This window comes from Stenella coeruleoalba (assembly GCF_951394435.1).
Source record: "Stenella coeruleoalba genome assembly, chromosome: 1".
In the NCBI taxonomy this organism is placed as follows: Eukaryota; Metazoa; Chordata; class Mammalia; order Artiodactyla; family Delphinidae; genus Stenella; species Stenella coeruleoalba.
The window spans coordinates 14,020,425-14,162,768 of NC_137169.1; the positions used below are offsets into that span (position 1 = coordinate 14,020,425).

Below are 142,344 nucleotides of genomic sequence, written 5' to 3' on the forward strand. Positions count from 1 at the left end.
GCGTCCCCCCCGAGCCCCGCTGCGCGGCGCGGTCTCGTCTCCGGCTCCTGCCCGGCGCATCCGCCCGCACAACTTCTGGCCCAGCGGAGCGGGCAGAGGAGGCCTTGGGGTTGGTGTGTTTGTTTGTTTGAACTTCGTTGTCGCCACCTTCCCTCCCCCCCCCCCCGCAACCTCCGCCCCTACCTCACCCCCCTCCCCAGCTTCTGGACGCGAGCGACCGCAGCCGGGGGTGGGGGGATGGGGGTAGGGAGTGTTTGCGGAGGGGAGGGGGAAGAGGTTTAAAAAAAAAAAAGAAGGAAAGAAAGAGATCGCAGCAGGGGTAAAGGGAGCGGACGGGAAGCGATTTTCGCCGACTCTGGATTCGTCCCCGGCGTGCGCAAGAATGGCGGCCCTTCCCGGCACTGTACCGAGGATGATGCGGCCGGCTCCCGGGCAGAACTATCCCCGCACGGGATTTCCTCTGGAAGGTAAGAGCGTCTGGACTTGCCTCGCTTCCCTCCTCCGCCAGGACCTCGAGGTCCTTGGAGAGGTGGCGATCTTCACGGGGTGGTGGCGGCGCCAGCGGCAGCAGGGGAGTCCCCTTCCCTTCTGGATCCAAGTCCGGGCGCCGGACCCAGGAAGTTTCTGGGACCGACACTTGTCCGTTTACGCGTGGGTTTCACCCACCAGCGGCCTCAGCTTCACAGGTCCAGGACTCTGGCCTTTACCCGCGGGGCTGAACTCCGAGGAGATTTCGGCTCCTAGTCAATTTCAAGTCCTAGTGAGTTTCAACTCTGTACGCTATTTTTAGATACTTTCCACCTAACACTTTCTCGGCTCTCTGCGTTCGCCAGCTACGTGCTTTCTACTCTTCTTTTGAATTGTTCTTTTCACCTCTGGGATGGTCTTCCAGCCCCTTGTATTTCGAAATACCAACAATGTGTGATATTTTATGTCTAAACTAGGACTCTGCTTTGGGGTCTGGAAACTAACTTGAAACAATAAATAGTAACGATTTTCGCCCAAAAGTTTCCACTCGGGCTTCTGAACTCCGGAAATCTCTCGGGGGAGATCTCAAGACGGCTAGAGGGCAGGGAAATGTACAGACAAGGGAAAAGTGTTAGTTTTGTGATGTGTCCTCCCTAAATATCCGGCATCCGGGGTGAACCGGCTCCGGGCTCCAGCAAGGGCTGGGAGCGCACCTTTCCTGCGTTTTTGTTTTGTTTTCTTTTTAAACTAATAGAAGGCCTTCACCCTGTCAACTGAGGGATCACTTGGCTTCTGGGGGTAGGTAGCCCAGGATGTCAGAAGTGGTTAGAGAGAGGTGCGACTTTTATTTTTTAATTACTCTTCTTATAATTATATGAGCCCCTTGTGCGTGAAGGAGAGAGAAGGCAAGGAGGGGACGGATGGACAGGCAGCCTGAGATCTGGGGAGGCGGCGGGGGGGGTCCCTCCAGCAGCTAGACGGCGCGGGTCCCTGAATTAGACAGAGGCGAGGAGAGTGGCTCCGTGATCAAGTGCGCGCGAGCAACCACGCAGGCGGGAGAGCGCACAAGCCCGGGGATTTGCCGTAGCACTCTCCTGTAGCGAATGCAAGTAAAACAGGCGGCCGAGGACGCGCAGCGGATTAGGACAATATTTGCCCAACATGACGGAGAATACTGAGGAGAGCCGAGTGCCGGTCGCTAAAGAGGCTCTTGAATATAAAGTTGTGCGCTGGAGAGCTCTCCAGCGCTAATGGCATATCCCGCCACGGAGACCGAGTGACTCGGACTTGGCGACGCACGATTTCTGATTAAATCCGAGGGTGGCTTCAGACACCTACTTTTACGAAGAGGGGTGTGGGGACCGGCAGAGCCAGGGAGGAGGCGGTAGGAACAGCTCAGCAACGGAGCCTCTTCCCGCCTCCTCCCTTCCAATTATACTGTCAGCTCCCTCCACTCGGGCGGCTGTGAAATCGTTCTAATCTGCCAGATCTCCGCAGCCGCCGAGTCCCCAAATTGGGGGGATCGAGGCCGGATTAGTGCACCGGGTGTCCTCCAACCTTCTGGGAGGAAATTGTGTGGACTTTACATTAAAGCTTCCCAGGCGTTCTCCCCTCCCTGGCACACATCAGGCGAGCCTGTCTTCCTGGTTCCCAAAGTCACCCACACCCAGGGACTCTGGCCCATCTGTGCACCAGCCTCTCTGAACCTGCAGGGACAGTTCATGGGTTTTTGAGGCCAAATGAGTATTTGATTAGAAGCTTGCCGACAATGGGGCATGTCCCAAAATCATCCCAAAACGAAATTCGAACTCTGAGAGGGGTTGGAAGGAAGGAGAGTCCCTCAAGGGACAGCCAGGTGCCCCCAGAAGCAGCAGCCAACGGCATTCTGTTGCTGGTCCCTCTGCTGTGCCTTGGCTGTTCAGTTATGGGTAGGACAGTTCTGCTGCCCAGGCCAGGGCTGTAACTACTAGTAATCAACCAACCTCTTCTGGGCCTCAATAAAACGGATCAGACTTGACCACTTAGAGCATGGAACTGACCAGATGGGCCACATCTCACCCATTATCGGCCTCTATAAAAGGCAAGTGGACCTGCCGCCCAAGCTGTGGGTCCAGAGGACCATTGGTCCCAGAGTCCCCAGGCTCCGCCAGTCTCTAGGCTCTGCCCTCTCACCTCTGTCTCTCTCCCTCCCCTTCTCAGAGGCGTTCAGATCCCCCAGGTGTGTCCACATTCCCCATAGTGTGGCAGGACTGGGGACACACAGCATCTGTGGGGACTCTTGCAGCCAACCCTGACCCCTCTCTCCATCTCTGCCAGACCTTCCCTTGGCTTCATGACAGGTTTTTTCCTGACCTCCGAACTACCACAGCTTCAAACGTGGGGAACTGAGATCTGCTCTCAGGGGTCTTGGGGCTCAAACAAAACTGGAGTCAAAAGGCCTGTGTACTCAGTGTCTCCTTCCCATCCTCACCCTGTGCCTCTCTTTTTCCTCATCTCCCCCTTCCTTCTCCAGTGTCCACCCCACTTGGCCAAGGCCGGGTCAATCAGCTTGGTGGGGTCTTCATCAACGGGCGACCCCTTCCTAACCACATCCGCCACAAGATAGTAGAGATGGCCCACCATGGCATCCGGCCCTGTGTCATCTCCCGCCAGCTGCGTGTCTCCCATGGCTGCGTCTCCAAGATTCTCTGCCGCTACCAGGAGACCGGGTCCATCCGGCCTGGGGCCATTGGCGGCAGCAAACCCAGAGTGAGTGTCTTTGCTGCAGAGCTGGCAGCCAGCCTTCCCGTGGTTGGGGTATCCTGGCTGTGGCCCCTGTCTCTACCCTGTGTCATCCAGCAGCACCGGGGAGGGGGTCTATATGCTTCCTATGGGAAGGACAGTGGAAGAGGGTCCCCACTCCCAGACATCCTCCATTATTTGAATTTCTCAGGGATGGGGATAACTGATGTCCCGATTGCCTGAGAGGCCAATGAGGCATTCCTGTGCTGTCCGTACATCTTCCCAGACCCCCTATCACCATCCCAGACCAGGGGTAATCTTTCCCCAGTCTTGCCTGGAATAGTGAGGGGGGACCCCAGTCCTAATTAGGTTTCTATTTTATTACCTATCACTACCCTATTCCACATCCCCCAATCCCGGCCGCCTTCCTGGGAGCCAGTAACAGGTTTCTTGAAAGGATAAAGCCAATCTCAGAATGGAGGCATGGTGACCAGAGCCACCAGCCTGGCCTGGGGCTCTTGGGAGGTTGATATTAAAAGTATCTCCCTCCCTCTACCCCATCTTTCCACTCCTACTCTCCCACCTCCACCTCTGAAGCAGGTGGCGACTCCGGATGTGGAGAAAAAGATAGAGGAGTACAAGAGGGAAAACCCAGGCATGTTCAGCTGGGAGATCCGAGACCGGCTGCTGAAGGATGGGCACTGTGACCGCAGCACCGTGCCCTCAGGTGAGAAGGCAGCTGAGCCAGCAGAACTTGCCCGGAGTCTGGCCAGGGCTCAGGTCATGTGGGGCTGGAGGTGGGAGAGGAGGGGAGATGATGGATGACAGGGAACTCAGAGAAAAGTGAGAAGGAAAAGAACCAGAGCGCAAAGAGGGTGAGGGCACAGGAGGGAATCAGAACTGAAAGGAAGATGGGAAGAGGGAAGAAGGAAAGAAAAGAAGTTAGGAAAGAAGGAGAGAGGGGGAGAAGGAAGAAAGAAAGGGAGAAGGACGACGGGAGAGAGGAAGGAAGGGAGGGAGGGAGAGAGGAGGAAGGAAGGATGGAAGGAAGGAAGGGAGGGAGGGAGGGAGAGAAGGGGGAGGGAAATGCGGAAAAAGTTATCCTATAAAGTTGTGTGGTAAGGGAAGCTCCCCTGGCGCCTTCTCAGAGAAGTGGCCTAGAGAGATGAGTCCATCCTAGGAGGATAGATTGTGATCTCCCTGGATCTTTTTCTCCAAGTCACCATTTCTATTCTGTTGCTGCCACCAGCCACCAGTGGGTCCGAAATGTGGAGGCCCTGAATCTTGCTGCCTGTGTGGGAGAAAGTGGCCCCAGGTGTCTGTGTGTGTACCTGAGCATTCAAGTGTGCAGGGCTGGGATGCACACCTGAGTGTAGGGACTACAGCATCAGGGGCTGGAGGGGCTCCAGGGAGGTCCTGGGGAGGTGGGTGTGGGTGTGAGTGCATCTAGGGTACGTGACAGTGGAAAGCACAAGTGTGTGCAAGGACGTGATAGGAATGCACTAGGTGGGTTCCTCTGCCACCGCCTTGCGACCGTGTGAGTGCCCCAGGTGTGAGTCTCTATGTGAGTGACTGTACTTGTGCCTCCCAGTAGGCGTAAATGTTCAACGGTGGGGGTGGGGGGGAATGGGTGTGAATCCTCCTGAGTGTATTTAGGGGGGAAATGGGCTCCGCTACTTCTCCCAGGGTCCCAGGCGGCCCCGCTCCGCGGCCCCAACGACTTATACTCGCTCTTTTGCCTTTGAATTTCTGAGGTTTAGTGAGTTCGATTAGCCGCGTGCTCAGAATCAAGTTCGGGAAGAAGGAGGAGGAAGACGAAGCGGACAAGAAGGAGGACGACGGCGAGAAGAAAGCCAAGCACAGCATCGACGGCATCTTGGGCGACAAAGGTAGGGAGCCGTCCCGGGGCCGGCGACGCCCGAGCCCGCGTCTCCAGCTCACCAGGGTGCGGGCCAGTGGTGGCGCCGCCGCCACCCGGACTGGCGGACAGATCTTTAGCGGGAGGACTCGCCGCCCCCGGAGCAGCCGGGAGCCTCTCGGTGTGTGCGGAGAGCGCCCCCTCGGTGCGCCCCCAGGCCGGGTTGGGTGCGGAGCCCGCGACTCAGTTGCACGGCGGAGCGGGGTCCTGACGGCCTCTGCGCCCCCGGGGAACCCGGCGGCGGGTTAGGGCTCCGGGCGCCGCGGACTGCGCACCCCGTTGAAGACTCCGGGCCGTGTGTCCTCCGGGGCTGGCGTTTTGGCTGCTAGTCCGGGTGTCCGTGTCGATCTATTATTTATAGGAAACTTGGGCAAGGGGGCGGGGGGCGAGGAAAGAGGAACCGGCCCCGCGGCTCCCTAAGTGAATTTGTTAAGCAGACCCGCACACGCTCTCTAAACGGTCCCTTGAAACCCCGCCTGACAGTTGACTGACCGCTGCAATCAATAAAAATTAGCGAGGGCCGCGTGGGCCGCCGCCTAATTCTCCGTCCTGTGACGCCGGGGCTGAACCGAGACAGCGCGGAGGTAGCGGGGGAGGGGGCAGAAGGGTGCACTTTTGAGGTGCTTTCCTCTTGGGCACGCGCAGGCGGGGCCAGGAGTTGAGGCCGAGTTCTCAGATGCCCAGGGTCGGAGGATCCCAGTGCGGGAGAGAGATTCAGGCTCCACACGCCCTCTCCCCGCTGCTAGCGTGGTTGCCGAACGGGTCTGGAGTCTGAGCCCCGCTTTTTCTGGAGATGGACTAGGGAAGGCGTTTATCTTTCAAGCGCCTGCGCGCCCAGGAAAGGGGACTGTGCTTTTGTTTATTGACGGGGTAAGTTTCAAGAGAAGGGAGAGTCCTTCCTCAATACCACTCCCCTCGCAAGTCTCTTTGAGACTTGGTTAAGTGTGCTTCAAGGGGGGACGCGGGTAAAGAAAGAAAAACGGAAGACCCAAAGTCACGTAGACTGACGGGAAAAGAAGCTACGGGAAGAGAAGCTAAGCCTCCAGACACACACGGAGGGAGGCAGCAGGCAGACAGGAACGGCAGTGGCCACTATAACCTGCAAAAAAAAATGGTGGATTTGGAAAAAGTGGGGGAGTGTTCTGAACCCTGAAACTTGTAAAAGAGCACAGTTTCATTTGAGTTTCCTTCCAGGGGGTTCTCCTCTCCTCGCCTCCCTGGAACTCCTAGCCTAGGTCTCCCTCCAGCTTTCAGTAGTCTCTCCCAACCTTGAAGATGAACTTCACAGACAAAGCCCGCTTCCAAAGACAACTCCCAGCCAGGCCCAGCCCTCACAGGCCTGGTCTGAGGGGGAAGGATGGTGGGGGGGGCGGTACGGGCGGCCCAGTGTGGGAGCAGTCTGGAGCTGGGGAAGAAGCGGGCTATTGACATTCAGGGCCCCAAGTGGAGCCCAGTCCCACTGGGGACAAAAGGGCAGGGAAGAAAGTGAGCGAGCTGTGCCTGGCGTCCCGCTGTGCGGGCCTGCCGAGGGCCTCGGGGCTGCAGCGGGAGGCGGCCTGGGGCTTCCAAGTAAGCCCCTGGCTCGGCAGAGGCAGCCTAGAGCCCGGGGATCCCTGGCGGGGTTGGGGGGGGAGGAGACCCACTCCTTATTTCAGTTCACATTGGAAAGGGACTTAGTTGAACTTCTTTTTCTTGGGGGGGGGGAGAGAACTTGAATAGTCTTTCCCTGCGAAATACAGCGCAGCAGATACAGCTTCTGAGAGGTACCCCAGGAGAAGTGAAGGAAGTTTGGTTTTATTTGGAGACACTGTGTGTGTGTGTGTGTGTGTGTGGCAGGGATACCCCAATGTGCTTCCAATTCAGTCTGTAAGGAAGCACAATAGATAAATTTCTTTTGAGGAAGAATAGAAGGGAAGGGATGGGAAGGGATGGGAAGGGAAGTAACGGAAAGGAAAAGGGTAGCAAGTTCGCTTTGGAAATCCCTTTGGCTCAAAGGAGTCCAGGGGTTTCCGGTGCTGATCTGGGCTTATAAAACCAGCAGAAAGGCAACTTCGCTGGATAGAGGTTTTCCCTGCAGTAGAACCAGGAACTTCCAAGTCTCCAAGGGTTTAAGGAGGAGGCTGGAGGTTCCAGATTGGAAGGTTGAAAGTACTGGCGCTGAGTCTGGAGAGGAGTTGCAGAAATGAAATGAAAGCGGTGGGCCTGATGTCCAGAAAGCCCCGTGGTTTTTGAGTGACAGTGGGCATGTTGGGCCCTGTGATTGGGAGCTGGACGGCGGTGTAAGCGCATGTCTCTCGGTGTGGCGGTTTGCCCACGGGCCTTTGGATCGGAGCCGTGGATTCTATGTGGATATGCAGTATGATTGTAGATGGGTGTGATGGGCAGTATGACAGGGGGGATGAGAGAGGGTTGTCTTTCCATCTGTGGACAAATGGTATCAGCTCCGCATTTGAGTACCTTGGCCAGTGGCTGGCATCTCGGTGAACCACCCAGTTGGAAACTCTCATCTCTCTCCCAGGCCCTGCATGTCAGTTTCATGGCCAAGTTAAAGGTGAAAAGACCTCCCAACCTCCACCCCAGTGGGCCAGATGGGGAGAGACAGAGATACCCTTGGGCAGAGCAGGGGGAGGGGTGCACACCCACAAACTTTGTTTTGGCTTCTTGCTCTTGACAAATGCCTTCTCCGGGGGTTGCCTCTCTCAAGGCGGGGAGCCGCCGAAGAAGGGGTTTAAGAGCTCTCCTCTTTAAGCGCTAAAGAGAGATCCCTCCCTGAGTCCGTTTTTTCCTATCGTCCGCTTGGCATTTAATAATGTTAAGACTTATTAGAGCTGGTAATGAAAACTGGGACTGCTGAATAGGAAACTGTGTTGGAGAGGGGTGTAATAGCTTCCAGGCATGGTAAGAAACTATTTATCCGCAATCAGTCCTCACTCTCAGAGTTTGAAGCACAAACGTTAAGTTGAAGGGTTTTAAAGCGATTAAATTGAGCTTTTATTTCTGTGCACTTTCATCTCTGAACAGCTCACTCCTGCTCCCCTTGGGCTGATATTCATGAGGCTGTTCATATTTTTTTTTTTTTTTTTTGCTCTTATCCTTGTTAAGACTGAGTTATCAGGATTGTTGGTTGTGAGAATTCTCAGACCGCTTTGGAAAGGGGCTCCGGCCATGCTCTGCACACCTGGAAAGGTTCCTTGCCCTCATCCACTTGGACTCTCTCCTCCTCACCCCTTCTCCGAGGATCAGGGGAGAGACAGGCAGGGACTCGACTGGTGAAGGATTTGAGGAGGGATGGGGAAAGAAAAAGATCTTCCCAGCCTGAGTCCAGGGAGACTCTTGTGGGAAATTTGATAGGGGTTTGCAAAGAGTCAAACCATTCCTCCGTGGGAGCCGAGGGAGTGAGTGTGAAGAAATAAGCAATAATTTAGAAAAGCAGTAACAACAGTAATAAAGAGTAGAGCACCAATGCCTCTTGCATCTGACAAGGCTCAAGTTTAGGCTGAAACTGACCAGATCAGGCCACGTAGGTCTCTAGGGTAGAAGCCCAGCCAGGTCACAATCAATATGAAATAAGGTGGAAATTCACAAGATTAAAAAGAAGAGTGTGTATTTTCGGGAGGGGTGGAGTGGCGACGTCAAAGTCCACCCGGGAATATGCTGACTTCCCGCTCTGAAAGACCATCTGAGGTGGAGGCCAAGGGTGTGCGTGCGTGAAAGGCAGATTTGTATTTCTTTGCATTTTTCCTTAATTTGTTTTTAAAGCAGCAAACTTACAGGTGTGGAGTGAGAAATGACGGAGAAGGATCGGAAAGGAGGGGAGAGCCCGAAGTGTCGGTTTGAGACACTTGTAAAAGGAGGTGGGAAACAATTTAATTTGGCAGAGCTGCGATCGCTGCTAATGCGGTTTTCGGTCGTTTGCTACACTGGAGGAAGCTGTTTTGATTGTGTGTACAAGGACCTGCCAAATTTAATTAGGCTCCGGGGGAGCGAATGAATAGGGGAAGGGGGGCACGGCTCCCCTCAGCCCACACCGTTTTTTCGGCTTCACACCTGGAAGGGGCATTGTTTACTGGCTGGGCGAGAACGGGAGAGGGGAGGGGAGGGGCCTCCAGGGAGAGGGGCCTTGGAAGAGGGAGCGAGGGAGGGGTCGAAGATAGTCCATTTATCAAGAAACAATCTGCATTGATTTATACCAACAAGTTCCCTCCTCTGTAAATGTGTGTTTACAGAAAGGTAATTGACACTCCACCAAATCAAAGGATTACCCCGGGTTGGCAATCTAATCAAACAGAGTCCAGGCGGGATTTGAGGCTGTTCAGAGTGGGATCAGCTTCGCATAATGGGGGCTCGGAGGAAGATGGGAGGGTGTCAGGCAATTCCCCGGCTTTAGACAGAGCTCGGCGGTGGATATTCAGTGAGACCAGAGGGGGAGAGGGAGGGGGGTGAGGGCTCCGCCGCGCCGGGGTGGTGGGGGGATGGGGTGAGCGGAGAGGAGGGGTGCGGGGGTCTGAGGCAGATATCTCGGGGGAGGGGGCTCCGGGCGAGGGGCCGAACCCACACTGGGCTGACAAGACTCCCCCTTTCTTTCCTCCATCCCCCCAACCGAAGAAGAGAGAGAGGGTGGAGGGAGCTGGGACTAACGAAGAACAACAATGAGATAACTATTACAAAGGCGAACACTGGCGCGCGCGCGCTCGCAGCCCCAGAACCCGCGGTAAATAAACAAAGTCGGCAAACTGTTTGCCAGATAAACTCGTGCCTAAATCGAGTGTGACGGGCAAGGAGAGAAGAGACAGAAGGAGATAAGGTTGGAGGGGGAATGAACGAACATAATCTAATAGAAGACATTTAGAAAACAAAGTTTAAACAAGGGAGAACAGGCGAGCGGAGGGTAATTAGCCGCCCCAGAGAGAGAGGGACGCCTTCGGAGGGCTGCGGGTGGGGTCTCGGAGACCGGAGCCGCGGAAGAGCTGCGCGTTAGGGAGAGGGGATGCCTTTGGGACTCCGCGGGGGACCAGGAGAAGGGTGTCCGGGGCGCGCAAAGGAAGGGCTCAGCTCCCAGATTGAGGTTCCCGCGCAGCCCCAGTCTCCCAAACGCATTTCTAAACAGGGTGGGGTCCCCCGCTGCGAGGGCATGCGGGTTTTCTGTTCACCTCCGGGCACGCACTGCCACACACCGGCTGTTTCCAGGCGTCTAAAAGACTCGTGTGCACGGCACAGCCGTTAAAGGAATTAGATATTTACCAGTTTGAAATAAGCCTGGCTCTTAAGAAGAGAGAAGAGAGAGGGGACATTGAAAAGATGAGGCTGGGGGAAGACTTCAAACGAATTCATCATTTGGAATGGTGGAGGGGAGATTTACCAGACAGTATTGGGAAGTTATTTAGATATTAATAACACATTTTCCTGAGGCACGACCACGGCAGCCATCTGCGCTGCTCTCCGAGCTATTTGGCTGGGTGAAATATGGGCGTCTCAAATGTTGGGAAGAGATAACGCAATCAGGCTAACCCTGGTCCTAAGACGGCATCGCAGCGTTAAACCCGGATTAACCTCCCCCCTCCTACCCCCGCGGCCCCCTCCCCTGTCACAGCTTTCCAAATTTTTCAGTGGAATTTACATGGAAGGATTTAAAAGCACATATAACAGTAGCCTTAAAGCAGTATGGTGATTATTGGGGCTTTTTTTTTTTTAAGAATGTCTTTCTGAAAATGATAGTTGTCACATACTACATTTTATATAAATAATCTATACACACATATTTTTTAATATAGGGAAAGAGGACTGAGCAAATGAGATTTCCTTCTAGGCTGCTTCTTTGGAGTTTCTATTTACCATCATCAGCAAAGTTGATGAGGCTTCATTCCTAATGGGCACCTAAGGATATAAGCATGAAATGTCCAAGACCCCTCCCTGGCTCTGTCCTGGAAGCGCATAGTCTAAAGCCAGATAGAACTCACACCACATAATAGACAGTGCCAGGTGAGGGGGAGCCTTCCTGCTACCAAGAAGAACACAGAAGAGACACCCCAAAGGGGAGGTTCTCCAGGGGCTTTGGGGCCTTGAAGGCCACGACTAAGGGGGGGCACATTCCAGGAATTCCAGAAAAATAGCTCGTCTCCCTCTCCCACTCCAGACTAATGAGGTAATTAGGAAACCCAGTTGGGGATGGGAATGAGAGGGACTGGAAGGTTGGGACACCCCCCCCCCCAATTTTTGCTGTCGTTGGCCTTTCTTCTCCTTTCCCCCTTCCCCCAACTCTGGCTGAAAGAGGAAAGGTGGAAATGGGGTCAGCGCTTTCTGACCTGCTCTGGAGCGATTGGCCCCGGCTGGGGTCGGGCGGGGGAGGGAGGGAACTTGCCTTCCCAAATCGAATCAAGGCAGAACGGTGACCTAAGGGGGAAACTTCCCCATTAGTAGATAGATCTCTCCAGAACTTCAAACAAAGTGGGGGGAAGGGAGAGGCGAGGCAGGGAGGGAGTCTGGAGGGAGCACAGGGGGAGCTAGGAGCAAGCAAAGGGGAGGGGCCTGAAGAAGGAAGAGAAGGGGTCGAGGGCAAAGGGGAGGTGAGGGCCAAAGGAAGGGGTATAGGGAAGGGGATGCCAAAGAGGGGTGGGCTGCACTTGGAACTTCAGCCCCGGGGGAGAGGAAAAGCGTCGCGAGCCGCAGCAGCCTCTAGAGGGATGAGGGGAAGTTGTGTGCACCCCAAGTCTCGCTCCAAAGAGGCCCCGCGGGCAGGCCAGGGAGCCTTGGGGCCCTCGTGCCCAGCCCTCTATTCGGCAGCTGAGTGAGCGCGGGTTGCCAGGGCCGGAGAGCCCTGCGGGCCTGCTGAGGATGAATTGGTTCGACTTTCTGAGACTGCGGGTCGGCTCGTGAACCTTTCCAAGATTCGGTTGCCCGGGCTCTGGAGGTGTGCTGGGCCCGAGCCCGGGTCGAGGGCAAGGCAGGGATGGGCAGAGGCCTGGGAGACCCAGAGCCACAGCGGAGGGACGAGAGAGAGTCAGAAAGGAGGAGAGCTTCAGGAGAGAGAGAGCGCGCGTGCACGAGAAAATTCAGAGAAAGACCCAGTGCGGGACGGGAGAACCTTGCCTAGAGCGTTTGAGGACGCTGAGAAACGCGCCGGGGCCGAGGGAGGCGCAGAGCAGCCGGAAGAAAGACAAAGAGACGCAGAGGCACCGAAAGGCTGGCCTGGGACTGGGAGATCAGGAGAGACCTCGGGACCTAGAGACGGCCCTCGGGAGAGCGCGGGCGGAGAGGGCGAGCGCGCAGAGCCGGGTGGCGGCGGGAGGCGGGCGAGCCGCTGTCGTCCTTTTGATCCTCCGCTGCTTCTCCTTATCAGAAGCGCTTTCGGTGACACCGTCACAAAGGCAGTTCATCATATTACAGCGCGGCCGGGCGGCTCGCTGCGATCCCGCCGCTTAATTAGAGGAGAGCCAGTCGGGCCGGCGGGACGGGCGGGAGGCCGACCCCGAGGCGGGGGTCCGGGGTCCGCGCTCCGACCGGGGTGCTGGAAAGGGGCCGGCCTGTGAGCCTGGCCCCGTCGGGACTAGCGGCGAGAGGGGCGGAGAACCCTTATTCAGAGCGCCGCTAAATCAATATCCCAGTCCGGGTTTCACTGCCGGCAGAGTGAGGCTCACCGCCTTATGGTTTTTAGCAGCCGCCCCTTCTAAGTTCCCAGGTTGGGGAAGGGGTGGCGCGCAGGCCACCATCCCCACTCCCCAGCTTCGGGACGCTGCAGACTGGAGGGTAAGAGTGAGGTTACAGCACTGCAGGAGCTGACGGCTTCGTGCTGCTCTGATCCAGTTCCTGGCTGAGTGTTCGATCCCTGCCTCTGATAGCCTGCTCTCCCAATCTCCAGCTGAGCCCAACAGGACGAATCTGGGAGGGGCAAAGTGCACTGCGCTGGGCCCAGGAAGTATACCATCCGTCCTGCCCCCAACTCACTAACAATGCAATCTTGAACAACTCTCTTAGCCCCTCTGGGTCTCAGTTTCCTTCCATGAAAAACCAGAGAATTGCACTAAGACAAAGATTCTTATCCTTTTGGGGGAACCTGGACCCCTTTGAGAATGGGGTAAAACCTAAGAAATTGGCTATTCACAGAGGTTCACACAGGAGGAATTTTACAGACCGTACAGAGGGGTGTGTGGGCTTCTAGAGGCCACACCCCATTAAGAACTTCACATGCACATGTTTTCTGGTTACTCCGGTATCCTTGAGGGAGCATCTGAGTCCAGGAGCAGGAACCCGAGCCCAGGAGGGGGAGATGGATGGTGGGTGGGGTGGGGTGGGCTGGGCTGGGCTGGGGGAAGAGGTGAGGCTGAGAGCCTGACCTCTGTCTGGCCCTTGCCGCTTCCTTCTCCTTCCAAAACAGAGGCAGTGAATCCCACCCTCCCATCCCCATTTGGTTGTTGGAGGGTTCTTTCTTTATGAGGTTGTTATATGCAGAGATAAGCACAAGTGCTGTGCTCCCCTTTTGTATGTCTGAAAGAAAGAGACGGAGAGAGAAAAGAAAGGGAAAAAAAGAAGAAAAAAAAAGAGAAACATTTTCTCAGGGAGTCAATTTCTTCATTCATTCTGTAAAAATATTGTTGAGCACCTACTGTGTCCCGGGCATTGTGTTAAGTGCCCAGGAATACCTGAGACATCAAGAAGGTCCCTGACTTCGTGGAGTTCTGAGCCAGGTGGTGGAGACAGAAAATAAACAGACTGTGCTTCAGTGCATGTGTCTGTGTGAGTGTCGACCCATTATGTCTCCCCGTGCGCCTGCCTCCTTGCCAGACTACCTGTGTGTGTCTGGGTGTCTGTGAATGCCGGGGAAGGGGAAAATGAAGTGTCTGAGTGTGTGTGTTTGGGTAAGTCCCCGGGCGAGCACAACAGCAGGATGTTTGGGGGCCCTTGCTGAGTTTGGCAGGCAGCCTCCAACCTGATCCCGGGAATCTCAGGCGTCAACCAGGGCCTCGAAGCGCCGCGGGTTCCAGCGGGGGGAGGAGGGAGGAGCAGCCCGGCCGCGGGGCTCCGGAGCCTCTGGCCTTCGCTGCGCTCTTTGTCTGACCAAAGATCAAAGAGGCCCCGGGATCGGACAGAAAAGGGGGTGGGGCGTCCGCACGAGAAGTAGCTTGGAAAACCGCCCCCTGAACTTTTCTGGGGTCCTTTCCGTGGGACCCAGACCCGACAGAGCCCCAGACGAGTGGGCGGCCACCTTTCCTCGGGTCCCTCTCCACGGTCGCGCGGGGTGACAGGTGAAGAGGATGTTACGGCTTCGGGTTCGAATTCAGACCGCGGGTCTCTAGGTGACTGAGGAAGGTGAAGAGAGGGCGACATTCCGCCGAGGTTTTGTGGGGTGGACATGTGTTTGCCCGGTGTGTTGTTTATACTTTTGCGTGGAGATGGGATCAAACCTTCCTGTTCCCTGGAAACTTGTCCAGGAAGTCCGCACCGAATTTATCTGGGCTGTGTAGACAAGAGCATCAGATTGAAGCTCGAGTTTCTGTGTAAAGCGACAACTTTGGGGTTGGGAGGGGTCAGGGGGCGTCTTAAGGAACCTTCTGGAACTGTCTCGTTCCCAGTGAAAGGCTGCAGAAGCGCCTCTATCCCCCGGAGTTGTAACACGGAGTTGTAACCACGGATACAACTGACAACGCTGGTGCAGCCGCAGGACCAGAACCTGACCCCCAAATTTGCACTAAGTCCCACCCCTGCGCCGCCCGCCCCGCCCTTGCGATCCTCGTCTTTACAGTTTACCTCCACGTCTGGACTTTTTGAGCTCGGATCCACCCTTCGGAGGGTTAAAAAGTACGACAGAAAAAAAGAAATTCCAATGTACGCGTGTGGGAGAAGGGGCGCAGCTAGGAGAAACCCTCTTCTGCTGCCGCGTTGTCCCCCACCCACCCCCTCTGTACCCCTTCCTCTCCAGCTGCCTGCAAATGCCAAAATTCAAAATCTCTTCCCTCTCCCTCCCATCTTTGGCGGTGGGAGAAGATTCTGAATTATTGCGCCAGCATTTCTGGGATTTACTGGAGGTGTTGAGAGTGAACCCTAAGAAAAGAGGCTGTGGGACTTTCTTTAATAAGTGGGGCTAAACTTCCGTCCCTCAGGGGGTCGAATCGTGTTCGGGTTTGGACGTTCCTTTCGATGGCCTGTACAGGCAGGCGACAACAAGAGGTTTAGCTGGTGCGCTGAGAGCTGTGCGCCGTGGGCGATTAACGCGATCAATGCCCCTTGGCGTCTCCCCCTAAAAAGACCCCCAAAACAAAAACAAAACCCCCTTTCCCCTTCTGGCTGCGTGGTGGGTTTGAGTCCCGGGAGCCCATTTTGTAGTGTGGAGCCTTGCATCAGTGCCGGAGCCTCAGTTTCCCGATCTGATTAGTGGGGATAAGAGACTCTCCGCACCTCCCAGGGCGGGAGGAAATCAGGACCTGGAGAGGCTCTTTGGAAACTGGTCAGCGGGTCCGAGGAGGGGGAGAGGGAGGCTCCGAGAGTTTCTCCTCCGCTGGGGCCGCCCCCTCCTCTCAACGCCCTCCCGGCACTGTCCCCGCTCGCGCCTCAATGGCCACTTTAGAAATACAAACAACTTTAGAAATAAAGTAACCAAACCCCCGAAAGGGGCTTTGAAGGGGCGAATGCCTGGTGGCGCTTTACTATGGTGTGGGCCGAGGCCCCGGCCTAATCCCGCTTTCATTTTCACCGACGGCCGCGGGGGAAGCGCTCCCGGCCTCCCGGCCCCTCAGGAGGCTGATTAGGCCACAAAGAGCCCCCATTATCCCGAGAAGAAAACCGGGGGGCGGCGCGGGGCGGGGGAGCGGGGGGAGCGGCCCGCCCGCGCCCGGGCTATTGACTTAGTGGATGAAGTCAAGAGCGGGCACGCTGGGAGCCCGGGAGGGGGAGGGGGAGGGGAGGGGACAGGGACGGGAGGGGGTGGGGTGGGGGCTGGCCCCGCGCGGGAAGGGGCGGGGAGACCGAACAAAACAGGATGCACAAAACCCCACAACAAAACCGAGCCCCGGGCCAGGGGAAGCCAGGCCCCGGTGGGCTGCTGAGCCTCTGCTGGGTCAGCTGCCCGCGGCGGCCCCCGGAGATGGGAGTGTCGCAAAAGAGCCTGGAGTCGCTGGCTTTCTTGGGAGGGGGTGGTGGAGGAAGCGAGAAAGGTGTCTGTCGCAAAGTGCTGCGTGGCTAGGGCGCACGCCTCTGGCTCTCAGGCCTTGCTTTCCTCCTCCTGAACCCGCGGAGTCGGGTCCAGAGGCCTCCAGAAGTCACCCCCCGCTGCGTCCACCTGCGGGCCTGTGATCAGTGAGGTCTGGTGGGCAGAGGCCACCCCTGTGAGATGCTCTAGAGGAGGTACCTGAGTGGGAGGTGGGGAGGGGGAAGAATGAAGGAGAAGGGGAAGTCCTGGAGCCTGAAAGATCGGGGTAGCTTTGAGTGAGGTCTCCTGAGAGCCTCAGTGTTCCCATCTGCAAAACTGTCCCATGGATGACAACTTCACAGTGCATTGGGAAGGGTCAACAATATAATTACATAAAACACAGGACCGATTGGGAGACGATCAATATTGCTTTGCAATCCCTTCCACCTCCTCTTCTCCAAGGCCTCTTTCAATCTAGAACCCACCCCTCTATGGCTTCAGAAATAATAGGGGATGGAAATCTATAAGTGATCACCATATCTGGACTGGGGTGGGGCAGCGGGGGGTGAGGGCAGGTGTTCAGCCGGTGCCAATGAATAGTGTTCTTCCTTAACGAAAAGAAATCAGCGGGCCCTGTGGGCAGCTCCTCATTCAACAGAGGCCAAGGGAAGAAGGCAGAAACAGAGCCCAACAGACTTGTTAGGGGTGTGGAAGGACTTTCCTCACCTGAGTTCTGCCCCACCCTCACTCCCAGATAAAGGCTGGGCAGCTTTGGCAGGCAGGTTGGGAAGGTGGGCACCGTGTCCAGATTGAGGACACGGTGGAAGCATCCTCCGGGTGTAAAGGAGGCAGGTGCGGGTATGTGACACAGGCCCCCAAACACACCCCATCCCCAGTCATAGCTGCCCCTACCCCAAATAGGCTGGGTCCAGGCCCTGACCCAAATGACTTGGAAGCGCTTCGAAGGCTGTTCATCCGTTCATCTCAGAAGTATTTATGAAACCCTTCTTTCTGTGAGCCGTTCTGGGGATGATACCACCAGAGCCTCAGCTGTGGACTCCTCAAGGCTGAGTGAAGGAGTTAGGACTTATTCCAAGGGCAGTGGGAAGCCAAGGCAGGGAAGCGATGGACTGAGCAGAGAATGTACTAGAAGGTGTGGAGAGACCAGCTAGAAGGTTAATGAGAGAGAGAGAGAGAGATACAGAGGGGATGGAGAGCAAAGGATGAGTGGAGAGATTTTAGAAGAGGGCGGGCGGCCCCAGCCTGGGATGGAGAGGAAGGGAGAGAAGCAGCTGTTTCCAGATTTTTCCACCTGATGCCCAGGTGTACTGAGCCTATGGCTGGCTAGGTCAATTAAAGGGACCTTGGGATTCCTCTCTACGCTGAGATCCCAAAGGGTAAGACAGAGTTGTATAGACCTTAGAGGTCATCGGGTCATTTTACAGATTGAAAAGCTGAGGTCCAGAGGGCGTGGCCTGAGTGAGCCCAAAGGAGGAGAAGTAACCCCGGTGTGCTGGCAGTTGCACTGGTAAAGGAGAAAAATAAGCTGGTGGAAGTCTTGTTTCTAGGAATTCGAAGGCTTGGGGTGAGGGCGAATACAACCCTTTCCCATCTCTACAGTACGTCATTCTTTGTGTGTAATACGATACACGCTTTCAAGTTCCATTTCAGAGGGGAAAACTGAGGCACAGAGAAATTAGCCCAAGGAAGAAGGGAGGGGGGCGTTCTTCCCTAATAGGGTCTGCAGGACCCTGATGCCTTTACCTACGAAGCCTGAAGGGCACAGATCCAGCTGTGCTTCTTGCCGCATCTGAACCATGCAGCCCCCAGCACCCTCCCCATCCTTCAGGAACCCTAGATCCTCAGGCCCCAGGGAGACTCTAGCTTAAGGCAGTACCCCCCACGGGGATCTTGAGACTTGACAGATGCTGAAGATTCGGTCCTCTGAGGGTCTGCTCATCTTCCCGAGAAGAGTCCTTTCAGCAGCCCCAAGGAAAAGTAACCACAGTATCTTGACTGGGGTTAGAATTCAGATGCCCCATGAAGAGGCCCCGGCTTCAACACTTAACTGCTGTGTAACTCTGGACGCAATTTCTCCGGTCTTTGCTCTGTTGTCTGAACAAAGGCAAGATGCCATCAGCCTCGTGGTTTTCAAACTGTGTTCCGTGGAGCCTTGGGGTTCCAAACAAGAGCTTCCGGGGTGATGCGGCCCACGAGGATCCTTCAGGCTCTGGTGCTCTGCGCGTGACTGCGTTGGAGGGGAAGAAGTCAAAACCAGCGTTGTTTCCCATTGATAGAGGAAACTCTGGTGAGACGGGGCTTTGTCCTAGGGAGGAGATGAGACTGCTATCCTCGGCTACTCCGGAGGGGAGGAGGGACAAGCTCTGTTTATGCCTGGAATCAGAGCCCCGGGGCTGTGGTTATTGGTCTTCAGAGATAAGCTGATATTGCTTATCTGGTGACAAATGGTTCCCCTCCTCTTCCATTGCCCTGATTAGAGAACTTTCTCTCCTGGCTGGGAGGTCTCTCTGGGAAAACAGGCAGAGCTGGGCTGGTCTCTAGACAGTGGGGTTTACCTCTTGAGGCCCTGACCCACTTGCTGCTGGGCCAGGGGGAGGCAGTTACCCTCTCTGTGCTTGATCGGGGTACTGGTGGTGTGGCTGGGTTGCAGCATCATCTTGGCTTGGTCCTGGAAGGAGGATTCAATGCAGAGTGGGGGAGATGGAAAGACCCGTGAGCCAGGAGGGCAGAAGGGTGTGCCCCAGAGTCACCCAGGTGTTTTTGCCAAGGCTACGCACCTGGGCACTTTCTCGATTTGGGACATCGGAGGGAGGTGGCTTTTGGGTAAGCTGCCCAGGTCACTCTGATGGCCACCCCACCTGAGAGCCACTGGTCTAGTGCAACGCCTTGTTTGTAGTTGGAGAAATTGAGGCCCAGAGAAGGGAAGAGACTTGTTCCTTGTTGCACAGCAAATCGAGAACAGAGTCAGAACAGGGACCCAATCTCCACACTTTTAGACCAGGCACCATGAATGGAACATCTTCCAAAGTCTCTGGGTCCCTCACCTTTTATTAGTGTCACCTGCCCCTCTTGAGGGTGTAATCTGCCAGGGCACCATGCTAGGAAACATGGGGCTGACAGGGAAAGCCCCCTACCTGTCCTGGTGTCCCCAACTCCTGCCTGCACCATAGGGATGGCCTTCAGACACGCACTTTCATCTCAGCTCTGGGCCCTCAGCCCTTACATCCAAAGGGAGCCGCTGCTGGGCCACAAAAGGAACACTGGACATGGAATCAGTGAGACCCAGGTGCTGCCTCCCTGCTGTGTCCCCTGAGCAAGTTACTTCACATCTTTGAGCCTTAGTTTTCCCATCCATCCGATGGACATTAAAAATTACAGAAGGAGTGAAGGAGTTAAAACACAGAAAAGATGGCTGGCACATAGGGAGAATGGGATTAAAATGAGATAAAAGACCTGAAAGTAATCTGTGTGCGATAGGGGATCCAAAAAGTTTGCTGAGGGTTTCCCAAGCCAAACACACATTGTTTTATCAGGGGCTCTAAAATATATATGCATATATTTTTTCATATGAATTTGAAAGATATATTATAAATGTAATATATACTTATAAAATTTCAAATCAGAAAAAAAGTATATAAAATAAAAACTGAGAATCCTCTCCTTCCCCAGAGATAATCTTGTTGAGATTGGGGGTATAGCTGTCTCATATATATATATCTAGATTATATCAGTATCCATCTCTCTATCCATCTAGATACAGATATATATTTAAAGGAAAGTGGCGTCGTGTCAACTTAACCCTGGCACTATAGAGGCTTCAGGGGTGACCATGAAGCCCCAGAATTGAATTCTCAGTCGTGGGTATGTGTCCGTATATATGCATTTCCCTAGGGAGGAATCCTTAGTTTTCCTGGGTCTCTTAGGGCTCAGGGTCCTCAAAAGGTTAAGCATCCCGAGTTAGGAGATTTGCAGGTGTCTGTCCTCTCTAAGATGGGGCAGGCAGAAGTCCCCCCTGCCCCCAGGCCCCTCAGTGCCTCCCCCTCCCCTTCATGCACCTGCCTGGGCTTCCGGCCTTCTCTGCTTCAAAGCGGCAGGCTGGGCTTTACCTGACTCACCTCGGAGAAAAGCAGCCTGGCTTGAAAGGGGGAAGTGGCATTTCAGGCACTTAATTAGACCCAGGACAATAATGGAGGCTGGCTCTCGGGTCAGGCCAGGGGGGATTGTTGGGGGATTAACACCCAGGTAAACCCATCAAGGCTCACCGGCCCCTTGGCAGCAGGCAGCAGAAAGGCTGGGCCAGCAGCCTGGAATCACATTCCCCCGGGGGTGGGGGGGGGGGGACGGGGAGGAGAAGGAGGGCCACTCCACCTGCAACCTCCACCATCCTCCTTCCCCTCCCCCACCACCAGTGCCCCAGGAGAGTGGAGCTGGAACTACCACTTTATTCCTACAGTGATGTACTGAGCACCCACTATGTGCCAGGCATTGTTCCGTGGGCTGGGAGAACAACCTGGAACGCACAAGGCCCTGGTTTCCCGGGGCTGGCACCTGGGGGAAGGGAGGCAATGAGCGTGTCCTCAAGTAAGGAAATACTTTCAGAAGGTGGGCAAGGGTTTGAAGAAGATAAAGCAGAGAGTGCTAATAGAAAGTGGCTGAACAGGGAAGTGATGGTAGGTGGGTTATCAGAGAGGCCTGCCTGGAGGAGGTGATATTTGACCTGAGACCTGGATGGCAGGAAAGAGGCAGCCATTTATTGAGTATCTACTTAGGAGAATAGCCCACCGAGAGCTGACTGTGGGTCAGGTATTGGGTTAAGCCCTTTACAGGAATGAATGCATGAAATCCTCCCAAGAGCACCTTGAAGGAGGGATTATTAAGATGCTCATTTATAGATACAGAAATTGAGGCACGAGGAGGTGCTCAGCTCTTTGGGCACAAACAGGCAGGGATGTCTCATTGGAAGATTGGATGCCTGTGCTCTCAGCCCGTCCACCTCTTGACACTGTGTCAGGTGTCTCATCTCACCTAACCCTTGGCCCTGCCCCGTGGGTATTTGTTATCCCAATTTTGCAGTTGGAAGCAGAGCTCAGAGAGGTTTGCTCAATTCCCTAGAGTAACACAGCCAGCAAATGGCAGAGACAAATAGAATCCGGGCACCACAAACTCTTCCTGCCATGATGCACCAACTTTTGGCAGGCATCTGACTTTGGAATGTCCTCCACTGACTCACAGGGTCCTGTGTCCCTGGGGAGTGGCTTCCCCTGTCTCTAGAGCAAAGGGCTTGTCATTAACAGAAGATTCAGCAAGAAGAGGGCTTGATGTTTTTTTTAATGGGGTACCGTGCCCACATTTCTGATTTGCATTTGGGATTATGAACTGAGAAATCCCCAGTGGCCTTGGGAGTGTGTTGGAAGGTAAATGTTGGGATTGCTGTTAAGGGAGTGTTTTTCCTTGTGTGTATTTTGTACTGTGAACACTGTGTACTGTGTACAGTGTACTGTGTTTACATGGTTGCTGATGGATCGTATTTTGGGAGTCAGGGCAGAGGTAGAGTGGGTCCTGGTTAGACTGGGTGGGGGGCTTTGTCTTGGGTCATTGGTATGTGTGAGTATGTCCTTGTGATATGAAGTGTAAGGACCGAGTGTGAACGTGTTCAGGGCTGTGTGGTTGTGTAGATGTGGGTGTGCGTCTGTTGGCACTGTGAGGTGAATGGCCCTGGGTGTTTATGTACTCGTGGGGCTACACCATTTCCAACGTGCGCCGGCGCAGGTCAGTGCGTTTCTCTGTGGTCTAAATGCACTTGCCCCCATTTTACAGACAGCAGCCGAGGCTTAGGGAGCCCAAGTCATCTGCCTGAAATCACCTAGCTAGTAAGTGGCTGAGCCAGGAAGGAAAACCAGGGCCTCCTTGAGTTCCAGCCTCTTTCCTCTGCTCCCCAGGAAGGGTTTAAGTGACAACATAAAGGTTCACACGCCAGCGAGCGTAGATGCTGCCTTCTGTCCCGGGGCCTGGTGGATGGACGTGTGTGCGGTCACATGCGTGTCCCCCTCCTCACTCTGGCGTCTCGGCCTCTGCCCATCCCCTGGGCCCCCAGCCCAGCCCTGTTGCACGCAGGGCTTTTCTTTCCTGGGACTGCAAATACGCCCAAGATTAACGCCCGCAGCCGGCTGTAGCACTGAACAATGGCAAGACCTAGGAAGTGAAGAAATCACCAGAGAGGCACCACAGCCGCTGTCCAGAGAGTCGGTTCACAGCGTCTGCCCACTTGACGTGGAGTGACCCATCCCCCCTCCCTTCCCTCCTCTCCCCGCTCCCCTCCCCCCACCCCACCCCCCAACCCTGCCCAGCGCCATGCTCCCAGCTGGAAAGGGAAAACAGTCTGTAAAGAAATTCTCACTGGAAAGAACACTTCTCACAAGTTCACCGCCTTAGACCAGAGATTAGGGGACAGTTAAAGAAGGGGAGGGGCATCCCCTCCCAGAGGGAAATATCCAATAAATAATCACATGTGGGAGAGAGGGAGAGAGAGAGAGAGCTGGATGAGGGTGGGGCGGGGTGGGTCTGGAATCCCAGCTGGACGCTGTGACCCAGCCTGGGATGTGTCAGCTCCAACTCTGTTCTCCTTAACGGACGACAAAACACAGTACAATAAAGCAAGACTAACGCACAGGGATGCAAAGCCTTTCTCCTTCCTGAATCTCCACTCACCCACTTCTTGGCGAGCAATGAGGGTGACAGACGACCCCTGAGAATTTCAGGGGCTACTGAGGCTAGTGGAGGGGGAAAAAAAACATTGGATAGGCTGGAAGTTAGCCTGTGCTAATTTGCAAGGCTGTGATAATTCGAGATGAACAGATCATGGTCATTTCTAGCTGGGATGCAGCTCTGGAAAACAAACTTGGGATGGTGGAGGACTTACTGTGTGCTGGGGGCAATAGTCCCCTTTAGGCCCACAACGCTGAGAACATCACAGGCTTTATTAAGCCCATTTTACAGATGAGGGAACTGAGGGTCAGAGAGGTAAAGTCACTTGCCCAAGATCAGATCTAGAAAAAGAGGCAGAAGGAGTTTGGATCCCGGCCTCTCTGGCTTTGGGTCCAGGACTCAGGTCAGCGCCCCCCGTGGCTCAGGAGGGGCCAATCAAAGGGAGAACTAATCTTGCTTTGCACGTGACTGTCATGACACAGTGACATCAGAAGCACATATGTATTCCTTTCTTTTTGGCATAATTACGATTTAATTTTAACTCTGCTCTTTCATCTGCAGCTGGTCAGGTTTGTGCAAGCTCCTTCCCAATTCATCTCCACACCACAAAAAAATGAAACAATACTATTTTAAAGGACGATGAAAGTCCCTTCTAGCAGCCAGAAGCCGGTCTCCCTGGATTCCGGTTTGCGCGGTCAGACACAAGGGCTGCGCCCTGTCCCAGCCCATGACTGGGAAGCTTTGAAATGCAGGTGGCGCGTCCCCTCCTCAGATGAAGCCACTTAATTACCACGCAATCAATATGCAAACAAGTGCCAAACTGGGTTTGAGTCACATTTCTCGTTGGGGACACAGTGCGGGAGGAGAGTCCAGCAGAAGGGGGGCCCACCGGGGTGGGCTGGCAGGGAGGGGGGCTGCGGGATGAAGACGTGGGCTTTGACTGGGACCCAGGCACCTGTGGACCGCTCCGAGGCCCCCGGAGCCCCCAGTGTCTGGCATGGGGCCCTGCTCCCACTGAGGGGGCCGGGGTCCATGGCTCAAGGCTGCCGTCGGCGGGAGGGTTTCCAGGCCTGTCAGCTGAAGGCTGGCGGCCTCCACTAATTCATTTGACTCGGAAATCTCAGTTTGACCAGGTCCCCCCTCCCCTCTTTAAAACAAACTCATTAAACTTGTCAACACTCATTAGGCCTGTAAAACATTGAACTAGAGCCACTGGGGAGACGTGGAGGGTGTGTGTACGTGTGTGTGTGTGTGTGTGTGTGTGTGTGTGTCTGTCTGTGTGTGTGTGTGTGTGTGTGTGTCTGTGTGTGCGTGTGTGTGTGTGTGTCTGGGAGCCTGCACTGCAAAGCTGAACCAGGACCTGGGAGACCCACTTCCAGGCTTGTTGGGGTGGAAGTCACATGCGTTTGTTCATCTGCTTCCCTCCTCCTGCGTTTGCCTTTCCTCGAAAGCAGAGCAGCATAGGGACCGAGGCGGAGCCCCAGCATCAGAACAGACTTGAGTTCGAATCTGCCTTTGCCCATCTGGCTGTCTGACAGTTCCTTCTCCTCTGTGCCTCAGTCACCCCATCTGTATTATGGGTGATATCATAATAGGACCCATATCACCGGGCTCTTGGGAAAACAGTGTCCATAAAGTCTTATGACAATGTCCGGCACATTTTAAAAGCACGACGTCTGTGGCTATTACGACTATTAATAATACCTTAAAATGTAAGAGGCAGCTTAGTTTAGAACTTGAAAACATGGATTTGATAAGACTTGAGTTTGGACCTCAGCTTCCTGTTACGGGACTCGGGATCAGGGATCATTTCTCTGAGCCTTGGTTTCCCCAAGTAAAATGAGAAAAAGTGAGGACAAAAATGTGTGTTAGAAAATAGGATAGTGGTGAGAAGTGAGTTGACACACATAGAGTCAAAACTAGCACAGTGTCTGGCACGGTAGGAATCTTAGGAATATCCCTTCTTTCTTGCCCACCCCCAGTTCAGCCCACTCCCCCCACCTCACCATGCAGCGTGGAATGGTGGGGGGGGATTTTTAGGTCTTCCTCCTTTGGGGAGGAGCATGGGGGGTACTTCCTACAACCTAAAGCAGAGCTTTTCAGGGGACTGGGGCTGGGGATTGAAACCGCAGGAGGAAAAACTGCTCAGAGGAGCAAAAGCTGCCCACCCACCTCGCCCCGCCACCCCCTTGACTGAAAAAACACCTCCTCCAGTTTTTAAAAGCTGCCTGATGGGAAGGAAACCAAGTGACCCCAGATCCCACACAGAAACTGGACGGAAGGCTCCTGCCTGCTGTCCCTTCTAAGCCACACTTTCCTTATAAGAAATTTCTTTTCTCACCCCGACGCCCTACCGGCGACGAACTCAGTCTTTCTTGCCTCCACCAAGGGGACCCAGAGCCAGCGGCCCGGAGACACTCAGATGGAGGCAGACCTGGGGCCCCATGAATAGCGGTTTTGTCTGGGCTCCCATCTAGGATTTGTGGCTGTAGTTGTGATGTGTTCTTTTTCCCTTTAAAGTGGGGTGTCTGCGGGCTTTCTCCTTTTCTCGCTCTTTCCCATTCCCCTTCTTATTGAGAATGCCTCCTCAAAAAAAAAAAAAAAAAAAAAGCCACGCCAGCCTTCTGCTAGTTTTCTTCTCTCTCTGAAAATGAGAACATCAGCTATTGAAGCGGATTGATGAACTCTTCCCAAAAGTTTATTAAGAGAAGGTTAAACAAAGGCCCCAAGGCCCGCGGGCAACTGAGCAGTCAGTATATATACTGGGCCCTTTTGTCCCCCCAGGGCCGACGCATGAATACCCCTCAATGGCCCTCTTTAGAGTGACAAGATCAAGCCAGACAACGGCTTGTTAAAAGGAACTGTTTCTCTTTCCCCCGGCCCAGAGCTCCGTCCCCGCTTCTCCTGCATTAATGTACATCTGCAGCAGGAGAAATAATCGGCTGGAATTCTGTCGGTTTTGTGTGGGTTTTTCTTTTTTCCTAAGTACACCCTTCCTCCTCTTCCCTGCCCCCAGCTGCCCCTCCTCCCCCAACCTTCCAGCCCCTCCCCCCAGCCATATGTTGCCCAGCACAGCCTGCTGGAGTCTTCGAGGGACCCCAGGGTGTTTCTGGAGAAGAGCGAGAGACCGGGGTCTCTTCCCGTCTGTCCCCATCATCCTAGCCACTTTTATTGAGCACTTACTATGTCCCGGTGGCTGGAGGGGGGACGGATGTGTGTCATCCCTCAGGTGAGCTTTAACATCAATGATGGTGTTATTTCCCCCAAGTTGTGGATGGGAAAGTGAGGCAAGAGAGAAGGAATAATCCAGCTGGGGTGCACTCCAGGCCTGACTGATGCCTGAGGCCTTGCCCTGTTTTTCAGGGGCTGTGCTCAGGACAGGGGTTGAAGCCCAAAGCAAATCTTAGTCCCGGTGAGACGGCAGCGGGCTTGTGAACAGGAGGCCATAGCTCAGCTCAGAGAGCATCAGTGTGTTTTGAGAGGGCAGTTGTCTGGAAGAGGCCCGAGCCCCAGGACACAGGGCTGTGGGAGAAGACCTGGCGGGGGTGCTGGGTTGGAAGTGGCCTCGCGAGAATCCTTTCCTGCGTATCACGCAGATAAGCCACTGTAAGGGGAAAATTCCAGATTCCCTCCAACTAGGATGGGGAGTGTGTATGTGTGTATGTGTTTGTGTACGGGTCTGGCTGTGTGTGCATGTGTGTATATATGCGGGTACACGTGTGCAGTAGCGTGTGTGCCTTTGTGTGTATGTGTGTGTGCATGTGTGTGTGTGTCCCGCAGAGTCACTGTCCTAGTGCGTTTCGTTCCACGCTTCTGTCTCCTGTGCCGGCTTAGAACTTTCTTGGACGACAAGGACTGGTTAACTGTGTGTTATTCTGTTTTGATCCCCTCTGGTCGGTACAATGCTGTAGACAGAGTAAGTGCTCAGTACATGCTTCCTAAATCTGGAACTTTCCTGAGACACGTGAGCAGTCGGAGGGGAAAGGGGCAACCAGGCCTCTGCTGAGCGTGAGGCCCGGCCCCTCCCTCTCCTCCCCCTCCCCTCTCCTCCTCCCTCTCTCCCCATCCCACACCTGTCTGAATTTGGGTACTGAGAGGCCTGAAAAGGGAGCATCCCTTAGGACCATAGGCTAGAGAATTGGACCTGGATCACTTGCCTTTACCTTCTGAACAGCTTCCCTTGTAGCAGTGGCAGTGAGGGTGTTTGCAGTCATCCTCCCTGATGGTTTTTCCCTGGAGAAAGGGATAGACAGGGGAAGGGAAGGGGGCTTAGGCAAGTAGCAGGTGGAAGGAAGACACTGTTGCCTGGGAGCTAGGAGCCTGGCCTCTGCATCGGGCCTCCCTCCCTGGTGGGGCAACAGACTGCCCTGGTTTGCCTGGGACTGTCCTGGTTTAAGCACTGCGAGTCCCATGTTCCCAGGAAACCCTCAGTCCTGGGCAAATTGGGATGGTTGCTCACCCTACATCCTGGGGTGCAGGGGACAAGTCTCTTTGGCCTTGAGGCTCAGATACGTCACCATCAAGTAGGGTTATCTCAGCCTCATCCCGGCTTTGAGAAGAGGGACCGCAGAGGGACTTGGGAAAGCACGGAGAGCGGTGTGCTCGTGAGGCTGTGTCTCGAGCGTGCTTCTTGGGCACGAGCCCTTGTGCTGGGTGGCTGAGGGGGGGTCCCTGGATGGATGGAAGTGGAGCTTGGGGCTAGAGCCTGGGGGGAGCCTCTTCCCGGGGAGGGGCCCCCAGGGTGGGCCTGACTCCCGTTTGGTGAGATGGCCCTTAGCTGTAGACTGCGTTCCCGTCCGGGCTCTGCCACTTGCCACCTGGGTGGTTTCAGCGGAGTCATCACCCGGCCTGTTGAAAGAGAGGTGAGAACCCCTCAAATCCCAGTCTGCTCAGAACAAAGCAGGCCTCCAACGAACGTTAACTCCTCCCTTCACTTCTGCTCTGCTCGTCCCCCCAGACCCCTTATTTTTTTCTGGCTTAAGGACAGAATTAGAGGGAAGAAAACGGGAAATCCAGATGCCGAATCTATCCAGAGACCAAAGCGGGTGGGGTTGAGTGAGGCATAGTGGGGGTGGGGTGGGGAAGCGGTTGAAGTATCATCATATTTAAGAAATCTGCCTCTCCTCCCTTCCCCGCCCCCCAAGATAAGAGTCACTATTTCATGGATGGTTCAAGTCAAACTTCCACCAAGGAAGGGCCGTGACCCCCTGACCCCTGTAACCTGTATTTAGCACGTTCAAAAGTCCCTACTAGCCCCAGAGAGCTGACCTGGGCTGGGACCCAGGCAACAGGGCAGGCAGGGCTATAAACAAGCACGGCTCCTTGGGCTCAGGAATCCTGAGTGAAAAAACAGAAGGGAGCTCAGAGGTGGGGCGGGACCCAGGCTGTGAGCACGTGGCCGAGGAGGGGGTGTGTGGGGATGGAGAAGTGAGGGTGGGGGGGTGGGAGGATACCCGGGAGGTGGAGAGAGTTAGGGGAGAAGCAGTGGGCAGCCGACTCCCCAGATGAGAAGGTATTTCTTCTCTCTGACCCTCAGTTTTCTCACCTGTAAAATGGAGCTAAAAATATTGTCCTCATAGGGTTTTTGTAAGGATTCGGTGAAATAATGTGGGTGAAAGGAGCTTGCATGAGCCTGGAGCACAATAGGGGCTCAAGAGTGCTAGAAGGGAAAGATGAAAAGAAAAATGTGATAAAGCAGGGGCACAGAATGGGGGTGGGGGATGATTGAGGATTGAAGTAGTTGGCGCTCGGTTGTCAGTCCATCAGTTAGTCTTTGTTGAGCTCTAACTAAATGCCAGGCGCTGGGCTGAAGCAGGGAACAACATGGGAACATCCATGCCCTCAGGGGCCCCTTGTTTGGCGTGGGGGACAGACAGACATACAGATATGCCCCCCCCCACATTCAGTGTGGGAGGTGCTTGGGGTGGGGCACAGGGGCCGTGAGAGATTCAGGCTTTAAGTTTCATGAGGTGGAAATGAACTTATGGGCAAAGCAGAAATAGAGTCACAGATGTAGAGAACAATGTTTTGGTTACCAAGGGGGGAAGAGGGGAGGGACAAATTGGGAGATTGGGATTGACATATATACAGTACTATGATAAAATAGATAACTAATGAGAACCTACTGTTTAGCACAGGGAACCCTACTCAGTGATCTTTGGTGACCTAAATGGGAAGGAAATCTTAAAAAGAGGGGATATATGTATACCTATAACTGATTCACTTTGCTGTACAGCAAAAACTAATGCAACGTTGTAAAGCGACTATACTCCAATAAAAATTAATTTTAAAAAACGGTAGAATAAGAAAAAAAGAGGTGGAAATGAATTTGTTTTTAGTTTTTCACATTTCCTGTGCATCTTTCCAAAACTTTCTGAGCCTCAGTCTTCTCATCTGTAAAATAGGGTGAATGACACCCAAAGTACAGTGTTGGAAAAAGCCAAGTGCCTGGTGCCAGGCCTGCACACAGTGGGTCCTCAGGGTGCAGGTGCAGAGGTGGGCCCGGAGCCCAAGCTGCCTTCCAGCTGCACACAGGAGCCAGGGCTCCGCTCCCGTGGCCGGGCCAGCCTTTGAAGCTCAGTGCAGCTCCTTATTACTGCAGTTAATTACCCAGGACAATGGCGCTCAGCCCTGCCCTCTGCCCGCGCCTTCCAGGGGCAGGGGGTAGGCGGAGGGCTCCCGGAGGGGGGGGTGTTAAGCGGCTGCCTGTTTGTTTACGGGCACAGGAAGCTTTATTGGTTTTACACTCCAGCCTGTTTTGAAATCAAAGGACGTTTCCAGGGAGGGGGGTAGAAGCCAGCCTGCTGGAGCCCAGAGAGTGGTGTTATTTATTTTTTGGTCCCTGGTTGAGCACAGCCTGGTCTCGGCCTGCACCGGTGTCCTCAGAGGCTGCTCTGGGGCTGGACAGCAGGGGTGGGTGCTTTGCCAGGGACAGGGTGGGCACTCAAGGGCGAGGGGGGCAGCCTCTCTTCCATGAGCTGCTGGCAGGCTGGGGAGAACGCTGAGTCGGGCGTGGCGGGCAGGAGCCTTGGCTTCCCAGAGCCTGAAGTAAGCACTTCTGAATCGTGTGACCGGGGCCCTGGCCAAGTCATTCATTCTCTCTGAGCTTCAGTGATCTTGTCCTCAAAACAGACCTAAAGATGAGGACCCTGCCCCAGCACCCTTGCAGGATGCGCTGATGCTCAGTGACGTGAAAAAATTCGGTAATCTTTGTGACGTCGTGGAGTTTGTAGTGGCTTCTTTGTTCTTTCTTTAGTTCATTCATTCATTCACTTATTCTCTTGCCCTGTAAGAGAGGCTACAGCTGCAGGTCAGACTTCTGCTTAGAATTAGACAAAAGAAAGCTGTTTCTAACATCCTATTAGTTCTTTATTATAAAAGAATTAACGTGCTTCATGTGAGCGCAAAAGTCACACACCCGAAAAGAATATAGAAAGTAAAGAAAGTTGTCTTCCTGTTCATTCTTTCTATCCTACAGAGTTAAATACTGTGAATAATTTGGGAGTCAGAGCTTCTGGATATTCCTCTGCAGGGGAACGTGCACACCCGTACATATATTTATTTTGACGAAGTGGGCAGTATGCACTGTTCTAGGCTTAAACAGTTCAGGGGTCAAGAAAATGTCAAACGTCGTTTTCTGGAGACTGGTACAAGAAGCTGCTTCCTCTGTGATGCCTCACGGGCCGTGGGCTTTGTCAGTTGTTCTGTCACTGTTGATCTGACAAGTGACAAGAGAACTGACAAGTGACAAGTGACAAGAGAACTGGTGTGCTTTTGGCCCTGTGCCTGTCATTCTCACCTGTTAACTCCAGGAGCCATTGCTGCCCCTATTTCACAGATGGTTAAGACTGAGGACCAGAGAGGTAGAATGTTCCTTCAAGCCCCTTGCTAGAATGTAGCTGAGCTGGAATTTGAATTTGGGTTTTCTGATTCTAAGTCCTCTGGAATATTCTGGGGGGTGCGGAGGAGTTGGTCCCATCCTAAAACACAACTGCTGAGTTCCGAGGACAGACTCCAGATAAGAATGGCCCGGCCCCATGGCGAAAGATAAGGAGTGCTGACATTCACCTGACGGACCAGGAACTGTTACGAGACTTTAACATGGCCTTGAAGTTAAGGCCGGCTGGTACCAGCCCATCCAAGATGGCTCACTAATACCACAGCCTTCCCTTCTCCCTCTTATTAAGAGAGAGCAGAGAGAAAAAAAGATGTCAACCCACATCTCATCCATTGGCATTAAGAACATGGGATCCTGGGGCCACAATTCCCTTTCCCATCTAGGATGGTGAAGCTCACAGCTCCCCCAGGTCCTTGCACTAAGATTGCGATTTGGAGCTGAAAGAAGCTTCTCCTGCATCAGATCCATCTCATATATCAGCTCTGGAAGCATCTAGTCTGACCCTCTCACTTTCACAGATGGAGGGGCAAAGGCCCCAGAAACTTTAAGTGACTTGCCCAAGGTCATACGGCTAATTAGTGGCAGCACCAGGACCTATTCCATCTTCCTGGAAAGAAGATCTCATCCCTCTGAGGCAGTGGTGACCTCTCTCCTGGCCCCCACACGGCCTATAGCCACATCTGGGTTTTTCCTTCCCAACTGTTGAGAGTATTCCAGACCCAGAGGAGGGCAGGAGGCATAACAAATGGGGAGCTAGTGACCTGGAAAAGGGAAGACAAAGCCTGTTTGGGGGAGGGTGGGGGAGAAGAGCTGCTCCCAGGGCTGAGGGTGAGGCAGCCGTGGTGGGAGTCCATTTACGAAGTTATCACAGCCCTCGCCTTTGGCCATTACCTTACAGTTTACAAAGCTCTTCCGAGGCTGTGATCTTTACAACCCTCTGTGGAGTAGCCTTGTCACCCTGCTTTACCTATGGGGAAATTGAGGCCCAAAGGATGACATCAGTAGCTCAGAGCCACACAGTAAGTGATGGAGTGTCAGTCCAGGGCTGGGGGCGGGGCATGGGGCTTTGGAATCATCTAGCTCTCTGCCCCCATTTTACAGATGAGAAAGGTAAGGCCCAGAGGAGGGGAGGCCAGGAGCTCACTAGGGGAGGACCTCCTCCCCTAGACACATACTATTCCCCGAGACATATGACAGGTGAACCCCAAATCCTGTGGGGAAGCAGGACAATGCATTACCTTCCCCAGGAACCATGCCAGCTTCCTGATGAGGCCCAGCCTGAGATACCATCCTTTACTTCCAGTGATTCTAAACATGGCAGTGGAAGGTGGTGGCTAAGCTCCCAGGCTCCAGAGGCAGCTAGACCCCGAATTCCAATCCTGACTGTCCTGTGCTGTGTGTCCTTGGGGAAACGACCTCATCTCTCTGAACCTTACTTCCCTCCCTGTGGAGCTTCATTACAGATCATGGCTGAGTGGTTTACATGGTGTGACGCATACACACAGCTCAGCAGAGAGCCTCGACACACCTCTTGATAAACGTGGCCGCCGATTATTTTTACTTCCAAGACAGACTGAGAGGGGTTGAGATTGGCCCAGCTCTCGGCCCCAGTGGCCTTGACAACACGCCTGTGGTGCGTGCCCTTCCCAGGTCTCCAGCCAACACAGAAGGCCAAGGGACCAGGTGTCTTGGGCCTGCAGCTAGACAGAGGTGGGCATGCGCAGGCTCGGGGTTGGGGAGGGGAACGCCGCAGAGCTGGTGAAGTTTCCTGCACCTCCTTTATCCAGAGACTGCTAATTCGACTCATTCTGTTTCAAAATAATCATTTAATCTGCAGCTCCAAACCTCAGGCCTATCCCCAGCTGTTCTCCACACAGTGGTCTGGTTTCAGTCCAGGGGGACCCTGAGCACGCTAGCCTGTGGGGACCTCATGCGCCCTCCAGAAAAGATGTTGTTGGGTGTCCAGCCCCAGAAGGGCTAAGGGCACAGGTGAACACCCCTGCAAGTGCCGCATTCCCTCTAATAGCTGCCCAGTAAGATGCTCCAGGGTGCGCCGGGGCTTGCAGCCTGCCTGCCCATCTTGGCTCCCAATCAGAGTCAACTGCATGGCAGCCGGTGACTGTGGGCAAGGCTTTGGGGTGGAGGAAGGGGTTGGTGGGGCCCTGAGACGACTCTGGGAGGCATCCAGCCAATCTCGGAGCTCGGATACCTCCCCATTCATTCCCTGGCAAAGTCCTCGGAGTTCAACCCTTTGCCCAGGTGGTGCATGGCAGCGTTCCACCTGAAGACAGGCTTTGAAAGTCAATTATTTGAAACCGAGGAAGCCAAGGCCTCACGGGCCTCTCAGAGAAAACAAGCTTTTGGCAAGTTCAGAGAAAAGGAAACAGGATTGAATTTCCCTTCCGACTCACCTGGGGGAAAATTCAGACTGCTTGGTGGTGGGAGTACCTGGGAGCCTGGCTCCAGTGGTAGGCTTAGGGGCCAGGGGTCCTTTGGGGTCATCCAGAAAAGCCCCCGAGACATCCTACAGCTTCCCCCTAACAGCTGGTTCTAGGGCTTTGGACTACTAAGGCTGGGCAGTTCTTCCTTTGGTCTGACTTTATTCCCTCCTGCTGCAGATCAGAGCTAGATGCGTGTGCTGTCAGGCAAGCTGCTTTACCTCCCTGTGCCTGTTTCCCATCTGTAAAATGGAGGAGATAATAATACCCACTCTGAGGTTCTTGGTCAAGTGTAAAGTCCTACAGAAAGGGAAGGGCTGGGGACAAGTTTGTTCTGTGGCTGGCTTCGTCTACATCCTTCAGAGACTTGCAGGGGAAGGAAGGATGCTTGGGACCACACACACCCCTGACCCTGCAGCAGCCCAACAAAGGGAAGTCCTTCTCCCAAGAAGCCTAGATCCTCACACAGTGACGCAGCACAAGGAGGACAAATTCCAGGAGATAGATTCCGGGGGATGCGACCGCGGGGATTGAGGTTAGATTTAGGGAAATGCACGCTCATTAGTCTCTACAAGTCGTGAGGTCCTGGGGGTGAGGAGGAAGACTAGCTGGGGGACGGGGGTGGGATTTACTCTGAGAATGTGGCAGAGGCAGGGGGATGGTCTGAATGACCTCCCCAGCCCAGCCCAGGAGCTCCTGCCTACTGTCACCTTCAGCTGGGACCCCTGAGCCAGCCCAGCCAGCACCAGGGCTTGGGAAGGGTCCAATCTTTGCTCTTCTCTTCCCCCAGCCAACGTCAATGGGACACATGATCCTGATTCTCCCCTTTCCTCTGAAATCTCTTAACCATCCATCTCTTAACCATGCCACCTCAAGAGCTAAATAGGAGACAGGAAATTCTGGAGCAAAGCCCAGGAGCCTTAGCTGCACGAGAGAGTCAATGGGGGAGCTTTAAAAAATCTCAGTGCCCAAGTTGCACCCCAGACCATTACATCAGAAGGGGGGCAGTATTTTTAAAAAGCTCCCCAGGGGATTCTTATGAGCGGCCCAGGTTGAAAACCCCTGGCCCAGAATCAGAGCTGTGGGCATTCCAGCCACATGGATGCCTGAGCCACACCCTCCCAGGTTCAGCCTCCTCACCTGCAAAAACCAGACACCATCAGAACCCTCTTAGGCCGGAAGGCAGCTTAGAAGGGAGAGCATGTGAGAAAGCACGTGGTACCTAGTAGGTGCTCATTAAATGCTTGTTAAAATAATAATGGCTCCCAATCATGGAGCACACACTCAGTGCCAGGTATTTTGCATGCATTTACATAAGCTTTTTTCTGGACCTGGATGACTCCTGGGTTGGCACGTCTTTTCCCAGGGGGAGGGTTGCCTTTGTCCCGGTTTTGGACAGGCGGGTATGTCTGGAGGCCCTGGAGGAGGAGGACCCTGGCTGGTTCTCGTTTGGACACATCTTAGGTAACCTTCGGCAAACAGTGACTCAGCTGTAGCCGAGTCCCTTCCCCAGCCAGGCCTGTCTTCCTCAAGTTTCTTCCTGCAACATGTCAGGGCCCATGAGGATGTAGCAAGCGCCTGTGTCTGTTTTCCTTGGGGGCCCTTGGGAGGGATGGGGGTGAAGGACAGCGGGTCTCTCCTTTGCCTTCCCATCCTCAGACACTTACTTCACCTGAGCACCCACCTGCCTCCTGTATGCTGGAGCTCAGAGAGGCTAAGTACCAGCCCGAGCTCACCCAGGATTCAGACTCCCAGTTCTTGGTCTCCAAAGCCATATCTTGCTGGCAGCCTCTTAGTTCCACCTGGGGAACAAAAGAATGATGCTCTGATCCCCAGCCTGGCCGACACCACTCAGTTCCTGGCACTTGGCCTCACTCTCCTTTTTCTCCTTCCCTCCTCTCAGTCCTGGAGCATCCTCAGACTGGGGGTGGCAGCTGATGGCATTGCTTCCGGGTTTGCAGGGGAGGGTCAGGAGGAATTCAGGGCATCGTCTGAATGCAGAGCCCGCATCCCGAGTCAGTGGCCCCAGGACTTAGCTAAAACCATGACCATACTGGCAGCACCCTCTCCAGAGCCCTGTCCAGGAGGCCTGCTGTCGACCACCCCTCCTCCCGTTGCTGACATACCCTGAGAGTGTCTGCGGGTCTCTGGGACTAGAGGGGGGCCTGACACCAGTCCCGGCTCTCCTACTGACTTGCTGTGTGACCTCAGGCAAGTCACACCCCGTCTCTGGTCTCAGTTTTTTCAACTGTAAGTTGAGTCCCAATGAGTTGGGACTCAGTGATCTCTCAGGTTGCTCCTAGCTTGAACCAACGGACCCTCTTGAAACAAAAAGGAGATTTCAAACATTTAGAGACCAAGTGCATCTGGGGAAGCCTCCCCTTCCCAAACAGGGAGGTCGGTGCCTGCACCAGGCCTGCAATCAACTCACATTCTGCCTCTCTGAGCCTTGGTTTCTTCACCTGTAGATGGAATAATAATCATTGCAACATGTTGCCGTAGTTAGGTGAGTTCACTAATCCGCAAAAAGCCTTTGAACAGCGCCTGGCGCGTGGAAAGCGCTTCGTGGGAGCGGTAATGACCACTGGGAATGGTTTCTCTGCATTCCAGAGCCCTCCTCTGTAAAGTGCGGATAACAGTGCCTACCTGGTGGGGATATTGCCAGGATTAAATGAGATAATAAGTGCCTGGACCTCGGTGCCTGGCCCATGGTCCCAGTTGCTGTAAACTGAATTGTGTGTACGGGCGCAGCTGAGTCTTTCTCCCATCTCCAAGCCCCGTCATGGGAGCAGGGGCGGTAGGAGCTGGGAAGTGGCGGGACGGAGGGGGTGTAGCCCTGCTCCAGGTGCCAGAGACACTCCGTCCCACATGTCCTGAGTGCCCAGGCCCCGGGGACCCGCTGTGCTCCACCACCCTCTTCGCCCACGTGGGGCCGTGGTCACGCCCGCCGCGCCCTTGGCGCAGCCCCTGCCCGGGCCTCTTTCTGCAGCCAGCTCCCCGACTCCGCCCTCTTGCTTCCCCTTGGGCCAGAGCTCTCAAATTCTAATTTATGAAACCTGTCCACTCAGAGCCCAGATCTGCAGCCCCCCGCGGGCGTCCGTCAATCCGTCGGTCTGTCCGTCCGTCACACGTCATTGCTGGTCTGGCTCCAGTGACTGAAGAGTGGGTGCCCAGCAGCCCGTGTGGGCTGCAGACTGTACAGATGACCGCCCACGCCTGTGTGACACCATCCACCTGGCTCCTGGTCCCATCAGGCTCCACTTAAAGGGATGTACCCTTAAATGTGGAGGGCGAAGGCAGAGCCGGGGATGCTTTCAGAAATGGAAATGGGACCCATTTGTTTATAATTTACTCTCTGACACTTAACGGGAACCCGATGGGACCAATAAAGGCCCTGCCCTCACCCAACTCCCACCTCAAAAGTGCTGGAGCCGGTCCAGTTCTCTGGAGGCAAAAGTATCTCAAAGTGGAGCGAACGGCTTTGCTCCCCCCGCCCCGCCCCTCCCCCTGCCTGCCCGCCCGCCTGCTCTCTCAACTGTTGAAAGACCCTTCACTGTTCCCAAGATCACTGGGGCTGCCAGCCTTTCCAGGCTGTGGGGCAGGATGGCAGGGGGCCTTGCTTTCGAGGTAGAGGAGGGCCCAGGAGGGGTTTGGGAATGGACTATAGCATATTCTGGGCACAAGATAGGCCAAGAGAGGGGGCCCGGTGATGGAGGAGAATCCAGTTTTCAATTTTCCTCAAGAGAAAAACGAGTGCACGAGAGACAGAATAATTTTCCAGTGTGCAGGCCCTAAGTAAAACCTCCTTGAGACATTGTGAGTTATTAAAGAGGAGGAAAGAAAAGAAATTGTAAAATCAGTTTGCCTTCAGCAGAACGGTACAATGCACTCTTATTTCCAGGGGAATCTAATTAGAGGGCAGGCGGCCCAGCCTGTGGGGGGAATGAAAGCTGGAGGCTGGGTCTGGGAGGCCCCATGGGCTGTGTGGGAGGAGGGCTGCGAGGGTAAAAGTTGGGGTTTGGGGGATGCATTTCCCTTCCCAGCATCACGGGAGGCTCGACTTGCTTGGATTCGAATCTTGCATCTTGGCTCTGACGTATGTCTTTGAGTTAGAGGCTTGATATGATCATCTGTTTCTTCATTTAAAAATGGGAATGAAAGGGCTTCCCTGGTGGTCCAGTGGTTAAAACTCTGCCTTTCCACTGCAGAGGTCACGGGTTCGATCCCTGGTCAGTGAACAGGGATCCCGCATGCTGCATGGTGCGGTTAAAAAAAAAAAGGGACTGATAAAATTCATTATTGCTGTAGTTGTCAGGATGAAATGAGGGAATGTATGATCTGAGCTGGACCCACACTGGGCCCTCTGGGTTTGTATATTTCTGTTCTTCCTCATCCACTACCTTACCCGTCTCCACGCCTCCGTCACTGGCACCTTCCGAATCTCCAGGCACCTCGATCATCCCCTTGACTTTCAGAATCTCACGCCACCATCTCCCTCTCTTTCACCACTGACCCTCTGAATCTAGCCTCCAGGTCCCCTAGACTCCCGGTATCACACGTCTAGCTCCGCCTCTGAGGTCGCCAAGCCATCCCCCCCTCCTTCACCTTCTCCCTCGACCTCTTGCAGGATACTTCAGATTCTTTTAGTGTAAGATCAACTTTTTTGTTCACAAATATATAACAGAAAGTAAAAGTCCCGTGAACTGTAAGCACGCGTGCACACACCCAGCGGGACCACGGCTAACAGCAGATGTGGGTCCTTCCACGTGTATTTCACAACGCACAGGATCCAGACCTTCCCATGATGTTCATCCACTTATGGAGGGCTGCATCCCTTCCCACCAACGCCACCCCACGCCAGGGAGCACTGTCTTTTCAGCAACCCTATCAGGGTGATTTGGGGCAAAGCACAGTACGGCACTGCAAGGAGAGGGGAAGGAAGCAAAGGACTGTAGAGAAAGGGGCGTTGGATTGTGAACCTTCTCTAGTTTCCAAGGCCTTGTCACTGCCCTCACTTAGTGAAAGGCAGATGGAGGGGCAACGGGGTCTGACCATAGGTTCAGACTCCTGATGGACCTGGGTTCAAGTCCTGATACAGCCACATAGAGCTGTGTGACCTTGGATAAGTCATTGCCCCTCCTCTGAGTCTCATTCTTACCACCAGTTCAATATCAGTGCCTGCCAGCTCTGAGTGTTGTGGGATGAGGCCAGTTATGTGTGCCAGGCGTAGCACCTGGCACCAGTAAGAGCATCGCAAATGCCTATTATCACTGTTTTATCCCCGTGGAGTTTTATCCCCACTTGTTCCCCAGAACTGGGAAGTCCAGTCCCTCACCATCTCGAAGCATGATTTTGCCCTCTGAGAACCACTATGTTTTCAGATTCCACCCGCTCCCTGCTGGCTTAACGTAACTAACCTATAGCTGGCCACATTTGGGGAAAATAACATTGTTTATTCTATCAAGATTCAGCACCCCAGGGTGCGAGTGACAGATTTTATTTTTATTGATCAAAAAAAAATTTTTTTATCAAAAACACATCAAACTAGAAAAGGCGTAAGCAGCAGGATCAAATTGGATTTTAACTCCTTTAAAAACGGGCTCCTCCAACAGCCCACTTGCAAAGATGTCTGAGGCTTTGCAGGGAGGTGCTTGCAGTCCGGGGTGCCTGAGGGGTTCCGCGGCCGCGGAGGCTGTTTTGCCACCATCCTTCAGACACCGCATTAGCATCTGGGCCGCCTCTGAGTGGACCAAACATCTGGATGTGGATGAGGGGATTCAGTGGAGTACCTGTGTGTTGCTTTACAGAGCGTCAATCCTCCAGACCTCTTGGAACCGTGCAGCTGGCTAGCTGGGGCTTTCAGCCTGGTGCCAGGTGTCTGGCGACGCATAAATACATTTCTAATGAGATCATTGTGCAGGATGAGTCTACTTGCCAATAAGCACGTTGGCCCAAAGAGCAAACCTTCGTCAGCATCTGTCGGAACGTTGCAAGTTATTGCCGAGCTCTCAGCCTATGGGGGCGGGGGGCAGTGCATTCATTCCATAAATGTGCATTTATTCACTCATTCATTCATTCAGCAAATCTGTGTTGAGCTCTTCCCATGGGCCAGGCCCTCTTCTGGGCAGTGGGAATAAAGCAGTAGACAGAACAGATAAAGGTCCTTGTTCTTCTGGAGCGGAAACATCACCTCTTCAAATAACTCAAGCTGGGAGGCTGGAAGCTGGGTCAGGGAGGAGGCATGTGTCAGGCGTGGTCCCTGACTTCAGCCTTTTGAAGTCACTGTTTTGATGCTGTGGCAGCTCTTTCCCCTGTTAATACCAGTGCACATCTGATTGCTGATGGTGGAGGGAAAGATGGTGGGAGAAGGAAGAGGGCTTAGGACAGAAGCCAGGGTAGATAGGAATGGAAAGAGGTGGGTCCAGAGACTGGGGCAGGGCAGGGACAGGCTGGGCCCTGGTCAGGGTTCCAGACACCCAGGTGGTCTGTTCTGAGTCTGATGACCCAGCCACCGTGGCAAGCTGCAGGAGCAAGGACCGCAGAGAAGAAAGTTCACCTGCCAAACTGGCCCCCCGCTGGGTCCCCCAGGTGAGTGTCTTCTCCCCCATCATTGTGAAAAAGATCTAGGGTTTTGGTGCCGTGAAGGGCTGTGGGCTTGGCGCTCTCAGCCGCTCTACCTCCATTCTGATAATAGCAAGAAAAGTATGCTTTTCCCTTTCCCTGGAGCAGCGTGGTTTTTGTTTGTTAGCTGTTGCTACTTTTCTTTGAATTTCTATGGAACGGTGGTTCTCAAGGTGTGGCCCCCAGCAGCAGAGGCGGTATCACTGGGTACTTGTTGGAAATGCAACTTCTCAGGCTCCACCTACTGAATCAGAAACTCCCCCCGGGGGAGGGGCCCAGCAGTCTGTGTTTCCACAAGCCCTCCCAGGGATTCTGATGCCCTAAGAACCACTCCTGTAGGAGATGCTGGGGAGGCAGCTTGATTGACTTAAAACGTATGCGCTGGCTTTGGCCTGGAGCCCACCTTGGCTAAAGGAAGGCTTTGCCACTGAGCACCCGACAGGTCTCCACACCTTTCTGAGCGTTTACCAAAGAGCACTGGCCCTAAGAGGTGCTTGTGAGGATTTCATGAAAGGACACAATGCGTGTTGAGTTCCTGGCACCTAGCAGACCCTAAATAAACTGTGACCTCCCCCCGCTTCTATTACTGCATCACGTGACGGAAAGAAACAAAAGATGAAAGTATTTAACAGGACAAGTGCTGATCACCTTTGAAAAATCAACCCCACCAACCCCAACAGCAACAGAATCACAGCATCTTAGAATTTCAGAACCACACTATGTTAGAGCCAAAAGGGGAGAAGTTAGTCCTGCCCCTCTTTGCACAGGTGAAGAAACAGAGGTTCACAGAGGCTGTGGACCTGGCCCATGTGACACAGCACACCAGAGCGTGCCTCTTCTCCCTCCACCCCCTTCCGGTCACACAGCCTGCCTCCTTCCCCCTTCCGTCCTGCCTGCTCACTTACTTTGCAGGAGGAGCCCCAAATGAGCCCCTCCCTAGCTGCCTTTTACGAATATCTTTTCAAGCTGGACATCTTGTCCATTTCATCCTCTGCTCTGTCACCCATAGCTGGCTCAGAACCTACACCTATGTGTGGAGTGAATGAATTAATATCTGGGGGCAGGAGCCTGGACAGGAAGGTCATCGGGCCCTGGGAACCCCCTGCCCTTGATGGGTGCGGTCGATGGCCTGCCGTGGACCCACCAGCATCCCAGCACTGGGACCTGGCTCCGAGCTGGTGTCTGCTTCAAGACCAAGTTTTCCAGGGCTGGGGCGTCCGCCTGACATAATACGTAACAGTAATTAAGAAATAAGCCGCCTTGCCCAGCTTCACAGCGATCATTTGGCTAAGTAACTACCATGGTCCAGTGCCTCAAAAATCACCATTGGAGTACGCTCCTTATGGCCATAAAATTTCTCGTTTTCTGCCTTTCATCAGCCTCCCCCTGCAATCTTCGCCTTGCTTTATTTATACATTCGTCCTCAAACAATGGCAATAAACTCTTTCCCAGAGTGTTGCAAATCAGAAATTTGTCCACATTTTTCCACCACCTTCCACTGTGGACCTGCTCTGCCTGGGAACAGCCCAGCCAGGCCAGCTGGAGAGGCTGGGTTGCCGTAGATTGATGGGGGCACGACAGGATGGGCTTGTGGGGAGCGAGGGTGGGGAGCGGGCAGCAGGAGAATGCACCATGAAAGGCCGGGCTGCCCAGCGACCAGCCATAGACACAAGGGGCCCACGACCGGCTGGGGAGAGGTGGGGGGGAGGGGCAGGGAGGGGAGGGGGAGGGGCAGGGAGGGGAGTGGGGAGGGGCAGGGAGGGGAAAAGCCTTCCCCCACCTCCTTCCCCTAAGAGAGGAAGAAGCGTTGGGGACTACTGGCAAGCAGGGTTGGCCCTGGGCAGAATACGAGGGTCACGAAATCCATCCTTCACCCCCGCAGGAATCAGATGACCTTGGGGTGTCTTGTAGCCCACACTGCACTCCCAGCTTAGAATCCCAGTCCCTTCTGGAGCTCCTCACTAGCCCCACCCATCATCATTCTGTCATCCAGCAACAGACATTTATCCAAAGCCCTACGTATGCCAGTGACTATATTGGGTTCTGGAGTGTGACATAACGAATAAATCAGATACAGCCCAGGCCCCCTTCTCAGGGTCATTCTTAGAGACCCAGGAGGACCTCTGGTTTTCAGGGATGGGGAAAAGGGGGCCCAGAGAGGGGTTTAGACTTGCCAAAGTCACACAGCAAGTTGGAGACAAAGTCAGGAACAGACTTCAGGGTTCCAGTCTGGAATCCCCTAGTCTTTCCAAGCAGCCCACAGGCTCCCTGGAGACCCTCCTCTGGGCAAGGTAATGGTCCCCTCCTCTGGCCGGGGTGCCAGCTGCCTGTAGCGGGCCTGGGGGTGTCACGTCTGCAGTGACTATCTGTATTTTAATCCGGAGTTCCCGGAGGCAGCAATAGGTGGAGAAGTAACTCACGTTGAAGGCTTTGGTGTTGGTTTACAACAGAGGGGAAGTCTGTTCTGTTAGGTGGGCTTCCCAGGTAAAGCTTTCTGCTCCTAAGGAGGAAGGCTGGACTCCATGAAGCGACATTAAGGGTCTGACTTGTTTTTCCAGTGATCCTGCTTCACTTTCAAACCCACGCTCACAGCACTGCCCACCTGTATGAGTGGTTCTCTTCGAAGGCGGTAGGGTTCTGAGAAATGCGCTTGTTTGCGTGGCGGTGGACGGTAACTGCTATGGCTTTTGTCCCTGTGGGTCTGTGGGGCACCCAGTAAGGAGCACCTTGATATGCAATGTGATGTTAGGTTTCAGAGTTTTCTGGGAGGCCCATTTAAAGAAAGATGGAGGTGGGGCTGGATGGAAGTTGGACGGCTATAAATGGCTCCCGAGGGAAAAGGAATCAGCCCAGAGTCCCGAGAGAGAACCTGTGACTTTGAGGAAGCTTGAGTCATTTCTCCTTGTTGTGTTTGGGAAGGCAAGGTCCATGGTTTCTTCGTTTAACTGACAGCTGCAGTTTCCATGGGAGACTGTTATTAAGAACATTCTAGAATGATAGGAACTCAGGGCTATGCCCAGTCACCCCACCCTGGGGTAATGCCCAGTTATAACAGAAGAAATGTAGTTTCCAACTTTAAGAAGCTGCCAGTCTTATTGTGAAGGTGAAGCCTCTACTGTGGAGCGTCCCCAACTTGATGGGGGAGACCTCGTTCCCATCCTCGAGAAGTTCAAATAAACCTTTTGCGAACTGGATGATAAGATAAACAGAACACAGGCCTTAAAACATTGGGACTTCCCTGGTGGTCCAGTGGTTAAGACTACATGTTTCCAGGTCAGGGGGCACAGGTTCGATCCCTGGTCGGGGAACTAAGATCCCGCATGCCGTGAGGTGTGGCGAAAAACTAAAAACAAACAAACAAAAAACCCCACAAACTTAATTGTCAGTCCCCAGCAGGAGTCGAGGCCATGTGCTGAGAGGGTGGCATGGGGGGCAAATGCCACAGGGATTCCAGGAGAGCGCTCAGGGTGTGGCAGTCATGGAGGGCTTCCTGGACTAGGTGGACTTCAAGTCCAGACTTGAAGGATGGGGGAAGTGAGACAGTAGGAACTAGTGTGAGGGCACCATCCCAGGCCACCGCAGGGTACAAAGGCCTGGCAGTGACCTTCAGGGGAGGCACATTTGGGGCAGGGCAGGGAGGACCCTGAATGCCAGGCTCACAGGAGTCACCTTGATGGTGAAGACAGGGACTCAGGGGCAAGCTGCCCGGGTTTAATTGTCAGTCTGCCACTAAGTTAGTCCCTCTGAGCCTCAGTTTCCTCATCTGTAACACGGGGCTCATAGTAACACTCACCTCTTAGAGTTATCATGGGACCGACCACGTCACTTACCACGAGAAAGGCACATAGCTCAAAACACATCAGCAGCTCTTTTAATGTTTATTCTCCTGTGGCCTTCCTGCCCGGTTGTGCTGTAGGAGACTTTGTGTGGTCACAGAGCCCAGTCTTCAGGGTTCAGTGAGCCCCGGGTTTAAGCCCTTCCTCAGAGCTGAGCCTGGAGGCAGGAGGGTTGATGGATGGAGCCGGGGTCCTGAAACCATTTTCCATCCCACCTTCTGTGACGACTTTCCAGTGGCTGCAGCCTTCCAGGCTCCAGCTTTGAGGAGGGGGAGTGGAGGTTGGGAGGTGGAGGAAGGAGGGTCTGGGCAGGCTTGACTTCCCAGGCGTGGGGTCCTTTCACAGTGGCTTTGTGGGGCTCTGACGGGTGGCCAAGCTACCTCTTCCTTGCCGCCACGCAGGGCGGCTTCGTCTGGCCACTGGGGCCCCAGGCGCTGCCATTTCTCCTTCCCTGATTTGGAGACCTCACCCCAGGCCTCTCCCAGCCCAGCTTTCTGAGTGCCTGCCTCGGTCCCTTCCTGCCTGCCAGCATTAGTGCCCCAGCTGGATGGCTTACTTGAGACCCTTGCACCTCTCCTCTCCATGGGCACCACTTGCTCCTGGGATGGCTCCGCTGGGGATGGGATGCGGGGTCCGTGGATGTGGCTGGGGTTGTGCAAAGCCTCCACCGTAGGAGAATAAGGAAGGAATGACCAAGGGGTATTCATTCATTTGTTCATGCATGCATGCATGCTTGCATTCCTTGCCTTCGAGTTTTGTGCCAGGCAAATGTGCTTTTGCCCCAGAGGTAGAGGAAGTTCTCATTGTATTCGGGCATCAGTCGTAACAGCAATAATAATAACAACTAACATATGTTGAGCACTTACTGTATACATGGCAGTGTTGTAAGCCTTGTCTTGCAGTAGTTCATTTAATTTTCACGTATGACGACTCTGTGAGGTCAGCGCTATGTGATTTTCCTCCTTTTACAGATGAGGAAATTGTGGCCCGGAGGAGCGAAGTCACTTTCCTGAGTGAGTAGGGCAGCAGGCTGTGATCACTGCCTCAGAGGCGCCCCTTGGTGATTTCTCGAGGTTTCCATCTGTGCAGCTACACCGACAGCCTGAGGGGCAGACGGATGGCAGTTCTTACTTCCCGTGGGCGGATGGGGAAATGGAGATGCCACGAGGACGAGTGACACGTTCAGGGTCACACAGCAGGTCGGGGACTGAGCCCAGAGTGCCGGCTCCCCACCTGCCAGGCTTCTGCCTGAATGAGAAGAGAGACGGGGTCTGCTCAGCCAGGGCTGGGGGGGCCCATCACCCCCACTCTTGGAGCTCAGCCTCCGGACATAGTTTTCTCTCTTCCTTTCCTCCTTGACTCCCATCACTACCCCCATTTTAGAAAGGATGAGAATGAGGCTTGGAATTCAATCACACATTCAGCATCTAGAGCAGTAGGGCGCAGAGCCAGAATTCAAACTCAGGTGCTTCTGATCCCACAGCTTCTGTTCTGCCCCCCTCTTCCCAGTGTCTGCCGGTGACAGGCTCGGCCACGCTCTGTGAGGTGGAGCCCCGCTGGCAAAGCCCCTTTCGGGAACTGACTCTGCTGTCTACCCAGCACTCATCACCACTCTTCAGCTTCAGCCTCTTGCCCTAAGCAGGCAAACATTAGTTTTGAACTCTGTCCCCAGGAAGTCTCCCCTGACTGAGTGTTGGCTCAGGCAGTTCCAGCCCTCTACCAACCCACTCTTCTCTCCCACACGTGACTTGGGCTTGGTTCACAGTTTGGTGCAGACAGAGCTCTGGATCCATCATGAGAAAACATGGCTCTGAATTCTGGAGATGCAACTACACAGTACCATTTCAAACAGTACTACTTCCTTCTTCCTAGATAGTCCCCTTCCTGGCAGGAATGTATAAAGAGTGCCCTCTAGTGCCTGAGGACAGGACCCTACTGTGAGCATAGAAGCCACAGTCAGAGAATACCCGATGTGGGCCTCGTATTTTGTAATGCGAATTAGCTACCAAAGGTTCAGAGTTTTTAAAAAAGGCAGCCTGCTGAGGTTTGATGGGGACGTCCGGGAGAAGGAAAAGTTTTCTCACGTTTAGGTTATGAACAAAGTGAGAGTTCCACCCAGTCGTCCTGAAGACACTCTCCTCCCTTCCCTCTCCTCCTGGAGTTGGCAGAGTGAAGTTGGGTCTCCGTCAGTCGCTGAGAAATAGCATAGGATTTGGAGTCAGACAGAACCTATTTGGACCCCTACCTCACCAATGCCTCCCGACCCCTCGGGAGGCCTCTTGGAGAGCAGGACTGAAATGAATCCGCGGGGACAGTTTGGCTGAGCTCCAGCCGTGAGGGCACAGAGGTGGGCACCCCAGACCCAGATGGAGAGGGTGCCGTCCTCCAGAAGGCTTCCTGGAGGAGTGGTCCCAAACTGAGTGGGAAAATGACGAGGCTTGATGGAAGCTCACACTTGCTGAGCACGCGCTTGTCCCTGGCACTCTTTCCTGGCCTTAATATACTCACTCATTTACTCATTCCTTCCGTTATTCAACAAATATTTGGGTGTCCACTTTATGCCAAGCACTGGAGATTCAGCAGTGAACAAAAGAGACAAAAACGCCCAGCTGCGTGGAGCTTGCGCTCTAGTGAGGGCCAGGATGATGCGGGGAGGGGGGTGGGGACGGGCAGTAAAATGGAATATTTGGCATATCTGACTGTGCTATGTGCCGCGGAAAAACTGCAAAGCAAGGAACGTGGTTCTTGGGGGGAGGGGATTCCCATCATTATCCATATTTTCAACGTGTGGAATCTACACAGTCCAAGCAAACTGTGTTGGGAGCCTGTGCTTTTTTTTTTTTTCTTTTTTGGTCTCGCCGCTGGGCTTGCAGGATCTTAGTTCCAGGACCAGGATCAAACCGCGCCCGCTGCAGTGGAAGCACAGAGTCTTAACCACTGGACCGCCAGGGAAGTCCCAGCAGTGCTTTTCAGTGCCCTGCTCCAGCCAGCAGCAAACTGCAGGCCAAGAGGGGAATGGGAAGGGTGTTCCGGGCGGAGGGCACAGCCTGTGCGAAGGCCCACGATTGCTGGGGCCGGAGACAACTGCTGGAGTCCAGGGAGAGATGGACAGGTTCTGGGGCAGGGCCAGGGTGGGGTGGCGGGGTGGGTTCGCAGCTAAGCGGGATGCTGAGTCACCCACTTCTGGGGCTGGGCTGACTGCCTGTGAGGCTTGATGGGAGAGCAAAGGGGTTATTGAGGACTCCTGAGGTCTGTGACCTGGGTGCTGGTGCTGGGAAGGGTACCCGAGAGAAGTTTGGGCAGAGAAGGTGAGTGGGAGGGGTCGCTTCCAGGGAGGTGTAACTAGGGGTCTGATTCCCTCCTCTCCATCCACCCACTTCACCAGGCCTTGTGTGCTGTCTGGTCTGGCTCCCGCCGGCCCTACTGAGCTGCACGAACCCCACGCTGGTTACAGCTGAGCAGTTCCTGTGGAGGGGCTGGGAGGGCGCCCGCCACGGCCCGGGGCCCCCAGCTGAGCTGTAAATGACTTTTCCATTTTCCAAGACCTGCGCCCAGGCCTGTTTGGTATTCAGGGACACCCAGCCCACACTCGCTGGCTCTCGGCTCTGCCCGAATTACTTGATTAAAACGCATATCAACTATTATGTGATTCATTTCTCTGCTGCGGCTGTGAGCCGGCCTATGTTAAACTGTAATAAAGGCTGGGCTGGGAGGCTGCGGGGACGGGGGAGCTCAGGAGCGGGGTGGGAGGGCGTCTCTGAGTTGGGGGGGCTGAGATAAGGACCCCAAACCTCAGGGCCAACTGCTGGCTTCCACGGATCTTCGATGACAAGGACTTGGTGTGGAGAAGGCTCAGCTCCCTCCCGCCTCCTGAGGGAGAGGTGGGTAGGTCCAGAAATTGTGACCATCTCATTTCCATGCTTTTCTTTGGCAAAAGGGAGAACAGAGAAAGTTTGGGAGGGTGGGATGGAGAAGAAGCCACCTGGGTTTTCATGATCAGAAATGGAATTCTCCATCACCTGGGAATTATAGCAAAGTTGGCTTTCACTGGGCTGAGAGTCCCAAGTCCTGGGACTTGGGACTTCCCGGCCTCACTGGCCTGAGACTTCACCGACCATCTGTAAAATGGGGCTAATCCTGCCTGCTTGACACTCCATTGGGAGAGATTAGTGTTGGAACTATGAAAGGGCCTGTAAACTGTAGAGTGCATGCACAAGTACAGGCTCGTGACTGCTGCAGTGTGTCAGAGTTTGAAAGGAACTTTCTGAGCATTCTGCCAAGCTCTATTCATTTAAGGAGGCTTCATTAGGCCCCTGCTGTGTGCCAGGCACAGTCTCTGCTGGACTCAAGGATCTCCCTGTCCAGTGGGACCAAGAGACCAGAAACAGGCCAGTTTGATGTCTCTCGATGAGCTCTGAGAGCTCCGAGGATGAGAAGTGAAACCAGCCTGGCCTGGATGGACCCGGGACACCCACCAGCTGGGTTCTGCAGGGTGAACAGGAGTGCACTGATGAAAGGGTGAGGCATTCCGAGCAGAGGAGGCTGGAGTTCAAAGGCAGGGAGGTGTGAGACAGCCCAGCTGGGTCATTTAGGACTCTGAGAGCTGGACAGGGAGTGGTGGGGTGAGTCTGGACATGTGGGCAGGGCCAGTGATGGTGGGGCCTTGCTGGTGTAACTGAGGCCCCCCATGTCAGTGGCTGTGAAATTCAGCACGCTTCAAAGGAGGGGGCAGAGGCTGGGGTAGAGAACAGGAGAGCTGCCCCCCAGCGATTTTCTCTCCACTTCCATCAACCTGGCCTGAGCTGGACTCTGACCTGAGCAGACCTGCTTCCGTCCACCCTAAAGCTTTGACAAGCCAGACAGCTCTTGTCACCCGCTCATCCCTTATTCTATTCTCAGGCTGCTCTCAAATCACGGAGCTGTCTTCCTCGTTTATGCCTGTCCTGGGCCCAGTTCATCTGGAAGTAGTGTTTCCTCCATCAGACTGGGAAATTCCTATCACAGGGGTGAGGCCTCCTCCATCAGATTGGAAGCTTCCTGAACCAGAGACTGTTTTTCCCCCATAAGATCGGGAGGGCCCCAAGGGAGGGGCTGTTTCTTCCTTGCTCTGTAGTGGACTCCTCACATCCCTAAGCAAGACAGGATCTGGGAACCCAGAGAGAGGGTCCCTCATCATATTCCTCTCCTGGGGCTATCCAGACCAGCTCCAGGCTCTGTCCCACCCGCACTGGGGCCTTTCTATCCAGAGCTGCTTCAGAGCAGGAAGGCAGGGGCTGCAGATGGCCAGGAGGCTGCTCCCCCACTGGTCACCCCAAATCCAGCCTCTGTTTAATGGATGTGAGCCCGTGTCCCCCTCCCTATATGTCCCCCACCCTGTGCCAGCTGCCCAGGCTTCACCAAGAGGCAACCAGCTTCCAGTGCACGGAGGACTCAGCCCCAGCCAGCAGGGCCTCTCTGTGGCCAAGTCCACCTAATCCTATTAATTTAATTCAGAGGCTAAAGGGTTCCCAGGGGTGGGGAGGGGGAGAGGCAGCACAGGGGAAACCAAAGTGAAGGTGATGTGGTGGCAACAGGGCTCTTTGTGTCCCTTCTCCCAGTCCAGTGGGACCAAGAGACCCATAAACAGTCAAGTTTGATGTCTCCTGATGAGCTTTGAGAGCTCCAAGGATGAGCAGTGAAACCAGCCTGGCCTGGATGGGCCAGGAAGGCTTCCTGGGGGAGGACACCCACCATCTGGGTTCTGCTGGATGAGTAGGAGTGCGTTGATGCTCCTTTTTTCTGTTATTATCATCATTATCCTCATCAATAATAATAATCCTTCATGTGCCCTTTACATGTTCCAAATTACTCCCATAGTCTTCGTTTCATTCTGTTCTCACAGCAGTCCGGTAAGGCATGCAGGGAAGTATCATTATCCTCATGTGTACCTCCAAGACAGGGGAGGTCCAGGGAGAGGATGCAACTTGTCCAAGGCCACACAGCAAGGGTGGAGACAGAGCTCAGAATCCAGGTGTCAGGCCTCCCAGAGAAGGACTCTTGACTAGACCAGAGCTGCCCCAGAGGGTCCCCGAAACTCCCTCTCAACCTGTCCTTCCGCCCCATCCCTCTCCAGGAATGAGCATGGGCTTACTGGCTATGTGGCCGCTCTCAAGTTACTGAACCTTTCTGAGCTTTGTTTCCCTATTTGTAAAAGAACCAATAGTGCCAGCTTCATAGACCTGCCATGAGGATGGCGTACCAAAGAGTGGCTCCAACCTAGCATGGGGGGGCTCTTCCGCTGGGATGGGCCAGGATGGAGGCGAGAGATCTCTTCCAGGGGCCTGCAGTCACAGACTGTAGTCCAGCTCTCTTGAGATCTCTCTGGATCTCCCAGCTACTGGGACACGGCCCTGCTCTCCCCACTCAGCATCCAGAAGGTTGTTATGGCAACCGCCATCATCCTAGTGGATCATTCCAGATCTTTTCAATCAACAGAGACTTGTGGGCCCTGCTCTGCCTTTTTTAGTCTGGGTTTCCATCTGGGTGTCTCTCTGGGCTCGAGGAGATCCCAGATCAGTGCTCAGTAAGGGGCAGGAGGGACAGGGAGATGAGGAAGAAATAAACACAGAATTCCATGAGGCACCTAGAAAGCCAGAAGTACTTTAGATGGCAAGAGCATCCAATGCACCTGGGGCCTGACTGGGCACGGAGGCTGGGCAAGGTCTAGTAACAGAAGCACCTTGAACTTATCTCCAGTCGGTCATTTGCTAACTGCACTCATGATTTTGGTTACAGTCCTACAGCCTATTCTGTTATTTCCTTAATATTTTACTTGGTGCAAAAGTATCTTTAAAAACTGAATTCAAGGGCTTCCCTGGTGGCGCAGTGGTTGAGAGTCCGCCTGCCGATGCAGGGGACGCGGGTTCGTGCCCCGGTCCGGGAGGATCCTACATGCCGTGGAGCGGCTGGGCCCATGAGCCATGGCCGCTGAGCCTGTGCGTCCGGAGCCTGTGCTCCGCAAAGGGAGAGGCCACAACAGTGAGAGGCCCGCGTACCGTAAAAAAAAAAACAAAAAACACTGAATTCAAGGAAACAAATTCTCTTGTAAATGAAATATGCCTGTCACGTCTTATAAACAGATGGGAACCATAAAAACAAATATCCTAAAAACAAACAATGTCGTTTAATTCTACCTGGAGACTAGTGCACGCAGAAAGATCTTGAGGCCTGTCCTCTCCTTGCTAAAAAGAGAGACCAGCGGCGCTAAAGACACGCTGTCCTGTGGGGTAGCCACCAGCCCCGTGCGGCTAAGTAAATTTGAAGGAAAATGAAATAAAATGAAAAACTCGGATCTTCAGTTGCACTGGACACATTTCAAGTGCTCGGTACTACATGTGGCTGACGCTACCGTATTGAACTGCACAGACCTAGAACATTTCCATCATCACAGAAAGTTCTATTGGACGGCACTGCTCTAAACTGAAGTGAGACTTAATCAGGCTGGGGGTTCTCCCAGGACAGGGCTGTGCCTTCTGCGTCAGGCTGGGGCTCTCCATCTCCTCCCCGATCTGACCTCACAGCTCTGAGTACGATCTCTGCCCATAGGTTTTGCCCCCAACAGCCCATCTCAGCTCCTGTCCGAGCCCAAGGGTCCCCACTGGAGGACAGAGCCCGGTGTCCCATTCCCCATCTACAGGCTGGCCTCCCTTGCTGCCTGCCAATCTCAGCTCTCTCCTTCTGAGGCCCCAAGGGCTCTCTCCTTGTCAACGTCAGAAAATCGAAGTTATGCAGTGAGTTTCAGGAAGTGAATCCTTGGGATTACTTGTATTTGCCTCTGAGCCCCAGACGTGCTGGGGAAAGCACCCCAGCATGCCAGCTGTGACCGTTCCGGCCTCCTCTTAGTGACAGGGAGCTGGGAAAGGGCAGGGGGGTGGCTGGATCCGACCCCAGGTGTCTGCCTTTAGGGGTGAGGCAGGCAGCCATGAAGGCAGGTCTCCTTGCCATTGGTTCCCTTGTTGTGTGGCGTCACAATCAGCAGCCAATGAAAAGCAGGGATGACCTCCCGATGGCCGTGTTAGCAGGATGGGGGAAAGGGGGTCTGGGGCAGAGGAGCATCGCCTCTGGGGGATGCAGCCCCATGATGGCATCACGCATCTTGCCCTTTGACACGCCAGGACTTTGCACATGCTCTTCCCCCCACCTGGAATGCCTTTCCCTTCACCTCCACTTGACATCTAAGAGGTTGCATTAGGTGTTGTGTTTTTTTCAGGGATGGGGGACAGTTGTCCCTTGTGGGAGGAGCCTAGACCTATCTGTATAACCAACATTTGAAGCCACTGGGTAAGAACAGGATGGGGGACAGGAGAGCAGGGTCTGAGTGTGGGTGTGGACACTTGCTGAGGGACTTTGGGTGTGTGATGTTACTTCTCTGTGACTCAGTTTCTCCCATCTGTAGTGTGAGCACATGATCTCTGAGGCTCTTCCAGCTTGACTCAGGTGAGCTTCCAGAACACAGCTTACGTAGCCTGCACGTGACACATAGCGGGTGCTCTGTCAATGCTCTGGGAAATGAATGAATGACAAAACCTAGATGTACTCCACAAATATCAAAGATGGAGATGGAAAGGGAGGGGAGAGAGAAATGAAACAAGAAAAGGGAGAAAGCAGGAGTGGGGAGGAGGAAGACCATCTCTGCCGCTTTCTCTTCTCCCTTCCCTGGTTTCCTCTTCTCACCAGCCCCCTCCTCCATGCTCCTGAGGGTGCAGTTTCAGAGCCCTGGCTAGGGGGCTCCTTGCTAGCATTCCTTCTGCTGGATCAGGGATGGGCACGAGGCCCAAGCTTGATGGGGGTGGAGAGTCAGTTCAGCCCCCAGGGTGTCTTCAGCCCTGACGGCCGAGGAGCTTGATCAAGCCCTTCTTGCAGCCTCCATCACCTGGACCTGGGACAGAGGTAAATTCCTGTCCTGACAGCCCATCCAGGGCCCGACTCCTGGGCTCTCTCTGCACAGAAGCAAAGGCCTTCACCTACCCCTAGGCTTCAGGGTGGAAATTAATGGGGATGATGTGGTGGGAGCCATGGCTATGGTCAAGGTCATCAGGTGAGGTCTCCTCCAGCCTGTAAGATCACTCAGTGATCCTGGAACATCCCAGGAAGGGCCTGGGTGTGGAAGTCACGTAGTCCAAACGCTTCATACTGTAAATGGGGAAACTGAGACCCAAGGAGGGAAGGTAGCCTTCCTAGGGTCACAGTTCAGGGCATCTGGGGGAGAACCAAGCCTGGAATCTAGGCTTCCTGACTGCCAGCCCTGGGCACAAGCATTTGCTCCCTTCCTCCAACCTTTCCTTTCTTCCTGCTTCTTCCTTTCGTTAGTTTTTGCAATATTTTCCAAAAATGCAATAGTGTCATTGTTTAAATGATCATCATTTAAGAAATACTAAACTATAAATAAGTTTTAAAAAGAAAACAAAAATTCTGTCACCCTGAAGGTTAACATTTGTTGGTCTTTTGAGTGTAGTGTTCTATGATGTATCATGCACGCTTTTTCCAAAAGTGGGATTGATCTCCACACACTGGTTGTACCTTGCCTTCTTCTTTTTTTTTTGCTGTATGCGGGCCTCTCACTGTTGTGGCCTCTCCCGTTGCGGAGCACAGGTTCCGGATTCGCAGGCTCAGCGGCCATGGCTCACGGGCCCAGCCGCTCCACGGCATGTGGGATCTTCCCGGACCGGGGCACGAACCCGTGTTCCCTGCATCGGCAGGCGGACTCTCAACCACTGCGCCACCAGGGATACCCCCTTGCCTTCTTCTTAAAGTCAGGTTTATTGAGGTGCAGTGAATATTCAGTAAAATTCTCCCCCTTTTGGAGAATATAGTTCTAGGAATTTTGACAAGTGTGTTTCCTCATGAAACCATCCCCTGAGTGCCATGTCATGGACATCCTTCCGTGTCAGTAGAAATAACCTAAATGCCCAACTACAGGGGTTATTTTTTTAAAGGAATGGCTGGGCCATAAGGTATTTAACCAATCCCCTAAGGTTGGGCAGAGAGGTTGCTTCCCAGCCTTCACGCTGATAAATAGTGCCGGGGGGAACATCCTTCCTGTGCTCAGGAGGGATCTGAGGCTCAGTGCCGTGGTGGCCTGCAGGTATGCACAAAGCACCCGTCCATCTCACCGGGCCCCCACCCTCTTCCTCCCTCTCACCTGGCTGTAGGCAACCGTCTGGATGAGGGCTCGGACGTGGAGTCAGAACCCGACCTCCCTCTGAAACGTAAGCAGCGCCGCAGTCGGACCACGTTCACAGCCGAGCAGCTGGAGGAGCTGGAGAAGGCCTTCGAGAGGACTCACTACCCGGACATCTACACCCGGGAGGAGCTGGCGCAGAGGACCAAGCTGACGGAGGCACGCGTGCAGGTGAGGGGGCGCCTGGGGCTTTGTGCTGTGGGCATCATCCGGAGACCAGGATTGGGAAGGTGGGAGTGGCCAGGGTCAGAGGGTTTAGTGGGCACTCCCCAGGGTGGGGATGGAGGTTCTGCAGCAAGTGATCCAGGAACCGTGTAGGCAAGTATTGCCCTGGCACTTGGTACAGAGTAAATGGGCAGCGAATGTTGACTGATTAACTAATCCCTAGGCAGTCCCAGGGAAGCCAGGAGCGGCAGTGAGGACTTGGATCGTGGGGGGGCGGGGAAGGGGGGAAGGAGGGATGGAGGAGAGACAGAAAGGGAGAGGAGAAAAGGGTGAGGGAGGGAGGAAGGAAGGACATTGGTTCAGCCACAAGAGAGGGAGCTCGGGGAGTAGAAAAGTCTCCAAATCTCTGAGGAGGGGAGGAAGTAATCAGGACACACATTCCAGAAGAGACGTAGCTTCCTAAGATGGGTAATGAGTTTCCTGTTATGAGAAGCATGCAAGCCGACTGGGAGCATGTTCCTGGTGAGTTAGAAGCATGCGGGGGAGGGTGGGCAGGCCTAGAACACGCCCTCTACACCCTCAAAGTGCGTGCCTCCTAATCAGTGGGCCTGGGGGAAGGGAGGGCATGGAAAGAGCAGAGTCTGTCTGGGGTTCAAGGCCTGCAGTGGGGTGGGGGGACTTGCCTCCGCTCCCCAAGCTGTGCTCTCGGATTCCACGAGGTCTACAGTTCTCTAAGTCAGAGTCTCTAGGGGCCCGGCTGGGACGGGCTCAGGCTGGGTGGGTCGGGGAGGGTGCAGAGGAGGAAGAGAGGGGTCTGATGAACAGCTCCTGTGGGGGCCCATTCTTGGCCTGGCTTCTCTGTGAATGGGGGAGGCGGGTCTACAGAAGTCCCGCCCCCAACTGTTCACTGGGGGCGCTTCTATCTTATCCAAGGGGGACCAGCCTTGGTTGGGCACCTACCTTATGCCAGCGGCAGTGCTGGGGGCTACTCCCACGTGACCTGGTGGAAGCGCAGACCGCCTTCTCAGGTCGGGATGGCCACTCCCCAAGCCGCAGGCACAGAAGCTGAGGCTCAGAGCAGCGACATGGGGGGGATACAGAGCCCAGCAGAGGCTGAACTGGGCCTGGAACTCGAGCCTGATGGATGCCAAGGCCAGGTTCTAGCCATTCAGAAGGAAGAAATGGACTCAGAGCCTGGGATTTGCAAAGCAATAAAGTTCTAGAAGCAAAGTGGCATTTAAGCAATCCGGGGACCCGCGTACCTCCCTCTGCCCTCCCCACCCCCATCCTGGAGTGGGGGACCCTTGGCTGCCCCTGAGGGAGATCCTGAGGGGAAGGGGGCAGGCGGCAGCAGCCAGCTCATCTCATTCCTTCCCCTCCTCTCCGGGGTGATACCCGAGCCTGCCCCCCAGCCCCCAGCCTCCCTCCCCCGCCTCTGATCCCCCTGCAGCTGTTCTGGGCACATTCCTGGGTGCTTTCTCATTCCCATGTCTGGTGGCCATGGCTGCTTCCCACCACCTGGAAGCCTGGCCGCTCCTTGTAAAACTTCTTGGCTGTCAGGGCAGTGCTTTTATTGGCCCAGGGGACTCAGAAACAGGTGTCACTCAAGGTCCAAGGATGGAGGGGGGCCTGGGAACAGGGGGGGCAGCCAGAGCTCAGGCAGACTCACGGTGAGGGGACCAAGGCTGCCGTCCTCCACCTCCCCCCTCAGGCTCTGAGCTCCCCCGGGGCGGGGCGGGGTCTCCCCCCTCAGGCTCTGAGCTCCCCAGGGTGGGGCGGGGTCTCCCCACAACCCTTAGCCTGAGAACTTGGCCTGATCCCAGCCGAGGAGGGATCAATACATGTTGAGTTTTTAAAAAATAAATAAAGGCGGACCCCAAAATCAAGACAGGAATAACAGAATATTTGTCCCAGAGAAGAGAAGGCTCGGAGGACACAGCTGCTCTGAGAGGCCCCTCGGAGCGGTGGGGAGACCAGGGCCGATAGGACCATGTCCTAAATCCCATAGAAAGGTCTGCAGGGACAAAAACACAAGATTGGGAGCCACAGGCCGGGTTCCCATCGGTTTCTGCCTCTGATCAGCTGTGTCACCTTCAACAGGTCAGCTTCCTTTCCTGAGACTCCGTCTCCCACCTATAAATAAAGGGATCAAGCTAAATGAGCACTAAGCCTCCTTAAAGCTCTAGGATCCTAACTTATTGACTATCAGGGCTGTCTTGTGAGGTGATGAGATCCCTGTAACCGGAAATGTTCGAGGAAAAGTGCAATGTCCAGTGGATCGGAGACCCTGGTGAGAGGGTTCCCGCTGTGGACAAGGGAGCAGGGACCTGAAACCCTCTGAGCACTGCTTTGATTTTGGGGCTGATTACTTTTAAGGTCTTGGCGTCTGACTCTAAGAACCTATGATTCGGGGATTTTGCAGTCCTATGCCATCACGTTTCAGTGGTGCCGGGAGACGGGATACTGGAGTGGTTCAGAGTGGTCTCGGGGCCAGACGCCCATGTGTGAATTCTAGCTCCATCACTTACTCCCTCGGTCCTCAGGTCCCTCCTCTGCAAAATGGAGACGACAAAAACAGGGTCCACTTTGTTCTGAGGATTAAATGATTGCATGTAAACACACAGACACAGAGTCAGGAAGTGCTTGGCACGCAGAAGTGCCCTGAGTAGGGGCCATTAGTATTAAACTCCACCTCTTCTTAGTGGTTCCAATTCTGGCCACCCTTGACACTCCAGGGTCATTCATCTGGCAGTCATGTTGGGTACCTACTATGTGCCAGACACGGTTCTAAGCACAGGGGATTCAGCAGACAAGAAATCCCTGCTGTCATGGGGCTGATGTCCAAGGAAGCAAGGAAGCAGGTAAATATATGTCAGGCGGGGTTCTATCAGTCAAGTACGTCACCCCCTCTGCCTCCCTTCCAGCCCTGCTCCCCAGCAGAGGGTCGGGAGCCTCCTTGTGGAGCCCCGCAGGGCATTATATGGTGTTATATGGTACCCCCGATGGCTGGTGGAGACGCCCCATCTCAGCCCCCAGAAAGCCCAACCACCATGAAGGGTAGGAAAGGGGCGTGAGGCAGGAGGACGCATGCCTAGGGACCAATGACTCCTTCCCCTGGAAGAATCTTCATTTCTAAACACCTGGGGTCCCGAAGCCAACCTCTGCATACGTCTTCCTTGCAGGTGAACAAATCTGTTTCGTCCTGAGCTCCAAGATCCCTGAGCCTGTGTGTTTCTTCTAGAAACAGAGGCTGCAGGTCTGATAGGTCCCGAGGCCACCCCAGGTGTCTCCCACAACTGCCTATGAAACCATCTCACCCTTCAGATGACCGGCACCAAGAGACCAGGGCTGTGAGCAACTCTTTACATATGGCCCCAAATCAGAACCCTGCTATTTGCCTGGGGGTGGGCTGGGCACATTCTGAACAGAATTGCATTTTGGAGGCACTAGAGGGACTGGCTAAGTAATAACTTACGCCACATCTTTTCATTACACTAGATGACATTTATGATGCATTTCTATGCGCCAGGCACGACGCTCGGCACCTTACATACATAATCTTCATCATTCTCACTGTAACCCTAGGAGGTAGGGACGATTCGTCTCTCCACTTCGTAGGTGAGAAACCTGAGATTTCTCTAAGAGAAGCAACTTCCTAAAGACACACGTAATAAGTGACTGTCCTGGGACCCGAGCCCAAGTCTGTCCGTCGTGTCCTTTTCCTCGGTGCTACATTGAAAGAAGGGCCAGGTGAAATGTTCAACTCGGTAAACTGATGCTTCCTACAGTGTCCTGCTACCAGGGCTAGGTGTTGAGGGAAGGACCAAAAGTAAGTAATAAAATCCAGCCTCTACTTTTAAAGAACTCAACCCTGAGCAGGGATTCTGGGTGGGACACTGGGGCCACCACTGTCCCTCCTGGAGCCTCCATTTCCCCATACGTAAATAGGAAGCTTGAAGTACATACTGGCTAAGAGCCTTTCCAGCTCAGCCATCGGAGGCTTTCCAGCAGAATAAGAGTTGTAGATGCTGTTCTAAGTAAACACTTTGCCTGTGTTAACTCCTTTGAGGTCCAGAACCACCAAGAAGGTAGGTGGTTCTTAGCAACAAAGAAAATGAGGCCCAGAGGAATAATGGAATTTGCCCATCTTAGCTAGGAGTCAGAGGCAGGATTCAAAGCCAGGCAGTTGGGCTCCAGAGTCCCTGCTCTTAACCATCATGTCACACTTTGTGAGGACGGAGGTGCCTGCTGTGGTGGAGGCAGCCCTGGGGAGACAGGACAGTGAGGAAGAAGCGAGGAGAGGAAAAAAAAAAGCAAAAGACGTGTCCTCTCCTCCAGGAAGTCCTCCTGGATGCTGAGAGGAGTTGGAAACCCCTCCTTAGACCTCCTTATAGCACCTTGCTTGCCACCTCATCTGAGCTGACTGCACCAGAGAGCAGCTGTCCTTTGACTTATCTGTCGTGTGCCCAGGCCAAGGGCAGCTTGAGGGCTGGGACTGTGTCCTGCTCACCTTCTATCCTTACTGTCCTGCTTGACACAGAGTGGAGTCCCAGGAACAGTTTGAGATGGGAAGGAAGGAAGTAAGGAGGGCGGGAAGGAGGAGGAAAAGGAAGGGAAAGGAAGGGGAAGGGCGAGAACGCTTCCAACTTGGTTGAGTCCTCTTTGTTTGAGGAACAGATGACCCATGCCGAAGAAACAGCTGCATGCAGTGAAACTAGAGCACGGCGTCCCAAACTTAAGTCTTTCTCTGACCATCTTCAGGACTTTGGCCACGTTTGCGTATTATCTGTATTGTCATTTACTTTTTAAAATAAAATTAGTGTTTTTTTTGTTTTTTTTTTTTGCGGTCTGCGGGCCTCTCACTGCTGTGGCCTCTCCCGTTGCGGAGCACAGGCTCCAGACGCGCAGGCTCAGCGGCCATGGCTCACGGGCCCAGATGCTCCGCGGCATGTGGGATCTTCCCGGACTGGGGCACGAACCCGTGTCCCCTGCATCGGCAGGCGGACTCTCAACCGCTGCACCACCAGGGAAGCCCCAAATCAGTGTATTTTAAAATAAACATGCATATCACTCTCATAAAAAGGAAGGCAACTGGAAACACTCACACAAGGGAAAACAAGACAGCATGGGAAAGTCCTGCCGGAATACATCACCTGCCAGGGCGTCCTCCCTGTGCTTTAAACAGGGAGACTGGCGAGTGTTAGGAAGGATGCTGAGTGCCAAGCTGAGACTGTCTCTTCCACACGCCCCAGGCCCAGAAGAGATGGGAGTGGTTCAGGGTTATTTATCATCTGTGTTACTCACCTTTGGGGATGTCTCTCCACCTCGGAGTGTAGGAGCCCCACCCTTTGGGAAATGCTGATTTAAAACAAAGCCGTTCCCCACACCCTCCGTCTGAAGCAGGGAGCAGGTAACACTGCCTCAGTCGGACTGGCAGACATCTATCCCGCTCAGGACGCCCGTGGGGAAGCCCTCGCTGCCTTGGGGAGGTGGGGAAAAGCCAGGACCTTCATTTTATTTGGGAGCCAGTTTTTGGTCTTGATTTCGCTGCCACATCTCCTTTTTCTGTGAATCCTTAACGGAAGGAACAGCTGCCCTGTTCATCCAGCTTGGTAAGCTGAACACCGTTTCTCCCCTCGGAGAAAGGACAGCCGATACCAGGGGCCATAAACACCCCTCCGTCCCTGCTGAGACCGCCCTCAGGTCAGCAGACATCGTCCAGAGGTTTGGGTGTCTTAAGTGATCCATGCCAGGGGATCCGTGTCTTCACCCACCAGTGGGGGGACTCCCTACTGAGCCTTGTGGGCAAACACCAGCAAAGGCACACCAGAGCCATCTCTGCCTTCCACTGTTCATTTGTTTGTTCGTTCATTCATTCATTGATTCATTCATTCAACAAGTATTCCTATAGAGCTGTGAGCCATGGGCCAGGAATTCTTGGCTTCTGCCTGTGAGGCTTAGGGCCTGAAGGGGAAACAAAGAAACAGATAAAGACAATAATTGTTCGTATGAGGCAGCTCACAGCTGGAGGCCTCCTGATAGAAGGGGATGGGGACCTGCCTGGACTTACTTTTGAGGCAGGGATTCCTCATTGGAGCAGGGGGGAGGCATTTCTGCTGAGCCCCGCAGGCCGAGGAGCCAGCCCTGGAAGAGCGTTTAGGTTGGAAGGAACATCGTGTGCAAAGTCCAGAGGTGGAGAAGCATTCTCTCACAGCAGCCCCGTTTTTCACACTCATTCTTGTATTAATATTTCTCTGGTTTGTCCCAGGGAATTTGCTGCAAATCCAGACACGAAGGTTCTAGGAAGTCAGACTGATTGAAGTTTGAACCTCACATCTATTACAGACTAGTGGTGTGGCCTTGGTCAAGTGATTTGACCTCTTTGAGCCTCAGTTTCCCCTTCTGTAAATGGGACTAGAAGGCCTCACCGGTCTGTGTATGGACAGACGTACGAAGAGCTAGCGCAGGTCTTGGAGGAAAGGGAGACCCAAAGGTGTTAGATTGGGCTTCCCTGGTGGCGCAGTGGTTGAGAGTCCGCCTGCCGATGCAGGGGACACGGGTTCGTGCCCCGGTCCGGGAGGATCCCACATGCCGCGGAGCGGCTGGGCCCGTGAGCCATGGCCGCTGAGCCTGCGCGTCCGGAGCCTGTGCTCCGCAACGGGAGAGGCCACAACAGTGAGAGGCCCACGGATCGCAAAAAAAAAAAAAAAAAAGATGTTAGGTTATCTTCCCACTGGTGCTTAATCAATCCCTGTGTCTGTGGAAGGTGGGCTTTCCTAATCAAGGGGGCCCATGCAGCGAAAGCCAAGCAGGGTCTCAGGCTCCTGACAAAGAACTAGACTTTCACATCTGAGTGTGGCAGGTGGGTCTCAATTCAGGTGGGTTCTGGATATGCGGCCTCCTCCTTGGGGGCTTCCTGGAGGAGGTGAGGAGTGAGCATGTGTATGAACAAGGGTGGTCACACATCTTTGAGGGCGGGAGCAGCTGCAGGGAAAGAGCACTGGACTGAGAGTCACTCAGACCCGGCTGTGCCTCGCCGACCCACCCTGTCACGTGGAAAGTCCCCCACTCTCTCTGGGTCTCAGTTTGCTCATCTGTAAAATGGGGATCATGATAATGACCTCCTCATTGGGCGGTCGGGAGGACAGAATGGGATTGTACCTATGAAATCACTTTGCAAACTGTTCCGAGTTGCAGGGAGGTGAGGATCTCCTCCCACGGAAGAGGATGCTGGCTGGATGGAGGGTATAGCCGTGCCTCAGCTCCCTGCCAGGAGCCAAGCTGAGGGCTGTCCATGCTCCGCTCTCCATCCCCCAGGTCTGGTTCAGTAACCGCCGTGCCCGCTGGCGTAAACAGGCAGGAGCCAACCAGCTGGCAGCATTCAACCACCTTCTGCCAGGCGGCTTCCCGCCCACCGGCATGCCCACGCTGCCCCCCTACCAGCTGCCAGACTCCACCTACCCCACCACCACCATCTCCCAAGGTGAGTGCGCAGCCCCATCCAGGCATCTCAGCCACACCTTTTCATTCCCCTCCACCCCCACCCACTCCTTCCTTCCTTAACAAAGAAAGAGTAAGAGGGTGTTTGGTTTCTCTTTAATGGCTGCCTGGCTGCTTTCATGGGGACAGACTATTAAGACAGAAGAGATGGGGTCCTGCCCTTGAACTACTAGGCTCTGCACCCAGGTGAAGATAAACAAGGTCGCCTCCATGCACCTGTTTAGAACAGAGCTTCTCCAACTGTAAAGTCACATGCGTCTTCTGGGTCTTATTAAAATGCAGAAGAGATGATGGTGGGCAGAGAAGAGTAACTCCCCTCCCTCCCTGGCTCCTGGCCCCCAGTCTGCCCTCCCCTTCCCACCCTCCGCCCCCAGCACACATTAAGAATCCTGCTACTTGACTTCGGCCTCATGGAGCCCCGTGGCCTCCTCTTAAAGGACTGGCAGGCTAGAGTTCTAGAAGCTGAGGAGAGGCCTCCCTGTGATTTTTGATGAGAAATTGAACTACGTGCCAACCACTGAGAACAAGGCCAGCACGTAGTGGGTGCCTAGAGGTTGTCTGGAATGTTGACTGGTGGTCAGTCAAGACTTGCCAGTCCGTAGTGTCCTGCCCGGAAGCCAGTCGTCCCATCCCAAGTAGCAAGAGAAGGTGGTCCCCTCCCCGCTCCATCTGATGGAAGGAGGCTGGGAGAAGGAGGAGGCTCAGGTCTTGCCTTCCAAACAGGAAGTACTTGCCCTCCCTCGCCCTCTGGGGTGAGGCCACTTGCTCAGGCCCTCTCCTGGGTCTCTCCACAGATGGGGGCAGCACTGTGCACCGGCCCCAGCCCCTCCCGCCGTCCACCATGCACCAGGGGGGCCTGGCTGCGGCCGCTGCAGCCGCAGACACCAGCTCTGCTTACGGAGCTCGCCACAGCTTCACCAGCTACTCCGAGAGCTTCATGAACCCGGCAGCACCCTCCAACCACATGAACCCTGTCAGCAATGGCCTGTCTCCTCAGGTAGGTGTCCCCACACCCCGCCCAAGGTCCCATCACCAGATGATCGCCAGTCCAGCCAGCGAGGGCTCTGGGGGACACGGGCTGACTCTCCCTTGGGGAAGAATGGCTGTTGGACACCTTGAGAGAGTTTAAGTGGGAGGCGGGGATGCTCCTTCCACCTGCACTTGTCACTATTCTGTGACCCTTCACCCTGGGTTTATCTTCTTCAGCCACAGACCTGGGTGACCCAGCGGGCAGATGCAGAGAAAAGGTTTCCATCACAGGTTTCCATATTTCTCACCACCCAGAGCTTATTAAACTGGCCCATCACCCCCCTCATGGCTGTTCAGTCCATAAAAGTCAGGCATTTTCGGCGCGTTGATGGAAGCCTTGCACCATTTCCTATGGGATGCTGACTGGTTGGGGCTTTGTTCTAGAATCGGGAGTCTTTCCTGGATTCCATCCTGGGCTCCGTCTCCCACTTTGGTCACTAGGCGTGACCAATGAGTGAAAGAAAGGACCATGTACTACTGGTGGAGAGAACTGTGGCAATGGGTGGGGAGGGGAGGGATGGTTCTAGCCTGGGAACTCTACTCTCATTGGGTCTTGGAACTCTGTTTACTCACATGTGGTTGGTTGCTGGTTAAGTCACTCATCGCCTGACGGTGCTATTGGAAGCGGTGGGACCATCTTTAGATGAAGCCAGAAAGACAAGGCTGAGGCTGATGTGGTTATTGGAGGGTTTGGGGAACAGGACTCAGTGATGCTCGAAATCCTAAATTGGAAGAACTGCTGAGCTCATTTTTGTCGCTATAACAGACTCTCAAATATCTGTGGGGGAAAGAATTGAATCCAAGTCTCATTTTACCTTGCCTCCCATTTTCTGAGACACCTCTGTCATGTCTGTGGTGAGAACACATGGGGTGCAAACTTATCTGAACAGCTGTAACGTGGTAGAAAAGGTGAGGCTTGGAGGGGGTTTAAATCCCAGCTCCTCTGCTCAGGGTGTTAGGCTAGTAAGCATCTTTGAGCCTTAGTTTATCTCCCATTAAACAAAAGAGTAATTAAACAGAGAGCTGCTAACCTCCTAAGAGGGGTGTTCTCTGCATTCAATGTGCTAACAGGTCAAAGCACTTAGCACAGAGCCTGGCACAGAATAGGGGCCAAATAAACATTAGTTCTCTCACCCCTGCCCCGCACCCACCCCCACCACCCTGGCCATTCCAGGACAATATAGTTGGTATGAGAAATGTGTTACCTAAAGAAAAGGACCAAAGAGAAGGTCAGCTACATCCCCCCAGGCCACTTCCACCCAGCTACCTGTTTTTGTAAGTAAAGTTTTATTGGAACACAGCCATGTCCGTTCATTACGTATTTATTTATGGCTGCCTTTGTGCTGCAACAGCAGAGTTGAATAGTTTCAAAAGAGATCACATGGCCCGTAAAGCCTAAAACTGGCCCTTATAGAAAAAACTGGCTACCATTGGTCTAAAATATTCCCCCAAATGTTCGATTTCTGCATGTTTGGGGGGTCATTCCTATTTGCCTCAATTAACGTGTGTCGTTGAGGACTAACTGTATTTCAGTTCCATCATTTACTTATGGGTAAGATCCCTTTCCCTCTCTACACCCCAGTTTTCTCATCTGTGAAATGGGGTGATGTTAGCCCCTACCTCATAGGGTTGCTGAGGACTGAATGAGATGACCTAGGTAAAGCACTTAGGCCAGGTCCAGTGCAGAGCTGAATGCCCGGTGAACCCACGCAGCTGAAGGGAGAGCTCCCAGGGGTGAAGCAGCAGGTCCTCGTGGGCCCCACATTGGGAGGGTGATGCAGCCTGTAGACCAGAATGTTTTTCCAGTAGAACCTAATTGGCCTCTTTGGGGTTCAAGGCCACCAGCGCCATCTCATTAGTGCCGAGGACTAACTGGCCAAGCTAACCTTCCAGAGCCAGGTTTAGGCATGACAGGATCCAGAGCGGGCTGGGTAAGGATGGCTGCAGAGACCCACAGTGTCCACACTCGAGAATGTGGTCCAGGCCTGGCCTTATGGTACAAAACATATTGGAGGAAATCTGAAGAGGGGTGTTGAGATCAAGTGGGCCTCCAGCTCACTTTACAGGTGGAGGGCTAGGACACGGCGGCTGGGCCTGAGAGTCCGGGGCACCTGGCTCCCTGACCACGGCTCTTCCCATCTCCACGTGGGCTGAGGTTCGTCCCCAGAGCAGCACTTCTGTCACAAGACAGAGGAGAAACTAGCAAATTAAGGGGCCCCTGGCTTCCGGAGCCTATGGTTCAGCAATGGTATTAAAGAGAAGATGTTCCACGCACTGTCTGAGCCCAGAATTGAACCTCAGGGAGGGAAGCAGAAGAACGGAGAGAGCCTGACCCACTAAGGTGAGCAGCCAGACCAAAGCCGACCTTTTCCCCACTTGAGCTGGACCCTCACCCCTCCTCTGAGAGACCCTCAAGGCTTCCGCCCCGTTCCTCAGGGCAGAGGGGCTGTGCGGGGCGTGACGGATTGCGTGAACTTTGGATACCCATCGGGAGGTTCCCACCAAAGGTGTGAAGACAGATGGAGGGTCTGCCAGGGGCCGAGGGGACCAGGAGGTGAACAGCTGCTAGAGGGCAGGGAGGGGGCTGCGTGCGGGGCGGACGTGAGGGCAGGGTCAGGCTGTGTGTGCTTCTGCGTGTGTGAACCTCCGGGTTAGGCTACAAACACTTCCTGAAGGAAGGGGGCAGCGAGGGGGTGTTTAGGGTCTCATACAGAAATCCCTGGCATTTCCCTGTACTCCTTCCCCCATCTGACAGGCCAGCTACACATGGTCAGCAATCTCTGTGGTCTTGGGGATCTCCACCAAGAGAGGTTCATTACCATGTCTGTCTTCCCAGCAGGAGGGGTTTCTCCATAGCTCACCTGGGCAACAGGGGGAGGATGGGCCCCACTTGGGCTGCGGGGCCAGCATACCCCTCCCTCATCCAGGATCGCAGGTCCACGGTTGCCCAGATAGCCTCGGCCCTTGTTCTTAGAGAAGCCCAAGGGGATGCGGTCGGGGACCCAGCTGGGGCTCTGCTGAGCACCTGCTTGTCTCACCAACCGGCTTGCCGCTGCCTGGAGAGGACCTGCCTCCTCCCTGTGGGTTGCCCCGGGTCCTGGCCTCAGACCCAGCCTGGGAAGTGGGTGCTTCCAAGCCTCAGAGCCTCCACGGAGAGTCTGCCCAGCAGAATCTCACAGAAAAGCCATTTACTCATCTAAGCTCTGGGCCTGTCCTCTGGCTCTAACATAACACACAGCTATGGAGTGCCGGCTATGGGCCAGGCACTGTTCTCGGCACTTGGGATAAATCAGTGAACACAGGGATGAAGGGCCCTGCTCTAGTGGAGCTGGCAGTGAACAGGACAGACAGACAATAAACATAATAAAACAGCAAGGCATGCAGCATGTTTAATAACAACGGGGATGAGGACAGCTAAGCTTTCTGAGCCGCTGTGATGTTCTGACCCTGTTCTCAGTGCTTCCTATAGACTAATCTACCTGAGCGTCAAACCCTGGGTTCACCCGTCGTTTCCAGAACCCGAGATTGTACCCACTCGCACTGCCCTCCTGCCTCTCAGAAACGCCCACACATGCTCTCTTTTTGAGAGACTGGCTGGCGGCGAGGAGAAATCATCTCGGAAGCCAGTCCCTCCTTCTCAGTGGAAGGGAAAGCTCCTTCAGCCCATGTCATGGATGAGAACACTGAGGCCTGACTCAGGTTAGGGGCCAGCAGGCAGAGCTGAGTCATATGAGAGGCTTAGATGACCTTGAGGCTTGGTTCGCTCGGGGCCTAGGCCCTCACCCACCCCCAGAACCCAGCCTGGTAGGATTAGGGACTCAGCACGTGGATGGCCCTGGCTTTGCTTGGAAACAACTCTTAGAAACAAGCTCAGGACAGCTTAGGACAAAAGGACCCTTTTGTGACATCACTTCGAGGGATCTGATTCCTGCAGGTGGATCAGTTCATACCAGCCCACGTGTAGGAATCACGAGCAGGGCACAATTTTAAGGGCGGTGGGCAGAGGTAGAAAGGGGACACCCAGGTCCTTAGAGATGCCCCGGTCTGATGGGGGAGACACAGCCCCCAACCTGAGAAGCTCTCAGTCTGAGAGGAGGGACACGACTCTGTCCTCAGGAAACCCCTTGTCCTTAGACGCCCCAGTCTGGTGGTGGAAGCACAGCCCTGTCTTGGAGAGTTCCCAGTGTGATGGGGGAGACAGGCCACGGGGGCCATTCATAGCCGCAGCACTGACCAGTCAAAGCTCCCAAGCAAAGCATCAGGATCAAGGTTCTGCCGTTTCCGGGGTCATGTGAGCTGAAGGCCACAGGCAGGCTGCCCTGTGCTGGGGTCTTCTCCGGGGCCTGTGCAGATGTGTTACCAGGGGCAGCCCGAAGCAGGAGCTGCCTTCTCCCCCAGGCTTTCTTAGATGCGGACTATCAGAGTTGGCAGTGGAAACTGAGGCCCAGAGAGGGGGAGAAAATTGCCCAGATCACACTGTCAGGTTAGCAGCTGAGCTGGGACCCGCACCCAGGGCTCCAGACACCTCACCCACAGCTCCCGCCGCTGCTTCATGGGAAGGGGGCGTTTCTCTCCTGCCACCACCCCTCCTCTTGCCTCTTCATGACGTCCCTTGCGCATCGTCCCCTTTGTTCCTCTCTGGAGCTTAACGTGGAGGAACCTGTAAAGGGATTTACATATTTACAATTTCCCCCATGTGGAATTAATGAAAGATAGTCTCTAAGTGTGAAGTTAATCACACGGCTGTGATCACAGTACGCCAAGCCTCGTTGTCCTTTCCCTCCTGTAATAGTTACAGTGACGGCTTACGTAGAATGAACGCTTACCGTGGGCCAGCCGTGAATGGGCTAAGTGTCATACCAGCTCTCACTCAGCCAGTCTTGGCGGCTACCTTGTGACCTTGGTTTACAGATGAGGAAATGGATTTGTCCAGGGTCATCCATCCATCCGCCCATCTAACAAGTATTAATTAAGCCCTACCACATGCCAGGCCCCGTGGTAGGTTCTGGAAAGTGGCAAAGCTAGGATTCAGATGGTCTGGCTCCAGAGCCCACTAGGCTGTTCTCTTTTATCTGCCCCGTAAGATTGGTCCTGTGGTCCATATGGGGAAACTGAGGTCTGAGGCCACAGTGGCAGTTAACGGCATGGTCAGGTTCATGGTTTACACCTTCAAGCTCCCCCTTCCTCCCTAGACCTGTAGGAATAAAGCGCAGGGCTTTTCAATTCTTTATGAACGGGGTCTCCAGAACGCCCCTCCATGGTAGAGTCCCACCACTGCCCTCCTGGCATCCTTTGAGGCCTCCAGGGGAGCCAGTCCAGCAAGGAAAGACACCCCATCAGCTGATCACCTACGGGATGCCACATCCCCTGTCAGCACTTCGCTTCTGTGAAGTTACTCTGGCCCCACAGAACTTGGGAAGAGAGACTCAGAGAGCTTAAGTAACTTGCTGAAGGCCACAGAGCAGGTGAGTGGTGGCGATGCAATTCTAAGGCAGATGTGCCTGACCCACGCACCTCACCTTCTCATCACCCTCAGCGGGATGAGACGGAGAAACCTCTCACACTGCGGACCTGAGCCAGGGCCCTTCGCGCGGTGGCCACTGGAAACTCCCTTTGCCTTTTTCTCCCCTCACTTCCTCTGTGTGTTTTTTTCCCCTTTATTGGCGACACCGCGTTTATAATAAGCATTTAAAATGAGTCTTGCTGGACCAGGGACAGGGAAGGAGGAGGGCGTAAGAGATTTGTCGGCAAGAAGACGGGGAGGGGGATCGTGGGGTGTTAAATAGCCCAGAATTTTTAAAAAACTGATGCAAATCACTGGTAGGAGAGAAAATTATGTGCAATTACGTCCTGATATTGGAAGGTTTTGCCTAGCCCAGGCAACAAGATCTCATTAACAAGCAGAAAATAAGATTGAAATGGTGTGTAAAAGGGCTGAAAAATGAATTTGAATGCTGCGTTTGTCCACAATTACCCCCTCCTTCACACATATTTTATTGCAATTTTTTTATTATTCTTAATCTCTCCATTCCTCAAAGCAGATTGGGGACATCCTGGCATTACTGGGGCGTCGGGAGGAGGTGTGGAGGATTTCCTGCTCCCCTGAAAGGAGACCCTTCTCTCGCACATTTTCCAAGGTTGGGTTTTGGAAGGATCAGAATTCATTTCTCCGGCTTAGCGGGTTGTAGGAACATGAGGCTTTAACCCCAGCCGAGTGAGCGCGCCTCTGGGCCCCGCCCAGCCCTTCCTTTTCCTCCCTTCCCGGCGGCCCCTTTGCCTCCAGCTTCCTTCCCTTCGCCTTCTCGGGGTCTCTTCCAGGCTCATCCTTTCCCGGGAAGTCTCTCCTGGGAAGCCTGGGGCAAGAGAAACGGCCTGACCTCTGCCAACAAGCAGCCCTGAGTTGGAGTTCTGGTTCTGCCACTATCTGAGTTGCTGTGTGGCCCTGGGGCAGCTTGCCTAACCTCTCTGGGCTTCCTTTTCCTCATCTGTAAAAGGGAGTGATAATCCCTACCTCTCAGGGGGTGCTGTGAGGACTAAGGGAGATTTGAGTACAGTGCCTGGCACGTAGTAGGTGCTTAATAAATTCTCCACCCACCTCCCCCGTCTGTGCCCTGGCCTCCCAACTCTGTTTTACTGCCACCTCATTTCTTCTATCTCTTTCCCCCTTTCCTTCCCACCTGGAAAATGCCTGAGTTGGTTTCCAGTCTTGGGAAGAGAGGGTGACAGGGTGCAGGTAGCACCCCTCTCCGCAGAAAGCACAGGAAAGGCCAACTTCCTCCCTCCGCCCTCAGGTCCCAGGGAAAGATGAGCTGGGATGGAAGGAGTGACCGGCTCCAGTTGGAAGGACAGGCTGTGATGCTGGTTTTTCCCAGGATTAGGGGAAAGCTAACTGAATCACCTCAGCCACCTACCCATTGCTCATGGTGACCACTGGTGATGGTGTGGGGTCAGGGGTCAGCTTGTGGAAAGGACCGAGAACCTGTGGCCAGATTTTCTTGGACTTGAAGCCAAATGCCCTTTTGCAGTATCTGCCCCCCCCGACTGGCTTTCACTGCACCAGTAACAGCCCAGCTCCCAGACCTCCCCCACATCAGCCAGCCACATCTGCCAGCCTGAGTCACAGCCCTGATCAGGGTACTAACTGGAGGTCGTGAGGAGCGTCCACTTACCTCCTCAGGCCTCCGCACACCCCCAGTGCCCCTTCCCCACAACTCCCGGCCAGGCCCACCCCGGGACGAGGATGAGCTGCAGGCTCAGAGAATCAGCCACGGGGTCCCAGGCGTCCTCAGTCCTTCCAGCCCCTGGGCAGACAGACCTGCCAAGACCCTGCTCTCATGTCCAGCTCTGCCTTTGGCCATGGTTAACCCACCAGTGGGAAAAGCTGAGTTATTTCCCCCCGGGCGGCTGGCCAAACAAAGCCACCTGCTCACGTCAATCAGAGGCCCAGCTCCAGCCCACAGGGAGAGGCCTGGGCAGAGCCTCGTCTCCTGTGAAAACAGACTCGTGTTTATGTCTCTGCCTTTCTCACCCCTTTTCCTGGGTGGAGGGGACTGAGTGGGTGGTGGACAGAAAGATGAGACCGGAATCAGGAACTTTCCAGAATACTGGTGATGGAGGCGGGTCATGCCTGTGTGCAGGCCCTGCTAGGAATTGGGGGGTCTAGCTTATGGCCTGGCTTCTGGGTGACTGCGGGATCTTTTCTTTTTTCTAAAGATTTTTTGATGTGGACCATTTTTAAAGTCTTTATTGAATTTATTTCAGTATTGCTTCTGCTTTTTATGTTTTGGTATTTTGGCCCCAAGGCATGTGGAGTCTTAGCTCCCCAACCAGGGATCGAACCTGCACCCCCTGCATTGGAAGGAGAAGTCTTAACTACTGGACCGCCAGATAAGTCCCCAACTTTGGGGTCTTTTTACCATTGAGGGCAACCCTGGCTTTTTCTCCTTAGAGGACTGAGTGGGATTCTGGGAAGACGGTATTTTGAGCTCATCTCCCTGAGTCTGGACAAGGGCTGTGGATTGAGGGCTGCCCTCAAGGGATGCTCTGGGCCTCTTTTTTGTCCACTACTGATACATCTATAGCAATCAAGACCCTATACCTTGAGAAGATGTGGGCAGGAGCTGACCTCTGCCCCTCCCCATGAGCAGAGTAAGGCCTGGTATGAACAAGTGGGAAAGAGGAGACCTAGATGTTTCCACACAGCATTTGATGTCAGGGACCACGGTCTTCAGTAGGACCCCAGGCGAGGCAGTGGTACTCTGCATGGTGATTCATTCTAGCGACACACAGAACTCAGTGTCTGGCCCATAGTAGGCCTCCAGCAAGTGTTGGTGAACCCCCAGGAGTATTGCAGGCTTGACTACACACAGCTGTGGTCCGTACCCCAGAGAGTTTTGAGGCAGCTGATCAGTTAGTTTGAATGTTCGTATGTTCAATTGCCTTCAAATTCATTTCTCTGGCTCCTGTTACTAACACAATGTATAGGGAGGCACAAAAAGGAAATAACACGTGTCTGTCTCTGCTCTTACCGAGTATGTTTTAGGGGAGACAGTACTACCCCCATTGCACCACCAAAGAGCAATGAGAGAATCAGTTATTGACAGTTGAGAGGGATTTCTGGTCAGACAGGATAGGAAGAGCAGAGGAGTTTGGAAGAGGGAGGGCATTGTCAAAGAAGGCTTCCTGGAGGAGGAGTCTCAAAGGGCAAGGTAGCATTTGCTCAGGGGAAAATAAGGGAAGGGGTAAGAGGTTGGTGCAGACTGGACAGCAGCAAATAATATGGCAAATGCTAAAACAGTGTCTAATTCAGATACATCATGGGCTGAGTGAAATGATCATACAGACCAGGTTTTGGATCCCAGGTCTTCTATACTTACTTGCTATGTGACCACAGGCAAGTTACATGAGCTCACTGAGCCTCAGTTTCCTCATCTGGAAGATGGGGCCAATACTGGTCACCTTGTGGGATTTTGAGGAATAAATGAGACTCTTCATGTGAATACCTAAAGCTATGCCTGGCAATAGAGGGAGAGCTTAATAAGTGACAGTTTTTCCCTCTTCGCTTCTCCCTGCCCTAATTAGAAATCGGGGGCGAGGGGAGGGAGGAGAGATGGATCGGGAGTTTGGGATTAGCAGATACAAGCTATTCTATATAGAACGGATAAACAACACGGTCCTACTGTAGAGCACAGGGAACTACATTATATCCTGTAATAAACCGTACTGGACAAGGGAGAAATTGAATTAGCCATTCTTTTCTGGGACTGGAGGTCCGGCTCAGCCCAGGCCAGGCCTGGTCACTGGCTGGAAAGTCAGGCGGTCTGAGTTCCCTCCAGACTTTGCTTCTAACGCACTGTGCGACCTTGGTAGATGCCTCTCTGCTCTGGGCCTGAGTTTCCCTATCGGTGCAATGAAAGTGAGAAGCCAACTTCTAGTCAGGAACCTTCCTGATCAGAGTCCGTGATTCCCGTGGGTTCTTTGTATGAGCACGTGAGTCCCAGCCTCTCGGTCTCTGGGTCGGGCCAGCCTTCCTCTTCACCCTCCTGGGGCCCCAGCCTGGGCCTGGGGAGCTTCCCAACAGGCTGGGGCTTTAGCCAACCAGACCTGCCTGGCTTGGTGGGAAAGAATGCAGATAGCGGATTTGTCCTTCTTTCTGATTAGCACGGGGCTGGGGCCTCTGAACCAGACAGTCCCGGCAGATAGAGGGGAAGAAAATGAGAGAGATTAGCATTTAATACAGCAGGCAGACTCAGAACTGCTGAGGCCCGTCCCTGGGGTCCCCAGCAGGAGGGAGGCCTCTGGGATGGCATGGCAGCCAGACCTGGGAGGCCAGGCACATACCCAGATAGGAGAGGCAGGAGTGACTTTGAGGGTCCCCAGAGGGCCATACTGTCCCCTGCCTCCAAGCCTTGGCACCTGCTGCTCCCTCGGCCTGGGTCTCCTCCACCATCCTGTCATCATCTCAGACTCACTCTTACTTTTAAAGACTTGGTCCCTTCCAGGAAGCCTTCCTGCACCCCCTTATGTTGGGTTAGTTGTGCTTTCCCTGTGCATTGATCACATTTTATCAGTATATTAAAAGTACCTGTGTTGGTAGACAAATACTAAGTGATAATAATAATGGTTCCATTTTCTGAGCCCTTATACCACAGGCCAGGTGCTGTGCTAAGCCCGTTATACGGATTATTCCATTTAATCTTCATAACATCTCCTTTGGACAGGGAGGGCCTGGAATGATTTCTGTCTTACAAATGAGGTGGTGGACAGTGGCACCATGCAGTTTAAACAATTTGTCCAAGGTCAGGAACTAACAAGTGTCAGGGCCTGGACTTGAACTCAGACTGCCTGGCCCCAGTGACCATGCTCTTAGCCAGTACATGTCACAAAAATGGTCTGTTTCCCACTCGCTGGTGAGATCTCTGAGGGCCGCAAACTCTTTGATCTCGGCTATTCCCAGTGCCCTAAGGGGCAGGAGAGGAGAGGCGTCAGGATACCAGCTCTGGAATCCCTGGGCCTGTGCCCAATCCCCAGGACCATCACTTCCTAGCTGGGTGCTTCCAAACAGGTTCTTCTCTGCCTCGGTTTCCCCCTCTGTAAAGTGGGGCTAATAAATACTTCCCATCTCATGGAACCAGTCTGAGGAGTAAGCGTGCTGGTAGATGCAGAGCAGGTTGGCATCTCGCACGATGCCGGGTAGCTGTTTGCAGATGGGGGCTCCCAAGGCCACACAGTGAGCTGGCGCAGGACCAGGCCCCCAGCTAATTCTTCTCGGCACCTTTGAGTTCCCCTGCTCCTTCCTGCCTCCCTGTCTACCCTCCTGCCCTGCCCCAGCCTCAGCCCCAGGGTTCCCCCCTCTCTCCAGACCCTCCCACCAGTCCCTTCTCTCTGCTGGCCCTCGCCCCAGCTGGGAACATTTCTCCAACACCTTCAAGGGCTTGGGACAGGTATTTCGAGCTTCCCCTGGGAGTTTTGCTGTGGGGTTGAGGCTGATGGGGAGGAAACGGGCAGAGGAGGCTCCTCTCCTGGGGCTTCTGGGAGTATCCGAGACCTGGGCTAGTGTCCCCCAGGCATCGCGAGCGACCTTTGGAAGGTCAGGCCTGAGTGCCACCCCAGCTCCTGCGGGGTAATTCAGCCAGTCACCACCACTCTCTGCTTCCCTTTCCTTCTCAGTGACGAGAGCCAGCACTTTCTTTGGAGGGAGGACAGTCTCCACCCCAAGCCCTGCGCAGCCAGACTGCCCTCCCCCCGTCCTCCTCCAGCCAGTCTCCTCTCCATGTGCCCTCCCTCAGCCCAGAACTTTCTCTTGGGCCCAGCTGATGGGAAATTAACCGCTGCTTTCTTTTCTGCACTGATTTTCTTCCGCTTCCTTGTTCTCTCCTTTTCCCGTTTCCTCCCCCCAATCCCCAGCTCTCCTGCCCCTTTTCCCCTTTTAGCCCCATCTGCATCCGACCCTCTTTTGCTCCATCCTTCCTTCTCTCAAATCCAGTCCCCTCCCCCACTCTCTTCCCCCTAATCTCTCTCATTCTTCTTCCGGCTTCTCCCGCAAACACCTCTTCTTTCTCCCCGCCCAGCCCCTCCCCGCCCCCTCACCCTCTACCCCCTCCCGTTCTGTGTTCCCTCTTCTCCCCTTCTCTCCTCTCCAGCCCGCTGATGGTGAGCTCCAGGCAGGGACCGGGCGCGGTTCCGGCCCGGCAGACCCGGGTCGGGGCGGGGGCATCGAGGTGGGGGGATCGGGCCGGATCCGCGCGGCCGCCCCTCCCCGCGCTCCGCCGCTTCCACCGCCGCCGCCGCGCGCCTTTGATCCATGGCCCGAGGCCGCCTGACAGTGGAAAATGCGGGGAGACAAAACCACTCAGTCAGAGTGATTCCCAACAACTGTCTCCCCGAGATAAGGACGCGCTCGGGCTCGGCGGCCTGCTTAATTCCTGCGGCCCGGGCCTGAGATCGGGGAGCAGCAGCGAGCCTGGCCGCCGCCCGGAACGCCGGGCCCGGCGCGGGGCTTGCGGTTGCGGGTTCTGCCTCCGTCGGCCCAGCCGACGCGCGCACGGTGGCTGGTGGCCGGTGGCCGAGGGCCAGGGGAGCGAGTGCACTCCGCAGACAGGCACTTCCTTGCTTGGTAGCGCCTCCAGTGAGGGCTTCCTCCCTCATTCCCATCCAACATTCAGTCGCTCCTCTTAGCCAAGGATGCACTTGCTGGGATGTTCTCACCCTCCCTTCTCATCCCTTAGCCAAGCCCTCTTCACTTCCTCTGAGAAGCTTCCCGTCCTCCAGTCTGGGTGGCCGCACTCCTTCCCAGGGTAACAGATTTGCCTCTGAATTCTAACTTTCTGGATACTGCTTTCTTCTCCTAAAGCAAGAACCAGGCTTTTCTGGGGGCGCGTGGCCCCAGCACAAAGCCTGGCTCACAGCAGGGGTCTGATAAACAGCGGTGGGCCCGCATTGGACACAGCATCCATCGTATGCCCAGCCCCACGGTCCCTGCCTTCAAAAACCTTCCAGTTATTTTGGCGAAAGAAAGCAAAGGAAACCAGGCGCCAGAAGTCTCCACAGAGGAGGGGATGCCCCAGACAAGAGGGTGTGGGGAGGTAGGGAAGCATCTGTGGCCCTCACACCCACCTGACAAGAGAAATATGTTTCTCGGGGATGCCAGGCTAGGCTGGACTGGACTGACCAGCTGGAGGTCCACCGTGGCTTTCCCACCACCTTCCTTGGCAAACTGGGGTCTACCTTGGAGGTTCAGGAGGTGACGAGAGGTCAGATTATGTAAAGGGAGAGCAAAAGGGGACCTTCACAATCCCAGCCTAAAGCCCCAGGGCGCTGTCTGTTTGGGACAGAGAGAGCCAGCATGATCGGGTGATGACAGAGGTCATGGGGAGGCAGAATCCCCATCTCTGGGGTGCAGGCAGGATCTGGTTCTGTCAAGACTATTGGAGCGTGGGTTCTTAGAATGGTGGGGGATTCAGTTAGAGTCAGTGGTTCCCAACGCTGTGCATGAGAATGATCTGGAATGCCTGTTAAAAATCGAAATTCCCAGGCTCCACCCTGATGGGTCAATACAGGAGCTCTGCTGTGTAAAAGACAGCTCTTCTGTATTTTAAAAGAAGGCGCCATCTGAGGCAGCTGGGGTGAGGTCCGGCACATGGAAAGCACCGGATTAGCGAGCCTTCACCTTGTCAACATCGCATCAGCACCTTGACCCTCAACCCCCTTTCTTCAGGAAGTGACTCAGGGGCAGGGCTGTTTGAATTGAACTGAGACCGCTCTCCAGCAATCTCTGGGCTGGAAGGCTCCCTTGAAGTAGTTAACCCACTGCTTCCTGTTATAATAGAGACACCTGCGGTAGCCCTCCACACTTCTCACTGCCTAGGAAGACTCAGGGATTAGCTGGGCTTTTCCGCGGCACGGTGGGCGTGGCAATGGCCGGATCCTTCCAGAGGGTTGGTGGACAGCATTTACAGTCCTCTCTGCCTCTGCTCCAAGTGGCACGGGCAATCCCTGCTTTGACACAAAGCCCTGGGCAACCTTTCCAAGGATGGAGCACCAGGCAAGGAGAGGGAGACCCATCCCTGCCTGGCTCCCGTCCCTCCATCCTGCTCGTTTGTTGGGGGCCAGCAGAGAGCACGGAGACTCAGCATGCGGGCGACCCTCTTGCCAGACCGGGGTGTGACCTGCGGCATCGGAGGATTAAGGTCCCACGAGAGCCCTGGCAAGTGTCTTGACAAAGGGGATGGTCCAGGCTGAAATTGAGACGTGAAGCCTGGGGGCAGATGTTCCTGAGCCTCCCCCAGGGGCTGCCTTCCCTTCCCTATCACAGATAATGCCCCCCACCACGCCTAACTGCCCAGGCATCCTTCCCTGAGCCCCCTGGATGCTGACTCCCACCCCAGCCAACTCCAGTCTCCCTCTCTAGGCCTCTGGAGGAAGCGGCTGTCCCAACTGGGGTCCCACCCTGCTTTGGCTCCCAAAGAAATGGAGTTACTTCTCTAGCACCTTTACTGTTCATAATAATTACAACAGATCCCCGATTTGTTCAGAACCAGAGGAGTCCACGATGTGCTTTTGCCCCCATTAGCTATTCGGTCCTCACTGAGCCCTGAGGGCCTGGAATTGGCAGAGGGGCAAAGCTCAAGGTCAGCAGCAAGGGACAATGTTGGAATCCAAAAGCCAGGTCCGCCCAACGCCAGAGATTCAGTTCTGTCCTCTGTGCCGGGCTGCCAGAACAGAACCCTTGCCTCTCCAGGTCTGGTCTGCACTTGAACAGGCGCCCAGGGGCTTCCCATGTTGAGGAAAGCTTGAGAAGTACTGGCTAAAATGAGCTCGTTATGCCGTCCCAGCTCTCAGATGCCCCATAAGCTCCTTGAGTGACTCAGAGTGGACCACCCTGGGCAGCAGAGGAAGGGGAAAGGAAGGGGCCTTGGAGGGAAGCCGCCGAAATCCCTCAGAGGAAGAAGCAGGGGAGCAGAGGAGATGGGCTGAGGGTTCCTCCAGCCTGTAGGCCAGTGCTGGGCTGACAACCAGCTCGACCAGGGTGCTGGCCTGGCCTCCCGGCCTGGGGGCCTCAATCCTGGCACACTAGGCTCCAGGGCTGATTTGGGAGGCCCCCCTGTTGGAGGTGTGTAGGAGCGGAGGGCAGAGGGGCATGAACGTGGACAGACAGACCCACAGACCCATAGAGAGAATCAGGGTGTGAGATGCTGGTGGAGAGAAGGGAGGTCAGTCCAGACAGATGTGCAGAATGGTCAGGGAAAGGGAGGGATGGAGAAGCGGCGGAGGCAGAGGGAGAGAGGCAGGACGACAGAAGAGACAGAGAGAAATAGAGAGACACCCAGAGACCAAGAGACAGAAATGGGAAGAAAGACAGGGAGAAAGAAAAGGAGAGAGAGTGTGCAGACAGGGACTGGGATGGGGAGCAAAAGGCAGAAACAGGGAGACACCGGGGTGACGGCAGTGATGGAGGTCAGAGGCACAGTTGGAGGGAGATGAACGCACAGAAGTGGGATGGGGAAGGGAGCCCAGACAGGAGGGAGGACCCCAAAGCTGGAGGAGAGAAGGGGCAGAGGACTTGAGGGAGACACATACCCAGCTCTGCAGTCAGACTCAAGTGTGAATGCCAGCCCCACCTCCTCCTAGCTGTGTGGCCTTGGGGAGGGAAGGAACTTTACCTGGGGTTCCTGCCAAGCACCAGTGGGACATGGGAACCTGCCAGAGCCCAGCTCCTCTCCATGCTCCTTCTCTCCCCTATGGTCCAGGTGTCCATGGCAGGGGCCTTTCCTCAAGCCCAGGCCTGAACCCCAGATGCCCTCCTCCCAGCCCTGGCCTCCTCGTGTGGCAGTGGTTGGTCTCCAAGCCCCCAGAGCCCAGGGTGAAAAGTCTTGGCCTTTTGATGAGTGTTTCCCTTTAGTTCCAGATGCCACCCTGACAGGGGCTCCCCTGTGATTAATGTCCCCACCCCCAAGGCCTGGGACCTGCCCCTCTTCCCCAAGCCAGAGCTGGTGGGTGTGTGGGCAGCTTAGGGACCGAACCTTCCAGAATCACCGCCTGGTTTTCCCTCTTCCTTGACCCTTCCTCAAAGCCACCCTCAGAGGAGCCAGTTAAACTCAGATGAGCTGAGTTTTCATCCAAGTCCCCGTTTTCTCATCTGTGTGACATTCATAATCTGCAGCCACGGTTAGGAGGCTGTGTCAGCAAAGGGCCCGGAATCCCTTGGGGCAAAGCAGAGAAACCTCTGGGAGCCTGCTGGGAGGACCCTACAGCCCTGATAACAGAAGCACTAAAGGTGGACATAGGGCATAGAAGAACAACTTTGGCTCTGACAGTGACCCCGGGAGGTGAATTAGACAGTCATCAAACCATGTAGGGGGCATACAGGCTTCACCCATTTGAAGGATCTTATACATAGTGGCAGGGGAGGGGACCATGGATCGTTGGGGGTACTGCCAGGTGGCGTTGGGGACTTCTGTCGGAGTTGGGGACCACAGTTGGAGATGCAGGTTGAGTTCAAATTGGTCGTGGTCGAATGGGAGAGCTTTATTTTAGATAATACCTCTCCAGCTGGGATGGGTGGTTACGAGCTGTGTGATCTTGAGCAAATGACTTGACCTCTCTGGGCCTTGGTGTCTTCATCTATAAAATGTGGATGACAGCAGTACCTGTTTCACAGGGTTGTTGTGAGGAGAAAATAGGTTAACACGGGAAATGCTTAGGACCCTGCTTGGCATGGAGCAAGCACTGAAGCCTGTTAGCTGGGATTGCAGATGGTTACCTTTGGAAGTGCCATCAGCGCAGGGTCATGGAGTTGGATTGTATTGGGAGTTGGGAAACCGGCTGCATTGGGGTGCATGTGGTAGAGGATGGGGTGGGCACTCCATTCTGGTTCCTAGCCCACCTTGCCCAGCCCCCTTCTCAGATAACCCAGGGCACCGCCTTCCCAGCCCGCTGCACCATCAGAAAGCTTCTGTCTCCTCCCGCATCTCTCCCAGCCCGGGGCCTGCAAAGAGACAGCATCTCTCCGTGACCGTCCCCAGACTCTTGTTGTTTGGTACATCGGAGCCGTGGGCACGTTTCTGCTAATTTTGTGGCTGCCTTTATCAAATGGGGATTCACAGGCGCTTTATCCTCGATAAGTGGATTAGTCGGTGAGCTAAACAAGATGGTGTGGGATGCAGGGGCTGCTCCGGAGAAGATATTTGTTTCGCAAAGAATGGAGCCCGCGTTGCCTTCCCTGTGCAGGCGAGGCAGGCAGGGCGGTGGAGTAGCTGGAGGGCCGGCCCTCTGAGCTCCTTCTCCCCGGGCAGGGGAGCCCTAACTCTTGGGAACTCCCTACAGGGCAAGCAGGAAATGGGAGGGAGGCTGGGTCCCCGGAGAACAGGGTCCCTTTGGGGAGGAGAGAGTGGAACCCCGGGTTCAATCCAGCTACCTGTCATCCCTGGGCTCATCTGGAGTGTCACGTCCCTGGGCGGCAGCTTCCTCCCTATCTCCTACCTTCTGATGCCCTTGTCTTCCCTCCTCCCCTTCCTCCTAGCCTTTTGCTTCCCTTTTGTTTCTTTTCTTTCCTCCCTCAAATACCTCCAAAGGCTTTTTGCTAAGTATTGTGAACCCAGACACGGATGAGACGTGGTCCTTGCTTTTACAGACAGAAGAACAAAACCAAACCCAGAAGCCTCCAAACATGGCAGCAAGAGGCAACTCTGGTTGCACACTGGGCTTCTCAAAGTTCTCTCCGAAGTCCAAAGTGTGTTCCCCCGAGGCCCCGGAGGTGGGCTGTAACAGATTTGTATGTATTCGCTTTAAAATGCAGGCTCATTTTGCATGCTTTGCCACTGTGGAGCTATACTTGTTGACCATCACAATAAAATTAATTAGCGTCAGGGCGAGTCGACACTCCAGGAAGTTGTGCCACGTTCTCTCGTGACTTGGTATATGGTACATGACGCCATGCAACATCATGGATGTTGAGACTGAGGGAGAGGCAGAGATGACTGGATGTGTGGAGTTTGGGTGACCAAGAGGCTGATGTAATCGTAGACAGATACAGGGAGTGCAGGAGGAGGGTTGGATCAGGGTAGATGTATGGAGGTCAAGGCCAGGGGGCTGCCCAGGAGGGAGCTCAGGGCGGAGATGTGGATTTCAGAGGCCTCTCTCTATAGAGACTCGGAGACGGAATGATATGCTCAGAGGGGAGAGGAGAGAAAGCGGCTGGGAGGATGCTTGGTCCAGCTGTTCCTCTAGGCTGGATGAGAACACGGGGGACCCACATGTTTTCTTTTCCCCCTTCACTTCTTCTATGGGTGGCCGGGATGTTGAGGTCCCTGCTCTGTGCTGCAGCAAGAATCTGGTTGAGGGTGAGGGGGGAGCAGAGACTCTAAGAAGGAGAGAAAAGGATGGAGCAGAGCATCCCGGGTCCCCAGCTGGTCCTTAGCAGCGTCTGTCCTCGCCAAGCTGCCTCCAGCTGAGTGTGATTTTGCTATTTATTTACATGTAATTATTGCTATGAGGTGCAGATATTAACGCTGTCAAGAGCAATTTGCTCTGACATTTTTCACTCACTCAGTGCCCCCGCCACTCTCGATGGAGCCCAGGGCTCTCCCAGCCCGGGCCGCTGCTCGCTCGGTGGCCGGGCCGGAACCACCCAGCCGGCAAGGAGTGGCGTCAGTGAGCTCACCCGGCTCCTCCGCAAACTCATTAAACTTCGAAATTGAATTTGGTCTGGGAAAGGGCCGGCTGGGCCCTGCTCCACCCAGCCGAGGCTGGCTCAAGGCCTCCCCGCCCTGCCTTCCTCCAAGAAAACTGGGCAGGGGCTGGGCTGTCCAGGGCAGGGGCTGGTGGCTGAGGCTGGCAGAGGGCAGCTGGTGAAGACGGTGGAGGGTCATTGTCAGAGAGGTGGGAGAGAACACAGCCGCCAAGGCGGCCAAGGCATAAGGGTCAGGCACGGCGGCTGGAACCCTCTCGACCCCATTACCGGCTCACCCTACAAGAAAACCAGGCAGCTCTAACTTTGGGGGACGTTATTGCAATTGACTGCTATACCCACCTAACAAAGAGACTTCCCTCTGGGGCCCGGCAAGCACCTTAGGCAGCCTGCAGGGCGTGGTACCATGCGTGTAGGAAAGGTGCCGAGCTGGCCCTGCGGTGGGTCCCGGAGATAGATGCTGGAAAGAGAATCGACTTTGGAGTTACACCTTCTGAGTTCAAGCCCCAGTCCACCACCTCCTGATTGTACAGACCTGGGTGAGTTTTTTTTAGCTCCCCTGAGCCTCAGTTTCCTGATCTGTATTGGAACAGCCAATACCCATAGTTCATTGAACCTAAGGCTGGCCCTTTCTTGATCTTCTCAGAAGACCTCAACAAAACCTTTGCACACAGCTGGTGTCATTGCTACCACAGCCGTAGCAAGGTGCAATGGATGGTGAAAGGCATTCCAGTTCTAGAAAGATGAACGTCCACGTTGTTCTGACAGCTGTGGTAAGGAGTGAATGGCTGTGCCGCCCGCCCATAGTAGGTGCTTAATTACGGAAGGCTACGATCAGGTTTCCTTGTGAGCCTCTTGATAACCAGGGGCTGTTTTATACAAGAGGACACTGAGGTTTGTTCCTTTTTTCACTCGTTCTTTCCACTTAAGGGACTTTGCTCCTTGGAGAGGACCAGCAGGGCCTGAGCCATCATGGCCGTGAGTCCCTAACGCGTTGTGATACGTGCCAGCTTGTCTGCCCAGGTACTAACGAGGCCTCCCTGCCACCACTCACTCCCTGCCATGGCCAATCTGCGTCCTCGTCTCTGGTAATTACTGAGGGGGAGAACTCCCACCACGCCAGGGGGCCACCCTGTCCCCCTCCTCCTCTCCCAACCTGGGCCCGGCCAAAGTCAAGGAGGCCCCCCCTCCCCACTCAGCCCTCCCGGCTCCCCCTCCTCCCTTCAGCTCAGCCAATTAGGCCCCTGACACCTGGAGCCTCTGACAAACTGTTTCTGTCACTTGCTCTCTGTCTTTCATTAGGGCCGCAGAGGAGGGGGAGCTGGAGGGGAGGGGGAGGAGATGGGATCTTTCATGCTTAGTAAGGCCAGATACATTAATTACAAAACGGCCATTTGCCGCGTGAAAGTGTGCTAATTAAATTTATGCAATCATTATCTTTAAATAGTCATATCTTTCCCGGCGATCGGCCCCTTCCTTCTCCAACCCCACCACCGCTCTGAGAGCGGAGTTGCGCTAATCCCCATCCGCCATTATCACGCCATCAGAAATGGTCTCTGAATCCCACCGCACCCCATCAGCTCCAGCACCCACCAGGGACCAGGAGCCCTTGGACCCATCCTGGCACAGACCCCTTCAGACTGGGGCCAACCCAGGATCCACCTAGGGAGGGGGAAGCCAAAGTCTGCCCCCACCCCACCAGTGTTTCTAGATGCTTCTAGAAGTTTCCACATATTTGGAGGTTGACATCTTGTAGACCAAACACTGGAAATTTGTGTGTGTGTGTGAGAGAGAGAGAGAGAGTCTTAGCTTCTTGGACAATGAGTGGGAAGTCGTTCTGTGCATCCCGCCATTTTCAAAACAGCCTTTAGCTAAGCCGGCAGGGACCCCTGGGGAGAGGAGGGACCTTCTGTTTATTTTCATCCACCCAACTCTGTGCCAGGCCCTGTGCTGGGGATAAAAGATAAGTAAATTCATTCATTCACGGATTCACTCACTCAATAAATATTTGTTAGACATCTACTGTGTGATGGGCCCAGGGAGTAAATAGGACAGCAAATGTGCCCCTAGCGGCTCTTGGTCCAATCCAAGGTCAAGGTCAGTCTGTGCCCAGGGGAGAAAGGGGGACCATGGCAGGGCGGAAAGTTTTCTCTCAGTGATGCCCTTTTTTGGCTTTGTCTCTCAGAGTATCTCCCTTCACACACCAGGAGGTTCTTACCACAGTCTTGGCTGAATCCTTCCTCTGCAGAAATGATCCTCCCTGCTTTCCTCTCCCATCAAACAGAGCCTGACTCCTGAGTCTTTTTGGGTGCGGTCTGTGGAACTCCCACGTGGAGGGAGGAGAGAAGCTGGTGGACCCTGGCGGTGGGGAGGGCCCTCCTGGCCAGAGGTGACATTCAGGGACAACCTGTTCCCCGAGCGCCCTCTGAGCTTCTGAGGTCCCCAAGCCCCAGTGTGTGCCCTTGGTGAGATCAGCCAGAGGGGCAGACTGGACATGTGCCCAGACACACGTGCTGTACCCATTAGCAACACTCACACGTGAGAATCAAAAACGATACTCACACACATGAACACACAATACTATCACACGAACTCAGGAGCACACATACAGAACTCACATCTGCAGACGTACTCTCATGGGTACATGTGTGCACGTACGAGACATGCACACACAGACTCACAAACACACATACAAAATTCAAATATACATACACACAGTACTTTCACGTGCACCTGCGTGCGTACACACCCACGCTAGTCTCACACATGCAGTATCCCCCATATGCTCCCGTATAATACACACACACACAACACACACACATACACAGTGTTAAGAATGACCCAGAGCCACATATGGTAAGTGAAGACCACAGCCATTGCAGGGCAAGAATACCGGACTAAAAGTCAGGGGTCGAGGGTTCTTGCCCCGGTGCTCATCCCCTAGGTGATTCTGGGTGAGCCCCTCCTAAGCCTCAGTTTCTTTATCTGAGAAATGAGGTAACAGCGCTTCACAGAATGGTTCTGAGGCTTAAAGGGAGATGGCTTTCGAAACTGTAAGGTGCGGTGCTCGTGCAAGAGAATGGCCTTCATGGAAGACTGGGTGGGGACAAGCGTGAGGGGAACAGGAGCCAGGGGGCTGGGGCTGGGGTCGGGCAGGGGAGGGATCCTTGCTTGGGCACCAGCTCTCCTGGTTGGCGGGGGGCTGCTGTGTGAGATGTGGCTGGTGGAGGGTGTGGCAGGCGAGGGCCACAAGCAGAAAGATGGAAGGCGAAGTGGGGGGCGGCGACAGGGGGGCCTGCGGGAAATCTTGTTCGGATACTCCAAGTCAGCACCCGAAGCCCATTACCGCTGTCCACAGGAGGCAGGGAGAGGGGAGGGGGCCCAGATCCTCTTAGCGGAGAATTGAGCGCGAGAGAGGGGGAGCAGCGGTGGTGGGCGGCTATCTGGGTGGGTGATTTCTCGCTTGCACTAATCCCAGCATGGAGCTGGGAACAGGCGGCGGGATGGGCGGGTGTGCGTTTGTGTGATGTGTGCCTGCGCTGTGTGGTGTGTGTAGGTCTGTTTGCCTGTGTGCATCTGCGAAGTGTGTGGATGGCGTAGGGGCGGGCAGTTGTTCATGTGTCTCATTCTTTGTGTGTCCGTGTTGGCTCGTCTGTGTAATGCCGTGCTTATCCCGGTATGAGTGTCTGTGTGTACTCTGTGTGCGTGCCCGTGATTTCACCCACATGGGTGTGGAGTGTAGTCATACTGTGTGTGTAGCAATAATAGTGATGATCTGAGAGCAGTGGTTCTCGTAGTTGGCAGCATACTAGAATCATTGGAGAAATGAGCTTTTCAAAATCTCGATTCCCAGACCCTCAGACCAACTAATCAGCAGCTCTAAGGGGTGGGGTCCTGGCATCAACATTTTAAAAGACTCTCCAGGTGATTGCACTGGGCAACCAACATGGAGAAGCGGTCTCCGGGCGGAGAAACCCCAGGGGAGCCGCCCTGTGGCTTCTCCCCAGCTCTTAGCCTGCCCTTATGGGGTTTATCTGGACACAGAGGTGGACTTCAGACCCCAGACCCTGAGAGACCAGGGCAAGTCCTGACCTGGGCTTCCCCGGCTCATCCTCAGCCTGGGACAGTCTGTGGTCCAAAGAGACATATTTCATGTAATGCAGACGGAAATTGTGTTCCATTCCTGGCAAGCTGTGCCCTTACCTTCTCTCCCTGACAATGGGAACAGGCTGCTCCCCAAACATGCCCCTCTCAGCTCTTGTGGAAGTCAGGAGGATGAGTTAGTAAGCGGGTGGACCAGGCAGGGCTGCAATCAGACCTAAGGCTGGGAGATCAAAGCACTTGTGTGCCAAGCGCTGTGTGCCAAGCCAGCTGGTCATTTTGCGGCCAAACCGGAGCCTACCGGCAGGAGGGGTGGCCGTCGTGAGCCCCAGGACCGGCTACACTGCCGCTAGTTTGCGGGGACAACTCTGCCCGAGTGCAAACCATTGCCCCTCTTTGAGCCTCCGTTTCCCCATCTCTGAAGATGTGCGAATCTCCGAGGTGCCTCCCAGCTTTCATGTGTGTATTTAGATGTGCTTACGTGCAGGTGTGTGCACAAAAGTGCACTGATGAGTTTAAGAAGGGTAGGTGGGTGGACGTGAAGTTTATCATGACAGTTTATCGGAGTTTTGCTGAAAAGCCATGTGGTGGTCTGGAGAAGAGGTGTTTTGAGTTGTCTCACCTTCTGGGATGCAGGTCTGTGTCCCTGTGGAGGTGCAGTGTGGGCTGCTCTGTGCAGTGTGTGTGTTGTGTGGGTGTGTGAATTCTGGGCCTCGCTAGTTCTCAGCTCGAGACTTCATAGATTCGCCACTCTCTACAAATGAGCACATTCAGGGACCCTTGGGGACCAAGGCAAGCCATGAACTGGGCCTCCCCAGACCATCCCCCGGAGGGGTATGATGTGTCCACGTGACACATGCCTTGCTCCCTTTCCAGAGTGCAGGCAGAGTGATGCTCCGTTCAGAAAGCACCCACTGTGTGCCAGGCCCCCTGGGGGAGAAGAGATAGAAAAGACAGGGTCCCTGACAGGGAGGAGGTCCCTGACGGGGAGGAGGGCCCTGTGTCTGCCTCGTCTCAAGCCATGTCCCATCTAATCCAGGTGGAATGTAGGGGGAGAGGAAGAGGAGGGGGAGAGCTTACATTTACCGAGAACAAATAACACGCCCGGCACTGCGTAAGCATCCTATGTGCATTGACTCATTTAATCTTTCCAATAACCCTATAGGTAGCTACAATTACTATCATTCCCATTATACAGATGAGAAAACTGAGGTCCAAAAAGTTAAAGAAATTGCCCATGGTCACAGCTAGTCAGCGGCAGAGCAGGGATGCTCATGCAGATATCCTGGCCCCCAATGCTGCAGGGAAGCCCCTCAGAGCACTCACTGGCCGAGTGTCTCTGGTGAAACCGCTGTCCCTCTGAGGCCTCAGGGTCCCCTTCTGGCATTGCAGAGGCGGGGCTCCCCACCTGCTGCCTGGTCACTGGTTCCGTGGTCCTTGGCCTCATTCTAACCCCAGTCTCATCTCCAGGTCCACTGTCCCGACCTCACCAGTCTCGGCCCCTGCCCCTCCCTCCCCCCCTGCATCCTGCCATGGGCCCACTCACCCACCCTGAACCTGGCCGTGGAGCCCCGATGACGGTGATCACCCCTTCTAATTGCAGCCTCGCTCCCAAAGCCACGTTCGGTTATCACAGAGGGTGCAGATCTCACAGCTCAGCCTCCTCTGTCCCAGGCCCTCGGGGCCAGCTCAGGAACGGAGGGAATTAATTACATTTTTCCCATCCCCTTCTTTTAAAGTAGGGGAGCGCCGGCACGTCCCGGGGGAGGGGGCGGTGAGCAGAGGATGTGGGAGGGGGGCTGGTTCTTGGCTCCCGCAGCCCCCACCCCCCAAAACCTAGAAGCCTCTCCCCGGCGGCAGAAGGTGGCGGGGTGAGACCGGCCCCTTATTGATTTAGTCTGGTGGAGGCTGGGACTGATTTAGAGCAGAGGGAGAGGAAGGGGCTTGGGGGGGGGGCATGCGGGTAGAGGGGGAGAGGAAGGGATGGCTGTCACTCAGCCTGACAGACAGCCCAGAGATTTGCCTTCAGATAAAACCTTACAGATGTGGAGGTCGGTATTGATTTTGAGTTAGTAACGGTAACGTACCAAGAAGTGATACATTAGTGAAAGCAAGGTCACCGGGGAAAAAAGTAAAACCCACCGGGGGAGAGGCCTTAGCATACTTGAGGGGGGTGGATTACCGCATCAGACCAGGACTTCCTCAAGTTCAAAAGTTTGCAGGCCCCAGACCTCAGCTGGGCCCCTAACTCTGGGCAAACGCTTCCTGCTTCCGCGGGCAAAGAGGGACTCCCGGGGGCCCATGGGCCAGCCACAGGCCGGCGAGGGCCACGCAGGCCTGCGGGGCTCTGTGCAGTGCGGTTGCCGAGGGCCTCTCTCTCTCATGCTCTCCAACACAGCTTGCTGTGGGGAAGGAACAAAGCTAGGGGTCAGGGAGACACGGGTTCAAATCCCAGCTGGCACTGTGATCTCAGGCACTCCTTTTCACGTTCCTGTGCTTCGATTTCCCCATCTGCAGAATGGGGGTAATAGCCCATTTGCTGGAGAAGTCATTCAGTGCTCCCCTCTCTCACCTCTCTTTATTTATTTATTTACTTTTTGCGGTACGTGGGCCTCTCACTGCTGTGGCCTCTCCCGTTGCGGAGCACAGGCTCCGGACACGCAGGCTCAGCGGCCATGGCTCACGGGCCCAGCCGCTCCGCGGCATGTGGGATCTTCCTGGACCGGGGCACGAACCCGCGTCCCCTGCATCGGCAGGCGGACTCTCAACCACTGCGCCACCAGGGAAGCTCCCACCGCTCTTTCGATGGGTCCAATCCCATCAGCTTGGAAGTGGTCATGCCTTGAGACAGGGGTTGGATGCAAGGGAAACCCTTTGATCCCCAGGCCTCCAGGCACTCTGGAAGAGAGCGGGCACATGCTGCACATCCCCATTCACACCTACCCCAGACGTGGATTTGATTTGATGTCCCAGGGCAAATCCCATTGAACAAGTGCCATTACAAGGAGCGCTCCCTGGGCCTGAGCTGACTGAGCTGTCTCTTAATGACCCAGGGTCCAAGCCCCCCAAGCCCCTGGGCACCACATGAGCTCCTCTGACAAAGCATTCCAGGAAGGCTTGCAGCTCCGAGGATCTTCAGTCTTCTCGTTGACCTTCTTGCTATGTCTCAAACCTGAGGTGTTCCAACCTCAGGGCCTTTGCACTTGCTGACTCTTCTGCCTGGAAAACTCTCTGCTCTGTCTTCCCTTGGCTGGTTCTTTTTGGTCTTGCTGAATCTGAACCTCTCTGGGGAGGTCTTGCCTGACTACTCCACATACTCTATTTTCCTTCCATAGCGTTTATCAGTATCATAAATTATATTATTTGTTCCTTTATTTGTTGTCAGCCTCCTTCACTCGACTGGCAGCTCCAGGAGGCCGTGGAGCTGCTGCTGTTCATTTACTGCATCTCAGCGCCTGGCTTAGTGTCTGGCACGTATTGGGTGCTCAATAAATATTTGCTAAGTGAATATGCATGAATTCAATGGGATTTTCTGAGCTCATAGTATGTAGCAGGTACAATGTAGGCACTGAGGCTGCAATGATGGATGAAACACAGTTCCATCCTGCCCTCAAAGAGCTCGCAGTCCAGCCCTATCTCTAGCCTGGCACATAGTAGCAGTCTGTGAAACGTTTGATCAATGAATAAGTGAATGAATGAAGGATGTCTTCAGGAAACACTATATGGTTTGGGATAGCTGGGCCATAAAGTGCAAGGTAGGAGTGGGTGGGAGGAGTTGGGACAGGCAGGTAGAGGTCCAGTCACAAGAAGACTTTGCCCTGTTTATCTGGGAGGTACGAGGAGCCACAGATAATTCAAGCCATGTCGTCAGATTTGGTGGTGGTTGTCTACAGGGCTCTGCCTTGCAGGATGAGTGCTGGGTCTATGCACAGCTCCCAGCCCATCCCCCAAAGCACCCACCTCCTCTCCCTAACCACAACCGCTTTGTCCCCTCCATCCCATCCTTTCTGGGGGTGGCATCTGGGTGCTGTGCAGGAGGTAAGGATTAAACTGGGGTCTCACCAGAGCTGACAAACCCTCACAAGAGTCTCCCAGCCCCACACTTGTCGTTTTGAAGGAAAAGAAATGGGGGCCTGTGTGTTTTCCCCAAACCTCTAAGTTTATTCCTGGGGCCCAGGCCTCCTTGAAGGGAAGAGCAGGGTTAGTGTTGATATGGGGTAGGGAATGAGATGATGGTGATTTTCTTAATTTAGATGGAAGGTGGGAACCTGACAGGCAACCTGGAAGAGAATCGGGTCTCCTAACCCCAGGGCAGTGTGAGATTCCTGAGTACGGCGCCCACCCCCCGCCAGGCCTACCAAACACACACACCAGCAAATTCCTCAGACCCAGGACCCCATCTCAACACAACAAACCCAGCTCAGCGGTGTCAGACGTCCTCACACACCACCCCCTTCACCGGGCCCCTCTCACCAGCACCCCTGGGTGGATCCTGCCATGAGAGAGGCCTCGGAAGTATGTTCAACAAAGAGTGAGTTTGGGAGAACTCAGCTCCCTAAAGACACCCAAACTAGTCCAGGTGTCTCCTTCTCCCAGACCCATCCCCGTGTGTCTTTGCCATCTCACTGGGTTGACACCCCATGAAGTCCCAGCTAAACCCCCCCAGCTGCGGTGGAGACAAAGTCCAGCCCCAGTGGGCCTGGTGCCCTTGACTTTGGCTCTGGGAGAGGGTGAGAAAGAAAGGACACAGGGGGGTGACCCCCAGGGCTGAGGGGAACGTTCTGGGTACATTGTGCGAAGAGTCAGGGGGAGGCTGTGCTCATGGCATTCCGGAGGAACCAGGCCCCCCAGGGGTGAGGGACCCCACTGCACACCCCCATCAACAGCTGCCAGGGAACAAACATCTGGGGTGAGAACCCCTACCGTGGTTAAAACCCATCTTGGAGAGTCAGACTTGCCATTATCGGGGGAGTGGGGCCAGGCCTGGACTGCTCCCTGGCAGACCTGCTATGAGATCTGGGGAAGCCACAGCCCTTCGCAGGCCTCAGTTTCTCCATCCGAGAAATGGGCCTTATGGCTCCACCTCACACCTCTCTGCAGGGCTCTGCACCGGGAGAGTCACACGAGTCTGTTGCTAAGAGGAGGGAAAGGTAAGGAGAAGGGGAAGAGGAGCATTAGAGGATCTGGGGCTGCTGATACCTGAGCACTTTCCACACACAGAGCCTGTCTCAACCTCCCAGCCACACTCTAAGGATGGGGGCGGTCACAGGGGTTAAGGGACCCCTGGCGGCTGCACAGCCAGTAAGTGGAGGAGCTCAGTGTCTGCCCCTGGCCTGAGGATTCCACATCCATGCCCTCCACCCCGCCCATGCCTCATGCCTGTGGCAGGGATGGGTCAAAAATGGGCAGGTGAAAATTTTCACAAGGTGTCTAGTTGGCAAAAAGATCATTGCTCCAATGCCCGAAGCCTGCTTTCTCCCCAGGGGGGTGCGTGGGGACATCAGAGAGCACACCGTGTGCCCAGCATGGATTGCAGCATGGCCCTTCAGCTCCGTGCTGAGCAGAGTATCAGCCAGACTGACCACCCCGGCCCTGGGGCCTCCCTCCCCATAAAGGGTGGCATTACCAGGAGGCCATCAGGATCCTGGGCCCTGCAGGTCAGGTCCACAAGGGCTGCCTCTTTATCCCCCTCCCCGTCATCTCTCCTGGATTGACCAGGACACCCCACCTGCACCTCCCCCCGCCCGCACCTGCTGCCTGCACCACCTTTCCCACTCTATCTCCAGTAGCTGGGCCACCGGGATGCCTGGGCGCCCTCCTCTGGGCTCCCACAGCCCCCTCTGCTGCCTCTACCATGCCCCTCATCACTCCATATTCTGATGATCTGTTGCTAGTTGCCACCCTCACCAGACCCAGAGACTCCTCCGGTCAAGGTTAGGGACCATGGCTCTTCGTCCTCTGACGTCCCAGGGCCCGGCCTGAGGCCTAGAGCCATAGTCATCATCAATGCATGTTTGTTGAATGAATAAGTGAACACACCAATGAACCAACACCAGGTTTTTAAGCTGAGTTTCTAGAGACAAGCCTCACCCTGTCAGTTGGGGTTGCCAGCACTGATGGTGAGTTCCTGTTTGCTAAACCAGGCCAAGCAGGAAGGGGGTGATGGTCACAGACATCCGGGAGCTGCCAGAATCAATGCTATTTGAAAGCATTGGCCACGTAGGGGCAGAAGCTCAAAGTCAAGAGCATAGTAGCACAAGATGGGGGAGTAAAGCTGGACAGATCCAGAGTCTTTAACCTTTGTGTTGGAAGATGGGGGCATCCCAGTCTGATGGGAGAGGCATAATTAGCTGGTTCATTCATTCATTCAGTCAGTCATTTGTTTATGCATGTATGCATTCATTCATTCAGCAGACAGAAATAAGGTGCCCCTCAGAGCCAGGCCTAGGAATAGAGAGGGGAACTATGCCTGCCCTCTGCCCCCAAAAGCTCTCAGTGGAGGGAGGCTCCATGGGCCAGGACTTGACCAGAGAAACTGCTAACCGTCTTGCCCACAAAGGCAAGCAAGCCACGTAAATGGAGGATCTCAAGGCTGCAGGGGCCTCAAGGGAGCAACTCCAGCAAAGGCCTGTCCAAGGCCAGCCTGGCATCTCCCCTGCTCACCCTCGCGTCTGCCAGGTTCTTCCTCCGAGCCCCGCCCGCCTGCCATGGCGCCAGCACTGACGGTCTCTCCCCCGCAGGTGATGAGCATTCTGAGCAACCCCAGCGCAGTGCCACCGCAGCCCCAGGCCGACTTCTCCATCTCTCCGCTGCACGGCGGCCTGGACTCTGCCACCTCCATCTCGGCCAGCTGCAGCCAGCGGGCTGACTCCATCAAGCCGGGAGACAGCCTGCCCACCTCCCAGTCCTACTGCCCGCCCACCTACAGCACCCCCGGCTACAGCGTGGACCCCGTGGCTGGCTACCAGTACGGCCAGTATGGCCAGAGTGAGTGCCTGGCGCCCTGGGCGTCCCCCTCCCTCTCCCTGCCCCGCCCACCTCCAAGGACCTCCCGCTTATGTGTAGAGAACAGCAAGGTGGTGCTGGGGTGCTGGTGCCCATTTCACAGGTGAGGAAATGGAGCTCCAAGAAGGCGGAACGGCTGTCCTAAGATGATGCTGAGACACTACTACTGTCTTAGAGCCGCGCTGCCCCATAGGAACATAATACGAACCACCAGTGTCATTCAAATTCCCTAGTAGCCACATTTTACAAGTGGAATGATTTTTACTAACATTTTTTATGTAACCCAGTATATCCAAGAGGTGATCATCTCGATGTGTAATCCGTACAAAATTAGTAATAAGGTTTTTTTTACATTCTTTATTTCGTACGCTGTCTTTGAAATCCAGCCTATTTTCATTCAGATGCTGTTTTCATTGGAAATACTTGATCTGCATTTAAGTTGCATCAAATTTACAACTGAGGAAGTAGATTTACACACCCAAGTTGTTCCAAATATACTGAAAAGTTTCCCAACCACTAAATTAAAGCGAATTTCAGTTTTTAAATTTAAGTTGGATAAAATGAAATCAGAAGGTAACATTCAGTTCCCCGGTTGCCCCAGGCACATTTCAAGTGCTCCGGAGAGCCGCGTGTGCTGGTGTCAGACAACGCCCGCGCCTGCGTGAGAGATCCTGCCCCTTTCTCCCCGCCCCACCTCCGCTATAGGGCAAGGCAGTATCTTGAGTTATCTCCCCGGCGCCCATCCTCAGCCTTGGTTTCCCCAAACCGTGAGCTGGTCTCAGGCGCCCATCCCAGCTGCCACACCCTTGGCACCTGGCCTGGGGTTAGAGACGGCAGACCCTCAGACCAAAGGCTGCAAAAGGCGGGCTGGGCCACAGCCTCCAGCTGGACGGGGATGGACGGACAGACGGACGGGGCAGCAACAGGGCCAGTCAAGACAGCCCGGGGAGCCAAGGTCACAGGCTGCCCCTCCTGCCCCGCCCCCGGCAAAGGCATCACCTGCTGGTGTCAAACCAATCAGAAGGGCATGTGACAAGAGGGTGTGACCTTCCAGCCCCAGGGCTTTTCTGTGCTTCTCTGCCCTCAGTGTAGCCCTGACCCAGCCCCACTGACCTCTGCTTCCTAAGCCCACACCCACCCACCCATCCTCACGCAGCCTTGGCCTCCACGGCTAAATGAGGGCCAGCCGTGCTGGCCTCCGCCTCCCAGCCGTGTTCGCAGCCCCTTCCCTGTATATGTGCGTGTTCACATACGTGTATCTGGGCGAGTGCGAATACATGCGTCATGGATACCTTACAGTTTGTGTGTGTGTGTGTGTGTGTGTGTGTGTTTCGGCATGCACGTGTAAGTGCACACATCTTGCGTGTAGGTGAGTATGTTTATATGTATACATGTGAATGTGTGAGTGGCACATGTGGGTATATGTGTATATGACACACGCGTGTGAGTATAAATGAGCATATCGTGTGCACGTGGTTGCATGTGGGTTTGTATGTTAACACTCCTGCACACGTTTGGTCATGTGAGTATATGTGGCTATGACACATATGCACGCGTGTTGAAGTGTGTACCTGTGGCTCAGTGTCTATGTAGGTGCCTGTGTTTGACCTACGTCGCTATGTGGAATGTATAACAAATCTGTGTGCATGTGCGTAGGGGTGTGTGTAAGTGTACGAATATGTGTTGCAGTATGTACATGTGTGTTCAGCATGTACATACGCTGGAGTGTGTAAGTGTGTGTATTGGGGAGTATGTGTGTGTGCAGAGTGTACATATGGCTGTGGGTCTGCTTGAGTGTGTGCATAGGTGTGGCTGTGTGTACTGGTGTCCAGTTGTGCATCTGGGTGTGAACACATGATGCTGTCTGTGTGTATAACTGTGTCTGTGTGAATGTGTGTGCATAGGGTCATAGAACACACGTGTGCGTGTATATCTGCGAGCAGGGTGCCTACATGTGCACGGGAGTGTTTCCAGAGGGGCCAGGGTGACCCCCTGCCCCAGCCCGTGTTCCCGGGCACGGAGCGGGACACACATGCTCTTGATAAAGAGTTTAGAGCAGCTCCAGTGGCGGCGGCGGCAGCCCTGGCCTGGGGCAGGCGTTAGTCACACCCGGAGCCCTGTGCCCCACTCCAGGGGCGCCTGCCCAACTCGGAAATAAAATTAACCCCAAAGTCAGCACGGGGGCTGCGAAGGAGGGGGGATCAAAAGGAAAAGGGCCCAGGAGGCGAGAAAGGAGTTTTGTTCCCCTTTGCTGGGGAAAAGCTGGCCAGTGATTTCCTCCCCTGTCCCCACTCACCCTCCCACTCACCCCCCCATCCTCCCTCCTCCCTCCTCCCTCTGGCTCCCCCTCCTCCCACTCACTCCCCCTCTAGCTTCACCCTTGCTCCCCTGGCTCCTCCAGGGTCTCTCAGAGCACCTCCTGGGCCACCTTCTCCTGCCCTCCCAACTCAGACCCCATACCCCTCCACCCACCCCACAGAGGCTCCAGGGGCAGGCTGGGAGGGGCCTGAGGGAGAGTCTGCCCCTCCACCACCACGGTGTGGGCAAGTCACCTGCCTCTCTGAGCCTCAGTTTTGCCATCTGTGAATTGGGGGCCCAGGGATTAGACTCCATCGTCTTGATGTTTTCCCCTGGTACCATCCCCCTCACCTTTGACATCCTGGGACAGCCCAGGGACACACGGTTTTCCCACTGACCACTGCCCCATGTTCATGGGTGGCCAGACCCACCTATGACTGGGCTCCCACAGCTCATGTGTGAGAGCCTCATGTTCCAAGCCGTGCTGTGTATGCCCAGGGCCACCTGTCATCTTCTCACACCCGTCCCATGCATGAGGTTAGCCCACTGGGCACTGGGCGAAATGCATGTTCCTCATTTCGTGTAATCCTCAAAAATCCCAGGTTATTTGCTCTCAGGTTACAGATGCAAAAGCTATGGCTCAGAGAGACGAGGAACTTTCCCCAAGGTCACACAGAAAGTGAGTGATGGACTCCAGGTCGCCTAACTTCAAACCTAGTTCTCTTTGGGCCAAACCACAAACCTGTATAAGATCCTGAGTAACGATGCACACCTTGACCCACCTGGGTGTGGGTTCATGTGCACAGCTTCACATGCACCTGTGCATGGACAGAGATTTCTTTCTCTGTGGGTATTCACTAATGTGTGTCTATACATAGCTTCAAGGTAGAACTATTCAAGATGTATGTGTATAAAGAAAGGTGAAATGATGGTTTCTTGAGCATCTACTATGGGTCTGGCATTCCATCCTGACGGCCACCCTGTGCAGGGTGCAGGATTATTCTCATTGGGCAGATGAGGAAATAGGATCCCAGAGAGATTGGCTGCCTGAGATCACCCGGTGGTACGTATCGACGTGCACACGGCCACACCTTTAGCCACGGAAAGCATGACTTTCAGGTGTGCCTGGAGTCACGTGGGCCAAACTCTTAAGCAGCAGAGTCCACCTCCTCTTCCCGGGCCTCTCATCTTCCCAGGGACACCTTCACACCTTCCCTTCCTGCTCCCTGCCATCGTCCATCCATCCGTCTCTCTCCGTCCCTAAAGGGGGTGGGGGCAGGGGGGCAGGGACGGGGCACACGGCAGATTAATACGGCTCTGGTGTTCCCAGAGGCCAGGGCCGTACTAATGATGGGGCTGATAGAACGCAGAAGTGTGAAAAGAATTTTAATAGATCTGACAAGTCTAATAAGAATTTGTGTCTAGAAGGGCCCTCCTCTGGGGCCGCGGGCTGACGAGACGCTGACGGCTGAGATCTGTTTACTGGTTGGCATCGCTGCCACCTCTCCTGCCAACTCCCGATTAATCTAATTTGAGACATTTAGAGCCCAGGCTCAGGCGCGAGGCAAAAGAGGGGAGACGCAGAGAGACAGGAGGACAGGAAGGGCCATTGACAGACGCCATAATGAGAAATGTCACAGCCCTGCCCCTCGCTGGACCCCGGCCTGACCCCAGGGAGAGGCAGACTCTGCGGGATGACGGGTGCCCTTGAAGTAGGCTGGGTCGTAGGTAAATTTTGGCTTGGTGTTTCCTCGCTCATCTTGACAACAAGCACCTACTGTGCGCAGGGCTGTGGCTGGTGACAGGGAGAGGCTAAAGAGGAAGAGACAGAGTGCCCAGAGGCACAAGCAGGACAAATTCAGGCTCCTCCAGCTCACTGCCGTGCGCGTGCCTCTGGGCCAGCCATCTTTCTGAGCCTCGGTTTCCATGTTTGTAAAATGGGAACAACCGTATCTAAAGCATGGGACTGTTGAAAGAATCAGATGAGATTTTGTCCGCCTAGTACCCAGTGGTTCCCATCCATCATTGTTATTCAAAGCCAGGACTTTCTGCCCCACCTGCAGGAAGAGCTGTGCCCTTAGACGAGTCACGTACATTTCCTGAAGTAGAAAATGGGGCCATTGCAGGCTTTGGGGTATAGAGTGTTCCGTACACTCTGAAGTGCTGTACACGAACAAGGGTGATGCTATAGGAGGCTGCTGGGTGGGGTTGGTCGGGGCTGAGTAGCAGCTGGCATCAGACTGCCTGCATTTGAATTATGATTCCATAATTTAGGAGCCCTGGGATCTTTCAAGTTATGCAGTCTCTCAGGGCAGGGCCTCAGTTTTGTCATATGCAAAATGGGGATGATAGTAATAATACCAACCTCACAGAGTTGTTGCAAGAATTTTAAATGAGATGATGCACATGAAGTGCTTAAAACAGGACTGGCAGAGAGCCAGCTCTGGGGAAACGTTAGCTTCCCCTCTTCCCCTTCCTATTATCACCCTGACAGTGAGGCCTTCTCGTGGGCAGGACCTGGAGCCCAGATGGAACTGGCTCCAAGTAGCTGAGATGGTGTGGCCACAGCTGCTGGGTCCCCCTGAGGCCAGAGATGGGAGATTTTCCCACCCTCACTCAGAGCAAGGGCTAGATACAAGGCAGGCCACCACCACTCTGTCCTACCTGCTGGGAGCCTGGAGGCTGAATGACCTCAGAGGCAGCACCCAAGGGGCCCAGTTCAGTCCCTAGAGCCTGGGAAGCTGAGGGGCACAGGGTCCACACACTCCAGAAAGACCCCAGGGCTCTTGTACATCCTTTAGGAATCTAGGAGGCCATGCCCTGAGCACTCTGTGCCTGGCATCTTAAAGCCCATTATCTCATTTGATTCTCGTAACAGCCCTTGAGGAGTCTGGAATTTGTTCTCCCCATTTTACAGTCAACGAAACAGGGCTGGAGAGGCAAAGTGATTTGCCCAAAGCCACGTGAGCAGGAGGTAACTGGGCCTCTGAATTGCGCCATTCACTGTTCCTTTCCTTCTTGCCACCATCAAAGGACATGTCTGCTTACTAAGCCCCAATCCCGGGAGCCCACATCTATCCAACTCACTATGTGCCAGGCACAGTGCTAGCTAACCACTTTATATACATTTTCTCATTTAATCCCAATTACCCTTCAGCCTAGGTGCTATTATTATCTCCCAAGGAAACTGAGGCTTGGACAGGTGAGTTGGTATGCCCCAAATCACACGCTGAGAGTTGACAGGAGCGGAGTTTGCATCTAGGTCATTTGAGCCCCTAGGCAATACAGCCTCCTGGAGCTCAAATTCTTTTTTAGAATTTTTTTTTTTTGGCCATGCCGGGTGGCATGCGGGGTCTTAGTTCCCCAGCCAGGGATTGAACCTGAGCCCCCTGCAGTGGAAGCGTGGAGTCTTAACCACTGGACTGCCAGGGAAGTCCCACTGGAGCTCAATTATTGATACAGCCCATCTCACCTCCCCAGTTGCACTCCAGCCATGCCCATCACCTCCTGGCTCTACCCACCCATCCTAGGCAGGAGCCCCCAACTTTGAGGAGACATGTAGAGTGTTACAGGGCCCCTCAGCGGGCAAGTGACAGAGAGGGTGTTGGGCCAGGCCTCGTGATTCCTACCATAGTCCCCTCTCCATCTTCCTCTCGCCTCTGGATCCGAGGGGTCCAGGGCGTTGGATTGATCACAGCCACAGATTCTGGTTTGGGAGGTGGCGTCTCTGTGCCTTTCAAGAGGCCTTGGTCACATGCCAGTCGTCATTTGGTCAGGGATGATTTCTGCTGCAGCCCCAGGCAGGCACAATTAGGACAGTGAGGACAGAACACACGTAGACATACCTGCACACACATACGCACTCACCCGGACACATGGACCTGGCTCAGGTAGAGCTCACCTGCGCAGTTACCTGTACATGCACAGGTGTTCCCACTGTTTTTCTACACATGTAGGTGCACACCACTCACCCACATCGGTGCACACGTACATGTACTAGTGTTGTTCGTGCCCATTACTACATCCCGGAGATTCTCGTTTCCACGGTTCACCACACGCAAGTACACACCCTCAAACTCTCATTCTTCTCCTCTGGGTGACCGGAAATGACAAGGCTGAACGTCTCAACTCCCTGCATTACAGGCTTCTAGCTCCTCCTTCTGCGTGGAGCCCTCAGCTCCCCGGAAAAATCTCCTTTGATTTTTGAGTACGAGGTCTTGCTTTGCCTCATCCATGAGCTGGGCTTAGGGTCCAAAAAAGGCAGAAGGACCTTGTCCTCATTACTACCTGGATGCCATGGGACTCACTGGATGTCCCTCAGAGCAGGGATAAGTGGAAAGAGGAACTAATTCTTCACTAAACAATGTGATACCCTCTGTACTTCCCTACAGAATCCACGAAAGAGCTGGGTAAATAATGTGTTAAGCAAATATGTGCTGAATGATTGGAGAGGAAGTGAGAGAAAGAGCTTCATGAAGAAATGGATGGATGGATGGGTGGATGGGTGGATGTGTGGATGAACAGATGGAGAGGCAAGGAGTGGATGGACAAACTGATGAATGGATAAATGGACAATGCATAGATGGATAAATATATGATTGGATGGATGGATGGATGGATGGAAGAAGAGATGGATAGATGGACAGAAGGATGGATGGATAAATTAATGAAGGAATAAATGGATGGATAGATGGATATATGGATGGATGGATGGATGGATGGGTGAACAGATGTGGGGCAGATTGAATAATAGGCAAAAAGAACCTCAATTTCTAGGAGTTTATCTTTTTTTTTTTTTTCCAGCTGCTGTTGATTACCTGGCCAAAAACGTGAGCCTCTCCACACAGCGTCGCATGAAGCTTGGGGAGCATTCGGCTGTGCTGGGACTCCTGCCTGTGGAAACTGGCCAGGCCTACTAGGGCCCCTGGGGCGACTTGCCCCAGCCCAAGTCCCAGCCTAACCCTTACTGATCCCTGAGCCTCCCAGCCTCAGTCCCTTCATTGCCCTGGGGTCCCAGGAGGCCAGGAAAGGAGCCCATTCCCTTCTCATGGCCAGCGCTCTGGAGACGAACAGCCCATCCACCATTTGCCTGTGATTAGGGACCTGGAGCGACCCCCTTGGAGTCTGCCCCCTCACTGTCCCCCCAGGAGGGTCTCTGGTCAGCCTGCAGTCTTCCCCCAGCCAAATCCTGTCGTGGCCTCTGTGCCATTTCAGACACAGAGATCACAGCTCACCCTGAATAGAGTACCTTGAGCGCCCAAAGGAGGATGGTGTCTGGGATGACGTCCTGGAGCCCTTTGGCCCCAACTCCAGTTGGTCCCCTGGCCAGAGGAGGAGGTGGAGCTCACAGGGCCGCTCTGGGAGTGCTGGGAGCCGGCCCTCCCGGGTGGGTGTCCGGCTCAGGGCCAGAACCGCGGCCATTCCTCCTCTGAACACTGGGACTTTAGCAGAAGGGGGGACCCCGGCCCTGAGGCATTCCCAGGGAATCACCTAGGAATTCTGAGGACTTCAGGAGCCTCTCCACACACCTCTGCTGGGTGGAGGGGGGAATCCAGCCCAGGCATGGGGACTGGGACCACCAGGAACAGGCTTAGCCGGGGGCGGGGCCATGTGGGTGGGGCTTGTCGGCAGTGGGCCAGCCCAGGGTACCAGGACCCAAGCCAGGCATCCGGAAGCAGCTTTGGGCTCTTAGACTGAAGCCCCAGTTCCAACTTTGCCCACCCCACTTAGGGCCTGGGGAGCCCACAGAACCTCCAGTTTTCTCATTCACTGAATCAGATGGCGGGGGGAGGGGATCAAGTCTTGAGGACACATAAGTGAAGAGGCAGGCTCAGAAGGGGTTTTTGTAACTGCGGTCCCTCTGCTTGTGGGCAGCAAACCTTTGTTGCCAAAGGCTTCAGCTCTATGCCTCCAAGTCCACAGCCCATGGAGCTTCGATTTCTCACAGAGCCTCCCTCAGAGACCCAGGCCTATCCCCTGCATGCCCTACCCTCTAGGAACGGGGCCTCCATTGGTCTGGGAATCCCTTTAAGCTGCTGGGGGTGCAGAGAGCTTCCCTTGGGGCTCTGGAGGAGGGTTCTTGGATCATCAGGGACTGGCTGCCCCCCAGACAAGACCACAGATTCTCCTTGGCATTTGCGGGGGAGGCATGTCCCTGTCCCACCCAGAGGTGCATCTTTCAGTGTTGACACATTCTCAGCCAAGATGCCTCTGTCTTCTGAGCCAGCACAGCTGGGTGAAGAGATGTGGCCAATCTTTGAGCCACCACCCCTGGGCAGAGGGGGACACCAAAGGTTCCGGAGAAGAGGGCAAAGTTGCCTTCCTTGGCCACTCCGGTTGCTCTCCCAAGCTCCCCTCTCTTTATAAGTTGAGACCTTTGGGGAATGGTTCCAGCCCCTGACTGTGGCCTCCCTTGAACTTTTCACCACCTTCACCTGTTGAGCAAAATTATATTCATCTTCTCCATCGCCATCATTATAATCTACACTTAGATCACCTGTATCAAGTGTTGCTGGGTCAAAGGCACTTGAGATGGGAGACACAGCACTGAATCCATGAAGACCGGACCAAATTGCTTGGCCCTACCTGGGCACCTGAGGCCACCTCTTTGCTCAACCCATGCCTCTTGCCCTCAGCCAACAAGACACTCCCAGAGGGAAGGGCTGCTGCTTTGAGAATCAACCTGAGTTCCTCCCTACTGGGGAGCTGGGTTGGCAAGATACTAGGACACTTTCCTGCATGGACATCACCTCTGTGACAAATGCTCACCTGCTTCTCATCTTCAGACTCAGTAATACCAAGCCTGTCCTGGACCGTGACCAAGGTGGCTTGTATCTCTGGTTCTGAGGAACCTATTATTAATTGGGGACGAACAGACTCTGGTAGCCGCGGACACCCAGACATGTGGCCCATCAAGTTGAGCCAAGGTTTCAGGGGAGCCTCCACGGCAGGAGACTTCGGCTTCTTCACGCTCTGGACAAAAAGGAAGGGCGTGTTGTGTGTTGGTGACCCGGTCCAGGCTTCTGTAGCTGTCACAGCCAGGAAGCAGTTCTTCCTTAAGATCAACCACAATCTTCATCCACATTCCTTAAGTGGTCAATCTTTTCCCCCGGGAGGCCTGTCTCAGAAATCCTTTGAGCCGCCTTAGGTTACCCAGGAGCAGGGATCTCAGGCAGGTGACATCAAAACCACCCAGCCCTACCCCCAGGAAGTGACATTCCAATGCTAGGACCAATGACAAGTATCTGCCCCCCATGGCGAAATGGGAATAAACCAAATGATTTCCCATTACGTCCACTGTCTCTGGAGTTCTCCCAAGCCACCATCTTGGTAGAAAATGGGTCTTACTCCCCCAGGGGCTCCACGCTCCTCAGAAATAGACCCTGACCCTGACAGGTTTTCCTAAAACCCAGCGTATTCATGTGTCTAGCCAACTCGGTCTATACAATTCAGTCTTGTGTTGGCAGCTTGCAACTTCACCAGAAAGATGATATTGGGTGAGAGTTACAAGGCCTCAAACGCTTGCGGGTTGATCACAGGCTGAGGAAGAAGGCCTGAATCCCAGTGGCTAGGCCAGCCCGGAACAATCCCCATCCATCCCTGTAAATAGATTCCATAGCAAAATAAAAGATATTTCCCCCAACTTATCACAAGTAGCTGTTGGTCCTACCAATGGGGGCCCCCTCTTCTGAACTCGTTGTACATTAGTTGGAAATGTGGTGATGTGCTATTCGTTTATAGGAAGTTGACTTTATATATATATATATATATATATATATATATATATACACACACACACACACACACACACACACACACAAAATGGAACGAAACCCCCCACAGTGCGTGTATGCTAGTGCCAGGGACCATCTGTAGGGATATATCTGCATATCGTGTGTTTCAAATTATACATTCCGGGCTCTCTTGGGTTCTTTCATTTTTATTGCTTTGTTTTTCATTTGGTATTTCTCTCTTGCTATTGGAAAAAAAAAAAAAAAAGAAGTGATATGTAAGAACCAAGCTATGCTTTTATACTCTTACGTTTTCCTTGATTTACATTTGCCGTTCTTTTGCCAGAGGAACATGAAGGAGAAGAGGGCTAGAGGAATGAGAGAAGAATCGAGAGAGGTTTGCCCAGAAGAAAAACGAGAAGGTCAGGTTTCCAATCTGACAATGGCTTGAGAACACCGTGGGTCCCAGACATCGAGCACTCCACCGAAATTCTATGCTGTTTGCGATGGAACGGGTGAAGAATTCTGAGATTCGGATCCTGGGACTTGGGAAACTCCGTGATGGCCCCAAAAAGACACGCTCTGGGGCCTCTCTCAGGCTGATATTCTCCTCAGGCTCCCGAATTTGCCCTTCACTATTGGATGCTTTCTGAGGTTGACAGATCTTCTCCCCTCCTGCAGAGGCACCGAACCGAGGCCAAATGGGGGTCCTTCAGCTGCCGTCTTGAAATGCTCAAAGACATCTGTATATCGAATGCTTTCTCTGCCAGCTCTAACGAGGCCAATCCCCTACCTGGGAACTATCTGCATAGCACTCTAGATCATTCCTTCTTCCTAGTAACTGGTTGCTTCCGTGTTTGACTCACAGCCATTTTCCTCCATGTGGGAGTGAGTGTGTGTGCATGAGCGTGTGAGTGGTGTGTCCGCGTGGGCGTGTGTGGGCGCGAAGGTGTGTGTTTAAATATAATCGCACCATAATTTATTCAGCTATATGAAGTAGTAGACTAGAAAGAGAAACTGGCATTCGCTTTAACTACCTGCTTGTAAGCGCTTCCTCTGTAACTCAGGCGTAACTGTTACATATACATTAAAGAGAAATGAAAAGCATCTCCGAGACTCCGTGTACTCAATTGATCGTCATGGTGCGGCTGCCCTTAAAAGGGGCTGGGGGCCGTCAAGAGCTTTGACCTAGTTTATTGGGTGTGGAGGAGTTAGAACTGCATTTCTCTTGCACCCCACCTGGCCCCCCAGTGCTAAGCAGATGCTGGACATGTAGCGAAAGCCTCAGCAGTATTTCATTAATGGATGCCATTCTCAAGTATCTCTCTGGGAAAACCTCAGTTCTCTTCACCAGGAAAAATTTTCCTGCCACTAAACTTAGAACCCTCTGTGGTCATGTCCCAGTATATAAAATTTGGAAGGTGGGAGAGAGCTCAGAAGCTTACCTGTTGCCGTAGAAACAGGGCCTGATGTGGAGATTCTGGGCAGGTGAATTATTGAGGGAAAGCCCTCAAGAGGAATCCGTAAGGGAGTAAAGGAAGCAAGATAGGGCTGGGGAAGGAGCTGGCAAAGAGGAGGTCTTACTTGGCGTCTAGCCCCACCTGATACTGCAGGGAACGCTGGAGTGTGAATCGTAGCATGGAGTCAGTCTCACCTTAAGACCAGGGGACTCTTGTTGCACAAGTCAGTCTTTCATTGGCTGCTGGCTGTCCCTGGGGATGTGGATGGTGGGTAAAGGGCTCATGTGGCTAAGCACCTCTGGTTAAAGTGGCTCCTATGGGCTGAGGGCAGTTCTCCAGAGAAAGGTGTGGAAATGAGCCCTCAGCAACAACATTCATATCAGTTAGGGGACAGGTGCGCTGGCCCAGTAAAAGGGCCTCTGGGCAGGGCCAGCACCATCTACTCCACAGGTGTTCCCCTGGCTCTACGCCAGGGCACCTGTGTCATTCCAGTGGGTAATCTGAACGGGGCAGCAGTGAGGTGGAAGAGTTTTGGGGAGAAAGTGTAGATGAAACATTGGTAAGGTGGATGGGAAGGAAGGACCTGAGTCCATCCAGTCCAGCCAAGTTCTCTTCCCAAGTTCAGACCGATCGGAAGGCTGCCACGCATCCTTCTCCACATAGAATCCCTGCGGTGTGATGAGCTCTGTACCAGCCCCCTATGGAATCCAGGCAGTTTATGTCAGAACCAGGGCTCCCAACTACGTTTCACCCAGGTCTGTCTCCCTACCTACCACGCCGACCAAGCAATTGTCATTCAGTAAATCAGGAAGAGATGGAGGAGAGTCAAGAACTAGTCAAGTTCCATCCTGACCTCTGCATATGACTCTCTGTGGGTCCTGAGACAATTTTCTTCCCTTCTCAGGCCTTATTTCAGTATACTTTTTAAAAAACAGGCTAGGGGGCTTCCCTGGTGGTGCAGTGGTTGAGAGTCCGCCTGCCGATGCAGGGGACACGGGTTCGTGCCCCGGTCCGGGAAGATCCCACATGCCGCGGAGAGGCTGGGCCTGTGAGCCATGGCCGCTGAACCTGCGCGTCCGGAGCCTGTGCTCCGCAACGGAAGAGGCCACAGCAGTGAGAGGCCCGCGTACCGCAAAAAAAAAAAAAAAAAAAAAAAGCAGGCTAGATGATATCTAAGGATCTTCCAGTTTACCAAGACAATAAACTGAGCCAAAGGCTGGTCTTGGAGCAGCCCAGAGAGTGTCCAGAGAGTGGCTTGGAGCTGTCCATCACCGGTGCTAGGGAAGAAACACAATGTGCTGAGTGCTGAATGTAGGACGCCAAGTTGCTTCAGACACAGACCTGCCCTTGGGGACCCCCAGAGAGTTCTCTGACCCCCTCTTAGGGAGCTTTCCTATGGATCCCACTCAACAACCTTTGTTTATAACTCCAAGGAAAACTGAGAAACGTAGCCCCCTGCCCAGCCACACTACTATCCAGAATCAAGTCAGGTTTCTGTACCTAAGAGAAAAGAGAAGAATGGATATTAATCAGATAAGTGTATCAGTCAGCTACTGCCACAGCAATGCTACATAACATAGCCATCTCTGTTCCTGGTCTCATTTGTCAGGCACACCTTATGGTGGGTGAGTTTCACTGCCTTTCCTTGAGAAAATTTACTATGAAGGAAAGAGTCTCCTGAGACAGGAGATAAATGGAGCCATTGAGATGAGGAGGGAAACAGAACAGAGACTGGGGCTTCTGGGTATAGTCCTGTCTGTTACAAAGTTAAGTCTAGAACGTCTAGTCCTCCCAAGAATTCAGCTTCCAGAACTCTGTCCTGTCCACTCCCCAGGCTGTCATTGACTCACTCTGAGCAGAGGATCACTCCTGCTTCTGATCATGTAAACAGCTATGGCAGGGAGCAGAGAGTCACTTCCCAGAGGCACCAGGGAGAGAGCATTCAAGCCTCCTGTCACCTCCACTCTCTCCCCTGGAATGAGTCAAATGTGCTTTCTCAGGTAAAGCCCTGCCCTTGGTCCCAGATGCCCTCTGTGTGACTGTAGGCAAGCCACTTCCCATCATCCTTTGAACAGAGATAAAGTCTGTCCCACTGTATCAGGTTGGAAGGCAGTAACCAAGGACCCCAAATCTCGGTGGCTTAAAATACCAAAGGTTTACTTTTTTTCTTGTTCATATTCACGTTCAAGACTCTGATGAGTCAGCCTGCTAGAGAATGGGCATTATCCTGAGTGTTACTTGGGGCTGGCACCAGAAGGAAAGAGAGAGGTATTGAATCATGCTCTGCCTCCTAAAGCTTCCACCCAAGTGACACAGGACACTTCTGCTCACCCTCCATTGATGAAGCAAGTCCTATGTCCACATGGACTTGAAAGGGAGCAGGGAAACCTAGTCCACCCTGTGCCTGGGAGGTGGGAAGCGGAACTACTGGAAGCAACCCTCAGGACCACCACCTCCACCTGCCACAGAGGGTTTACACTAGGATCACATGAGGCTAAAGATGAGAAAATGAAAGCAAACATCTCCTTAAGCACCTGCTCTGTGCTCTTCTCCTGCAAGTAGGGAGGGCCAGGGAGTAACACTAAAAGGACAGACGTAGACAGTCTCTGCTCTGTGGGAATGGGTACACAGTCTACGAAGCTTCTGTGATGTGCCCAGGCACACAATTTTTGTCATATCATCAGCATAAAAACCTTGTGAGGTGGGGATCTCACCCTTAATGTTTGGAGAAGAAACCAAGTGTCAGAAAGTTAAGATCACTTGCCCAAGCTCACACTGTTTGTTAGTGGAAGAAACCGAGCTCTCCAAAAGAAGGCTTCCATGTCACATTTCAAAATAAATGTGGGGTCTCGTCTGAGGGTGGATGCCCAGGGTCCCTACCCCACAGAAACCAGGGAGAGCTGCCTTCTACAATCTGGCTCAAACGGAGAGTCCTTTCAAGGTCAAAGAGCCCTGCAGGTCAGCCCCTCATCTGGTGATGAGACAGCACCCAGGCAATGCACAGGTATCAGCAATGCAGTGGCCCCTCCCAGAATCCGTATCATATTCATCCTCTGAAAATAGGGGCATGTTGGCTATGAGCTTTAGAGAGATGAGACACTAACAATTATGGCGCCTACTATGTGCCAGGTGATCTTCATCTATTGTTCTAGTTAACCCTCCCAGCATCCAGATGAGGTAGGCACTGTGGGTCCCACTATTCAGGTAAGGAAATGAATCCACAGAAGTGAAGCAACTGTCTCAAAGCCCCCCAACCAGGACGGGGAGGAGCATAGATTCAAGCCCAGACCTCTCTGGTCCAGTGCCCTGCCCGTCATAGCCAGCTGCCTCCCCAGAATGGAAATATGACCTAGGAGGGCAACGCTTCTTGAAAAGAAGTGTATCAGCTAGCCATTGCCACCCCAGAATGGAAATATGACCTAGGAGGGCAATGCTTCTTGAAAAGAAGTGTATCAGCTAGCCATTGCCACAATAATGCTGCATAATGAGCTGCCTCAGAATCCAGTGGCTTGCAACAAGCATTCATTCTCACCTTCACCTGTGGGGAGGTTGACCATGGTCTGGCTAATTTTGGCTTGGATGGTGTGGTAGGCATAACTCTCTGTTCTCCACCAAGAGTCCTGCCCCTTTTTGTACATGCCCTATATAGTCCCCTGCCCTTGGGTGTGGCTGGGATCTGTGAAGATGATGAGATGGTCACTATCATGACATGGTCATGTTATCTGGCAAAGGTGATGGGATAGTCACTCATGTGGTTACACTACATTACATAAGACTCCATCACAGCAGAGTGGAGTGATTTTTTCCTACTGCCTTTAAAGAAATGAGATGCTATGTTATGAGAGGGCCATTGCTAGGATATGAGGTCACCCTCTAGGAGCTGAGAGTGACCCTTGACTGACGGCCAAAAAGAAAGTGGGGACTTCAGTCCTACACAAGGAACTGAATTCTGCCAAAACCCTGAATGGGCTTGAAAACACATTCTTTCCCATCAAGCCTTCAGCTGAGATCACAGCCCCTGTCAACACCTCGACTTCAGCCTGGTGAGATCCTAAGCAGAGGACCCAGCTATGCTGTGCCCAAATTTCTCACCTACAGAAACTATGAGATAATAAATGAGTTGCCTTAAGCCATTAAGTTTGTAGTAATTTTTTATGCAACAATAGAAAAAGAATACAGATGGGCAGCTGGGCTTTAGGCTCTAAGTCTGACAATAACTTTTCTGAGAGGACCATGAAGAAGGAAGATACTGGGCCATGATTACAGATCACCAGAGTTCTAAGGGCATTGTGGGTGTGCGGTGGTCCCGTTTCAAGCCCCACTTCAAGCTTCTTTCTTATCAGATCTACTAACAACCCACTGGCCACGGCAAGTTTCATGGGCAAGCCCAAAGTCAAGGGCTGGCAGGTCCATTCCACACATCTTGAAGCACAGAAAGGGTATGGATGTCAAAATCTATCACAGGGGAGTTAAGGACTGGGACCCGTTATCCAAGAAATTTAGCAAAATAAAAAAATTGTCTGCTTAGTTCTACCTCCTCTACTTCCATGGGTACACAGGTGACCAATAAGCAGTTACCACCACGTATTTGAAGTCCGTGAAGCCCCCTTCCCCAGCCCTGCAAATCTATCTCTTGAAGAAAGGCTCAAAGAGAGGCAAGTGGGATCTAGGAGAAGTTAGGGTGAGGATTAGGGGATCAGTATGAGGTTTGTGTGTATCAGGAGCAGCTTTGGATAAGACTGGTGTTGGCACGAGCATCCCCAAGCAGAAGGACTTAGGTAAGTGGTGGGGTAGGGATGGCTGGATTCCTTGATTCTCTGGGCTGGGCCACACCTGTCTGACCCTATAGAACTTCCTCCTCTTGTGAAGTCAGGCTTGAGGCCAGCCCTTGAGCTACCCATGCCATAAGGATAAGCATTTCCTACGTGTCAGGGACTTTACGTACATCATTTTTTTTCTACATTTTTAAGAGGGCAGACTCTGAAGTCAGACATCCTATGTTCCCATCCTAATGTCACAACCAGCTAATCTTGGGCAAGTAGTCTAAACTTCTCTGAAGACTCAGTTTTCTTGTCATTTATAAAACTGGCATGATGATGATATCAACTCCCAAGGTAGTTACGAAGATTAAATGAGACAGAATAAAGAAATGTATTTAATTTCTTTAGCCCTGTGTTTCACAGACTTATGTGACCACAGAATCTTTTATTGTAGGAGTGCTTATTAACATTATGGGGAGGTTCCTGTAGCTTCCTAACAGCCAATGGAACATGGGAAACCCGGTAAGTTACCCAAGTACCAATGTCAATGAGAACTAAGAAACTTGCTAAAGGAAGGTGCTCCCTGGTATCTTCCTAAATAGGACAGGGTGATATAAATAACAACTCAAGAATAAACTCCTGAAATGCATTTAATGTAATGATTGATGTAGTTGGATTTAGGTCTGCTATTTCATTATTTTTCTGCTTGTAACCTCATTTTTTTTTTTTTTTGGGCGGTACGCGGGCCTCTCACTGTTGTGGCCTCTCCCATTGCAGAGCACAGGCTCCGGACGCACAGGCTCAGCGGCCATGGCTCACGGGCCCAGCTGCTCCGCGGCATGTGGGGTCTTCCCGGACCGGGGCACGAACCCGCGTCCCCTGCATCGGCAGGCAGGCTCCCAACCACTGCGCCACCAGGGAAGCCCTGTAACCTCATTTTTAATTCCTCTGTTCCTTTTTACCTGCCTTATTTTGGATTTTTAAAATATATTTTAGTATTTCACTTTCGTTTATCTCTTGGCTTTTTGGCTCTCTCTCTTTTTTTTTTCATGGCCTTTCCCCACACATCGAAGTGTTTATTCAAAAGGTTCATTTAAAAAAACTATTTTGGCTGTGCTGTGCAGCATTTGGGATCCTAGTTCCCTGACCAAGGATCGAACCCTTGCCCTAGCATTGGAAGCACAGAGTCTCAACAACTGGACCACCAGGGAAGTCCCTCTATCTCTTTATATTAGTTCTTAGTGAATGGTCTAGGGATTATAATATACATACCTACCATCGTCACAGTCTACTTAGCATTAATATTTTACAACTTTTTTTTTTTTTTTTTTTTTTTTTTTTTTGCGGTATGCGGGCCTCTCACTGTCGTGGCCTCTCCCATTGCAGAGCACAGGCTCCGGACACGCAGGCCCAGCGGCCATGGCTCACGGGCCCAGCTGCTCCGCGGCATGTGGGATCCTCCCAGACCAGGGCACGAACCTGTGTCCCCTGCATCAGCAGGCGGACTCCCAACCACTGCGCCACCAGGGAAGCCCCTCACAACTTCTTATAAAACATAGATGCCTACAACCCTTGATATTATAGTTGTATGTGTTACATGTACATACATCGAACCTTCCCAAACAATGTACTACTTTTTAAAAACAAGCATATATTTTAAAGAACTTAAGCGGAAAAAAATGGTCTGTTATATTTACCCAGATATCTACCATGTCTGCTGCTCTTCCTTTATTCCTGAAGTTCCAGGTTTCCCTCTTCTATCAGTTTCCTTCAGCCAGGACTTCCTTTAGTCTTTCTTCTAGCGCATGCCTGCTGGTTAAGAATTCTCTTAGTTTTCCTTCATCTAATATCTTTAATTCATCTTCATATCTGAAGGATATTTTTGCTAGATATAGAATTCTGGATTGATGGTTATTTTCTTTCTGTAAAGATGTTGTCTCAATGTCTTCTGGTCCCTATGATTTCTGATGGAACACTCACAGTTCCTTGAACTGCTGTTCTCTTTTACGTAACATGTAGTTTTTCTATGACTGTTTTAATGACTTTATCTTTTACTTGCAGAAGTTTGATTAGGTTGTATTTGGGCATGGTTTTCTTTGGGCTTATCCTCTTTGGGACTCACTAACCTCTTGAACCTGTAAATGTATGTTTTTCACTTAAGTTTGGGAAATTTTCAGCCATTATATTTTATTTCATATTTTTCCTATTGTCTCTTACTCCTCACATTCAGGGATTCCAATGATAGATATTAGATCCTTTCTTAGTTAGATCCTTAGTTAGATAGATATTAGATCCTTTCTTTCTTAGTCCCACAGGTCTTTGAGGCTCTGTTAATTTTTAAAAATTTTTTTCTCTGTTCTTTGGATTAGATAATTTCTATTGATCTGTTCTCAACCTCAACGACTGTTTTCTCTGTTATCTTTATTCTGCTGTTAAACTCACCCAGTGACTTTTAAAATTTTTTCTGATATTGTATTTTATAAAATTTCCACTTGGTTGTTTTTGTAGTTTCTATTTCTCTGCTTAGAATTTCTATTGTACCTTTCCCTTTATTTCAAGAATGTTTACTTTACCTCATGAGGTACGATAATAAATACAAAGTCTTCAATAATTCCAATATCTGGGTCATCTAGAAGTTAGCATCTGACGTCTTTTCCCTTGAGAACTGGTTTAGAGTTTTCCAGTTCTTGATATACCAAGTAATTTTGAACTTTCTGAATATTACATTCTGAGTCTCTGGATCTGTTAAAAATCCTCTGAAGAATTGTTTGCTTGTTTGTTTTGCTGTTTTAATTTAGCAGACAATCAACCCATTTAAATTCAGATCTCAATGTCTGTCTTGTCTTCTGTGAATGGTGGTTTCAACCTCACTCCAAAGCCTTTGCTATGTTGTTTGGGTCTGCCCTGTTCACGTGCCATTCAGGGGTTGGTCTGGGTCTTGAATAGTGGTTTATATCAGTCTTCAAAGCCTTTGCTATATTTTGTTTATTTTTAAAGTCAGAACTATGTTTTTTATTATTAAGCAAATGCTAATGAAAGCACTGAGAAAAGACTTACTATAAAGATGAGAAAATTGAACATAAAACTGTATTTTGGTTGCTGATAGAAAAATCTAAAAAGTCAGAGTCTAATAAAAAATCAACTAGACTTAAAAACAATTTGTTAAGGTGGCTACGTATAAGGTAACTATACAACAGACAGTAGATTTTCTTTATTCTAAGCAGTGATTGCCTAAAAGCAGAAGTAGGAACACATATTCCATTCACAGTAATGAAAAAAATTATTTAGGAATAAATTTTAAAAGAAAGCCACAGAAGTTATGTGAAGAAAACTGAAGTCTTACTGGAAGACAGAATAAGATTTGAACAAATTGAAAAGCATACCTTTTTGTAGGTTTTTTTTTTTTTATGAACATAGAATGTCTTTCAATTTATTTAGATTTTTTAAAACAATGTTTTGTAGTTTTCAGCGTAAGCATAATGCTTTTTTTTTTAACATTTGTAGGTTTTTTAACCATTTTTTAAATTGAAGTATTGTTAATTTACAAGTTGTGTTAGTTTCAGGTGTACAGAAAAGTGATTCAGATATATCTATAAGTATCTATCTATCTAGATATACATATATTCTTTTTCAGATTCTTTTCCATTATAAGTTATTACAAGATATTGAATATAGTTCCTTGTGCTATACAGTAGGTCCTTGTTGTTTTGTGTGTTTTCATGTTGTTTTGTGTTTTCCTCTGTGTTCCATGCACACGCAGCCTGAACAGGTGCTTGCGTCAGTTCACACGCAGAATTAGGTTTTCCCCGTCCCCATTTCTCTCCTCTTGGAGATTTCCGCCATATCTTCTAACTCCCAGGGGCCCCCTTTTCTGGTCCTTCCGGCCAGAAAAACAGGGTTCTCTCAGTGTTTTAGCCTCCCAGGATGTCACATAGCTGCATGTGACTTCACGCACCTTCAGGGAGACAGCACAAAAGATTTTAAAATAATAAAACCCTGGGATTTTTCCACACTCTTCGCAACATGAGGCCCCTTTGCCTGCTTTCTCTGTCCAGAGGGGTAGATTTTCCCTACTCTTAGGCATCCACTTGCCACCACTGCCCTCATGGTGGTGCAGCAACTCTGCAAGGGTTGGCCTCAGGGCATAGCTTTTTAAAACAATAAGAAGAAAATAGAGATTTTTCTCATAACCTCTGGCTCACAGGGACATTTTGTCCTGGTCCTATGGCCAGAAAGACAAGGGTTTAGAGCTTCCCACCTGCAGGTGAATGGGGTCCGGGTGGCCACTGGTCCATAACCTTTCTGCCCATGGACCCCAGGCTTCTGTGCCTTCTTGGACCTCAAGTTCTGCAGGCAGTTTTAATGCTTGGAAGTGCCTAACATCACCAAAAGAAGCTGCTAAAAATAGTGGGTTTTTAATGATGCTTTTGGGGGCGGGATTGGGGGCTCATATAGCTTTTTTTAAATTGAAGTATAGTTGATTTAAAATATTGTATTAGGTTCAGGTGTACAACATAGTGACTCAATATTTTAATGAATTGTGCTAATGACACATTTATATGCGTTGGATACTGCACTAAGCATTCTGCATATACTATTGCTCTTCCGTCTCGAGGCAGCCCGTTTTATGATGAGAGGTTGGGGTGCTGCTCTGAGTCTCATCCCTAGGGAGTAGTGGAGCAGAGTTAAGCCCAGGCCCAAAGGATCCCAGAGCCTGCCCTGAACCACTGGGTTTACCACTTCAAAGCCATAACCTCCCCATGAAGCAGTGGACTGACAAGGCAGTGGATCCCAGCTGTTTAAAACTTTTGAAACAAAAGAGAAGACATTTCTTTCTCTGTCAGAAAGAGGACCAGGATCCCAGTGGGAATTAGAAGCTGAATCTGGGGTGGCTGAAAAAAATTATGAGTGCAGTGCCAGGCTGAACTGAAGAAGGACATATGTGTCCCATCTGTTTGAGCAACTTAAAAATAATTCATCTCAAAGAAACATTTTCCTGAGAGGCTGGTCTATGGCAGGTCCTGTTCAAGGTGGTTCAGAAACAGTTGGGAAGTTGGGAAGAGACACATAGAAAACTTCACTGGCAATGAGTGGGGCTCTGACCGAGGGAAGCCCGGGGATGAGTGGTTCCCATGCCCGGATGCCACCTGGAGGCCATTTAAAGGGCCAATACCAGACCCCACCCCAGCCAATTACATCAACACTGTGGTGGGGTGGGGTGGCTAATTTTCGAAGTGTCCCAAGCGATTCTGAAGTTGCGATCAGGACTGAGACCCCCTGACTCTCTGGGAGGAGGCTTGAGGTCTACCCAACAGTGTATCTAGGCTCATGGGGTGCTGAAGGAAGGTGGGAAACCAGGGAAACATAAGACATAGGAACTTTATTGAAATCCATGCTGACTGCCATGCGTGCTTGAAATGAAATCCATGCTGGCTGCCATGCGTGCTTGAAATGAAAGTCAAGAAAAAGGGGGCAGTGCAAATGCAAAGACCCCCAAAGAGGCCAAGACAAATAAGCCACAAAGTTGCAAGAGTAATTTTATAAACGATGGTTGATAGCTCTATAATCTCTAATCAGATGTTAATTCTCATTGTCTTATTTTATCATTTTCTTCATCCATTAGCATCCTCCATGTTGAATGTACATCCTTCAGCAGAGTTTTGAAAAACGGCTCTGTGTGCGCTACGAATTTACATAAATATCTTTGTGCTGCAGATTGTCTTCCGTTTCTTCCGTCCTCAGGTGACACTGAACTTCATCCACGTGACTGTGCTGGAGCATCAGCTCTGTGTGCTATATAGCCTTCCATCAGATGTTACCTCTCCAACCCCTGAGGGGTGCACGCCCGGGTGGCCTCCAGCTCCACACACCCCACAACTCCACAGACAGTGCTAAATGAACGTCGCAGCGCCAGCCCCCTTGCAGACCTGGCCTAGCACCCAGCAGTGGAACTGTGAGGCCATCAGGTATGGCCGGATAGCCCAAGGCTGTCCTAGGGGGATCTCATTGCCATTTTCCACATTGGTGGTTTTGTCCCAGGAGGACAGATTGGCCCATGAATCCCATCTCCAGAGCACACAAAGTCCATTCACACAGTGTCACATTCAACTATAGTTCCTCCATGACAGAACAAACACTGTGAAGGTAGGGGTATAGTCCCCAAGATCACCCTTGCTTTTGACTCTCACTTCTTTCAGTCTTTGGGGGTCAAGACCATGCTTAGGTTCAATACTTTGCTGGAAGGACTCACAGAACTCATTGAAAGTGGTTCCACCCACGGTTACGGTTTAGGACAGCTCGAGGATGCAGATTAAAAACAGCCTAGAAAAGAGATGCTCGAACAGAATCCAGGAGGGCTCCAAACACAGAGCTTCCTGCCCTGTGGAGTCACAGATCATGCTACCTCCTTCCGGAAAATAGGTATGACAATACCTGTGCACGCAGGCTATTGCCAACCAGGAAAGCTCACCTGAGCCTTGCTGTGCAGAGTTGTTTTGGGGAAGCCGAGGTTGACTGCCCACATGGCTTATCTGCAGTCTCCAGTCACTAAAGGCTGATCCTTTAGACAGCCCCTGTTATATCTGCCAGGAGAGACGTGGCTCTGTGCAGAGGCAGACAGTCCCCAAAGGTTGGTGGCCCTACACAATCAAGGTTTGTTTTCTCCTTCGTGTTCCTACACCATTTGGAATGCTTGGGCCCCCAGGTCACTGTAGCTGAGAAGGGAAGTGGGGCTAAGGCACACTGGCGCTTAATTGCCTCAGCCCAGAAGCTACCCATCGTCTCCTCTCCTGGAATTGGCCGCATGGCTCCAACTCACTGCTGTAAGGCAGTCTGGGAGATGTAGGGCCACCCGTGGGATATTTGTTGAGTGGAGGCCCTTCCCCAAGCAGCAGCCTTCTGAGCATGAGATGATCCCCATCCTTTCCCATCAACCCAGGGGAAGTAGATGGGCACTGATTGGGAAACAGTTTTCATGGAGTCAGTCCATCCATGCCCTGTAACCGGCCAGAATTCCTGGAGAGCTCCCAACACCCCGTGCCAACTCCTGAGAGGCTGAGAACATCGAAATAATTCAACCAGCGCAGACAGCTGATGATGAAGGAACGGGGCTGTCTCCCCAGGAGAACAGAGGGAGTGAGGGAGAGGGCTGAATGGGCAGGAGCGGCCTTTCAACTGTGGCTTCTTGCTAGCAGTTTGGCCATTAGGAATTCCAGATGAGGCTTTGTCACAGCTGAGGCCAAGAGGGGACTTGCATGGACTCAGAGTCCTTCATGGGGATTAGGAGTTTTGTCCTCACCTAGCTCTGTGGGAAACCTGGGGTTAGAGTCCCTCCAGGGCCACCATAGGGCATAGAGCTTCGCTGGTGACCAGGGCTGGAGGTGGACAAAGGATACTGCTAGGAGGAGTTCTGTGGTGAAGCTGGGTCTCCCCATCCCCTTGCAGACACTGAGGTCCTTGCAGTGAAGAAAGACAAGCTGCTATGACCCCAGAGGAGCCCTGCTCTCAGCCAGGTCCTCACTCTGTTCAGGAACTATCACATATACTTGGTATTATCTCATTCAATCCTCACAACAACCCTGCAAGCTACAAATTATTATCCCCTCACTTTGCAGATGAGGAAACGGAGGTCTAGAGAGGCAAAGAAAATTACCCAAGATCATACCAAAGGTAGTGAAGCTGGGATTTGAACCCAGACAACGAATCAGTATCCACACTTCTAAACGCATTGTATGATGGGAAATCCTACAAGAGTAAAGATGTAGCCATCACCTGGCTTCAATAATTATCAACTCACCACCAAGCTCATTCATCTGTACCCTCGCCCACTTCCCCTCCACATCCATGCTTTGGAGCAAATCCCAGATCCCACCTCATCTTATCCTTAGATATTTCAGGAAGTGTCTCTAATAGATGAGGAAGAGCCCACATTCTTAACCACAGGGCCTGGCACGGAATGGGCATCAATAAATATTTGTTGAGTAAGTGAATGATATCTAAGGGCCCATCAAGCTGAAAATATATCTACAAGTCTCTAAAAGGCAGCCGGGAGAGGTGGGAAGATAATGGGCTTTACCATAAAGTTTGGGTTCAGACCCGGCTCTGTCCATTGCAATGGCTATGGGACACTGGGTGAGCTCACGGACACCACGTGAACTTCAGTTTCCTCCTCGGAATCTGAGCATCATGACACCGTGACTTGCAAAGTTGCAAGGCGTGAACGAGAACATGAATATGGGCACATGCCCAGCAGACAGCCTAGCTGAAGCGGGTGGTCTGCAGGAACAGAGGTCAAGTGACTCACCTAATTTCTCTGCGCCTGTCTCGTCATCTGTGAAATGGGATGATAATAATACCTATTCCAAAGGGCTGCTGTGAGGATTGAGTTTGTCTATGCCTAGCACTTAGTAGGTGCTCAACATGAGCTATTAAGCATTAGAAGCCTGATGCATGGACAATAACCATTTAGGGTAATGGTTTTCATGCTGTAAGATAGAACAGATAAGGAACAGGCTATGCTGAGGATTAGTGATTCTCAACCAGGGGCAATTTGGGTCCGCCCAGGAGGCGTTTAGCAGCCTGGAGATCATTTTGGTTGCCACAATTGGGTGAGTGGCCTGCTCCTGGCATCTAGCGAGTGGAGACCAGGGAGGTTGCTAAACCTCCTACAATGCGCACACAGCCCCTGCAGCAAAGAATTACCTGACCCAAATGTCAATAGTGCCAAAGTTGAGAAATTCAGGATTAGAGGAGGATCAAGAGGGGGTTAGCTCCATCACACAGAGGCTGGGAGACTGAGACTTCAGTCGTCCCACACTGTGTCCAGACTCACTAAATTAACGGAATTTTTCCATCTTTCTCAGACAGAGTAGCAGCTGATCTGGTCCTTTCCGGGAGGCAGATGGATGGGGCTACGTGTCTGTTTTCAGTCGGGTATGCTGTGGCTTACAAAGTGTCTTCTCCATGCTTGTGCAGCTGGCCTGGGAGTGGCCAGGTCCTGGAGGATGGAGGATGCTGCAAAATGAGGGGCCCCAGCTCCCAGCCGGAAGGAAGGGGGAGGAGAAGTTCCATTAGCAGCCGTATGTGTCTCTGGTCCCAACCTGGAGACCAAGGGAGGGGTCTGGGATGGGAGGCGCAATCAGAGCAGAAGCGCGGTGAAAATTGTGCATGGGCTTTGGAACCAGATGGACCTGTGTTCAAATCCTAGCCCTCTCAGTTACCACTGGGTGACCTTGAAATGGGACTTAACCCCTCCAAGATGATTTGTTTCCATCTATAAAATAGGTGTGACAATACCTACTTCATAGGAGAATTTATTCCAACAAATACCAAAAGCAAAGGCCCAGAGAGGACAAGGGTGGTTGTCCAAAGTTCCAGAGTAACCAGAGCTTGAGTCCGTGTCTTAAATCTCAGTCCAGGCCCTTCCCAAAAAATTCGTTCATTCATTTGTTCAGTCCGCCAATTGGGTGAAATGGGCTGGGGCCAGAAAATGGGAGGCCTTGTAGACTCTGGCAAAGAGTTTGGATTTTATTTTAATAAATTATGGAGTAGAGATTCAACAGGCCTGTTCAGCCACGCTAGAGCCGAGAATTCCCAGGTGGAGAAAACGCCGCTTGACAATCCTGTATCTGGAGGGGAGGGTGATGCTCCACGGGTGACTATGGAAGTTTGGTTGGTATTAAAGTTTGTCTGAGACCAAACTGAGTGAGGTAGAAAAGAAAAGAAAAGAGAGCCAAGGACTGGGCTGCAGTTACTCCAGCCTTTAGAGTTCAAAAAAAAAAAAAGAAGAAGAAGAATTCAGGGAAAGAATCAGTGAAGGAGCAGTTGGGGACAAGAGGACAAGCAGGGGAGGATGGTGCCAGAAGCCAAGAGGAGAGGCAGGGGATGAGGCAACACACTGGCACATAGTAGGTCCTCAGTGAGATGACATAAGCAAAGCGTCTAGAAGATTCTAGGCCAGCAGTAATTGGTAAATACCATCATTAATGCTTAAACATGCTTGGAAGATTGCCAAGAAAGCACCCCACATGCAAACTCCTCGCCACTGCCCATCAGTCCACTATTAGCCCCTCTTCAACGATGCAGATTCTCCCCAGCCAGGCAGGCAGGCTTGAGGCTCCACCCCTCCAGCCCCAGGATCCACTCTGGTTGAATCATTTCAACATTCTCGGACTCCCAGGAGTTGGCACAGAGCGTTGGGAGCCCTACAGGAATTCTGGGTGTGTATGAGGCATGGATGGACTTGCCATGCGAACAGGTCCCACCACCCCAGCACCTGTTCACTTCCCCTGGGCCGATGAGAGAGTATGAGGATCATCACATGTTCAGACGGCTGCTGCTTGGGGAAGGGCCTCCACCCAACAACTATTCTGTGTGGATCACAGAGGGATGGGTGAGTGGGGTGGGGTGACAAAACATACCAATGTCTAGGCCCCCCCAGACCCATTAAATCAGGACCTCTCTGGGAATGAAGCTCAGGCATCGTTATTACCACTACTACTGCTGCTGTTATTATGATTTTTTTTTTAGCTCCCCAGTTGATTCTGTCACACAGCCAATATTGACAATCAATGGGGAAACTGAGACCCTGGAACTCTAACCCTAAATCTCTCCTACCTGAAATTCCCCCAGGCTACAAACAGAAGGATGGCATTCTCTTCCCTTCATAAATTAATGTCCAGGGAAGAAGTGTGCTGAGTGGTGAGAGCCCAAGAGACTTCATTTGCTCAGGCTGCTATAACAAATTACTATAGACTGGGGCTTTAACAATAGACATTTACTTGCACGCAGTTCCGAAAGTTGGGAGTCTGAGGTCAGGGTGCCAGCATGGTCAGGTTCTGGTGAGGACTCTCTTCCTGGCTTGCAGATGGCTGCCTCCTGACTGTGTGCTCACATGGCCTGTCCCCTGTGCACTTGGAGCTCTGGTCTCTTCCTCTACTTATAAGGGCACTAATCCCATCATGGGACCCCACCCTCATGACCTCATCTAACCCTAATTATCCAAAGACCCCATCTCCAAATACCATCACATTGGGAGTTAGGACTTCAGCATATGAATTTGGGGGGACACAAAAACGTTCAGTCCGTAACTGAAGCATTGATGAAAAACCAAACTAGGTTAATTTTTAGCTGTGTGGCTTGGGCAAGTCATCCCCAAGTTGAGTCCTAGAAAAGGTAAATCCTTAAATAGCAATTGCATGACTCTTTACAGTTGACAAGGCATTTTGACACACAATCTCCTTGAATTCTCCCCCATAATCCTGTGAGGGAGAGGGAAATTATTAGTTCCATTTTCTGGTTGGGGAAACAAGGTTCAGAGACAAAGTCACTCACCAAAGGACACTCAGCTTGGGTTTGAGTGCAGGTGTCTTTCTCCTTTGCCAAAGGGAGCCTGGAATTAAGAGGAACCACATATAGTCTCCTCCAAGACAGTGCCTGGAACATAGAGATGCTTGGAAATTGTCGGATGAAGGATGGAAGGAAGGAAGGAAGGAAGGAAGGAAGGGAAGGAGGGAGGAAAATAGGGAAGGTGGGAGGGTAGGAGGGAGGGAGGGAAGGAGCTGGGCTAAAAGATGGGAGTAGGTGCTTCTAAACAGGGTCCTCCAATGACCAAGGAATATGTCCCAGTGAAAGGAGAGCAAGGAATTAACCACCTGGGCAACTACTATATGCCCAGGAACATGCTAACCCTTTACACGTGACATGGGGCACTTGAAGTTGTACCTTTGCTAGAAGGGATCCATTTTACGTGGAAAATTAAGGCCCAGGGTAGGTGAATGGAAAAGAGCACCTAACTTCCTGTCCAGAGCCCCTTCTGACACTTCCGTTTTTTATTTTAAATGTTATATAATTTTTTTTTTTTTTGGTAACTCTGGGTAAAATTCCTCTGAAAAAACAAGGCCCCAGTTATGGTTTTGGCCCCAATGAGAAATTCTGTGTCTATAAGGCAGATGGCAAACTGTTGGTAACTATTGTGTAAATACTGGTTGATTGATTTTCTTCCTGACACCCAAACTTCCTTAAATCTCCCACCCTGTAGTAACTGCTACCAAGAATTGATGCTTCTGACATCCCAGACACTGGGCTGAGCACTTAACCTATGCTGTTTCAAGGGTTGGCAAACTTTTCCTATAAAGGGCCAACAGTAAATATTTTAGCCTTTGCAGGCCCTGTGGGCTTTGTCGCAACCACTCAATCTGACGAAGTGTGACAGCAGCCAGACATAAACCCAGGAGCATGTCTGTGTTCCAGTAAAACTTTATTTATAGACAAAAATCTGAAATCTATATAATCTTATGTCACAATATATTATTCTGTTTTTGATTTATTTTTCAACCATTAAAAAATGCAGAAACCATTCTAAGCCGGCAGGCTGTGTAGACAAGCGATGGACGGATTTGGTCCACCGGCCATCGTTTGTTGATAACAACCAGATGAAGTAGATTTGGTTTTTATCCCATTTTCAAAATAAGGAAACTGAGTTTCAGAGAGGTTAAAGAATTTGTGTCAGATCACACAGCTTGCTAGTGACAAAGACAATCTGGCAAAGACAACCAGACTCTTAACCACCCTGCTGCCATGTGAGCACAGAAACTTCCCTCGGGGGAAGTCAAGCTTCCGATTTTACAGACGGGGAAACTGAGGCCCGGAGTGGGGATCAAGGCTGCAACCTGCTCAGGGGTGCAAAGTTAGGTGGAGAGAGAGCCCTGCCCGGCCCCCTGACTCAGTCCCGGGCTTGTTCCTCCACACTGTGTAGCTTCCTCATTTATTCCAATTAATGATCATTTATTAAGCAGATCTGGAAATGCTGACATGAGAGTCGTAGGTGGGGGCGGGGGGGCGGGAGGGGGCAGAAGTGAGATGGGCAAGAGGCGCTACGGCATCCACACGCATCCACACACATCCACACGCACACACACACAACGGCTTCCATTTCCTGAGATGTCCACCTGCTTTTATGAATATAAGTGGATTTGTAACAAGCATTGCAGCTGCATATAAGGCATTCAGACATGGAGACAATTTTACTAGATAATAGACTATCATGCAGGATACAATTTAAATTAAAAAATGCAATTTTCACCTTGAAATGAACAAATGATTACAATTTCTATACAAATTAAGGCATTCAGCCTCTCTTTCAGTAGTGGCACCAGCCCATGAAATATGACATAATTACCATGAAATACATTTTCAAATATTTTGATTTTTGTCCGCCGCTTTTTAAAAAACATAGGCCGCCTTCTAGATCTCCGAGTGTGTGTTGGCATTTCCCACCTTCTGGGAAAAACACATTAAAAAGAAAAGCCAAAGTCCCCGAAGATGAAGTTGGCCCCCCTCGCTGCCCCCCCATCTCCCATCTCCTCACCCCTCAGAGTTCCCTGCCCTCCCCCTCCCCCTGCCTTGGCTCAGAGATAAAATTGAAAAAAGGCAGACGGAGGAGAGGGGACGCAGGCGACCCGCTCCAAAGCCTGAGATTTATCTAAATTGCTACGCTTATCTGAAGAATCGCATCTGTTGGTTATCTCAACGCCAGCCACTCCGACCCTCCATCTCTCTCTTCTCTGGAAATCGCTTCCCCAGCCCCCTGCTCTCCCCTACCAATGCACCCCCCTCTGCAACCTCCAGTCTTATTTTTTAATTATTTTTCCATCCTGTTGTCTCTTTATGGCTGAAGACGAAAGGATGAGCAGCCGCTGCCTGTGGCTTGCTCCAGCCCCCATGGGTTAGATAAAGAACTGTGGGGCTCAGCAGGGGTGGGGGAAGCAGGCGGCCAGTGGGTCTTAGTTCCTGGGTGGGGCTCTCTGTTCCATGCCCAAGCTGGGTAACTTTGATGAAGGTCATTCCTACGCTAATCCGTCTTTTCCCTGTGTCTGTAAGCCCGCCATCTTGAACAACCCATCCCTTTGGTCTGAGCTTTGGGTGGATGGACCTCTTGGACCATCCAAATCACCTAAGAGCAGACCTCCAACCTTTCACCTGGTTCTCGGTCTTGGTTCTGAGCCTCCTGTCCTGACCCATCGTCTGCTGTGGGGGCCTCAGCACCCCCAAACCCCCCGCCGCCGCCCTCAAGACTTGGTTCCTATCAGTTGTGTGTTCTCACTTCACTCTCGCTGCCAGCTGCGTCCTGCCTTTCCCTCCTTGATGGTAATTCTGGCTCAGCAGCAGTCCATCCTGGGCTAGTCAAGAGCCTGGCCCGGGTGTCCTCCATTCAGCATGGTCAGCCTTCTACCTTCTCTTTGAGATGTAAAAGGAGCCTGAGGAGAAACCCAGATCATAAGATGCCGGGCTTAGAGCCCCTGGCTTTTTCTTAGCGTGTTTGCTTTTGTTTTCCAAGCACTTTCGCTTGCTTCAGCTCCATCCCATCTTGCAACTGCCCTGCGTGGAGGACCTCACCCACAAGGAACACACAGAGCGTGTTACCGAGGAAGTAACCAGGTATTCTAGACCCCTGCGGGAAATTGCCAAAGCAATTCCATACCCATTGCCATGGCTCCCAGCTGTTTTTCTGGAAGATACTTCATGGAGCTTTGCGAACTTGGACCATATCCTCTTCCTCTGACTCCCTCCTATCTTATGCTCCACTCACTCACCTACCTTCTGACCCCAGGGCCAGATGAAAACTGGGTCATACTCCAGCTCAGAAAGCAGAATGGGCTGTCCTAGTGGAAACAGAATGGGTTTTAGGGTCAAGCATTCAGAGTCTCAGAATCTAACCTCCATCTGTTTCTTGCTCTCTGACCTTGGCCAAAGAAATTGGTTTCTGTGCCTCTGTTTTCTCACCCAGAAGATGGAGGTAATGATACTTCTACATGGAGGCCGTGAGAACTAACTTTGAGAGCATGTGGCAGGCTTTCAGCAGGTGTGAACTTCCTCCCCTCATGCAGTGGCTCCCAGCTTGCTAAGGGATTTTGAGATATTAAAAAAAATCTTTCCAGTTCATCAAGAAACCCCAAGCCCCATAATGTCTATCACTTAGAAACATGTTGGAATTTGGGAGTGAGTCAAGTTACTATGCGTGAAGCAGACACCAGGGTATTGAAAGATGAATGTGTGAAGGTCCAGGGAGGGGTGGTAGGAGCTGAGGGGAAGCAGAAAGGAAAGATTATTATTTTAAATTATTACAAGTTATTGCTATAAATAGAATAATGTTTATTAAGTATCTGCTCTCTGTTACAGGCACTGCGCAAGGGTCATTTTCTCATTTAATCTGCACAAAAATATTATGAGGCTACTTTTAGCCCCATTTAACAAAATGGAAAAACTGAGTCACAGAGAGGTTATGTTACTTGCCTAAGATCACACAGCTAGGAAGTGGCAGAACTGGAGACCTGGCTCTTGAAAACTGCCATAGTCAAGTGTTCTAGGTAGACCAGATGACTGTATTTTCCCAACTATTTATTTTTGTCAGTAAAAAGATATGAGCAAATATCCTTTGTTTTTTTTTTAGATTCCATATATATGTGTTAGCATACGGTATTTGTTTTTCTCTTTCTGACTTACTTCACTCTGTATGACAGACTCTAGGTCTATCCACCTCACCACAAACAACTCAGTTTCGTTTCTTTTTATGGCTGAGTAATATTCCATTGTATATATGTGCCACATCTTCTTTATCCATTCATCTGTCGATGGACACTTAGGGTGCTTCCATGTCCTGGCTATTGTAAATAGAGCTGCAATGAACATTGTGGTTGTCCCAGGAAACAAAGGCATGTCAACAGCTAGTGGGTTGAGAATGACATGTGCACAATTAGCTTTATTCCAAGACAGAATTCACTGATGCCAAGTATAGGAGGCAGTGTTACCAAGCACCCCTGCGGCACTCTGGTCAGACCATGACCTAGGGAGCAGCTGAGGCAGTAGGTGTGGGGGGATAGGGGATGCATAGTTAGGAGGAGATCAGATTCCACTTGTGGTTCTGCACAGCCTCCCATGTGGCTTGACCAGATCACAGGGTATCTCTAGGCCTCTTCATCTTCATCTGTAGAATGAAGATCTGACCTGAAATCAATGGTCTGCCCATATTTCCACAAGCCTCCCAAGGTACAGAAGAGGGACCATGGGTGCTGTGCCCAGGGCATTTGGAGAAGGCGAATAACCCCAAACAGCCCACCCCAAACCAACATTCGTTTAAATGGTCACATTTTTTAATCTTAAAAATGCATTCTAGGGACCTCTCTGGTGGCACAGTGGATAAGACTCCACACTCCCAATGCAAGGGGCCTGGGTTCAATCCCTTGTCAGGGAACTAGATCCCACATGCATGCTGCAGCTAAGATTTCGCATGCCACTACTAAGGAGCCCGAGTGCCTCAACTAAGGAGCCAGTGAGCCGCAACTAAGACACAGTGAAACCAAATAAAGAACTAATTTTAAAAATGCATTCTAATTTTGCATTCTGTTCCCACGTGCATGCTATAACGTAAAGATGGTGCCAGTTCACTTCTGAATTTTCCCCTCACAATTCTGTCTATAATTACTACTACCAAGCCCCCAAAAAGTTATACTGCCTTTTTGCTATGGCTTTGCCTATCTACAGATTCAGCAAAAGACAAGATCCTCTTCAATAAGCCCTTCCAAAGACAAAGTTCTTCTAGTATAACGTTCTATCGGTTATTATAATATCCACACATTGAGTCATTTTAACATCCTAACGTTATGACACCGTCACCCTTGATTATAACATTATTCTAAAATGCAGGCACTGCCTCGTTCAAACATTCAATCTGTCTGGTCTCCACTGAAGCCCTCTAATCCTCAATTCACCTGCATCTGATTCTGTCATGGACAGGGTGGTGGCCAGACCCTCGGTGGGACGGTGCAAACAAGCCCCATGATCAAGCCCTGGAGAACCTTCTGGTAGGTACCCAGGCAATATCAGCCTCTCCCCTCCCTCTTCTGCCACACAAGTGGAACAGAGTTAAGGCAATTGGTCATCCTGGGACTTCCCTGGTGGCGCAGTGGTTGAGAGTCCGCCTGCCGATGCAGGGGACACGGGTTCGTGCCCCGGTCCAGGAAGATCCCACATGCCGCGGAGCGGCTGGGCCCGTGAGCCATGGCCACTGAGCCTGCGCGTCCGGAGCCTGTGCTCCGCAACGGGAGAGGTCACAACAGTGAGAGGCTCGCGTACAATTGGTCATCCTGAATATGGAGCAAAGTGACTATCTTATAAGTTGTTTGAAACCCTCTTACGCAATGTAATAGCAGGTTAACAATTGTTATTATAGCTAACATTCGCTGGATGCTTTCTAAGTCCATGCAGTACATCATTTAATCCTCACAACCACCTTACAGGTACCATTATTGTTCCCAGTTCACAGGTAAGAAAATGGATACTCAGAGAAGTTCAATGACTTGCCCAAGTACCACACCGCTGACTGTCTGACCTCAGCTCATGCCTCTGTTGACCCAATGAGTATAGATGGAACTGTGGGGAATGAGGAATCAAATCCAGAGCCTGACACAACATTAATTAAATACGTATTGAGTAAACGAATGAGTGAATGTTCAGTCCTCTTAGAACTGTAGCGACCTTAGGAAATCACCAACCAAGACTCAGATGAGTGGAGGATTAACTCTGTTTTAAAGATGACAGGTGCTCAGAGTGGCTAAGCTTTTTTGCAAAATCACACAGCTACAAAGTGACAGGGATGGGGTGGTAGGTGGGAATGGTTGGAACACAGGTCTGCTGCATGTGGCAGAATGTTCTGTCCTTAACTCAGCTGCTTTGACAGTTGGGCAGGGCCATCATGGATGCCTTGGAAAGTCGTTTCCACCAAGTTCTAATGGTTTTGGATTCAGGGACCTCAGAGATGCTTTCGGGGAAACAAATGTGAAATTTATGTCACTCAGATCAGAGCCCTGTCTGTTATGGAAGCAGGAATTGCTAAGCCACATATTAAAATAAAACTGATTGGGGATAATGGGGGAGAATCAAGATCCTTAAACTCCTTCATAATCATTGGCCAAGGGATTCCACCCCCGGGAATCCAAACCTCAGAGAAAAAAACCTGTGATGGGGGCAAAGCTCTTTTAAGTGAATGCTCAGGAAACTGAAATAAAATGAGAACAACGCAAAGGTCCAACAATAGGAAGATAATTATGGGAAATATGGTATTTCCACTCAATAAGCTATCCTGTAGCCATTACAATGGACATTTATGACATTTTTAACCACACGGGGAAAGGTGATGCCCCAACAATGATCCACATAATTTAGAATAGAAAACTGGCTTTTCTGATGTGATCTCGAGTGTGTTGAAGGGCGTAGAAGGTAGACCGGAAGGGACAGTATGAACGTGTTCATAGAAATTGCCATGGAGGACAGGATTGCGGGGAGTCGCTTTTTACTCTCCAAAAGACGCTCTATTACTCTGATAACTAGAAATTCATAAAACAAAAGACAGACGAGTAAGTGGGAGAAAGGAGGAAAAAAAATGCCCTCTTCCTGGTTATCACCTCTTGTTAATGAGCAGAAGTTGCCTCTACACGGGAAAGGAAAATGGAGTGAAGGAATTTAACAAAATCCAAAAAGCTTCAAGCCTAAATGTGTCCAGTGACCAAGAAACAAAAAAGGCTGCGAGGCTGCAGAGGAAAGCTCTCAGCCCTTTGTCTCCCGATACACAAGGAGGACTCCTGGGCTGGTGGCCTCTGCTCCTCGTCCCATTCTCGCATGAAAGGGGTGGAGTGTGGATGGCCTCCCAGGGCCCTTCTTGCCCAGATGCACCAAGGCCACCTCCCATGAGCCATCAGCATGGCTTCTTCCAAACAGAGGAGTCCATGGTACTCAGCTGCAAAAAAGAACGAAATAATGCCATTTGCAGCAGCATGGATGGACCTAGAGATGATCATACTAAGTGAAGTAAGCCAGACAGAGAAAGACAAATACCATGTGATATCACTTATACATGGAATCTAAAATATGACGCAAATGAACTTATTTACAAAACAGAAACAGACTCACAGACATAGAAAACAAATTTATGGTTACCAAAGGGGCAAGGGGGTGGAGGAGGGATAAATTAGAAGTTTGGGATTAGCAGATACACACAAGTATATATAAAATATTAAATAGATAAACAACAATGTCCTACTATATAGCACAGAGAGCTATATTTGATATCTTGTAATAAACGGCAATGGAAAAGAATATGAAAAAAGAATATATGTGTGTGTGTGTGTGTGTGTGTGTGTGTATAACTGAATCACTTTGCTGTACACCAGAAACTAACAGAACATTGTAAATCAACTACACTTCAATTAAAAAAATAGTAATAGGGCTTCCCTCATGGCGCAGTGGTTGAGAATCTGCCTGCCAATGCAGGGGACACGGGTTCGAGCCCTGGTCTGGGAAGATCCCACATGCCGCGGAGCAACTAGCCCCGTGAGCCACAATTACTGAGCCTGCACGTCTGGAGCCTGTGCTCCGCAACAAGAGAGGCGGCAGTGAGAGGCCCGTGCACCACGATGAAGAGTGGCCCCCACTTGCCACAACTAGAGAAAGCCCTCGCACAGAAACGAAGACCCAACACAGCCATAAATAAATAAATAATTTATTTAAAAAAATAGTAATAGAGGGTTCCAGTTTCAACAGGACACTCATGCCACAGTATGCACAGTCCTCACCCCCTGGCTGAGCAATTGGGACTGAACAATAATACTTATTTTATAATTAATAATACTTGTCAAAGCAGCCCCCATTTATTGAGCACCTTATGTGTAAGAACTAAGACTCCGACACGCATGACCTTACTTAATCCTGGCCACTACTCATGAGGCAGATGCTGGGATTGTCCCCTTTGCAGATCTGCACGGAGGTTCCACTTAAGCTGCTCACTCAAGGGCCGATGGCAGAGCTGGGACTCAAACCCTGGTTTCTTTTTTTTGTGGTACGCGGGCCTCTCACTGTTGTGGCCTCTCCCGTTGCGGAGCACAGGCTCCGGATGCGCAGGCTCAGCGGCCATGGCTCACAGGCCCAGCCGCTCCGTGGCATGTGGGAATCTTCCCGGACCGGGGCACGAACCCGTGTCCCCTGCATCGGCAGGCGGACTCTCAACCACTGCGCCACCAGGGAAGCCCCAAACCCTGGTTTCTTGACCTTTACCACCAGGCTCGGCTCACTAGGCAGGAGCCTGGTGAGCATCAGCTGGACCCCTGCATGTAAGAAAGCATTTGTCTCTCTGCTGCCATAAGGAAATGTGTGGTGCTCGCGTCGGCAGCACATATACTAAAATTGGAACGATACAGAGGAAATACGTGGATGCCCTTTAGTTATTAATCACGGAAAGGTCTCCAAGAGATACAGTTAGGTTAAAAAAATGCAGAACTGCGTGTATAGTATATCACCATGTGTATGTGTATGAAAGAGGGAAAACAGAACATGTATACATGTGCTTGCTTGAACATATATAAAACCTCTGGCAGCTCCATGAGAAGCTGGTTACATGGGTCGTCGTGTGGAAAGGGGGACAGGGAGAGATGCCTTTGTCCTTTTGAATCATGTGGATGTATGAGTCAATAGCTAAAAATTTTGACACTTAAGGAAAACAAAGGACACATTGGTCTTGAAAGCCAGATATGCTGTCATCATCAACCATGTGCTCATCAGAACAGTCTCTGAACCATCTCTTCTGAGAAGCTTTGGGGTTTCACAGCATTAGGCTTGCATTTCCTCGCTGTCGTTGCTTGAAAAGCTTATTTGGACCATTGGGCAGTTCTTTAAGGGAGCCTAAGTTAGTGAGAGCCCCAGAATTCCAAGGGCAGGGAATGTATTAGATGGTCAAGGTTTGAACTAGAGAAGCTAAGAAAAAAGAGACACATATCACACACACAAAGAGAGAGAGAGAGAGACATGCACACGCCCCCCAAAAGCTCAAGAACACTGGACCAAAAAAAAAAAGACAAAGAGGATTTTATTCATTCAACAAATATTACATGAGCTCCTACTATATCCCAGAGCTGTGTTGGGCACTGGGGTGTGGCAGGGACAACATGGTCACAGTTCCTGACCTCAGAGGGCTTATGTTCTAGTAAGAGGCAACAGATAGTAAGCAACTGAACAAATAAAGATTGAAAATAATAATTGCAGGTGTACTAAGCATGGTGAAAGAGCAGAGGATGACAGGCTGAATTAGATGCCTCTGAGGATGCTATATTTACAGGTACCTGAATGATCCAGAAAAGGCAACCACCCAGAAGCTAGGGAAGGGCATTCCGGGCAGAAGGAACAGCAAGTGCAAATGCCCTGTGGCAGAAAAGGCTTGGCATGTCCAGTTTGACTCTAGAGCAGAGTGAGGCAAGGGTTCCGTCAACATTTTACAGGAGGAGAACTATTTAATTTGTTTTTAAGACACAGATAACACTTCAATTTATTCTCTCTGTAATAGTTCAGATAAGACAAGGTGACAGAGACCCCTTCACCCACCACTGAAATTAGTCTCCTTGTCCAAGTCCATGTCTGTTGTCACTTTGGTGTTCACTCTTCCAGATTCCTTTCTAGGCATTCAATATATACACAGATATGCAGTTTGGGGTGGGTGATCACATGGGATCATATCGTTCGTTATTTTTCCGCCAGTTTCACTTGCTATATCTTGAAGATCTTTCTTTGTCAGTCCCTGTAACTCTAATTCATCTTTGTAAATTCACCTCTAATTTTTACTCCATAAACATTTATTAAATACCCACTAAAAGCCAGCCAGAATATGGAGATAAATAAGACTCTGCTTTCAAGGAACTTACATGGTAGGAGAAAAGCCAAACATCAAATTAGGCATTTAGGCATCCGGGAACTGAGGGCTTGGAGGGAAGGATCAGAGTGTATGTTGATGGGGCCGAGGTGCGGGGTGGTGTGGGGCAGGCAGCTAAGCCAATCAGGCTGTGAAAGGAGAAGCATCGGTCCCAGGAACAGGAAGGGTGGGCAAGCAGGAGTATTCCAGGTGAAGAGGAAGAAACGCTCCAGACAGAGATCACAGTGTATACAGAGGGAGGCATGGAAAAGAACGGCAGGTTCAGGGAGTCACAGTAGCTCAGTCTGGCTGGTGAACCTGGTACATGGAGGGAAGGACAAGCAGGTAAGCCTGGGGGGACGGGTGCGGACAGGACCCAGTGAACCATAATTTCTAGCACGTATACTGTACATGCTACATGATAGGTGTTGTCCTAAGCGTTACCCATATTATCATCTTTAATTCTTGCAACCATCCTAGAAATAGGTATTCTTATCTCTGCTTAAATATGAGAAAATGAGACACAGAGAGGTTAAGAAACTAATTTGAGGACACACTGCTAGTAAGTGAAGGAGTCAGGGTTCAAACCCAGGCTGTGAGTGCTTTAAATCACTTCATTTCACTAGGTCACAGTGATGGGGCAGGGAGACAGGGTGAGTGGTCTGTTGATGGCTGCCAGGCATTTGTCCATGTATAAAGAGGTAGGCCAAGGGCTTCCCTCGTGACGCAGTGGTTGAGAGTCCGCCTGCCGATGCAGGGGACACGGGTTCGTGCCCCGGTCTGGGAAGATCCCACATGCCGCGGAGCGGCTGGGCCCGTGAGCCATGGCCGCTGAGCCTGCGCATCTGGAGCCTGTGCTCCGCTCCACAACGGGAGAGGACACAACAGTGAGAGGCCCACGTACCACCAAAAAAAAAAAAAAAAAAAAGATTGTAAAGAGGTAGGCTGGCAGCGGACCCACCTCAAAGACCGGAGTACCTGTGCAGCTGGGGATGCACTGGGGGAGGAGCAGGGCATCTGCCTGCAGGGACCTCACAGGTGTGTGGCAAAAAGCCGCTGATTCCGGACCAGAGAAGAGCACAGCTCGTAACACTGGAGCCCCTGAGAAGTAGGGGAAGTTCCCTGTGGCCTGTTGGGGAAGGGGTGGGCTTGTTAAAGGATGCCTCAGAGGAACTGTGGACAAGAAGGGCCTGGGGCGAGGAAGAGGAGGAGGATGTGGATCTGTGGCTCTCCTGCCTGAGTCCCCAACAAGCATCATCGGGAGAGCTTGTTAAACACAGACTGCTGTGCCCTACCTCCAGAGTTGGAGATTCAGCGGGTCTAGAATGGAGCCAGAAAATTTGCATTTCTAACCAGCTCCCAGCTGCTGCCAACAACTTTGAGCATCGCTGATCCAGATAAGGATGGAGGAGAACAGACTCATAAAGGCCCTGATTCGGTGCCTGACCCCTGTGATGCCTCAGGTCATGGTAACTGCTCTTATTATATTTCCAAGGAAGAATTTGTGGCACAAAAGGGCTGAATGACTTGCTGAGACCGCAACCTCGACCCAAAGCTTGGTCTCCCACTCTGTCCCCTCCAGCGTCTTCCATAGGGAGCCTGGGAAGGCCAGGAGGTCCCTCCAGGGCCTGTCCTCTTGGCCCATCACCTGGACCTCAATCCTTCCTCTGCTGAGCGGGGGTGGCTGTAAGAGTCTGAGAAATGTGGTCAGGCCCAGGGGTGCCTCAGCCATTTGCGGGGGCGGGGGCAGCAGTGGGCACAGAAATTGTGGAAGAGAGAAAAGGATGGAACAGATATTCAACAGATATTCATGGAGCATCAACTGTGTTTCGAAGATGTTTGGAAAAGGACTTATGTTTCAGATGGGAAAACTGAGGCCTTCAGGGGAAGGGACTCACCTGGGGGTGGACCTCGGACTGGAAGCCGGGTCGTCCTGACCTGGATTCCCCATTGGATGAGGGGCTCCCCGAGCTAGTCTAAGCCTCTGAGGCAGACTCCAGGAGATGTCTGGCCCCTCCTTCTGCCACATGTGTGCTGGCCGGAGACCCTGGAAGGCGAGAGGGGAACACCTGCCATTTGCTGAACCCCTGCTCTGTGCCAGTTCTCCCTGAAACACTGAAATGCAAGGAAAGAAGTTCCAAGTGATGAGGTGACTTCCCCGAGGCCGTTTGGTGAGCACCTACTATGTACCAGGCTCCTGCACCAAATCAGCCCTTCACCTACGCAGAGCAATGCTGTGAGGGCAGAGCTGGTCAAACAGGTGAGGCAGATGCGGCACAGAGAGGTCCACCAGCCACCCAAGGTCACACAGCACTTCCACCCTCGGCTGGGGAGATGAGGATGCTTTCTGGAGGAGGGTGGAGCTGTGTAGACCGAGGGTGCCTGGGTTGGGGTGTGTGTTTATCCCTCCACTGACCCTGGGCCCTGGGCCTCATACCCGGTTTCTGTCCTCTATCCCAGCAGCTGTGCCTGCCCCCACTGGCCCCCCGACTGTCACGGATTATCCCAGGGACCCTGGGGACAGGGGAAGGAACATCTGGATCCTGTTACAAGGCCTGGCTGGGGGTCCAGGGCGGGGTGCTAAGGCAGCAGAGCACAGGGCCTAAATGAGTTTCAGAGCCCCAGCAGGGCCCTCGTGTGGGCTGGCGAGGGGCCGAGGGGCTGCAAGCCCAGGCTGAGCAGGAAGGTGGGATCAGAGCCTGCCAGAGAAGCCTTCCTGAGCCGCCGGGGCCAGGCAGGAGGTAGGATTATGGAATTAGTTCAGGAGGTAGCGCTGGGCAGGGGTTGGTGAAGGCGGCCCCAGGCGGTAGCCCAGCCAGGCTCCATCCCCAACTCCCTAGGGAACACTGGGCACTGGGGCCTCAGCAGGAATATGGTTTGGTTTAGGGGCCAGACCCGCGGAACAGGTCAAATCAAACTCAGCTTGAAATTCCAGGCTGGTCACGGCAGCTCAGGTGAGGGCTGTGTGCCAAAGTCAACAGCAAGGCCGGGAGAGGTTGCGCAGGGCACGGGTGGCCGTCCTCACCAGACAGCACCCGAGGGGCAGCACTGCTGTTCGGGCTTCGGCACGCCCTGCCGGGTACCGGGGAATCGGGAGAGGGGGCCGGGGGGGACCACGAGAAGGTGTCCCATAGTGACAGTTTTCAAAGCCCTTCCTGTGCTTTTAGAACATTCGGTTGTCATGGAAACTCCACCAAAATGGGCACGGTGGACATCCACTTGACGGATGAGGAAACGGAGGCTCAGTGAGGTCAGGTGAAGGGACCGCTTACTGCAGGAGGTGAAACTCGAGCTGGAAGGGGGAATGCGTTCCAGGAGGAGGATACAGCAACGAACGAGGCAGCGCCGGCCACATGTGGGGTGGGTGCCTGTGGGGAGTGGAGGCTTTGCCTGGGGCCCTGTGAGCGAGGCTGAGGACTGTGTGTGAAGGGCTGTGAATGTCTTGGAGGCAATAGGGAGCCACTGAAGATTCCTGGGCGTGGCATTGTCATGATCAGAGAGGGGTTCTCAGAAGACTCATCAGGGCAACTCTCACAAAACGGGTTAAAGAGTTGAACACAGCAAGGGAGGCAAGCAAGGGCTGTGTAGGCAGGGCCCTGAATGAATGGGCCCCAGGACAGAGACATCCCAAGAGAAGGAAATAAAATAATCCTTATAATTATAGCTTGACGTTTACCGAGCACTTCCAAGTGCCGACCACGGTTTCGAGCACAGGCAATATCTACACAGGAAGTAGCATCATTGCGCCTATTTTATAAATGAGGAAACGGAGTATCAGAGGGGCCATTGGCCAGAAGGTCACAAAGCTAGTAAGTGGCTGAGCTGGGGCTGGGATCGAGGCCTTCTCCCTCCGTCCAGGGTATAGTTTCCCCAGATCACACTGCCTCCCCACAAGTGCATGGTGGAGATGGCAAAGCTGGGGTGGTGAGGTTTAGGTCAAGGGCTCCGGCACCATAAGAAGCAGGGCTGGATACCAAGGCTCTGACACTCGGTGTCCTGCCTTCCTGAGCCTCCCTGGGCCGAGCCTGCCCAGCAGACACTCAGCCCTAAGGCATGTCCCTGAAAGCTATGGCACAAAGTCTGAGCAAGAGAAACCTCAGACCATGGGCAAGTGCGTACAGATGATGGCAAGGGGGTGGCATTTATTCTCCCTCTGTCCTTTAATCTGGGAAGGCTTCTTAGCCGGGGCGGAAGTTCAGGGGCAGAAGGCAGAGATGGGAAGATGGAAGAAAGGTGAGGTGAGAGGTCATGACAGGTGATCGCCACGAGGACGCCATGGTGGAGCCCTAACCAGAGTGCACCCCCTCAAGCTTTTTCTAGAAAACCCTAACACTCCTTGAGCGTCACGGGCACTGTTCCAAAAGTGTTACATGTATTGGCACATTGATCCCCCCAGAATCCCTACGAGGTGGTGCTGTATCGCCCCCATTTTACAGATGAGGAAGCTGAGGCACAGAGAGGCAAAGTGGCTTGCTCAAGGTCACAGAGCACTAAGTAGCAGATCCAAGGTCCCAGCCCAGGTCTGTCTGACTGCAGGGCCCACACACCTAACACTGTAACACTGCCTCCCAGGCCCTGGTCCACTAGGGACTTCACACCAACACAGCTCAGATTTACGAGTGGAATAGTAGAGAGTTTCTCAGCGTTCAGTGGATCCAGAAAGACGGGTTGGCTGGCTGTGCAGAGAGGGTCCTCATGATGCTATCTGCCTTTTGATAACGTCATATCAGAAGAGCAGAATGGTCTTGTCGTTAAGAACCTGCGTGCAGAATCCAAACGGTTTGGGTTCAGATCCTACCTCTGCCGTTTACTGCTGTGTGTCCTTGGGCGAGTTGCCTAAGTTTCTCACACACCCCATTTCCTCTGTTTCCTTACACGAGGAAATGGGATGCATGATAATACCTACTTGCCTCTCAGAAGAGTTAAGCTGTAAAGTGTTTTTTAATGTTTTTAATGTGTTTGTAATTTTGCCTGGCAGAAAACAAGCCCTCAGTAGATGGATGTCCTGGCCTGGGTCCCAGCATCAGGGTGACCTTCACATTATCAGATCCCTGTGGCTCTGGGGGCGGGTGCCTCCTGCCTGAGGAGGGACCATCAGAGAGGTGAGACCCAGGCCATCACAAAGCATTGTCATCTCAGCGTCTGAACCTTCCCTCCACACCCTCGCACCCAGGAGACATGCTTGCCTGCTGCCTCTCCACCCTCCACAGTGTCCAGGCCACCCAGGTCTGACCACACCTGAAAGTCCCAGAGAGCCTCAGATGCGAGGCCACACACTCACCTGGAGGCCTGCCACCATGGAGGTCTTTCCTCCTGGAGCCAATGGAGTCCAGAGCCCAGCCTTGGGGTGACATGACTGGGGTGCAAATTGGTTAGTTGTTCTGTGTCTGTAGGCTGATCACCTACTGTGTGGTGGGCACTGTCCTTGGTCCTGAAGATCCAGTTGAGAACAAAGTCCCTGCTCTTACAGGGCTCACATCCCCATGGGACAGTAAACAAATATAATGTGAGATGTAAGAGAGCATGTGAGGACCTGACGGGGTGCAGTGAAGGAAATAGGGTGGGCCAAAGAGGGGAGGAGGGAGGATGGAGTTTTTTGGAAAAGAACGTTGTAGACATCTCGGAAAACAATTTTAAAAAACCAACCCTTGGCTTCCCTGGTGGCACAGTGGTTGAGAGTCTGCCTGTCGATGCAGGGGACACGGGATCGTGCCCCGGTCCGGGAAGATCCCACATGCCACGGAGCGGCTGGACCCGTGAGCCATGGCCGCTGAGCCTGCGCGTCCGGAGCCTGTGCTCCACAACGGGAGAGGCCACAACAGTGAGAGGCCTGCGCACAGCAAAACAAACAAACAAACAAACAAAAACTAACGCTTTGATCCTCCTTGAAGCATTTGCTCAGTTAAGTGATAAAACTACACAGATTTACAATGAATACAGAAACCAAATTCTTGGTAGGGAACATTTTATAAAACCAAGAATCACTTGATAAAATGTCCTTCCCTGGGAACCTCCCTAAATTATGGCCAGCTGGGGAGGAGCTGGGCTCTGCTTTGGCCTGCCTTGCTAAGCCCAAGATGAAGCCCCCCACCCTTCTAAGCCTCAGTTTCTTTAGCTATAAAATGGGGTCACCCCCGCACAACCTCACCTGATAGAACAGCTGGCCAGGCTCAACAAGGGGATCTCTAGAAAGCTTTCATACAGTTCACCCCTAGCCAGGCAGGCACTGCGCTAAGCAGCACTGCTGAGTGCCTGCTAGATGCACTGTGTGACGCTCACAGCTGAGTCAGGATCTGGGGGTCCCTTCCTTGCTCGGCTCTCCTCCACGTCCTGGGATTCAGTGGTGCTAAACTCTCAGCTAGGGCTCAGCCCCTCGGCCGGCCTGGCTGGTCCTCCCCAGGCAGGAAAGGGCACATGGCTCCTTTAAGGCAGGCCCCAGCTGGGCTTCTTGGATATTGGAGCAGGACGAGATTAGGTGGCAGAGGCTCGGGGCCCAGGCCAGATGCGCCTGAGCGGGGCCTCGTTATGTATTCATGAGCTGTGAGGAAAAGAAATAAAAGGATTCATTATCAACCAAACTGTTACTAATGACATGTACCTGGAGCCCCAGCACCTCTGGAAATCTAATGCGACACACTCGGAGAGCAAATGTATTCCCGGGCTCTGCGCGTGGCCGATGGAAAATGTCTCCTTCCCGCCCTCCCTCATTGCCATTCACTGGGGCGACATTTACAATTCTTCTGCCATTATGTCCGACCAGGGCCTCTGAGCCTCTGTCACGACCTGCACATTAGCTGAAAATTGGAAATTCCACAGCGTGGCCGTGGCCGTGGCTATGGTGGGCTAGGACGCAGCGGGCCGTGGGAACCAGAGGCACACTGAACTGAGTGAGGGGGTACCGAGGGGCAGGGGCTTGGGGACAAGAGGATGGACAGTGCTGCCGGCCTTCGGGGTCCTGCTGGCCCTGATCCATCCCCAACCAGGTCACCCACGACACCAAGCCCAGCCCTGGGGTACCAAATCCCCTTGGGCGGCCAGGAAGATGACCCCACCCCTTTTACATATATACCTTTGCACTCCCTCCCACCCCTATCCTGCTGTGAGAGTCCTGCTGCCCCCTGCATAACCATCCCAATCCTTTGTTCCCTCAAAGCCTCAACGAAAGTAGTTACAACAACCAGACAAGGAACATTAGTCCAGATCTTATTTTGCAAGATAAAGGTGTACCGGGAGCATTGCATGGACACTGTCTCACCTGATCTTCACCACCATGCTCTGAGGTGGGTTCTCTTTTGATCTCCACTTTACAGATAAGAAAACCCAGGTTTAGGGCTCCCCTGGTGGCGCAGTGGTTGAGAGTCCGCCTGCCGATGCAGTGGACACTGGTTCATGCCCCAGTCCGGGAAGATCCCACATGCCGCGGAGTGGCTGGGCCTGTGAGCCATGGCCGCTGGGCCTGCGCATCCGGAGCCTGTGCTCCGCAATGGGAGAGGCCACAACAGTGAGAGGTCCGTGTACCGCAAAAAAAAAAAAAAGAAAACCCAGGTTTGGAGAGGTGAGGGGACCTGCCCAAGGTCACACAGCTAGGAAGGAGCAGACCTGGGATTTGAACCGGGGCTAGGGTGATTCTAGGAGTTGGGCCTTGCCTTGGCACCAAGTGAAAACCCCAAGTTCAAAGCTCAGCTCCTCCAAGAAGCCTTCTCAGGCAGACCTCAGCCCACTGTGACTCATCATTGTCCCCATAGGCTTCGGAGGCAGAGCTAGGATTGACTGGGAGAGCAGAGAAGACTCTTTTGGGCCCTACCCAAGGAAGAGCTTTGAACAGGATTGATGGATAAAATACAGTATTTCAAATAAACAATGAATAACTTTTTAGTATAAATATGTCCCAAATATAGTTTATCTGAAATTCAAGTTGACTGGGTATCCTGTATTTTTATTTGCTAAATCTGGCAGTCCTAGCCTTGAGATATCCCAAACTACCCCACAAGGGGTCTGGCTCACCTGGGGATATGAGTCAGTGCTCCAAACCACTAATTCCCAAGCTCTTAGAAGTTTCAGCTAGAGATTCTATTTCCCAGACCTCCTTGTGATGAGGTGTGGTCACATGAGTAAGTTCTGGTCAGTGGGATGTGAATAAAAGTGACATAGGACCCTTCTCGGTCATGCCTTAAAAGGAAACAATAGACACTTCTCTTGCCCTTTCCCACTTCCTGTTTGCTGGGTTGCAGATGAGATAGCAGGAGCTGCAGCAGCCATTATGGACCCAGAGGTAGAAGCCATATGCTAAGTGTGGCAGAGTTGCCCTAGCAGGGCTGAACCACTTATTTCTGGAGTATTACTCAAGGTGAAAAGAAATTAAATAAACAAAAAACTTCTAAGTTGTTTAAGAAACTGTATTGTTGGGTTTATTTTTTCTAGTAGCTTATACTAATATGTAATACTAAAATACTCTCTCACCAAAATGTCAGCTCCCATGAAGAAGGGACTTAGACTTATTCACTGTTATAATACCAGTGTGTGTCACCAGTCAAGTCATCGATAAATATTTCTTGAACAAATAATGAATGAATGACCTGGATGACCTCTAAGTGTATGTTAACAAACAGTTGATTAACCAATTAATTACAATCATTAACATTTAATGAAAGCTTACTAAATCATTTTATATATATCAACTCCTACGACCCTACCCTATGGGTAAGATTCCTATCCTATGAGGTAGGAACATTCGTATCCCCATTTCACAAATGAACAAGCTGAGGCAACTTCTCCCAGTTCAGAGAGCAGATAGGTGCTGGAGCCAAGGTGCAGGCTGTCTCTGGGGCCCTGTTGCCTATCTTCATTCTGACTCTTATTAGAGAAAAAATGAGTAAATGGGTGAGTGAAAGGGCAACTCTATAGCTTTATTTATACATTTATTCGTTTATTCAACAAATATGTCCAAGTATGTGCCAGGCACTATTCTAGAAGCTGGGAATTCAGCCATGAACAAGACAAACAAAAATCCACTCCTACAGGTCTAGTCAGAGAGACAGACAATAAACAAGATAAGCAAAACACATAGTGTTGCTGTAGGATTCCATTTATATGAAGCTCAAGAACAGGCAAAACTAATCTATGGCGATAGGAATCAGAACAATGGTTGCCTCTAGAGGGAAGATTGGCTGGAAGGGGCATGAGGGAGCTTTCTGAGGTGATAGAAATGTTATGTATCTTGACTGGGGAGGTGATAACATGATTGTATACATTTGTCAAAACTTTTCAGTTCCAGGTTGGTGAATACGTGGAGGTGCTAGGAGAGTGGCTCCTGCAGAGGGCATGGAAGGTCCACACCCTCTCCCCATACCTGCCCTCTGCATGTCTTCCATCTGCCTGTTCCTGACTTACGTCCTTTTATAATCAACCAGTGGTCTACCGTGTGAATGAAAGGCTCTTGGTGCTGCAGCCAGGAGTCAGTGCTGTGCCTCTGACGAGGGAGAGCTAACTTCAGGACACTGGTCTACAAGAGACTTCCCAGCTCCACGTAATATCAAATGGCGAAAATCTCCCAGAGATCTCCATCTCAACACCAACACCCAGCTTCACTCAATGACCAGCAAATGGACACCCTATGACAAACAGCTAGCAAGACAGGAACACAACCCCACCCATTAGCAGAGAGGCTGCCTAAAATCATAATAAGGCCACAGACACCCCAAAACACACCACCAGACATGGACCTGCCCACCAGAAAGACAAGATCCAGCCTCATCCACCAGAACACAGGCACTAGACCCCTCCACCAGGAAGCCTACACAACCCACTGAACCAACCTTAGCCACTGGGAGCAAACACCAAAAACAATCAGAATTAAGAACCTGCAGCCTGAAAAAAGGAGACACCAAACACAGTAAGATAAGCAAAATGAGAAGACAGAAAAACACACAGCAGATGAAGGACCAAGGTAAAAACCCACCAGACCTAACAAATGAAGAGGAAATAGGCAGTCTACCTGAAAAAGAATTCAGAATAATGATAGTAAAGATGATCCAAAATCTTGGAAATAGAATAGGGAAAATACAAGGAACATTTAACAAGGACCTAGAAGAACTAAAGAGGAAACAAGCAACAATGAACAGCACAATAAATGAAATTAAAAATACTCTAGAAGGGATCAATAGCAGAATAACTGAGGCAGAAGAATGGATAAGTGACCTGGAAGATTAAACAGTGGAAATAACTACTGCAGAGCAGAATAAAAGAATGAAAAGAACTGAGGACAGTCTCAGAGACCTCTGGGACAACAGTAAATGCACAACATTCGAATTATAGGGGTCCCAGAAGAAGAAGAGAAAAAGAAAGGGACTGAGAAAATATTTGAAGAGATTATAGTTGAAAACTTCCCTAATATGGGAAAGGAAATAGTTAATCAAGTCCAGGAAGCACAGAGAGTCCCATAAAGGATAAATCCAAGGAGAAACACACCAAGACACATATTAATCAAACTATCAAAAATTAAATACAAAGAAAACATATTAAAAGCAGCAAGGGAAAAACAACAAATAACACACAAGGGAATCCCCATAGGGTTAACAGCTAATCTTTCAGCAGAAACTCTGCAAGCCAGAAGGGAGTGGCAGGACATACTTAAAGTGATGAAGGAGGAAAACCTACAACCAAGATTACTCTACCCAGCAAGGATCTCATTCAGATTTGATGGAGAAATTAAAACCTTTACAGACAAGCAAAAGCTGAGAGAATTCAGCACCACCAAACCAGCTTTACAACAAATGCTAAAGGGACTTCTCTAGGAAAGAAACACAAGAGAAGGAAAAGACCTACAATAACAAACCCCAAACAATTAAGAAAATGTGAATAGGAACATACATATCGATAATTACCTTAAATATAAATGGATTAAATGCTCCCACCAAAAGACATAGACTGGCTGAATGGATACAAAAACAAGGCCCATATATATGCTGTCTACAAGAGACCCACTTCAGACCTAGGGACACATACAGACTGAAAGTGAGGGGATGGAAAAAGATATTCCATGCGAATGGAAATCAAATGAAAGCTGGAGTAGCAATTCTCATATCAGACAAAATAGACTTTAAAATAAAGACTATTACAAGAGATGAAGAAGGACACTACATAATGATCAAGGGATCGATCCAAGAAGAAGATATAACAATAGTAAATATTTATGCACCCAACATAGGAGCACCTCAATACATAAGGCAAATACTAACAGCCATAAAAGGGGAAATCGACAGTAACACATTCATAGTAAGGGACTTTAACACCCCACTTTCACCCATGGACAGATCATCCAAAATGAAAATAAATAAGGAAACACCAACTTTAAATGACACATTAAACAATATGGACTTAATTGATATTTATAGGACATTCCATCCAAAAACAACAGAATACACATTTTTCTCAAGTGCTCATGGAACATTCTCCAGGATAGATCATATCTTGGGTCACAATCAAGCCTTGGTAAATTTAAGAAAATTGAAATTGTACCAAGTATCTTTTCTGACCACAACGCTATGAGACTAGATATCAATTATAAGAAAAGATCTGTAAAAAATACAAACACATGGAGGCTAAACAATACACTACTTAATAACAAAGTGATCACTGAAGAAATCAAAGGGAAATCGAAAAATACCTAGAAACAAATGACAATGGAGACACGACGACCCAAAACCTATGGGATGCAGCAAAAGCAGTTCTAAGAGGGAAGTTTATAGCAATACAATCCTACCTTAAGAAACAGGAAACATCTCGAATAAACAACCTAACCTTGCACCTAAAGCAATTAGAGAAAGAAGAACAAAAAAACCCCAAAGTTAGCAGAAGGAAAGAAATCATAAAGATCAGATCAGAAATAAATGAAAAAGAAATGAAGGAAACGATAGCAAAGATCAATAAAACTAAAAGCTGGTTCTTTGAGAAGATAAACAAAATTGATAAACCATTAGCCAGACTCATCAAGAAAAAAAGGGAGAAGACTCAAATCAATAGAATTAGAAATGAAAAAGGAGAAGTAACAACTGACACTGCAGAAATACAAAAGATCATGAGAGATTACTACAAGCAATTCTATGCCAATAAAATGGACAACCTGGAAGAAATGGACAAATTCTTAGAAATGCACAACCTGCAAAGACTGAATCAGGAAGAAATAGAAAATATGAACAGACCAATCACAAGCACTGAAATTGAAACTGTGATTAAAAATATTCCAACAGGGCTTTCCTGGTGGCGCAGTGGTTGAGAGTCCGCCTGCCGATGCAGGGGATACGGGTTCGTGCCGCGGTCCGGGAAGATCCCACATGCCGTGGAGCAGCTGGGCCTGTGAGCCATGGCCCCTGAGCCTGCGCGTCCAGAGCCTGTGCTCCGCAACGGGAGAGGCCACAACA

At 52.4% G+C, this 142,344-nt stretch overlaps 1 protein-coding gene across 3 annotated transcripts; it reads left to right on the top strand.

The window, feature by feature from the left end:
* The first annotated feature begins 249 nt into the window (after positions 1–249).
* PAX7 (paired box 7) lies at positions 250–99,839 on the top strand. Of its 3 annotated transcripts, none has more exons than XM_079914491.1 (9): positions 250–467; positions 2,981–3,216; positions 3,787–3,916; positions 4,944–5,078; positions 53,935–54,134; positions 61,446–61,611; positions 62,423–62,625; positions 91,686–91,932; positions 99,052–99,839. In XM_079914491.1, exons 1-9 carry the CDS (start codon positions 383–385, stop codon positions 99,165–99,167), a joined length of 1,518 nt encoding a protein of 505 aa, XP_079770617.1. In that variant the 5' UTR covers positions 250–382; the 3' UTR covers positions 99,168–99,839. The 3 variants fall into 3 exon arrangements, with proteins under 3 accessions (XP_079770617.1, XP_079770618.1, XP_079770619.1); XM_079914492.1 differs by having other exon boundaries at positions 4,950–5,078; XM_079914493.1 differs by lacking the exon at positions 250–467 and adding an exon at positions 1,027–1,266.
* Positions 99,840–142,344: the final 42,505 nt, after the last annotated feature.

Bases quoted from the DNA above. Each gene is read 5' to 3' on its own strand.
- PAX7 (XM_079914491.1), top strand. From the start codon at position 383: ATGGCGGCCCTTCCCGGCACTGTACCGAGGATGATGCGGCCGGCTCCC. The intron at 54,135-61,445 runs GTGAGGGGGCGC...TCCATCCCCCAG, and splicing joins TGACGGAGGCACGCGTGCAG to GTCTGGTTCAGTAACCGCCG. The intron at 62,626-91,685 runs GTAGGTGTCCCC...TCTCCCCCGCAG, and splicing joins GCAATGGCCTGTCTCCTCAG to GTGATGAGCATTCTGAGCAA.